Source organism: Macrotis lagotis, chromosome 1 (assembly GCF_037893015.1).
Source record: "Macrotis lagotis isolate mMagLag1 chromosome 1, bilby.v1.9.chrom.fasta, whole genome shotgun sequence".
Classification (NCBI taxonomy): domain Eukaryota; kingdom Metazoa; phylum Chordata; class Mammalia; order Peramelemorphia; family Peramelidae; genus Macrotis; species Macrotis lagotis.
The window spans coordinates 192,422,118-192,550,626 of NC_133658.1; the positions used below are offsets into that span (position 1 = coordinate 192,422,118).

At 33.4% G+C, this 128,509-nt stretch overlaps 1 long non-coding RNA gene across 1 annotated transcript; it reads right to left on the reverse strand.

Moving 5' to 3' along the window:
* Positions 1-58,422: 58,422 nt before the first annotated feature.
* On the reverse strand, positions 58,423-120,374 carry LOC141514986 (uncharacterized). The gene is made up of 3 exons (XR_012476183.1): positions 119,689-120,374; positions 80,357-80,396; positions 58,423-58,475 (listed from the first exon to the last, which is right to left on the reverse strand). It is a non-coding gene; the product is annotated as an uncharacterized LOC141514986 (long non-coding RNA).
* Between the last annotated feature and the right edge of the window lie 8,135 nt (positions 120,375-128,509).

The following is a 128,509-nucleotide window of genomic DNA, read 5'->3' on the forward strand; positions in this document are numbered from 1 at the left end:
GTGAATGTAGAAAACTATCTTTACATGCAAATGAAAAAATAAGTAATTTAAAAAATAAATTTAACTTCCCAGTTCCTCAACATATACATTTCATTTAACTTACTTCTCTCCCTAACCTTAGCTACACTCAGATTCTGTTATATGCTTAGCCTTGTCCTGTCTCAAAAATATTGTTCTTTCAAATTAATGAACTATGTACTTATTTGGTCTTATAACAAACTAAAATTATTCTTCCTCTCCTACAGCCTACCATACCTAAAGCCATTTTATTTTTTTGCGAGGCAAATGGGGTTAAGTGGCTTGCCCAAGGCCACATGGCTAGGTGGTTATTAAATGTCTAAGGCTGGATTTGAACTCATGTACTCCTGACTGCAGGGCCAGTGCTCTATCCACTGTACCACCTAGCTGCCCCAAGCCACTTCTTTTTCATGAAAACCTCCAATCCTTAGACCTTTTATTCCTTCCCAGATCCTCACCCTGACCAACTAAACACTTCTACTTTTTTCATGTTCTCTCTTTGGTAACAACTTCAGATCTCTATGATATATTTGCTTAAAAAATCCATTTTACTAATCTAAGTGTTTATTTTTTACTGCCAAACTTTGTCTTTCCATTGCTCTCACCAATTGGTAGCTTTGGTCATTTCCAATTACCCAGTGCTGATATTTCCTACTCTTTCTTTTCCTCCATTTTCCTCTCTTCTTCCTTCTCCTCCTATTCATATTCCTCTTTCTTCTCCCCCATCTATATACCGTGTCAACTTTCATTTTGGGGGCTTTGTCTAAAGGATAGACATGTTGATTCCTAGGATCTTACAAGGGAACTGAAAGGACAGATTTTTTTACTTTCTTTTTTTTTCTATCATTGGTTTTACTCCCCCCTCTCCCCCCCCACCCCTTCCCCCCAAAAGCTGTAACAACTAACTTATTTATCTCCTGTTTTCAATTACGGTTTCATAATGTAGTTATGGAAAGCCAGGCTTGGGAGAAAGTGCATTAGGATTCAAATAGAGCTATCTGACTATCCCTTTAAAGCCCAATCAACTATAGCTCTCACTGAGTGGCCATTCATAGATTCAACCCAAGAGTCATTTGTTCCTTGATTATTGATGGATTAAGGTGGTTGTAAATAATATTTCTTTTTTGTTTGAGCCAGAATTTCTGACGGTCTTACCCACCTAGGCTAATTATTTTTGAAGGCATTTTTTTTGCCTTTATTCTTTACCTAACCATTAATTATTGAATTGTTGTTGCCTCATACAATCCGAGATATGGGAAAAACAGCTTAAAAATACCAATCTCTCCTTCTTCTGTCATTGTCATTCATCTATCTATGCCTTGTCTTCAGTCACTCATGACTGTGGAGGAAAGAGTGAGGCTGATGATTTAGCACTTTACTGCACAAGTCCAGTATGCTTCCAAATGAAAATATTACTATCCCCACCCCCATTCTCCCATGTCATTGGTCTTCCTTTGAGAATAAAGGAAGAACAAAAGCAAACATTATCTTAATGTTCAAAGAAACAGAAGAAAATCATGAAACTGTGCTAACTGGGTTCATAAAAATTCATGCTATGTAAACTAAACTGGACTTTCATTGTGCCAAGACAATTTTTATATGCCTTTGTAGTAACTATTATTGCACTAACTTCCAGTAGATTTCCTAGGCCTGTTTTTTGTCCTGTAATTCCCAATTCTTACCTTTTTTATTTCTTGAAAATCTTGACTCATATTTTACTAAATTAAGTGATACCATATGCCATGAACTACTTTTTCATCCTCTTTGTTTTACATCATTGAGAAGTCTTTTGTCTCCTCCTTTAGACCAATCTCAAAGTACTTTCTCAAAAAAGTATTTTGCTCTAACATCCCTACTTCTCATTTACTTTTTTTTGCCTGTTTCACTCTACCGCACTAACAATAGCCTTTTTGTCTCTACTATGCTCAAGAAATATCTTACTTGATCCATTCATCCCCTTTGGCTATTATTTTATTTATCTTCCATTTCTATTCAAACTCCTTTGGAAGGTTCCCTCTAATAATTTCTTTCATTTCCTACTTTACATTACCTTAACTCTCTACATTCTCTCTATCTTCTTACCTCATCATTCAGTTGAAACTTTCCATTGCTCTCAACTTATTTTTTTCTTAATCCTTAATTATCCTCCTTCAATTGTTTAATCTAATGGTCTTTTCTTCACATCTTTGTGGCCTTTGATGCTGTTAGTCTTCTTAAAACTCTGTCTTTGTCTTTGTCTCTCTAGTTCTCTGTCTCTAAATAATACTATGCCTATCTTACTTATGCTCAATTTTTTGACTATTCTTCAGTTCTCTTTGATGGACTTTCATCTGAATAATGTTTGATAATTGTGTATAACCCCCATATTTCTGTCTTGGATCATCTTCTAGTTTTCCTTTATATTTTTAAACAGGATGATCATACCAGTTTCCAGTTGATTAAATTATCATTCCTATGTTAATAATTCCCTTTTCTTCTTATCCAGTCCTATCTTCTCTCATACTTTTTAAAATTTACATCACCTACTGAACATCAAAAACTATATACCCCAAAGAAATCTGAAACAGCCTATCCAAAAACAAACACGTAGTTTCCCACCCCAAGTTCATACCTATTCCTAAATTTCTTATTACTATGGAGGATAGCATTATCTTCCTAATAGGAAAGGCTCCAAATTTAGATGTCATCCTTTAACTTACCTCCTATATCCAATCAGTTTTAAAGATTTTAACATCATAAAACTCATGAGTAGTACATTTCTCTCCTCTGACACTGCCATCATCCTACACTAGATCCTTGTCATCTCACATCTAGAACATTGTCATAGCTGTCAGGTTTGTTTCCCTGACTTGTCTTTCCCAGCTCCAATTGTTCATCCACTTAACTATCATATGGATGTACTGAAAGCACAAGACTTACTATTTTCCTCTCCTTTTCAAATAAACTTCAGAATTTTCTGATCACCTCTAATATAAAGCATAAAAATATTGTGTGCAACATTTGAAGTCTTTCATAATCTGACACATTCCTCCCAGGATTATCTTGGCACTCAAGATTATCCAACTTGACATGTTCAGATCAAAGAAGAGGCTGTGGTATGTGAGGAAAAGAGAATTGTGGTAATTCAAAAGAAATATGAGATGTAAAAAATGTAATTGATCAACAAATCTTAAAAGGTTTTATTTATACTTGTCAACTCATATTATTATGCTATTGGTATTGATTTTGTTATTTTGATAAATGGTTGACAATAATATTGATCTTTTATATTTGATAGTCTATAGTCTTTTCCAGAAATCAGTTAACCTATATGTCTCCTTGAGACTTGTAGCATGGAACCGAAATAGTGACTGGAAGCTCAAATGATCTTTGAGTTTCCCCATACACAACATTAAATAGAGCCTTTACAACAGACATTGAACTTACAGATCCCACCAAAAAAGGCAAGATTAAAACAAGTTTTCAACTGAAGGCATCATGGAGGATCTTCAGTGCAAGTCTGAGTCATAGGGGCAAAAGGAGAAGTAAAACCCAGTTAGGCCGGTTTTAACCCACAGGTCACAGCAGCTAGACAATAGCATAGGTCCTGGCAACTAGATAGTAAGGAAGCAGGGAGTGTCCCAACACTAAACAATGTCTGAACTCTGGGGACACTGAGGTAAAGAGAGTCTAGTTTGGGGAAAAAACCACTGGGAAGGCAGAGTGCAGACTTAAAGGAGGAAAGAAACCCCTGCTTGGCAACACCAGAGCTTCATAGGCAACATCTTGGCCAGCAATAAGCCAGGGATTAGACCCCAGCCCCAGCACAAAAAGCTCGGTTCTATACTCGCTATATCTCAGGAGCAGAACTTAATCAAAATGAGCAAAAAAAAAAATCCTAAAAATGCACTAATCACAGAAAGTTTCTATACAGAAAAAGCCAATAATAATACCACTTCAAAAGGAAAAAAAATAGTTAAAAATTTCCTACATGGGAATTCTCAAAGGAGTCTATGAATTGGATTCAAATCCAAAACCTCATAGAAAAAATTTTAAAAGAAATTAAAAATCAAAGAAGAGAAGAAGAAAAATAGAAAAAAGAAATGAGAGCCAGGCAGAAAAATTATGAAAAACAAAATAAATAAATCAACTAATTTATAAGTAAAAAATAAACCACTGGAAAAAAGAATGCAAATCCTCAAAAAATAAAATTGTTGTGCTGGAAAAGGAATGCAACATATCTAAAATTAAAATCAACCAATTGGAACGTGAATGCACCTCAGCAAAAAAGCAAAATTATTCAAATTAAAAATGAAGCACAAAAACTAGCTGAAGAAAATACAACCCTAAAAATTGGAATTGGGCAAATAGAACCAATGAATCTTTGTGTCACCAAGATGCCATTAAACAAAGTAAAAATGGAAAAAAAAATGAAGAAAACCTAAAGTACATTTTAGGAAAAACAAACAAACTGGGAAATATAGCCAGGAGAGATAGTTTATGAATTATTGGTCTACCAGAAAACTAGATCAAAAAAAGGCTCATAAAATATATATTTCAAGAAATTATCCTGGAAAACTGTCCAAATCAGCTAAATCAAGAAGACAAAAATAACTATTGAAAGAATACAAAGAAGTCCTCCAGAAAGAAGCCCTGTAGGCTAAAATCTCCAAGTCCCATTATAGCCAATCCTGAATTCTCAAATAAGGGAGAAAGTGCTGAAAGTAGTTAAAATGAAGCAATTTAAATATAAAGGAAGCTCAATCAGACTTAAGGAGGATTTAGAGTACTGAAAGTCTTCATATTTTTTAAATCAGAACTGACTTTAACTTACTAGATAAATAATGAGGATGGGAACTTACTTAGAAGTGATGGACATAAAGAGATTAAGAAGTGTTCTTATCTTAATCCATTCTGTAGTTAATAAGGGTTTAAGTACTATGGATGGGGAACTAAAGGAAGAGAGTGTGGGAGAGAGTATACTTGGAAGGAGGTATAAATGTTTCATAAAATGATTTTACATTGCAAATGCTTTGGCTAATAAGGACTGTATGTTCATTGAGAGTACTTGAAAATGGGATAAGGTTTACAATCTGTTATTGTTCATCACTTTTGAAAAGTGTATTTCTAATGAGACAGAAGAGAGGAGGGTACTTAGTGACTATGAAGCAATGGTATTTATCAATTAATTTATCAATCAATTAATCAACCTTTAATTGATTATACTTTGATTAGTAGAACTTTGAGCCTATCAAGCAAGTAAATAATCCATAAATCCATATTTGACTGATTGCAATATAATCATAAAAAAGAAGGCTAGATATTAATTGATAGATAACACCAGCTAAAGAAACACTTCAGGACCTAGTACAGTAGAGTAAAAGAAAGGAGGGTGTGAAGACTAAGAAAATCCTGGTTAAGAAATACAAGATTCCATAACATTCATATAGCATAACCAATTGATGGGTATCACCTCAATTTCCTGTTTCTTGCCACTACAAAAAGAACTGCTATGAATATATCCATTTTTTATGATTTCTTCTACATATAGGTCTAGTATCATAATTGTTTTAATTTGCATTTCTTTAATCAACAGTGATTTCCAGCATCTTTCCATATAATTATATGGAGCTTTCAGTTTTTATTTGAAAATTGCTTCTTCATATCCTTTGATCATTTTTATCATTTGCAGAATGAATTGTAACCTTATAAATGTTACTCACTTCTCTTAATGTTTTAGAAATGAGACCTTGGTCAGAACTACTAACTGTGAAAATTGTTTCCCAGCTTTCTGCTTTCCTTCTAATCTTAAAAACATTGGTTTTATTAGTGCAAAATACTTTTTAAATTTGATATAGTCGAAATCATTCATTTTTAAATTTATAATCTACTCTAATTCTTGTTTGGTCATAAAATTTTCCCCTTTCTGTTGATCTATTTTTTGATCTATTAACTGGTCAATGGTATCACCCTTTAGATCTAAATCCTGTATCCATTTTGACTTTATTTTTGTATAGGTTATGAGTTGTGGATCTATGCCTAATTTTTGTCATACTATTTTCCAAATTTCCCAACAATTATTTCCAAGTAGTGCTTTCATGACTATGACATTACTCTATTTACCAATATTCTATTTCATACACATCAAAACACTATAGGGGTGGCTAGGTGTTGTAGTGGATAAAGCACGGACCCTGGAATCAGGAGTACCTGGGTTCAAATACAGTCTCAGACACTTAATAATTTCCTAGCTTTGTGGCTTTGGGCAAGCCACTTAACCCCGTTTGCCTTGCAAAAACCTAAAAAAAAAAGGAGATAGAGAAATGATTTATCACCTCACAACTATAAGATTAGTTCAGATGACGAAATGGGAAAGTGATTAACTTTGAAGTGATTGTGGGAGAATTGGGACATTAATGCATTATTGGTGGAGTTGTGAACTGATCCAACCATTCTGGAGAGTAATATGGAACTAAGCCCAAGAACAATAAAATTGATCATTTCCTTTGATCCAGGCATTATAATACTAGACCTATATGTAGAAGAAATCATAAAAAATGGATATATTCATAGCAGTTCTTTTTGTAGTGGCAAGGAACAGGAAATTGAGGTGATACCCATCAATTGGTTATGGTATATGAATATTATGGAATATTATTGTTCTATAAGAAACCATGATTGAATGATTGAACTCTAGAGCAGAAAGTAATGAATTCCCAAAACTGATGCTGAGAGAAGGGACCAGACCCAAGAGAACATTTTTCACAGTAGCAACACCATTGTGAGTTGATTACCTTGATGGATGTAGGTCCTCTTAGCAGTTCAAACTGGGAGATATGTTAAGGACAATGCTATCCACATTCAGAGGAAGAAAAATAAAACACAATGAAAAAAAAGAAAACCTACAGAATCTGAATGAACACTATGTTCACTTTTTAAAAAAAATATTTCTATGTTCTTTTCCCAGCTCTTGTTTTCTTTCTTTTTCCTTAATCCTAATTCCTCATATAAAAATAACTAATCTATAAAACATGCTAAACACAAATATATTCACCAGAATGTCATTGATGAGAGGGGAGGCAAAGGGAGAATGGAATAAATTATGTAACATAATATGCATATTCATATAGATGGATGTTGAAAAACTTTTATAACATGTAGTTGGAAAAATGACATAAAATAACAATTTAAAAAAAAATTATGTTTCCTTCTGCATGGTATAATGGAAAGAGCATTATACCTAATATGAAAGTGCCTGGGTTTGAGTCCAGCAGCTTTGCTACCTACTAGTTTTTTGACCTTAATTAAACAATTTCTATTTTCTAAACTCCATTTTCATTCTCTATAAAATGAAAGAAATGCACTAGGTGATGTCAATAGTCATTTTTAGTTATTAAACATTTTTCAATACCTTCCTGATGAGTCAGATCCTCTAAAAGCTTTTCAATATTAACCTTGGTTAGTTCTGATCAATTTTAATACTGTTTTAGTATATGTATGTGAAGTAAATGGTGATGAATATTATTGTATTTGTGAATATTTTGTTATTTAATTGTCCTTACATCAAATCCTAAATGTATGTATGTTTGTATGTTTGTTTATTTGGTTTTTTTCCAACTGAATTGCTTGCTCATCAAAAGTAGAATATATCTTCTTATATTGCCTGGAAAAAATGATGTCTTAAAATGCTTTTAGTATAACTGCAGACTTTGTTCAGAAAAGGCAATTTTAAAATGTTATTACCCTAGCTGAAAATTATATGCAAAACAGATAATTGTACTAATGGCACAATTATAAATCCTGTTCTGTTTGTAGATCTAGGTAACTGTAGTTTCTTACATAATGTATAGTTTTATTAAAATTTTATAAATGTGCCTATGTTATATTTGGATTGAAGAGGCACTATTATATCATTCTTAGGGCAGCTAGGTGGTGCATTGAATAGAACACTTGCACTAGAGTTAGGAGGACCTGAATTCAAATTCAGACTCAAACACTTACTAATTACCTAGCTGGGTGACTTTAGGCAAGTCCCTTAATCTCATAGCCCTGCAGAAACCTAAAAATACCCTCTGAAATAATAAAAATTCCTAAGTTTCACATATTATATGATGCTGCAACATTATTTGCTGTCTAAATTATGATTTCAGAACTCATCTCCAAAGAGGAAAAGTATTGTTCTTTGAATGAAATAATGTCTTTCATAAATTTTTTCCTTTATTTTTCTATCCTATAGATTTCATTTTCTAATCATTTTAGAGTGCCCCCTATAAATGCTTAAAGATACTGTATAATATAGTTAAACAATATATCTGTCCTCAAAGGCCATCTAATACACTATTGAGGATTTGGAAAACAGTAATCCAAATATTAGCAAACACATATGTGAATCTGTAATTCTTTTTTTTAGGTTTTTGCAAGGCAATTGGGCTTAAGTGGCTTGCCTAAGGCCACACAGCTAGGTAATTATTAAGTGTCTGAAGCTGGATTTGAACTCAGGTACTCCTGACTCCAGGGCCGGTGCTCTATCCACTGCGACACCTAGCCTCCCCTGAATCTGTAATTCTTAGCAATAACTTTATTCAAAGACAGGAATGTGGTCTAGCTGATAGAGTAGTGATCCTGGTTTCAATAAAACCTAAATTCAAATCTCTTCTCAGTCAATTACTAAGCGTATAATCCTGACCAAGTGATTTATCTTCTGTGTAATTTTCCTTAATTGTAAAATAAAGTTAATAATTGCACCTACTTCCTAGGTTTATTATCAGGATTAAATAAGACAAAATTTATAAAGTACACTGTTTGAAATATAGTGGTAACATCAAATCCTTCCTTTCTTCTTTCTGTCCTTCCTTTTTTCTTTCATTCCATCTTCTTTTAGATATTCTGATGTTCTCTTTATGGAAACAGGAAGTAGCTATCTACATTAAGGGATATTAATTTTATTTTCCATTTCATGTTGCCCTAGTCAGATAGATAGGTGGATAGATAGATAGATAGATAGATAGATAGATAGATAGATAAATAGATAGATAGATGGATAGATGGATTGCTAGACAGATAAAATATAAAAATAGGTAGATAAAGATATATTATCTAATGTCCAATCTAATTACCACTACTCATCTTCAGATAGTAGACATATGAGTATGTAATCAAAATCTATCAATTATCCAAGGCAAAAGAAGAAAGAGAAAAAAATCATAACATTTCACAAGAAGGAGAGATGTGTTCTGGAAGTAAAAGCTGGAAAAGATTTCTTGGAGGGGCCAATAATTAGGCACGGGCCCTAATAAGAAACTAAATATTTGAACTTGAGAAATGTCTGGGTTTTGGTATGCTATAAGGAGTTTCACGAATAGTGAACTGTGAACTAAGACAGCAATATAGGAAACTCAGTAAAAGTTGAAAAATAGTAAATACTTAATTTTAGATTAACTTGAAAGAATATTGTGTGATACCAATGGAAAGGTGAATTAGAAAAACCTATCAATATCTTTGAAAAACCAGAAATTTGAAATTCATTGAATAGGGAAAAATGTTTTAGCTTTTTTTTGCTTTTTTTTTTGGTTTTCTATGTTTATGATTGAGTTGGGGACAGAGAGATTCGTAGATATGAGTTATAGAAAGATCATTTCTACAATGGTTTATGAAATTGATTTGACGGAAGCAGGCTGAAGTTTGGAAAACTATTATATAAAAGAACTATGGTTGATCTAGACAAAAAAAATGACTGTCACAACTAGGATAGCTAGAAGACCCAGGTAATTGATTTCTATAAGTAGTCACAAAGATCTCAGACACATCAGTCTAACTTTAAACACTTACCAGTTCTGTGATATTGGAAAAGTCATTTAACCTTATTTACTTCAGTTTTCTCATCTGTAAAATGAACGGGAGAATGAAATGGCAAACCACTCCAGTATCTTTGCCATGAAAACCCCAAAAAGAGGACAGGAAGAGTTAGACATGACTGAAAAACAACTTACTACATGTATCAGGTGACTTCATTAGAAGTGGCTGGAATAGAGTTGGTCTGAGAGATTTATTTATCATTCCCTGTCTTATGTGTTCATGTTTTATAAAACTTAAATCTGGAGGTACTTAGAGCATTTTGTCCCTCCAGGTAATTTTACAATTGGAGGGAAAAAAGAATATAATAATGTAAGCAATATACTCAAGATTAAAACCTAGGTTTTATCTTCATTATAAAATTATAACTGAAGGCAGAGACTAAGTCTAATTAATTTTACTCACTTCTTTCCCTAAATTCCACCTTGAATATTTCAGTGAGAGTCAGAGCTTTGTATTGGAGAATGCTGAATTTGGATTTAATAAGAACTAATGTCAAATATTAAGTCTGAAATATATAATACAATGGGAAATTATATATATATATATATATATATATATATATATATATATATATATATATATTCTAAATTCCTTACTTATCAAGAAAATGGGGATTTTTGTGTGTGGGTTTAAGGTAAAGCATTCTGAATCTGGAGTAAAAGATTTTGAAAGTCAGAAGAAATCCTGCTTTTAAAGCTATCTATGTTACTAAGAACTAGTCACTTAACCATATTGGGTCTAAGTTTCTTTAGCTGTAAAATGAAACAATTAAATTAGGCAGTCTCTGAGGTGACTTCTTGCTCTTGGTTTTAATGCTTTAAATACCTGCTTATCTTACAAGGTTGATCTAAGATTCAAATGTGCTTTACAATCCTTAAAAGTCATACAAATATCAGTTTTTATCTGAAGAACTTAAATATAAATTGAATGCATGACTGAATGAACCTAATGGCAATGGAAATAAATGGGGTGGCATTGTATATAATATCAAAGTCACAAACAAATAGATAAGGTTCTTGCACCTCAAATTTGTTTGTTCCAAAAGGCTAGACACTCTTCTTGAATAATAGACATTACATTTTACTGATGGTAAGAAACACTTTCAATACTGAGGCTTAATTCCACTCTTTGATCATAAAATTCTACATATAAAATGTCCTATGTCTTTTTTCTTCTATTTTGGAGAACTCATTCTTTTGAAACTTGAGAAAATTATTTGTACATGCTGCCATTTGAAGCAGAATTCCAAAAATATTCCTCAACTTTGATGAGCATGTTTCTGAGTTTTGTGACTTATAAAGTATTAATTCCTGTAAATGTTTCTTTGAGCATTATGGAATGGTCCCTTCATAATAATGTTCCACAGGATGTACATTATCTAAGTCAATGACTAATGAGTTAGAGATAATTGAGAGTTGTGACAACTGACTCCCTCAATTATTTGACCTTTTATTGGAATGGAGGAAATGGTGAGACCTAGAAATTAGAGAAAAATCATTTAATCAATCGGCAACCTTTAACACAGATATGCAAATACACATAAATATGTGTGTGCTTACTATATATACATATGTGTGTGAGTGTGTTTATAGCTATACATCAATACATACAAAGATACCTATCTTGTTAGAGGTATAACTATCAATCTCCTTGTACCTCTTTTCTTATTCTATGGTTTTTTTGATCCTCTAATATTCTATAATACATTGAAAGCAATACAAGTAGAAGACTAAAGATTTGTGAGTTTCACTCTCCACGTAAAAATGACTGATGAGACAGGCTGTATTGTAACAGCCTGTTATGAGTATGATCCAAGGAGCATACTTTCAGTGAAATTTTAGCAAGTCTTACAATGAGTAGATTTCTGGAAATGTCATTTTTATAAATTAAAAAGAGTAGCTGAGAGTCCATGAAGTTAACAGAGATAAATACTGAACTTGAAAGGTCCTCCTCTCTTCTCAGATTCCAGATTCTTTCTATCTAATAAAAACTGAATTTCCCAAGTGAATTTGCTGAGAGTAGAGCTACACTAATACTAAACATTATGATTTGCAGTTAATAATGTATTGGATATTATGGACTCAGTGTAGAATTATTTTCTTAGATGATGTGTTAAAAGAATGATATGATCCAGTTCCCTCTTTAAAGGTTCATACCCTAGAGAAATAAGACAAGCCCGTTTGGAACAGTGGAAAAACTGTTTAAGGTAGTGTATAATTATAACCATTCAGTAAAAAAGAAAACCCTAATGAAGAAGTAGTTTCTGGGACAATTTTCATGCAAACATGAAAAGAGCTTCACAATTTAAAGGATTTTTAACCTTTGGGTGATCAGAAGTGAAAATTGAATAACTAAGTTGGCAGGGAATATAGATGTCCTAATAAAAATAAGACAATTTTAAACTGAGGAAACAGGTTTAAGAAGGAAAAAAAAGTCATGTCTCATTTCACATTTTCACCAATAGCTAACTTCTGAATAATCCTGTCTGAACTAGGGTACTTGCTTTGTCAGTCAAGAAAAGGAATGCAAAAAATGTGGAACTATATGTTTTGGCAAGGAATTGAATATAGAATGTGAAGGAGGAGAAGGAAAGAATAAAGGATGACTCTCAGGGTATAAATCTGAAAGATCTGGGGAGGATTTGAAAGATTGTGGCATACTCTATAGAAGCAGGAAGGTTGGGAGAAGAGATGGGATTAGGTAAAGAGATTTCTATTTGGGGAATGAGATGCCTTTATAATATGTCAAAATAGTTACACAGACTGTTGACTATTTAAGACTGGAGTTCAAAGAGGAGGAAAAAAGTGTTGTCCATATAATTCTAGAATTTGACTAGAGAGTTAGTCACCAAAAGATAATAAAGTGAATAGAAGCTTCCAAAATGAAGCACAGAGATATGTCAATGAATTTATATGTTGTTTACTAAAGTAGGGGTAATTTTATGTTTATCTTAAAAGTATTTTATATTTTTCTAATAATGTGTGGAGACAGATTTACACATTAATTTTTTTTGCAAAAATGTTTTCCTCCTCCTAGGTACCCCTCTCCAAGACAGAAATCAAAGTACAGGTTAAACATGAACATATGTAAAACGTATTTTGATATTGGTCATATTTGTTTCTGATTACTTCCTCCCTCAGTATCAGCTCCAGTTCTTCTTTCCCCTTTTCCCCTCCTGTTTCTTCTCTCATTTGTGTCCTCCCTTCAATCAGTCTCTCTTCTTCCTTTTCCTTTTGCCTTTACCCTTCTATTTCCCTGTAGGATAAGATAAATTTCTAAATCCAGATAAATGTTGGTTATTCTCATTTTGAGCTAAATCTGAGAGTAAAATTCAAGAAATTCTTGATCCCTTCCTTATTTTCCTCTACTGAAATAGGTTCTTTGCACTTCTTCATGTGATGTGATAGTGTACCTTTCCCTTTCCTTTTCTAGTTTATTCATTTTTGAGTTTTTATTTTTTATATAATCAAAATAACATCAGTCTATATCCATGCCTGCCAGGTATACTCCTATTAGAGATATGACTCTCAAGATTTTTAGTACTATTTTATTTTTTCCACTTGCCTGTTAAAATAGTTTTCAACATTGATTTTTGTAAAATTTTGAGTTTCAGATTTCTCTTCTTCCCTCCCCATGATAACAAACAATCTGTTTTAGGATATACATGCACAATCATGATAAGCAAATTTCCATGTTAGACATGTTGTGAAAGAGGAATCAGAACAAAAGGGAAAATAATATGAAAGAAAAACAAGAAAAAATGGAAAAAAGTGAAAATAATACGTTTTGATCTGCATTGGGAATCTTTAGTTCATTCTCTCGAAGTAGATGCATTTTTCTATTATAATGTTTTTAGAATTGTTTTTATCACATACAGTGCAACAAAGTTGTCTATGATAGGCCATTAGCACACAGTTTTGCTGTTACTGTGCACAATGTTCTCCTGGTCCAAATAAGACACTTTGTAATATTTTTACTCTTAAAAATAAACAATATGCAATGATTTATAGTTTCATAGGAGAGCAATCTATTTTGTTTTTTATTTTATGTATAAAACACTCCTTTTAAAAGGGATGAAGTACAGTTCAAAATTTAAAAAAATAGATAATTGGTGTTTTAAAGAATCAACTTTTCTTTCAGGCAGAATCTTATCAGTCATGGAAATATCTTTTATTGTTCTTTCAAACAAATTTAAACCATTCTAATTTTCCTGTTTAATTCTATATTCAGTTCATTTTCCTTGTGCAACATATGTTGAAGACACACATATTTATGTATAAATACATGGATATTTTTATATATTCATATGCATATTTATATGCTCATGTGAATATATTTTGCAAGCATTTATACATACATGCATACATGCATACATACATACATGTAAGTAGACAACCAATGTATATATGCTCAATATATATATCAAAATTCATTTTATGTTGAATGAATTATGTTTTTCTTCTGCCACTTTTCCCCCTATATGTATAGAAAGGTTTCTGCTTTTTGAACTCTGTACTGGACATCAGTTAGTATCTGTGAGTAGCTCATAATGTTTGTTTTTTTATTCTTCCCTGAGTATTCACAGTTAGTTCTCAAACAAATATATTTTTATCATTCATATTTCAGAGAAACCTGTAAAATTTTAACATGACCTTGTGAGGCAAATTTATTGGAAGAGAAAATTTAAGGTAGCATTTTGTTCTGATTAGGTTTTTGAAATACTTAACAAAAATTTAAGCTCAGTAAGATATTATGTTATCTGTATCTTACATATATGGTATAACTTAAAGGGAAATGCATGTTATAAATATCAATTGCAAAAACTTCATCATTCCTTTCTAATATAACCACAAAAGTACTCTTTATGTCTAAACATTTAATCTTATAAAGATTTTGTACATAAAATATCCTTGTGAAGCTATTTTCTCAATTATGTTTTGGGAAATATAATATTAAATTGTTTATTTTTCTAATCATTTAGAGATTTTTCCTTCTTTCAGAAATCTTGAGAACAATTCATTTTATAAGTTCAACATTTTATCTTATCCAGAATGACTTTGCTTAAATGTCAATATAATAATTGAGATGTTGTTCTATACTTGTTTCTTTATCCACAATTCTATTTTATGACATAGTATATTTGAGGACTATGATGTTAGAATTCAAATGTAATAGGTTTTTTTTTAACTGATGGAAAAAAAGGAATAGACATCTATCATATACCTCTCTCTCTCTCCCTATCAATCTATCTATCTTTATGTATAAAAATAAATAGGCTTGTATGTATGCATCTATCTCACTTAAAATTTTCTAGGAATATACTGTTTTTTTGCTTGGGCTACTCAACAAAACCCTTCAAAAATATTTTTCCCTCTATATTTCTTCTATTGTCCTATGAGGAAATGCTAATGATTATTTTCTCAGCTTCCTTCATAAAGTTTTTCTTTTTCTGTATTAATTTATTCCTTTATAATTTAGCATTTTTAAAAATATGAAATTCTTGAAATAGGTCAGATAGTAGTTGTTGATAACATGTAATATGCTGTCACTTTTATTCTTTTGCCTGATTTGCTACATGAGTAAAAATATATTCTGATTTCAGACAGATTTTTCTTTTGCAATTCCAGGGATACCTAGTTACTTCTCCTCTGGTGAGACAGAATCACTTTCAATTTTGGCATTGTTATTGATGCTCACCATGTCTAGTATTTTCCAACTGATGTAAAGAAAAATTTGATTCTTACTTTGAGGCACATTTGTGAATAAACACACACAAACAGATTAAATATGTGTAAATGCTCTCACCTATGCAAATATGTATATTGATTTGCATTTACTTTGAGGCAATTATATTTATGTATATAAAGACATATATATGTATATAAATATAAATATATATATGTAAATATACCCCTGTACACTCACATACACATATTACTGATGAATATGCAAGAATACATATGCATATGCACCTACATATACATGTATATAATATCATAAATCTACATATATATATATTTGTGTGTTTTCCTTTCTTTTTGGTTTCTTCATTTTTTATGGGCCTACTCATCCTCTCTAACATGATTACATGGATGTTACAATTTTCTCCATGGTTATCTTTTACATATGCTAGTCATTATCACTGATACAACAGAGGCAAAGAACCTATAAAATGTTGGTACTCTCACATGGACATTGAAAGCATGATAAAATCTACTTTAGAATTTCTTCATGGAGAATCTAGAAAATATCTTTCCATTTAATGGCAACTTATTTTTTCCCTACTATTTTAATTTAGGATGATGATTTTACAATATTTTCATTATTAATATTAATCACTTCCCAAGTGTCATGCCCATTTTGTTATTTATTAGAAGGGAGTTAAGCAAACATTTATAAATTTTATAAACTGTATAATACTCTGCTCCCTTTACTTCCAGTCTTTCTACAGAAGTAGGAGCATTGTGAAGAAAGGTAGTTATTTAGTCTCCTCTTGTGATTTACAAGTGGTGAAAAATGCATCCTATCAGTGATGAAACATACATAGAAAATAGATAAGATTTTTTGTTTATGCCATGATCAAAACCTCTTCAACATGATAGATATTTCCATACTTATGCTGTAGTGAGAAAACTTATGAAAATCCAGGCTCACCTCGTCAAGAGGAGTTAATGAATTAGGATGCGTATAATGCAGTTAGTTCATATAAAATACCTCAGTTATTAAGAGCCAAATTGAAATATAAAGACACAAATTTTAACGTCCACCTATTTCTCATTCTTTTTTTTAACCTACATTTAGTGTGCTTCCAAAACTGATTTTTCAAATTCTACTGAGCTTGTAGCACAGTCATAAATCCTGGGCTTGGTGGTTTCTCTAGAAAGATAATATAATATCTAATCTTCTTCATTATTGTTCACCAAACTGAGTAGTTCTTCAGGTAATTGGTTTTTTTAAATGTATTAATTAAATATCTTTTGTATCCTATTTTTTAAAAATTTATCTATTTGAATTTTACAATATTTACCTTAATCTCACTTCCCTACCCCCACCCCCACATAAGGCAGTCTGGTAGTCTTTACATTGATTGCACTGTATACATTGATCTATGTTGAATGTGATGAGAGAGAAATCAAAAACTTAAAGGAAAAAATAAAGTATAAGTGATAGCAAAAGTACATAATAAGATAAAGGTTTTTTTCAAAATTAAATGTAATAGTGTTTGTTTTTTCTTTAAACTACAAAATTTTTCTCTGAATACAGATGGTATTATCAATCACAGATACCCCAAAATTGTGCCTGATTGTTGAACTGATGGAATGAGCAAGTTCATTAAATTTGATTATCACTCCCATGTTGATGTTAGGGTATACAGTGTTCTTCTGCCTCTGCTCAACTTGCTCAACAACAGTTAATGCAAATGCTTCCAGGCTTCCCTGAACTTCCATCCCTCCTGGTTTCTAATAGAACAATAGTGTTTCATCACAAACATATAAAACATTTTATTAAGTCATTGACCAATTGATAGACATTGGCTCATTTTCCAATTCTTTGCTATCAAAAACAGGGATGACATGAATATTTTTGCGCAAGTGAAAAACATCACTTGTACAAAAGTACAATAGTTTTTCTTTTTTTAATTAAAAATTTTATTTATTTTGAGTTTTACAATTCCCCCCAATCTTAGTTCCCTTCCCTCACCACGCCCACAGAAAGCAATTTGTCAGTCTTTGCATTGTTACTATGTTGTACATTAATCCAAATTGAGTGTGATGAGAGAGAAATCATATCCTTAAGGAAGAAACATAAAGTATAAGAGATAACACGATCAAACAATAAGATATCAGTCTGTTTTTATTCTAAATTAAAGGGAATAGTCCTTGAACTTTGTTCAAACTCCATGCTTCTTTATTTGGATACAGATGGTATTCTCCACTGCAGACAGTCCAAAATTGTGCCTGATTCTTGCACTGATGGAATGAGCAAGACTAACAAGCTTTCCTATCACCCCCTTGTTGGTGTTAGAGTGAGCAGTGTTTTTCTGGTTATGCTCATCTTGCTCAGCATCAGTTCATGCAAATCCCTCCAGGTTTCCGTGAATTCCTATCCCTCCCGGTTTCTCATAGAATTCATGACATACATATACCACAGTTTGCTAAGCCATTTCCCCAACTGAAAGACATTTACTTGATTTCCAATTCTTTGCCGCCATGAACAGGGCAGCTATGAATATTTTTGTACAAGTGATATTTTTAGACTTTTTTCATCATCTCTTCAGGGTATAGACCCAGTAATGGTATTGCTGGATCAAAGGGTATGCACATTATTATTGTTCTTTTTTCATAATTCCAAATTGCTCTCCAGAAAGGTTGGATGAGTTTACAGCTCTACCAACAGTGCAATAGTGTCCCAGATTTCCCACAACCCTTCCAACAATGATCATTATTCTTTCTGGTCATATTGCCCAGTCTGAGAGGTATGAGGTGGTACCTCAGAGAAGCAGCTTTAATTTGCATTTCTCTAATAAGTAATGATTTAGAGCAATTTTTCATATGACTATAGATTGCTTTGATCTTCTCATCTATAAAATGCCTTTGCATATCCTTTGACCATTTGTCCATTGGGGAATGAATTCTTTTTAAAAAATATGACTCAGTTCTCTGAATATTTTAGAAATGAGTCCTTTGTCTGAAATATTAGTTGTAAAGATTATTTTCCAGTTTACTACATTTCTTTTGATCTTGGTTACAGTGGTTTTATCTGTGCAAAAGGTTTTTAATTTAATATAATCAAAATCATCTTGTTTGTTTTTGGTGATGTTCTCCATCTCTTCCTTATTCATAAACTGCTCACGTTTCCATAGATCTGACAGGTAAACTAGTCCTTGATCTTATAATTTGCTTATGGTATTGTTTTTTATGTGTAAATCCTGTGTTCATTTGGATATTATCTTAGTTAAGGGTGTGAGGTGTTGGTCTAATCTAAGGTTCTTCCATACTAACTTCCAATTTTCCCAGCAGTTTTTATCAAAAAGAGAGTTTTTAATCGCAGTAGCTGTACTCTTTGGGTTAATCAAGCAGCAGATTACTATAGTCATTTACTGCTTTTGTATCTAGTCTATTCCACTGCTACACCACTCTATTTCTTATACAATATCAGATGGTTTTGATGACTGATGTTTTATAATATAATTTTAGATCATGCAGGGCTAAGCCCCCATCTTTTGCACTTTTTTAAATTAAATCCTTGGAAATTTTGACTTTTTATTTCTCCATATGAATTTACTTAGAACCTTTTCTAACTCATTAAAGTAATTTTTTGGAATTTTGTTTGGTAGGGCACTAAACAGGTAGTTTAATTTTGGTAGAATTGTCATTTTTATTATATTAGCTCTACCTATCCATGAGCAGTTGATATTTGCCCAGTTATGTAAGTCTGATTTAATTTGTGTGAGAAGTGTTTTATAATTGTTTTCAAAAAGCTTCTGAGTCTGCCTTGGCAAATAAATTCCCAGGTATTTCATATTGTCTGAGATTACTTTGAATGGGATTTCTCTTTCTGGCTCTTGCTGCTGCATCTTGCTCTTCATATGTAGAAAAGCTGAGGATTTATATGGTTGTATTTTATATCCTGTGACTTTGCTAAAATTGCTAATTGTTTCCAGTAGGTTTTTTTGGATGAATTCTTGGGATTCTCTAGGTATACCAACAAAGTCATCTGCAAAGAGTGGGAGTTTTGTCTCTTCCTTCCCAGTTCTACTTCCTTCAATTTCTTTTTCTTCTCTAATTGCTGAAGCTAACATTTCTAAGACAATATTGAATAGTAGTGGTGATAATGGGCATCTTTGTTTCACCCTGATCTTATTGTGAATGCCTCTAGCCTCTCCCCATTGAATATAATGCTTATTGATGGTTTCAGATAGATACTGCTAATTATTCTAAGGAACATTCCATTTATTCCTACACTCTCTACTGTTTTTAGTAGGAATGGAAGCTTTATTTTATCAAAAGCTTTTTCAGCATCTATTGATATGATCATATGATTTCTAATTGGTTTGTGGTTGATATAATTGATTATACTAACAGTTTTCCTAATATTGAACCACCCCTGCATTCCTTAGGAAGTTTAATGATGGCTTGTTGAATTTCTTTTTCTGAGATAGTGTTGTTCAGGTATTTAGTCTCCTCTTCATTTAACCTGCACAAGTTATATTTTTGTAAATATTCATCCATTTCACTTAGATTGTCAAATTTATTGGCATAGAGTTGGGCAAAATAATTTTAAATTATTACTTTGATTTCCTTCTCATTGGTGGTGATTTCACCTTTTTCATTTAAGATACTAGCAATTTGGCTTTCTTCTTTCTTTTTTTAAATCAAATTAACCAGAGTTTCATCAATTTTATTATTCTTTCATAAAATCAACTTTTTGCTTTTATTTTTTAATTCAATAGCTTTTTGCTTTTGTTTTTTTAAATTCTCCTTGAATTTTTAGAATTAACAATTTGGTATTTAATTGGGGATTTTTGATTCTTTCTTTCTCTAGTTTTTTTTAGTTGCATATTTGGTTCATTGATTTCCTCTTTTTCTAATTTATTCATGTAAGCATTTAAAGATATAATATATCCCCTGAGAGCTGCTTTGAGTGAATCCCAAAGGTTTTGGTATGTTGTTTCATTATTGTCACTATCTCAGTCAAAATGATTAATTTTTTCAATAATTTGTTTTTTGATTCACTCATTCTTTAAAATGAGGCTATTCAGTTTTCAATTTGTTCTGGCTCGATATCTCATTAGCCCAATATTGCTTATGACTTTTATTGCATTGTGATCTGAGAAAGATGTATTCACTATTTCTGCCTTTTTTTTCAGTTGATCATTAAGTTTTTATGTCCTAGTACATGGTCAATTTTTGTATAAGTGCCAAGTACTTCAAAGAAAAAAGGTATATTCCTTTCTATCCCCATTCAATTTCCTCCAAAAGTCTGCCATATCTAGTTTTTCTAACAATCTATTTACCTATTTAACTTCTTTCTTCTTTATTTTATTGTTTAATTCATTTAAATCAGAAAGCAGGAAGTTGAGGTCTCCCACTAGTAGAGTTTTGCTGTCTATGTCTTCCTTTAGTTCTTTCAGCTTCTCCTGTTAGAATTTGGATGCTATCCCATTGGGTGCATATATATATATATATATATATATATATATATATATATATATTCAGTATTGAAATCACTTTATTGTCTATGGTACCTTTTAGGAGAATATAATTTAATTCCTTATCTCTTTTAATACTATCTATTTTTGCAGCTTCTTTGTCTGAGATAAAGATTGCTACCCCCCTTTTGTAACTTGAGCTGAAGCAAAATATATTTTGTTCCAACCTTTTACCTTTACTCTATACACATCTCTTGGGTTCAGGTGAGTTTCTTGTTAGCAGCATGTTGTAGGATTCTGGTTTTTAATCCACTCTGCTATTCTCTTACATCTTAAGGGAGAGTTCATCCCATTCACATTCAAAGTTATAATTACTAAATCATTTTTGCCCTCCATTCTATTTTCCCTCTGTATATTTCTCCTTTTGCCCTGCATTATCCATATTCACCAGTATTTTTCTTCTGAATACCACTCCCTTCAGTGTGTTTTCCCTCCTATATCCACCCTCCCCTTTCTTTCCCCTTTTCCCTTTCCCCTTCTTCCCTTCCCTTCCTTTTGTTAGTTCCTCTTTTTTCTTCCCCCTCCCTTTCACCATCCCCCCCTTTTCCCCAATTTAATACTTGAAAGCTTAGATGTTTTTTAAGTTAACTGAGTATGTGTGTAAGTTAACTTTAAGCCAAGTATGATAGGAAGAAGATCCACGTGTTTCTCATCTCCTCCCTTCTTCCCCTCTAGTATCATAGGTATTTTGTGCCTCTCACTGTAATGAGATTTACCCCAATCAATCCCCTCCCACCTTCTGTCTCCTTCCTGTCCCCCTTTGTAAGGAGGTGGTGTTTTTAAAATCATTCTATCAGAGTTATAGAAAATTATGAATATCCATCACTTCTAGCTAAGTACCTTCTATATAATAGGGTTACAATTCTTGAGAATTATTAGAGTCTTTCTCCCAAGTAGGGTTATAGCCAATTTCATCCCATTGGATACCAGTCTCATGGATAAGTAATGAGTGTGCATCACTCCTGGCTGGGAATATTCTCACTGTGGGAGTTGCAATTCTCAAGAGTTATGAGAATCTTTTCCCCCATGCTGGGATATAGCCAGTTTCAACTTATTGGACAGCAGTTTCTTTCTTTGCCCTCCCCCCTTTATACATTTTCATGAGTGTCTTGAACATCCTGTTTGATGTCCAAATTTTCTATTTAGTTCTGGTATTTTCATCAGGAATTTTTGGAATTCTTCTATTCTGTCAAATGTCCAACTTTTCCCCTGAGAAGGAAGGGTCAGCTTTGTGGGACTGTGAATTCGTGGCTGCATTCCAAGCTCCCTTGCTCTTTGGAATATCTCGTTGCAGGCCCTTTGATCCTTTAATGTTGATGCAGCCAGGTCCTTACTGTGGCAACTTGATATTTAAATTATTTCTTTCTGGCTGCTTGCAGGATTTTTTCTTTATTCTGATAGTTCTGGAATTTGGCTACAATATTGCTTGGTGTTTTCATTTTAGGATCTCTTTCTCTAGGGGATCGATATATTATTTCAATAACTACTTTGCCTTCTGGTTCCATGAAATCAGGACAATTTTCCATCACTAGATCCTGTAATGTTAAGTCCAGGCTTTTTTTTCTCTTCAATGCTTTCAGGAAGTCCAATAATGCTCAGGTTGACCCTCCTCAACCTATTCTCAATGTCAGTGATTTTACCGATGAGGTATTTTACATTTTCTTCTATTTTTTTCTGTTTTTTTTTTTATTTTGTTTAACTGGCTCTTACTGTCTCATAAAGTCATTAGTTTCTGCAGACTCCATTCTCTTTTTTTGGAGTTTTCTTCATTTACCTTTTACAGCCCTTTTTCCAATTGGCCAATTCTACTTTTGCAAGATCTTTCCATTTGACCAATTGAGGCTTTGAGAGAATTATTTTGTTTTTGCATTTGCCCAATTGAGGATCTGAGAGATTTATTCTCATTTTGTATTTGACCAATTGTATTTTTCAATGATTTGATTTCTTGTTGCAAGGTGTTAATTGTCTGTCCCAAATTTTCCAGTTGAATTTTCAACTCCTTCATTATTTCTTCAAAGAAATCTTTCTGTTCTGGAGAACAGATCATATTCTCCTAAGAAGTTCTAATTCTCTTTGAGTTAGGGTCTTTTCCTTCCAAGAATTTTTCTATGGATCCACCTTTCGCTGACCTTTCTTCATTTGGCTAAGCCCTTGAATTGGAGAGGGGCTGGTACACAGAGATTTGATGTTGGGATCCCTAGAGGTCTTACTCACTCACTGAGTGCAATTTCTCCAGCTGGCCAGTAGGAGGTGCTGGCATCTTTCTCTGGAGTGTCTCTGACCTTGATTGAGGCCTACTCCCTTAGCCTGAAGGGAGTGATTGAAGCTCTTAAATACTTTTGCCTTCATTCAATGGTGGGATCTAGCCTGGGATGAGGTCATCCCTCTCCCTATTGTCAACCAGAATGGTTCTGCTCATACACCTGAGCCTGGGGCAGAAGTAGTCTGTATTGGTGTTTGTTCTGGGAAGAACCCTCAGGTGCAATGGAGTTGTGGACTCAGATTTCCTCAGACTAATGAGCCCTTGGATGGGGTCCCCAGCTCTCTTGAACTGGAACTCTCCCCCCCAGCCCTGTTGGCAAGCTCCAGAGGGTCAGCACCAACACCATGCTTCTGCTCCCTAGTAGATCAAACTCTCATGGTCTAGCCCTGCCTCTGATCAAGCAGGTCTGGTTCTTGGGCACTCAAGCTCCTGGGGCTCCAGCTGCTAGGCAGGCTGATTCATGGCTGATCTGCAAAATTCCAAATTGCTCTTCAGAAAGGTTGAATGAGTACACAGCTCCAACAATGTATTAATGTCCCAGATACCTTACTTCCCTTCCAATATTGATCATTGTCCTTTCTGATCATAATGGTCATTCTGAGTGGTATGAATTGCTACCTCAGAGATGCTTTAACTTGCATTTCTCTAATAAGCAGTGATTTAGAGCAATTTTTTTATGTGACCATTGCTTTGATTTCCTCAACTGAAAATTGCCTTTGCATATCTTTTGACCACTTGTCAATTAGGGAATTCCCTTTATATTTTTGAAATGATTCCTTTGTCAGAAATACTAGTTGTAAAAATTGTTCCCCAGTTTACTACATTTTTTTTTGATCTTGGTTATAGTGGCTTTGTCTGTGCAAAAACTTTCTTTTAATTTAGTGTAATTAAAATTATCTAATTTGTTTTTAATTTTCTCCATTTATTCCTTAGTCACAAACTGCTTCCCTTTCCATAGACATGTCAGGTAAACTGTTCCTTGATCTCCTAGGTGACTTATAATATTGTTTTTTATGTCTAAATCTTGTATTCATTTTGATTTTATCTTGGTGTAGGGTGTGCTGTGTTGGTCTAATCCAAGTTTCTCTCATACTAACTTCCAATTTCCCTTATTGAAGAGAGAGTTTTTATCCCAAAAGCTGTACTCTTTGGGTTATCAAACAGCAGATAACTGTAATCATTTCCTGCTCTTTAACCTAATCTTTTCCACTCAACCACCACTCTATTTCTTAGCCAATGCCAGACAGTTTTGATAACTGATGCTTCATAACATATATATATGTATATATATACATATATATATATGTATATATATATGAAATATACTATAGTAATGGTAGGGCTAAGGCATTTACTTTTGTGCTTTTTTTCCCCCCTCAAATACCTGGAAATTCTTTACTTTTCATTTCTCCATACGAATTTACTTACAGTTTTTTTCTAACTCATTAAAATAATTTTTTTGGAATTTTGATTGTAGGGCAATAAATAAATAATTTAATTTAGATAGAATTGTAATTTTTATTATATTAGCTCAGCCTATCCATGAGGGGTTGATATTTGTCCAGTTATTTAAATCTGATTTTATTTGCATGAGAAGTGTTTTATAATTGTTTTCAAAAAGTTTCTGAGTTTGCCTTGGCAGGCAGACTCTCAAGTATTTTATATTGTCTGAATTTACTTTGAATGGAATTTCTCTTTCTAGCTTTTTATTCTGTATCTCACTAGTCATATATAGAAATATTGAGGATTTATGATGGTTTCTTTTATATCCTGCAACTTTGCAAAAGTTGCTAATTATTTCTATTAGGTTTTTAGATGATTTTTTAGAATTCTCTAGATATGCCATTATGTCATCTGCAAAGTGTGAGAGTTTTGTATCTTTTTTCCCAATTCTAATTCCTTCAATTTCTTTTTCTTCTCTTATTGCTGAACCTAACACTTCTAATAAAATATTAAATAGTAGTGGTTTTAATGGGCATCCTTGTTTCACCCCTCATCTCATTGGGAAGGCTTCTAGCCTTTCCCCATTGCATATAATACTTGATGGTTTCAGATAGATACTGTTTATTATTCTAAGAAACAGTACACATTATTCCTATGCTCTGTAGTGTTTTTAGTAGGAATGGGTGATGTATTTTGTTAAAAGCATTTTCAGCATCTATTGATATAATCATACGATTTCTGATGGTTTTGTTATTGATAAAATTAATGATACTAACAGTTTTCCTAATATTGAACCAACCCTGAATTATTGGGATAAATCCTACTTGGTCATAATGTATTATCCTAGTGATAATGTGTTGTAATAGTTTTTCTAAGATTTTATTTAAGATTTTTGCATCTGTATTCATCAGGGAGATAGGTCTATAATTCTCTTTTTTTCTGTTTTAACTTTTCCTGGTTTGTGTCAGCACCAAATTGGTGTGATAGAAAGGGTTAGACAGAGTTCCATCCTCAACTATTTTTCCAAAGTGTTTATATAGAATTGGAACCAAATTTTACTTAAATGTTTGATAGAATTCAGTTGTGAATCTATCCGGTCCTAGAGATTTTTTTCTTAGGGAATTCAACACTGTCTTGTTGAATTACTTTTTCTGAGTTTGGGTTATTTAAGTATTTAATTTCCTCCTTATTTAATTTGGTAAACATATTTTTGTAAATGTTTATCCATTTTACTAAGATTATCCAATTTATTAGCATAGTGTTGGGAAAAATAATTCAGAATTATTGCTTTAATTTCAATGGGTTTAAAAACTCCAAGTGTGCCAACCAGTTGAGGGTTCTAGAGGCTTTGCTCATTGGGCTTAGTGACTTCAAGTGGGCCAGCCAGTAAGGAGTGCTGATTGCTTTCTCTGGAGTTTCTGTGACTTTGATTTGAAGCCATTTCCTCTGGACTGGAGGGGGTGGGTGGAGCTGCTGGATATGTTTATCCTTGAATAATATGAGCTATGCTGTGTGGTGAGGTAATTGCTCTCCTTATTCAGTTGAGGGAGCTCTGCTGCCCATGCCTGAACCTGGAGGCGGGGTTTGGGGTGAATGTTACTGTGTTTGTTCTGTGAAGAGGGTTCAGCTGAAGTGAATGTATGGAGCCTGAGGTCCTCCAGACCTGAGGAGCCCAGAGAATTGATGTCTGCATCTCTGCACTGGAACTCACCCTGCAGTCTAGTGGGAGACCCCAGACTGTCAGTAACACAGCCAAAACCTCTGTACCCCAGTTGTCTCTTGGACCAAGGCTCCCATAGTCAATGCCTCACAACTGATCCTGAGTTAGTCAGGCTCTCATGCCATCCCTGCAGGCTCTTTTTTATCTGCCGCCGACTCACCCAGGTTCCCAAAAGACAAACCTTGATTTAGATGTTCCTCTCCTAGTTTCTTTTTCTGGGTTTTCTTGATTGAATTCCTGTTAAGAGGCTTGTTTCATATTATTTATGAGGGAAGATCACAAGACCTTAGCACAGTGCATGTCTTCTCTCTGTCATCTTGTCCAGAATTCTTTTAAGGTAATTATTTTTCTAAGTGTATTAAAACTTCAAACATTATAAATTCCTAGCACTGTTAGCTCTTCCCCTGGAACTATATATTCATGCATATTTCCACTTTAATTCCTGAGCCTCCCTTTCAATAAATACCCTTCAGATATACCATTTACCTTTTTGTTGATGAAGGTCCAATGTTCTGGCTTTAGATGGAAGCACATTTATTGGCAGGAGAAGGCAGAACATTAATTTATTATTAATAGTGAGCTCAGGCTTTATTCTTCTGTCTACTTAGAAGAGCCATCATCCAGATGCTAATGCAAGGGACGCCAGGTTAATATTTAGATACATGAAAAAATACAGTGGGAGTGAAAGAAGTGTCACAGACTCTTCAACTGAGACAAGTGGCACCTGTTGATCCTGTTGTTGTTGAAAGAAAAGAATCTGAAGATGTTGTATATTTCCCGACTATGAACTTATAAATGTTGAAGTCTATTTGATGAATGGTCCTACCCAAACAATAATTCTCATATCATTTATTCTTGAAGTAGTTTGTGGATAGATATGTGGTAAATAATTACTGTAAGCAACATTAACAAGTAGTTAATAAATAATCCTTTGATGGAATAAATTTAAGGAATAAGGAATGAAATTGTGATTCCTTGATGTAGAGAGTTCCAGATAATATCAATTTTTCTAACTACTGAGGCTGGTACCTTCTGTGCTTGGATAGATTGCTGTACTTGACCAGGAACAAGGAATATTTGTTACAGTGTAGAGTTATGCTCTAATTTTTCTTTTTTAAAATTTATCAACTATATAGCCACTCTTTGATTTTTAACTAGTACTTAACAAAATTACAATTAGCACAAGCCTACTATTTCCAAATTTAGTATACTTTCTACTAATCTATTTGATAACTTTTGCTCTGCCATCTGAAGAATGGCTCAAAACTAGACAGAGAAAATGGAGAACACACTTTTATTGTTAGTTTGTTTAATTCTTTTTAAAGAGTAATTTAAAAAAAAATCCTTTCCTATTTCTCTGTATCTCTTCAGCCATGAGGTCTTTCCCTGGAGATACATAGTTTTCTTAATCATACACCCTTCAGAGTTGTGTAGAGTCCTAATACTTTTGAGAAACGCTTTCCCATTCCCACCTGATCATCCTATATTATTGCTGTTACTTTTTACTCAATCAATACATATCATTTTAAACCAGCTTATGTAAGTCTTTCTAGGTTTTTGTCTAGAGCATTCTGCTCTTCATTTCTTTTAGCAAAATAACATTCTGCCATAGTCATATACCACAATTTGTTCAGCCATTCCTCAATACTTCTGTCTACAGGGAAAAAAAACCCACTATAAATATTCCCATACATATAGGTCTTTAATATTTTTATTTCATATCTTTTGGCATGTATACCTAATGGAGACAATGTCACGTCATGAGATAGGCATGATTTTACAACCTTTCCAGGCATAGTTTCAAATTTTTTCAATGAATGTGTGAATCAGTTTCAACTCCATCAGGAATATAGAAATGTCACATTTTCCCCTCCATCCCATCCAATATTTGTCATTTTTCTTTTCTGTCCTATTTACAAATCTCCTAGGTAAAAGGTAGTCCTTCCAATTTTTCCAATCCATAGTGAGTTAGAACATTTTTTCATATGATTATAGAACATTGATAATCTCATTTGAAAACTGTTCATATTTTTTATCATTTATCAATTGGGAAATGGCTCTGATATATAAATTTGACTTAGTTCTCTATATGTTTGAGAAATAATAATTTTATTTGAGAGAATTGCTTCAATATATTTTAATTATAATTCATAATGTTGTTTCCCTCCACTTTAATCCTCATCTCTTTTTATTCTATTCATTCTCTCTCTCTCCTTCTCGCTTGTCCTTCCTCAAAAATGTTTTGCTTCTGATTAGAACTGTTTCCAGTCTGCCCTCCCTTCTCTTTTTCCCATTCTTTCCCCTCCTACTTTCCTGGAGAATAAGATAAATTGATCCCAAACTGAGTGTGAAAGTTATCCTCTATTTGATCCAATTCTGATGACAGCAAGATTCACTCACTCCTCCGCTGTTCTCCTCTCTTCTACACCATTGTAAAGACTTTTTCTTGCCTCTTTTAATTTATCCCATTCTAACTCCCCCTTTTCCCCTCTCTTCCTCTGTCATCCTTTAATTTTATTTTTTAAAATATAATACATTCATACTCATCTCACAGCTATACCTTCTGTCTACATTTGCAATCTTGAGCTTTGGACTATATATATTTTTTTTTTATTTTGATACTATTGTTGTTGTTGTTGATGCTGTTGTTTTTGCAAGGCAATTCATTTAAATGACTTGCCCAAGATCACATAGCTAAGTAAACATTAAGTATCTGAGCCCGGATATGAACTCAGGTCCTCCTGACTCCTGACCTCTTGGTGCTCTAACCATTGAGACACTTAGCTGCACGTGATCTGTATTTTCTGTTCAGATCTGCTCTTTTCATCAGCAAAGTTTTCAAATTCCTTGTTTCATTGCATGCCCATCTTTCCCCAAGAAAGTTCATGCTCAAATTTACTGGTCGTTGATTTATGTATATAAATCCAAGCTTTTTGCCTTCTGGAATATGATATTGCAAGTCTTAGCATCCTTTACTGTAGAAGCTACAAAAACTTATTATCCTGGTTGTGGCTTTATGAAACTTGAATTGTTTCTTTTTGGTTGATTACAATACTTTCATTCTGACCTGGTCTGGAATTTCTGGAATTTGCTTATAATTCTCCTTGGGATTTTCATTATAAGATATGATTGGTGGATTCTTTCTATTTCCATTTTATCCTCTAGTTCTAGAATATCAGGACCGTTTTCTTTGGTAATTTCTTTCTATGGCCAGTGATCTGTTTATTTGTTTGTTTGTTTGTCTTTTCCTGTTTGTTCATTTTCCAAGCCTATAATTTGACTTTAACTCTTTGTTTAACTCTTTGTTAAGTAAAGTTCTTTTCTATAGTGTCAAGGGCACACTGTCCCAAAGTTCTGGGGATTTGTGTAGCTGTTTTCTAAAATACTTCTTGGTACCTTCAAATTGTGGTATGATCTGAAAAGAAGTTTTTACTACTCTCCTGACCTATACCGTAGTCTGTGAGTGACCACAAGCATATTTTTTTCCTTCCTTTGAACTGTGAATAGGGTCTCTGATCCTCTGAAGTAAATTCTGGTATCCTAATGCTCTTCCTCTCCTGGGACTGTGATTTAGGACTGAGACTGCGATCAGAGTATGGACAAAGCAACAAAGTCCTGCCTCAGTGCTAGCAAAAAAAAAGCAACAAAAAACACCTTGTAATCTCCTTCTGAGTCCCTTTTAATCCCTGGGTAGGAACTCAGAAAATAGTTGTTACCATTGCAGATTCATTGACTCCCAATGATTCCTCCAGTTTTCTGGAGCTTGGCCTGCACTGCCAAGGACTGACTTGGACTGTGTTCCACTGTTACCTTGGTGTGCTAAACCCTTCCTGGTGTCTATAGCATAAGAGGTCTAGAAGTGGCCTCTGCTACCACTGATTCAATTGTCTCACTGCATGTTCCTAGATTGTTTAGGATGTTTTGTAATGATGTGACCAGGAATGCATTGTGTTCCAGTCTTACCCTCGTATAACAGATTTTTCTTCTTGACCTTCTAAATTGCAGCTACAAAATTGTTTTACTTCATTTTTTATTTATTCTGTCACTCTATAATTTGTTTAGAATCATTATTTTTAAATAATTTAAATTTTGGAGAGTGAGATTTACAAATTGGGAGAGTTAGGCAAGTTTCTGTCTTTAATCCTCCATCAAGACTCCACCTCTTTGAAAAATCTTTGAAATTTAATGAAATCTTGTCTTTGGTATTCCCATCTATCTCTTCGTTGGTTGTAAATTCATATCTTATCTCAAGTTATAAGAACAATTTTCCATCTCTCCCCCTCCCCCATTTGCTTATGATACTGTTTTTTTTGTATCTAAATTGTTTAACCAGTTTGAGTTATCTTGATAAATATTGGTCTTTGTCTATTTTACTTTTGCCAGGATTATTTTCGGTTTCCCCAGAAGTTGTTTTTATTTATTTGTTGGTTTGTTTTATGAATAATGAGTACTTGTACAAAAATCTTCGATCTTTATATTCTAAAATGGCCAATTACTGTTGATTATTTTATACTTAACCTATACCATTGACCAATAGCTTTGTTTCTTATACAGGCCCAGATTATTTTGATGATTACTATTTTGTACTATGAGTTGAAATAAACTATTAGAAGGCCTCCTTCCTTTTTTTTTTTAACATTGATTCCTTTGATATCCTAGAGTTTTTAATTTAGGTGATGAATTTTATTATCATTTTTTAAACTTTACAAAATTAATATTTGCCGTTTGTTATTTCATTGAATGTAGTCTTGCTTGTCCATGAGAAGATAATATTTTTGCTAATTATTTAGATATTTTTATTTGTGTAAATAGTATTTTATAATTGTGTTCATAGATTCTGATTTGTTTTTATGTCAGGTAAATTCCAAACATTTTATAGGGCCTTCAGTTATTTAAAAAAGGGATTTCTCTTTCTTTAACTTCTAACTGTGTTTTATTGGTAATATATAAAATGCTGATAATTTATGTAACTTCCATGTATATATATATATATATATATATATATATGCTAAAATTTACTAAAATTGTTGTTTTAACTATGTTTTTAAGTTGATTTTCTAGAGTCTTCAAATATTTCATAATGTAATATTCAAAAAAGATAGTTTTTTCCTTACCAACTTTTATTCCTTCTTTTTCTTCACTCATAGCTATTGCTAACTTTTCCTATATATTCAAATACATTATTACTAATAACTTAATGGATATACTATCTCTAGCATACATGAATTTGGGGATTCCTATCCTACAAGATCCTTGATTTTAGAATCTTATGAAAATATCCTTTTTTTGCTCTATTCTGATATATCATCATACTACTTATCTGAAGAATTTTCACATTACCTGGGCAATTTAGCACAGGAAGGTTGTGTTTTGTTTTTGCTTAAAACAGAAAGCCAAAACCATTCAACAGTATAAAAACACAACTTCAATTCTGAATGCTCAAATGCAAACTAGTGTCAAGAAGAACATGATTTGAAGTACCTTTTTCTCTCTTGATCCCTGTTTACTTAATGCTAAATTACAAGATTAGGCAATGTTGCCTTTAGGTCTTTCCATCTTTGTCATTGCATGATTCTGTTAGTCTATGTATACAATGCCACACATGTTCTGGTGCAAACGTGATTTTAGAGAAGATTTAACTCAACCAATAACTTACTGCTGTTGTTGTCATTGTTGCTGCAGCTGTTGTTGTTGTTGTTGTTTGTCCATCCTTCTTGGAGAAGATGATGACATCAGAAGTGTCATGACATAACATAAAAGTAAATTAGATTTAACTGAGGGAGGTCTGTGAAAACTCAACCACTTCACTTTCTTTGAAGCCATCTGGGTCCATGGACAAGTTATGGATCAGGATGATTGGAAATGACCCTTACTTTATATCAAAATAAGGTCAAAATGGGTACAGGATTTAGACACAAAGAGCAATATTATAAATAAATTAATAAACCAAAAGATACTCTCTCTATCTCATGTATGAAAAGGGATACATTTATGGATAAAAATAATTGGAGCACATTATAAACTGCAAAATGACTGATTTTGATTATATCAAGTTAAAAGTTTTTGCACTAATATAATCAATGCTGCCAAAATTAGAAGGAAAGCATAAAGCTCGGAAACAATCTTCACAACTAGGAATACTGATAAAGGTCTCATTTCTAAAATATATAGAGAATTTCATCAAATTTATAAGATCACAAGTCATTCCCTAACTAATAAATGGTCAAAGCATATAAACAGACAGGTTTCAAATGAAGAAATTAAAACTATATACATATATATATATATATATATTCATATGGAAAAATGCTCCAAATCATTATTGTTTAGAGACTGCAAATTGAAACAACAATGAAGTGTCATCTTACACCCTATTAGATTAGCCAAGATGAGAAAAAGGGAAGATGATCACTGTTGGAGAGATAGTGGGAGGATTGGGACAATGAAGCATTGCTGATGGAGTTGTGAATGGATCTGACCTTTCTGGAGAGGAATATGGAATTATGCCCAAAAAGCAATAAAACTGATCATATCCTTTGATCCAGCAATTCAAATTTTAGGTCTATATATACAGAAGAAATTATGAAAAATGGGCAAAGTCCAAAAATATTCTTAGCAGTTCTTTTTGCATTGGGAAAGAATTGGAAGTTGAGGGCATATCCATAAATTGAAAAGTGGCTACACAAGTTATAGTACATGAATGCTATGGAATGCTACTATTGTATAAGATACCGTAAATGATTTGGCCCTAGAGGACTATGGAATGACTTTTGCAATCTGATGTTGAGTGAAGGGAGTAGAACGAGGAAATCAATGTACAAATAATAGCATTATGAGATAAACAACCTTGATGGAAGCAGCTCTTCTCTTCAGTCCAGAAAGCTAGAACAACTGTATTGGACTGACTATGGACTATATTATCCCCATTCATAGGAAGAAAAGCAAAACAAAACACAACAAACACAAATAAAAAAACAACCTTTCTGAATCTGATGAACATTTGATAAAAATCTTCTTTTATGTATTTCTTTCCTTTAATCCTAATTTCTTATGCCAAAAATTACTAAAATATAAACATCTTTAACAAAATGCGCATGTAAAATGCTAACCTGACTGTAACCTTCTAAGCAAAGGGAAGGGGAAGGGAAGATGGAGGGAAATTGTATATCTTGGAAATATTCATATACAGATGGATGAAAATAAATTAATTAATTTTAAAAAAAGAAATTGCCCTGATTATAGTAGGAGACCTTGGTCTTTTTAAACTTAGGTTTTAACAGATCTCAGGTTGATTGAGTCAGGGCCCCTTCCTGTGCCTTAGTACAGATATTATACAAAATCAAAGAGAAAACAAGCCTTTATTATATACCAGACACCCTGCTAACAGATAAGAAAACAAATACAAGCAACAAAGTCCATGCCCTCAAGTTGGTTACATTCTATTGTATGAAGTCAAAAATTATAAGGAATAAAAAGAAGCTGAAAGGTATGAATGGATAGTGATGGAGACAGAAAGTACCCTGGCAGTGATGTAGTAGTGAAGGTTCAGAAAATGAGACTTGAATTTTATGTACTACAGTGGATTAGAGTAATATATATATATATATATATATATATATATTTGTTTGTTTCTTTCTTTCTTTCTTTCTTTCTTTCCATCCATCTTCACACATATATGTTCAAGTTACAAAATTTCCTTTCACTCACTCTTTCCACTCCCCTCCCCTCAGCAGCAAACTGTCAGGTTAACATTACATATGCATATTTTTTGATAAACATATTTATTATTTGGTCATTTTCAGTATGAAAAATTAGGATTAAGGAAAAGAGATAATAAGAGATAACTTTATAAAGTATTCATCAGATTCTGAAGGGTTGTTTTTTTATTTGCTTGGTTTGGTTTTTGTCCTCTGGATTGGGATAATATTATCTATAGCCGATTGAAAATAGTTGTCCTAGCTTTCCGAACTCCTGAGAGGAGCTGCCTCTTTCAAGGCTGATAATCTCACAATGTTGTTCTCAATTTGTACAATGTTCTCTTGGCTCTGCTCCCTTCAGTCAGCATCAGATCCTGTAAAAGTCATTCAATACATTTCTAGAGACTGATCATTTATGATTTGCTATAGAACAATAATTTCCATGGTATTTATGTATTATAACTTGTTTAGTCATTTCACAATTTATGGACACCCCTTCAATTTCCAATTCTTTGCCACTACAAAAAGAGTTGTTATGAATATTTGGAATATATGAGATTTCCCCCATTTTTTTGTGATTTCTCCTGGATATAGACCTATAATTGGAACTGCTAGATCAATATATTCCTCTTTGAGCATAATTCCAAATTCCTCTCCAGAATGGTTGAATCATTTCACAACTCCATCAGCAATGCATGAATGACCCAATCCTTCCGCAACCTCTCCAACATTGATCATTTTCCCTTTTTCTCACCCTGGTCAATATGATAGGTATGAGGTAATACCTCATTGTTGTTTTAATTTGCTTTTCTCTAATCAATAATGATTTGGAGAATTTTTTGAAATGATTATACAAAGCTTTAATTTCTCCATTTGAAAATTGTCTGTTCATATGCTTTGACAATTTATCAATTGGGGAGTTACTTTAACCTTATAAATTTGATGCAATTCTCTATATATTTTAGAAATGACACCTTTATCAGTATTCCTTGTTGTGCAGTATATTTCCCACCTTTCTACTTTCCTTCTCATTTTTGAAGTGCAAAACATTTTTAACTTAATCTAGTCAAGATCTTTCATTTTGTACTTTATAATGTGTTCTTATTCTTGTTTCATCATAAATTTATTCTCTTTCCACAGATGTGATAGAGTATTTCTTGGTTTATTAACTTATTTATATTGTCACCCTTTATGTCTAAATCCTGTACCCATTTTGATATTATTTTGGTGTAGGATGTGAGATGTGATCTATGCCTAGTTTTTGTGATACTATTTTTCTAAGTTTCCCAACAAATTGTGTAAAATAGTGAGTTTTTATCCTAGAAGCTGATGTCTTTTGGTGTGTCAAGTAGTAGATTTCTGTAGTCATTTATTGCAGTTTCTGTAGAACTCATGCTAATCCACGGTTCCATTACTCTATTCATTAACCAGTACCAAGCAGTTTTGATGACTTCCATCCACTTTATAGTGTAGTTTTAGATCTGGTAGAGCTGGGCCCCCTTCCTATACATTTATTTTTTCATCAATTCCCTTGTTATTCTTGATCTTTTGTTGCTCCAGATAAGTGTTTTCCTATTTTTTTATTGTGCAGAGCATATTAAAATTAAAATCAGAACAAACTGTATTTAAATACAGCAGCTTATTCACTCAGAGTGAAATGTTTAACCAACAGTCCATAGATATTTATGTCATTCACAATTCAGCTAGAAGCATATATACTTTACATGAGAATTAAAAAAATGATGACTATTCACAGTAATACAAGTGGTAACACGAACTCACATAGTACATTAAATATGTTTGTCATAAGAAATATTTATTCACTACAAGTGGAGAATCAATAAATCATCTTTAGTCTTGCCAGTTTCATTTATCCAAAGGAAGTATTCATTATCTATAGGATAAGGAAAGGATTGATTCCCTAAATTGTTTAAAACCTCCTTCAGGAGCAATTAGGTGCTTCTGGCCTAGGAGAGAAGGAGAGAAGATGCTAAAGGGAACCAAAACTTAGAACTCTTCCTATAAAGGAAAATGGAAAATGATAAGTAGAGAAAAGGGGAGTAGAAAAGGGAGAATTCTCCCAAAATTCACTTTCATCAATCTTTCCTTTTCTTAGTTAAACCTTTTATTTGGGTTTCATATTTCAAGGAAAAGTTCATTATACTATAATTCAATTCTTTTGAATGCAAAAACAGCAATTCAATTCAAATAGCATAATATATATGAAATCAAACTGTTTGGTTATTATCTTTTGTTCCCAATAATGACTGAAATGATATCACCATGTTAAAGTCAAGTTATGCTTGATAGTTTGTTCATCTAACACCTATATACAACATAGTTATTATTCTCAACAAGTTATATTTGTTTCATGTGATATTTAATATGCAATGATGTTTAAACAGGTACTGCAGTAATTAAAGTGCCAAACTTCAAGTCAGTAAGACATGTATGAATTTGGTGACAGATACTTATTAACTGATTATGGAGAAATCAGTTAACCTATGTTTACCTCAAATTTCTAATCTGTAAAATGGGAAAAATAATACCCTTTACTTCTCAGAGTTGTTGTAAGTAACAAATGAGGTAATAATTTTTAAGCACTTATCACAGATCCTGGCACATAGTAAGTGCAATAAATGTGTAAAGTGTGATCTAATATTATTTTTATTTGTTGATTTATTACAACTTACTTTGGTATGTCATTCCATATTAAAATGAACCTTAATTAATATACGCTTCTACATAACTTTGATGCATTTCTCTTTAATTCTATCTCAACCCATGCAGAACAAGTCTAGAGTGTATTTTCTTGAAGATTTAAAGCTTCAAAGGAAGTGTCTGTGATTATCTTGGTTGTTGAATAATTGTGAAGAAAAAGAATAAAAGATCAAAATGTTGGGAGCACAGTCAAATTCACAATGTTCTTTATTGCAATGATGCAAGAATTTCCAGTCAGAGAAATGTGAGAAACAGAATTCTTGGCAGACTTCTTAGGCAGAACCAAGATGTTAACTTCAAGCTTGGAAGCTCCCAAATCTTTTCCTAAAACAATTTTAAAAGAAACATCTACAATCTATAAAGCAACAGATCTCATAAAAAAAGAAATGAAAAAAGAAAAAAAGAAAAGAAAAGTGAAAAATTTTCAACTCAAGATGTCTTGGAACTTCAGTAAAAGTTTGAAGGGTCTGTCTCAAGTGGGTTAAAAGGGAATATAACCAAATATAGTCAGGCGATCTGGGAAATCAGTGGAAGATTTTTAGCTAAAAAACAGGTCATCTCCCAACTCACCAGATTAATGGTACAGCAGGTCAGTAATGGAGGCCTCAGCCCCAACTCAGAATCCAAAAGTAGAGCCTGCAAACACTGGTGCAACATGTGGGAATATATTGGGCTACTTTAACATAGGGGACAAACTGTGATGACCTGTGATACCAGAGTGGAAAGTCAGAGACCCTATCCCCAGCCCTCAGAACCAAAAAATCATGGAACTTTACCAACTGTGCCCCAAGCTCAAGAGCTCAGCTTTCAAAATAAGCAAAAAAAATAAATAGACAAAAATTAATATTGCTAACCATAGAAATCTTGCATTGATAGGGACAATAAAAATTGCATCTGGACGGAAGAAAGCAGTAAAAAATGCATACTACATGTCAACTCCCAAAGGGGATTATATCTTGGTCTCAATTAAAAAAAAACATTTTTGGATGAATATAAAAAATTAAAGCCCAAGAAAGCAAAGAAAAATAAAAAAAAAATGAGTTATGTAGGAAAATTCATGAAGAAAACCATATCTTTTAAAGTAAATTAACTGCAGGTAGAGATATGATGGAGTAATAAACAAAGGAAGTCTCTCAACTCTTCCCCAAATCACTTCAAATACCTCTAAATATTGACTCTGGCCTAATTTTAGATGGTAGTATCTACAAAAGGCTGTGATATAATCTTCCAAGCTCAAGAGAACTTTGAAGATTGATGGGAAAATTTTGCTGCTCCAGAGTGAGAGAGGAGCCCAAAGTAGTGCAAGGTCTGCAAGAGAGCAAACTGGCCCCAGTCATCCAGGAATAGATTTCTGGGCAACTGGGTTAGTGGCAGTGATGATGGTTTCCAAATCTCTCATATTATCAAGGACAACTTGGAAGATCAGCAGGCAAATTTCCTGCCACTCTGCAGTGAGACTGGAGCACAGTCCTGTACAGACCTGATCAAGCAGACCAAGAGCAGACATTGGCAGTCATTCAATCAGAAGCAGCAGATGCTTCCAGAGCTCTCAGTCCATGGATGGTAAGGGGATCAGAAGGAAATTAGAAGGGTCTCTTGAGATGGCTAGGTTGCACAGTGGATAGAGCACTGGCCCTGGAATCAGGAGTACCTGAGTTCAGATCTGGCCTCAGACATTTAAAAATTACCTAGCTGTGCAGCCTTGGGCAAGCCACTTAAGCCCATTCACCTTGCAAAAAAAAAGGGGGTCTCTGATATCATTGAGGCAGGATTCTGTTGATTTGCTATATTCATATATGAGTTGTAGTTTGGGTTCCTAATACTTGGAAGAAGAACAGACTTTAAGAGGTACAAATGATCATAAGGAAAATTAAAATGCACACTCAAAAGAAGATAGCAAAGTCAAAGCTTCCATATTCAAAGCCTGTAAGAAAAATATGAATTGAACTTAGGCTAAGGAAGAGCTCCAAAAGAATTTTAAAAATGAAGTGAGGGAGGTAGAGAAAAAATTGGGAAGAAAAATGAAAGTAATGTGGGAAAATCATGAAAAATGAGTCAGCAGTTTGGTCAAAGAGATAAAACTCACTATCAAAGAGGAGGAAATTAAAGAGAAAATTTGAAGGTATTTTGCCCAACTGTATGCCATTAAATATGGCAGTCTAAGGAAAATATAGGAATTTAAAAAAAAACTATAATGTTCCCAGTTTAATGGAAGAGGAAATAAAGTATTAAAATATCAACATTTCAGAAAAAAACAAATTGAAGTTTCTAAGAAAAAAAATTATCTGAACCATATGTATTTACAAATGTATTCTACCAAATTTTTAATTTTTTTAAATTTTTTTTGCAAGGCAATGGGGTTAAGTGACTTACCCAAGACCACACAGCTGAGTAATTATTATTAACTGTCTGAGGCCAGATTTGAACTCAGGTACTCCTGACTCCAGAATCAGTGCTCTATCCACTTCACCAACTAGCCTCCTCTCTACCAAATTTTTAAAGAACAATTAATTACAATTCAATTTAAACTATTTGAAAAAAAAAATAGAAGAAGGAGCTCTGTTAAAAAGACAAAATTATAATACAATCTCCCTAATGAATATTGGTGCAAAAATTTTAAATAAAAATTTAACAAAGAAATTAAATTAATTATTCACTAAGATAATTCACTAAGATAATCATTTAGGATTTATATTAGGTAGGCAGAGATGGTTTAATATTAGGAGAACAGAGAATAATTGATTATATCAATAATAAAATTAACAGAAATCATGATTCTCTCAATATATTCTGAAAAAGTACACATTCCTATTAAAATACTATAGAGCATAGGAATAAATGGAGTTTTCATTAAAATGATAAGCAGTGACAATCTATATAATGGAGATAAATGAGAATCATTGCAAGTAAGAACAGCATTTAAACAAGGATTCCCTTTATCACCTATGATTCAATATTATATTAGAAAACTTAACTTTAGCAACAAGAGAAGTGAAAAAAAAATGAATGGAATTAGAATAAGCAATGAGGAAACAAAACTCACTCTTTGCAGATGGTATGATAGTACAATTGGAAAACCTAGGAATACAATTTTATAAAATGACATGAAACAATTGATTTTAGCAAAGTAGCAGGATATAAAGTAAGCTCACATAAATCATCATAACTTCTATAAATAATTAATAGACATCACTAGCAAGACAGAGTAAGAGAAATTCAATTTAAATTAAATGTAGACAGCATAAAATGCTTGGGAATGTTATCTACAAAGAAAAACCCAGTAACTATGTCAACACAATTACAAAACACTTTTCATACAAATAAAGTCAAATCTAAATAATTGGGAAAATGGTGATTGTTCATGGGTAAGCCAAACTAATATATTAAAAAAAAAATTCTGCCAAAATTCATTTGCTTCTTCAGTGCAATGCCAATCACACTATGAAAAATCTTTTTATAAAGCCAGAGAAAATAGGGAAAAAGTCAAGAGGAACAAAAGATAAAGATTATCAAAGAGACTAATGAAAAATTCAAAGAAAGGGGGCCTAGCTATACCCAATCTTAAACTATATTATCAAGTTGCAGTCATCAAAATAGGTATCGACTAAGAAATAGAGAAGTAGTACAGTAGAATACATTAGTTACAGAAGAAACTGTAATCTCCTCTTTGATAAACCCAAAACTCTAGCTTCTCAGATAAGAATGAACTATTTGCCAAAATCTGCTGGGAAAACTGGAAAATGGTATGGACAAAACTAGGCATAGGCCAACATCTTTCTCTCTCACACACACACACATAAACACACACACACACATATACATATATATATATATATATATTTTTATATATATATATAAGGTCAAAATGCTTCAAGATTAGGCATAATGGGTGATGGTATAAGACAATATCCCAAATCTTTGGGAGAGTGGAGGGGCTTTTGACCATTAAATAGATAGAGAATATTGTAGATTGTAAAATGAATAATTGTTATGGGATTAAATTAAAAAGATTTTATATAAATAAAACCATTGAAAACAAACAATAGAGGGAAAGCAGAAAGCTGAAACTTACAAAGCTAGTATTTCTGGCAAAGAACTCATTTTCAAAATATAAAGATACTTCAGTCAAATTTATAAGAATATAATTCATTCTCCAATACAATTCTCCAATTAATAAATGGTCAAAGGATATGAACAGGAAGCTCTCAGGTGAAGAAATTAAAGCTATTGGTATCTATACAATTAAATGATCTAGATCATTACCGATTAGAGAAATGTAAATTAAAATGAATCTAAGGTAACTCCTCACAGCTGTCAGATTGAATAAAATGACAAAAGAAGAAAATGATCAATGTTGGAGAGATTGTGGGAAAACTAGAATATTAATGCATTGTTGGTGGAATTTTGAACTAATCCAAATATTTTGGAGAGCAATTTTAAATTAAACCCAAATGGTAATAATACTGTTCATACCCTTTGACCAAGCAATACCACTATTAGGTACAAAGTGATCATAAAGACTGCAAAATATATATGTTCAATAATATTTAGAGTAGCTCTTTTTATCAGTGACAAAGAATTAGAAATTAAGGATATTCCCATCAATTGCGGAATGACTGAACAAATCATAGCACATAAATGTGATGGAGTACTATTGTTCTATAAGAAATCATGAGTAACTGTACTTCAAAACAGCTTGGAAAGACTTGCATTAACTGATGCTGAGTGAAATGAACCAAACTACAAGAATATTGTACACATTAACCACATGATTGTGAGATGATCTGCCTTGATGGATACAGTTTATCTCATCAGTTCAGTGATCAAAGAAAATTCTGAGAGATTTTTTATGGGAAATGACATCTGCCTATAGAGGGGAACCAATATGGATTGTGAATATAAAGCAAAGCATACCATCTTCACCTTTTAAAACTTCACTTACATTTTTTCTTGCCCTTTCTATCTCATTTTATTTTTTCATTTTAGTTCTAATTCTTTGTTCAAAATATGAGTAATAGGGAAATATGTTAAACATGACTGTATACATACAACGTAAATCTGATTGCTCAATGTAATTGGGGAGAGGGGAAGTAACAGAGTAGCAGAAAAATGTGGAACTCAAAAGTTTACAAACGGTTGTTGAAATCTACCTTTTCACGTAATTTGAAAAAAATAACTAAATTAAAATAAGAAAATGATGAAAAAGGCAACTTGTTAAACAAGATTAAAAAATAAAAGGGGATGGGAATCAATACATATATGGTAGGTATTATACTAGTGTAAGGGCAACTTTATCATAAAAGACTGGAATGGAAAAGAGTAAGGAGCACAGTCAGAGGTATTTGAGATGAGAAGGAAGGGAAGGAAATTTTCCTTTACAAATAAAAGAAGGCCTTCAGTTAAAAGAAAAAAAAACAACATGGGAAGGTGGCATGGGAAGCTTGAGGAAAGAAAGAAAAGACATGTAATAGAGGGCTTAATGAGTAGGACAGGGAATTAAAGAAGCAGAAGTTGGGTTGCCTTGATGTAGGAAACTCTCAGTTTAGATTAGCTAGCATATTTTTTAAAACAAATATGATTAACATGATGTCATAAATTCCTCTATTTTCAATGAGAAGAACATGAATAGAAGAAAAGAAATTAGTTGACAAAAAAATAGTCAGAGGTAGGGTTTAGCAGACTCTGATGATAAATAAGGACAAAGAAAGAAGGATTCAAATGCAATGCATTGTATAGTGTTAAACTATTTCACCAACAGAGAACTACTGAAAAGGGAGGAGGAGAATTCAGCAAGGGATGAATATGTAAAGGGAGGAGAGTATGGCCAGAGTAGAGAGGCTGATACTGACATGTAAAGGGAATGAAGATAATGGTGAGCATGCAATTGATTTGAGAGAAATGAAGTCTAAGGACAGAAGATGAAAAATGATGATCATATAAAGAAAATTCAGAATTCTTGAACAAAGAATTACAATGCTTGTGACTGATACTAAGGCCAGAATTTATGACCATCTCTGTTTATAGTTAAGTTAAAATAAATCATGGAAATGTAGTCAGTGGAATATAATAGATTGAGGAACTAAAAAGTTAGAGTTTTTGAGGGAATTCAATGGGTATCTAGAAGTCCCTTAGAATTAGGGAAGGTTTGAACAGTAAATTAGTTATTAAAGGCTTGATGAGATTTTATTTTTTTTTTGTTGTGTCCCAAGGATCTCTTTTTGCTTTATACACTTTAACATTTTATAAAGTACAATGTTTGCATTTAATATGATAATATATGATAACCATTATCAATGTGCAATCATGGAAAGGTGAAGGGAAGAGAAAAAGGGAGAAAAATTTGAAATTCAATATCTTACAAAAATAAATGTTGAAAATTATCTTTACATGTAATTGGGGAAAAATGAATTAAAAGACAAAAACATTTCTCACATTGGTAGACTAGTTGGTTAGGCTTTTTTTAGAGGTACAAAATATATAAATTATTATCTTAATTAAAAATAGGTTACTGAATTGCTGAGAATCATATTTCCATCTTTCCAACCCACTTTAACATTCACAGTTATATTTCTGGTCCAGAAAACTTATTGTTTATTGTGGTTCATTATAATAGTATACAATTAAATCCCATACTCACTGCTCAAAATTTACCCAACCTTCACAGGTCACAGAGGCACTAGGTTCAAATGGTTTGAGAATCAGAACAGCAGGAATCAAAACATAGTAGCAATTATAAAAAATTATTAAATGGAGTATGCTTATGATTCTAGTAAAAAGGGAATTTTACAGTAAAGATGCAGTAACTACTGGGAAACATTTTGACACACTAACTGCATCTAGATAGAGATTTCACGAAACCTAGTTAGGATATTTCATTTTCATCAGACAGTCTTATATGCTCATGTAGAGTGTCATGAAATCTCTAGAAAATTAGTAGTGCTAAAGTGGTCACACTGGACTTTGGGGATCCAAATTGCAGTCCATACTATTCTAAATGTGTTCTGTTATTCATGATTAGACAGAGTTTAAGAACTGAAATTGAGAGAGAATTCCTTTGTTCACATTTTATTTTAAAAATCTTCTACCAAAATTTTTTGTCTCCTAGAACACTGCCTCAGTGATTAATATGATGCTAAAATGAGGAAGAAAACTTTCCCAAAAATAACTGAATGAAGAGAAGCATGGAATGACTTACAAGATCTGATGTTGATTGAAGACTGTAGAAACAAGAGAACAATGTACACATTAAGAACAACACTGTGAGATGATCAACCTTGTAGAAAGCAATTCCTCTCAGCAATTCATATTAGACTGGCTAGGGAAAATGTTATGCCCATCCAGAGGAAGAAAAACAAAACAAAACAAACCACACACTCACACACAAACCCTTCAGAAGCTGATAAACACCTTAAAAATTATCTCTTATGCATCTCTTTCCCTTAATCATAATTCCCCATACTGAAAATAACTAATCTGTAAACATGTTTATCAAAAATATAGATGTAGAATCCTAACCTGACTATTCACTGCTGAGGGAAAGGGGGGTAGAAAAGGAATGAAGAAGGAAAGTTTGTAATTTAAAAATATAAATGTGCATATGAATAAAAATAAATAAAGTAAAAAGTAAAAAAAATATAGCTGAATAAGGAAATTTCCAATACTCAAATATTCCAGTGAATTTTTCATCTCATTTGTGTAGGCATTGTAACCAACAAAGCAAATTTAAACCTAATCATATCTTTCCATCTTATGCTATTATTTTTATGGCCTCTCTTAAATTCAAATCAAGGTGTTCATTTACAATTGTGAATCTTCATCATAGTTTCTTGATACCAGAGAAATTCCAATGGAAAGAGAAGCCTCTTCCCCAGTTATCCCTCATCTATGTTTACAAAATAAGTCATATAATTTTTATGATGTTCTGTAGATTTTTCTTTTTAAGCCATGTTAGTCTGTTAAAAACATTTCACATGGCCATACATTCTGTCAGGATCTCTCTTAAGCTCTAAGAATAAAAATGTAGTCAGGCCAGCAATGCCAATTCTAATTCTATATCCAAAATAAATTATGAAAAAATAGGAGAAACCCCACATATTCCAAAATATTCATAGCAGCCCTTGTTTATAGTGGCAAAGAATTTGAAATTGAGGGAATGTCAATCAATCAGGGAATGGCTAAACAAGTTCTGGTACATGAATACAATAGAATATTATTATTCTATAAGAGATCATAAATGACCGGATCTAGAGAAGCATGGAATGACTTATAGGATCTCATGCTGAAAGAAGGGAGCAGAACCAAGAGAGCAATGTAGACATTAACAACAACATTGTGAGATTATCAGCCTTGATGGAGGCAGCTCCTCTCAGCAGTTCAGAAAGCTACAATATTTAAACCAGCTTTGGACAATGTTAATGACATCCAGAGGAAGAAAAACGAAGCAACCCCCCCCCCCAAAAAAAAAAGAAAAAAGAAAACAGGAAAGGAAGAAAGAAAAAATTGAAAAAGAAAGAAAGAAAAAAGAAAGAAAAACCAACTCTTCAGAATCTGATGAGCCCTTTATAAAAATTATCTCATATATCTCTTTCCCTTAATCCTAATTCCTCATACTGAAGATGACTAATATATAAATATGTTTATACAAAATACATATGTATCATGCTAACTTGTCTGTTTGCTCCTGAAGGGAGTGGGATGGGAAGAGAAAGGGGAAGAAAATTTTGTAACATCAAAATATACATATGTGTGTATGGATGAAAATAAATAAAGAAGAAATGATGCTGTCAGAAAGAAAAATAATCCCTGTGTTTAAGGAGGTTAAAAATCAATAGAAGAAATATTTGCATTGTTACCATTAATAGTCAACATGTGTCAACCACTTTGTCAAGGGCTACCAATAAAAGTAGAAGTAAAATGTGGACCTTGACTTCAAGGTACTCAAACTCTGATAGTAAAGACAATGTGCAAATAATTGTACATTCCAAAGAGAAATAGAAAGTTATCTCTTTAGGAAGGTACTGATAATCATGATGAAAAGTAGGTTATATGTAGTTATTGGAATTTGACTGAGACTTGAAGAAATCCAGAAGAGCAGGGAAGCAGAATTAAGGAGGAAGTCCTTTCCAGATATGATAAAAAAAAAATAACCTGTGAAAAGATATAAGCCAAGATATAGGCTATCATGAACAAGGAACAGCAAGAGAGTTGATGATGCTAGATCTTATATTAAATAGAAGGGAGTAAAATGCAAATAGACTGGAAAGGCAGAAATGACTTATGTTCTTAAGAACTTTAAATGTGAAAAAGATTTTTTAAAATGTATTCTGAAAATAATAACAAATTATTTATTGAGTTCATTTTGCATAGCAGTGGTGGGGAACCTTTTTTTGCCAAGGCTCAAAACTTAAAAATTTCCCTGTTGTATTTGGTTAAACACTTAATTAATTTATCCCCTAGGGTGAATTTTGAATCCCCACTGACAGTTGCCTTGGAAGCAATAGACCAATGATTTTCGTGGACCTTACATGATCAGAGGTCAGATTTTTCCTGCCTCAGATCTAGGGACATGTTATTATTTGACTCACACTTTGGGGAGAAAAAAAACCTTGAAGCTAAATAGAAGGTAAATTGGATTAGGGAGACCAATTAGAAAACTAGCTATTGTAATAATCTAATAATTAGGGAATGGAGAGGAGTAGTCAAGGTCCAGTGAAAAACACCAAAATAACTAAGGCAGTTATGCTTTGAAAAATAGTAAAAGCATAGAAAATAGTCCTTCAAAGTATATTTTTGCCCTGAAGGTCTTTTAGACTCTCCCTTTCACTGGAGTGCATCCTCTCCCATTTATTTCAAACATTAGTTATTCAAGCATCAAAATGTCATTTGACCTCTCCCTGATTCTCTTTCCTTAACAAAAAGTGGAGATAGTAATATCACCTACCTACCATAGCTATTGTAAAGATAAATTGAACAAATATTCATAAAGGTCTTTGAAAATTTAAAAGGGCTATATAAATACTAATTATCATTGTCTTCATTGCCATTATCACCATCATTGTGTTTATTTTGCTATTTCCTCAATGTTACTCAGGTAGTATCAAAGATGGTATTTAAATTCATGTCCCCTAATCCAAAGAGAACTCTTTCCATGGTGCCTCACTAAAAATATGTGAATCTTAAACTGAAAATTTGTGGTATGTTATAAATAATGGATTATCAACTGCTTTGTTTGTTTTCTCTCTTAGTTGTCATTAATCTGTGAGCAGCGATGAGGATTCAGAGATTTGATTTTATGATTATCTTCTTGTACTTTTATTTTTTTACTTTGTGCAATAGTTAAGGTTCAATTCTGTTGACATTTTGTTTTCTCCCCTCCACTCACATAATGACAGAAGAAAGTTTAACAAGGACATAAATTGCATTAAGGAGGAGTACTGTTATCCTTATTCACTGATGGGATGTGAAGAGTCATAATGACAGTAAGCAGGATCATGGTTACTTGAGGAAATATTGTATATGACCAAGTTGACTGATGATTCACTGAGCTTGATGGATGTTACTTAAAGAGAAGAGACACAATGTGATCATTAAAAAGAAATGAGAGCGGGCAGCTAGGTGGAGAGGACCTGAGCACAAATCTGAACTCAGGGGCTTAATAATTACCTAGCTGTGTGAGCTTGGGCAAGTCACTTAATCCTCATTGTCTTGCAAAAACCAAAAAGAAAAAAAGAAAAAAGAAATAAGAATGTTTCAGAAAGTTTTTTTTTCTTTTTATGATGTCAGGAAGCCAATAAATTCCAACATCAGAAAACTTATCTTTCCCCCTCAAACCCTTCTAGCCTTCTCTTTTGCTCTATTGGTGAAACACCATCATACTATTCAATAGGTTCACACAGAAATATCACCCTCACTCCTCACCATTTCTTATCATCCCTGTCTCATATCCAATCTTTGAACAATCTTAATTTTAAAATTTCTCTTGTATATATTCACCCTTTCTCCTCTGATAGAGACCCTACAATCACCTTTTTTTTTTTCCTTTTTGCAAGGCAATGGTATTAAGTGACTTGCCCAGGATCACACACCTATTAAGCATTTGAGGCCAAATTTGAACTCAGGTCCTCATGACTCCAGGGTTGGTACCCTATCCCCTGTGCCACCTAGCTTCCCCTTGCAATCACTCTTAATATCTCATGTCTGAGTATTATAAACTATAGCCTGCTGGTTAGTTACCCTGCCTCAAGTCTCTCACCACTAGTTTGCAACTCCATTCATATGTCAAATTCCTCTTCAAATCCATTGACTCTGTATCAACTTCAGCCTGAAATATAAAATTTCTATTTATCATTCAAAACAATTCACAAACTTGCTCCTTGTTACTTTTCAAATCACCATACATTTAACTTCCCTCTATATATTTTTCAATCCTATAACATGGATCTGCTAACTGTTTCTTGAGAGTAGTTCTCCATTTCCAAACTGTGGTTATTTTAGTAACTATCCCCAAGGCTTGGCATGCTATCCTTCTTCATCTCTGTTTCCTGTATTCCATGGCTTCCTTCAAATCCCAGATAAAATTATACTTTCCATGAGAAGTCTTTCCTGATTTGCCCTTAAAGTCCTTCCCCCTGAGGTTACCTCTGATTTATTCTGTATATAGGAACTCCATATAAGTGATTACTAGTGGGATGTGGCATTGGAAACTTTTATTATTAGATACTTATCAATAATTATTTCACTGTTGAGTTGTTTTCTTTGGTTTCTATTAAAATTTACTGAGTATATTTGCTTAAAAATTAAAATTTGTTTAAAGCATCCTGACTAATAAGAATTATTCCATTTCTTGGTGGGCTCTTGAGTACTTGTTGGGTAATCAGTTATTACACAAAATATAAACCAGGTTTCCATACTATTGAGGACACTGATACAAAATTTATATCTATCTACTTTTCTTATTTTCCCTCCCAGATATTTAGGTCAAATGAACTTTTTTTTTGCGTGTATTTCAGTCAATATATCATGTGTATGCATGTTTATACTGCAATGCACAGGTCATTTATGATAAATAACAGGTTTCTACTCAACTTACAAATAATTCATCAAGCTAGGAAATAAGTAACTTTTTTTGGGCACCAAGCAGAACAACACATTTTATTACTATCTACATTACTATGTTCTGCTTAAAAGGCATATTGCTGAAGTCATCAAGGGATCAATTTTGTACATTTTATTGCATAGAGAGAGAATCAGGGATTATTATGGAATCTTTCAGGAACATGGATTGGATGACTCCAAGTCAGTATAAACAGATCAAGTTCCAAGCACGACTTGTGGGATCACATACTGGGCATAGCAGTTTCCAACTATCACATTGGCATCAGTTGGACAGTTATTCTGTTGAAAAGCCACACTGCCCAAAGTTGGCCATAGTTCAGTCCACTTGCATTGGAAACACCCCAGAATACTAGAAATGAAAGGGAGCAGATATGGAAAAGAAAATTACTAGCCAAGGGAGTACTTCTCCTTGGTTTATTTTATCACTGCTACCCTGTGGACTTAGCATCCACACCATGCATCAATTGCTGTTGTGCCAAGTATGATTTCTGATACTTTCGGGCATAGGTCATCATCAATATCTAGAGGAAAGAACTTCCTATATTTCAATTCATCAAACATTGATTAGGCAACTGCTATTTTTGGGGGTGGGCAGCAAGGTATAGTGGATAGTCTCAGTGCCAGGAAAACAAAGTTATTTCCTAATTCAGGAATTTATTACTAGTGTGACTTAGGGCATTTTATATGCTATTTTGATAACTATCTATGTATAAATCACAGAAGATGTTCCAATCTACATTAGTAAAGGCAGTTTAACTCTCTGTGATGTCTCTATAACCATGAAATAGTTAATTTGGTGCACTGGATTGAGTTCTGAAACTTAGGAAGACTGGCTTCAAATTCTGCCTCAGAAGCCATTAAAACTCTCTCCTAGTTAGTTGCCTTGTCTACAAAATGGAGGTGATCATAGAATATGCCTCATAGAGTCAGTATGAGATCCACATAAAATACTGGGCTTTTCAAATAAATTCTGATTGATATCAACATCATTATATAATAAATGATCAGTTCCTATCTCTATTCTATTGTGGAAAAGACTTCCTTATTGATGATAAGAAAACAAAAAAAAAAAAAAAACAATGCTCTGCTCAAAGAGTTTTCCTTCTACCAAAAGGAAAGTGCATATATACAGATATATAAATTTTAAAAATATATATTTATATGCACAAGTATGTGGAAACATAAATACATACAATAATTGAGAGAAAAAATAGGAATGAAGAATGGACATGATTTTTTTAAAAATAATTATTTTTATAATACCAACAAAACCCTTTAGCAAAGTTAGAAAGAGAAATTCTATAAAAAATAATAGTTGACAGTTTGGGAATACTTGAGAATGAATGTACAGTCCAAAACAATCCAAAAAATTATATAAACATAATTACAAAACACTTTTTACGCAAATATACTCACATTTATAAAATAGAAATGTCAATTACTCATAGGTAAAACAAGTTAATATATTAAAATGACTATTCTGACTAAATGAAATTACTTATTTGGTGCCATACCAATCAAACTACCAAAAACTATTTTATAGATCTAGAAGAAAATAATACCAAAATTCATCTGGAAGAATATCAAAGGAATTAATGAAAAAATACCTAGCTGTAGCAAATTAATCCCTTTCAAGTTACAGTCATGAAAACTATCTAGTACTAGCTAGGAAATATAGTACTGCATCAGTGGAATATATTAGGCACAAAAAAATAGCAGTATGTGACTATGGTGTTACACTTTTTTATAAACCCAAAGACTCCAGCCTCGGATAAGAACTATTTGACAGAAACTACTGTGACAACAGGAAAATAGCATGGCAAACACTAGACATAGTCCAACATCTCACATTCCATACAAAGATAATGTCAAAATGGGTAGGAGATTTATCTTTAAAGGGTGAAATCAAGGAATAATCTGTCAGAGCCATGAAGAGGAGAGGAGTTTCTGACCATGCAAGAGATAAAGAACATCATAAACTGCAAAATGGTTGATTTTGACAAGATTGAAGATTGACAAGATTTGAAGATTGCACAACTAAAGACAAATTGCCCATTTTTGAAGTGACTTCCACTAACTCTTATGAATGTCACAGGATAATTGTGTCTAAATTGACTTCAGGATCATATATTTAGGATAAAATTGGGTGTTTGTTGTCTACCTACACAGAGGCAAAATATTTATTAGAGAGCTGAAATTGTGTAAGAGGCACTTCTGCACTTTAAAAATCACTTTATTCAGGTCTCCAAGGCAGTCTTGAGTACAATCTTGCCAAGTTGTGGTTTGAATAAATATGCCAGTCACTATCTCCATGACAACTTGGCAGATTTGGTTAGGCACAATTCCTAGTAGGATTAGTTGGTCTGAAGAGTTGAGTCAGAGAGGGGAACACTTCTACTTAATGCTTTAAGGATATTTATTTCAGAGATCATCATCTCATAGAGTAATAACCAATGAGATAGTTTTAGGATCAATAATAGTTTTCTAGAAATGACTTTGACAAACAGACATTATAAATCCACTGTGCTGGGTCAAGAAAATGGCTGCACCAGTGGTCTACTGAAATACTTTTCTCTTTGACATTTTCCTGTCAAGTATCCTGAAGGTAGACATCCAGATAGTAAAGGAAATACCTACAGCTAATCTTTAATGCAGATCCAATTAGGAATTGATATAAGGAAAAAATATCTGGCAGAGTTTGGTAAAATTTTCTGATTTAATTTAACATAGTATCATGAAAAGTGTCCAGGATTTTCAGTCAAATTATCCCAGTTTAAAGTCTAGGGCTTCTAATTAATTTGTGGGGAGATTAGGGCAAGTTGTTTAAAATTTCTGGGATGCAGTTCCCGCATATGTAAAATAAAGCATTTGAATTATGCAAACTCTACTGTCTCTTTTAGTTCTTGATCCTGGTCATCTATGATTCTATTAATTTAACTCATTAAAAAGCTTATCTTCCTTAAAGACTGAAAAGAAAAAAATACAATATAGTAAACCCTCATGCCTTTGCTTTCTATCCTCCTTCAAATTGGACTTTGACCTTTAATCATACTTAAAGACTTCTTTTGAACTAATGATTTGTAGAATAAAAGAAGGCTTAGAAATAAAATGATGCAATTATATCATTTTATATATAGAGAAAAGGATGGCTAAATAGAGGAAATGAGCTTCCTAAGGTAATAATCAACAGATAATTAAACTGGTATAAGAAGACAATTCCAAAGTCTTCAAATCTTCAATCTTAAACTACTTGCTTAGATTTGGGTTTGCTGGATAATTTTTATGATATAATAAAGATACAAATTTGCTGACACAATAAAGCAACTAGAGAGAAAAAAAAAAAAAACAGAGTGGAGTGGAATTGCTTCCCAAGTGGTCATAAGGAGTATGAAGAAGAGTTTAGTTAAAGTAATGATGATGGCCTAGGGAAAAACCAAGAAGTCAAGTGTTTTTGAATGTCAAGGTATGTGAAAAGAAAAGGATTTTTCATCATGATGGAGAGGGATGGTTGGAATTACAGTAAATTTAAATCAAATAAGGGAATCTTAGAGTTAGTGAACATGAAAATGGTGTATTTATGGGTGATAGTAAAATCTTATGCATGACCATCTTTGTGTATGGCTTAGTAGATCATGGGAAATGTTTAAAATTGAGGAAATATTAAATCAGAGTGTTTGAGGAAGTATCAATATGTTTATTGAAGTCCATAGTTTTAGGTCAGGAATTGTGAAGGAAAGAAATATTATTAGCCAAACCCTGAGCTTGCTGAAGAATGAAAGGAAATATTCTGAAGTCATTAGATAATAGCTACCAGAATTTTGATTCCATATTATTTATTTATTATGTTGGACACTAGGGGATTCAAAGAAAAAAAAGAAATATTCTGTTCTCTTAAGAAATTATACTCCATCAGGAAACAAAATATTTAAATTTGTAGTAGATAGAGAAGAAACAGAAAATAAATGCATATTAGTGAGGGAAGAAAGAGGAGCAACAAAGACTATGACCTCTGAGCTGTTTTGTGAAAGTAGAAAGTTATACCATGAGATGAAAGTGAGGAAAGAATGCTTCCCATGAAGTGGGGGGGGGGATATACTTACAAGATGAGAAACATCAGAAGAGAGAAAATGTTGATTAAATGTACTATAGAGTAAAGCAAATAGAATGATAAATGACAAGGCTGAAAATATAAGTTGGGATCAGATTATGAAAGCTTTAAAAGCTAACAAGATGAATCTATGTTTTATTCGAAAGATAACATATAACCACTAAAGATGACTGAGGAGATATCATGTCTTCAGATCTGTTTAAGTTAAATCACTTTTGCAACAATGTGGAGTATCAATGGGTAAGAAGCAATATTTGAGATGGAGATAGCTGTTCAGGGACAATTACATTTACAAAAGTGAAGGCACTAAGGGCTTGAATTAAGGTGGTGATTATTGCCAAACTTAAATAAGTAATTGATCAACAGGATAAGCAATAGTGAAGATGAAGAAAAATAACAAAAAAAGGAAACTGCAAGACCAGTGGTGTTTAAAACTGAAATAAAGAAGTTTAGCAGATGATTGAGGATAGGATGGATTTTAAGTTCAGTTATGAATGTGGTGAATTTAGAGATATCAACAGGAGAGCCATTTGAAAATATTTAGTAAACAGTTATATTTGTGCGACTAAGATGAGAAAAAAGGACTGCTGTTTCTCTCTCTCTCTCTCTCTCTCTGTGTGTGTGTGTGTGTGTGTGTGTGTGTGTGTGTATGTGTGTAATCTTCAGAGAAATCTTAATTCCATGGGAGCTGATGTGTTCACCAAGACATGTAGTAGAGGATAACAGTTCATTGTATAATGTAATATTCATTTTTATATCGGTTCAGTATAGTCAAGAAAGTAGATTGACAAGGAGCAGTTAGGACAGAAAGATAATAGCCAGAAGCGAAGAGTGTAGTGTCACAAGAATTTGGAGAAATGTGTGTCCAGAGACAGTGCAAGAAAGATAGAAGAAAGATAAAGAATGGAAAGAAAGATAAAAAACAAAACAGAAATTGGTAACAGAGATTACTGGTAGATTTGGAAGGTTCTGTTTCAGTTTAATGAAGTCAGGAAATCATATTGCAAAAGGTTAACAGTGGAGTGAGAAAGAAATAGAGATGACAAATAAATAACTTTTTCTGTGAATTTGGCTGTGAATTATAAGACAGACAAAGAAGGTGATACAGTCCAATAAAAATGTGTTTTCATTTTTTATTTTAGCTTAGCAAAAATTTGGACATAGCTGAAAACTGCAGAGAAGGAATCCAGAGATAATGAAAAGGAGATAGAGAGAGACAGAGACAGAAACAGAGACAGACAGAGACAGACAGAGACAGGGACACAGACACAAAGAGACAGAGAGAGAGAGAGTCAAATCTCTGGAAGAAAATGATAATGGAAATCTTACACATACAGAAGAATTGGCCTGGGAAATTGAGAAGGATCATTTTGCTATCAGAGACTGGAAAACATGTCTTATTGTAGTAAGGGAGCAAGTTTTCAAAGGTTACACCAGCAGAAATTATGAGTAACTTTCCGAAGTTGGAAGACTTCAAATAGTATGTTTGCAATAAACAATGAATTTGAAATTTTGTGACCAACATAGCTTAAGGAAAAAGAGTTCATTACTAGAGGAATGGCCATGCAGTAATGAACTTTTTCAAATACAGAAAGTAACAAAGACCATTTGCTAATGTGTTGTAAATAAGTCATTTACTTCAATGAAAGGAGTGCTCATACTAAATGGAGTTACATATCTTTGAAACATTGAAAGATATTTGTGAAGAATATCATTATAGAATTAAACTAAAATATTTCCCAATTAAATGCATTGCTACAGATAAATGTGTACCAATATTATTAATGGTTCATTATTATTTTGGTAAATTGCATTTTTTTTACTTAAAAACCATTCAAATGTATGCTAAGCAAAAGTTGTGGTTAGGTTTAAGTTCTTTCTCAAGTGGAGAATTACATTCTCACATTAAATTCAGAACATTGTAATCAGCAATGATTAACAACTGAATATAAACCAGGGCCAGATTCTATAACAAAATTACATCCCTTAAGTTATTCGATTTAAGCTATTAGAGCTTATTAAGCACAGAAACATATCAGTTATATGGACATAATACTAGGCACATTAGATGAAGATATTCTTCCTTTATTTGAAGATTTAATTTTAAAAAATAAATGGAAAATCAAAAGACTTTTGATAACTTATTGAATATTTCAACCAGTTAGAATTATACAAACATAGAAATATACCTACATGCACATGAATATTTCTGTTGTCTCTGAATTAAAGAAAAAAAAGAAAAGAGAGAGACTACCTGACTTCAAATCCCTACTTTAGTAATTGAAACTGCAAAATTACATTCCTTAGCCTCTCTAAACCTCAGTTTCCTTATCTGTAAAATAGAAATAATAACACCTACTTCATAGGGTTTAGTGTTGATAAAATGACATATATGAAAAACAGTATTCACAAATTAAAATAATTATATAAATATTACCTACACTATATTGTACTATTAAAATATCTTAGTTATTGATCTAAGTTGTCTCTCCTTGACTAATCAATGAAATGCAGTAGCTCCCTATATTTAAGATTAAATATTGTTTGGATTTTAAAGCCATTTATAAATTGACTTCTTGCCTTTTGAGTCTTTTTATACATTATCATGTTCTAAAATATACAAATCAGTGTCATCAATCTTCTTGCTTTTACTCATACAAGATAATTCCATTTCCAGTCTGGGCATATTCCCTGGCTATCTTTCATGCCTTGATTTGTCTCCCACCTCATCTTCACCATCTTCATTGACTTTCCTTGCTTTCTTCAAATCACATATAAGATAGCATTTTATCTCCTTCCACCAACCTTTCCCAATTCCTCTGAATCCTCATTTTGGAAATTAATGGGGTGTCTAGGTGGCGCAGTAGATAGAGCACCAGCCTTAGTGTCAGGAGTACCTGACTTCAAATTCGACCTCAGGCACTTATTCATTAACTAGCTGTGTGGCCTTGAGCAAGCCACTTAACCCTATTGCCTTGCAACCCCCCCCCCCCCAAATGAAATTGCCTCTGCTTTAGTCTGAACACATCTTGTACTTACATAATTGTTTGCATGCTGGGTTTTTTTTTAAATTAGACTGCATTTTTCTGAGGACAGGAACTATTTTTCTCTATTTTTCATTTTCAACACATAGCACAATGCTTTTATTTTTTGACTTTATTTGATTATCAGTCAATGAAAACCAAATATAACACTAGGAACAGGAAAAGCTTTCAATAAAGGATTAGGGACAAAAATTCTAGATTTATAGAATGAACTTCATAGATCATCCACCCAAACTGTTCATTTTACTGAGAGTATAATTAAGGATTCAGTATTTTAAATCATTTACACTTAGTAAAGTCAGCATTTGAATTCAAGTACTCTGACAAGAGTTTTCTTTCTATTTTGCCATAATATTCTGTTAAATGAATTTTTAAAAATTGTATTTTGGTATTCAATTTTATGTTTTCCTAACTTTAATTTATAGATATGATCCATTTATGAACTTTGTCATCCACAATTTGCATCAAAGGCTAAAATGAAGATGGCCCCATTACAGTTTTAATGAAATAAAATGTATCTAATTTTAGTTGGATGGAAATGGAGATTGAAGATTAAGGTACTGACTTTTGAACCATTTACTATATTCCAAAGAAAAATGATATGTGACTATTTGATTGATGAATATCTTTAATTCTGTGATTACTGTGACCGGGATATCCAAATCAAAATGAATTGTAACATAGCTGTGATTCAATGTGAAAATTATTAGAACATAGAATATTGAAAGTTAGTTTCATTTTTATCCATTCAGAATAGGAAATTTTAAAATTCACTTAAATATTTTTAAAAGTAAGAATTAATATTTGTTGCCCTCCCAATTCCCAACTACATCCCAATTCACCAAAATTTATTAAGTGAAACTCATTTCTGAATTTGTTTTCCCATTGTTTCTATGATTTCTAAGGCCAATTCTATTCCTAAATCAATAACCTTATTATTTTACTATATTCTATGAGAATGCCTTTGCTCACTAAGTTCCCTGGCAATCAAGTTTATTACATTTGGGCTCTGGAAAAGGTATGAGGTAAGTAGTGGAATAATAGAATGATGATTCAGGTAAAGTAATTTGCAGACTAATCCATCAGTTCAAAGGGTTTATACTTCAAAAAATAGCACTTCATACAATTAATATTTGTTCAATTATGTTACATTTTTTGGTTTTGATGGAAATTTTATTGTACATAAATTGATACAAATAATTTATAACTTTTTGAAAATATTTTATCAGTATTGGTATTTTAAGAACTTAACCTATATATCTAAAATATTATCAGTAGTATATTAAATTATACTGCAGGCTTGCAACAGATTCTTACTGTAGTCATTAAAAAGGGATACTCAGAACAGAAACAAATATTGGGGAATACTAGAATAAATGATTTCTGATAGTTGTCATAGTTTTAATTCTACTCTTCTGTAGTTTACCTGCATGAAGTCTGATTTAGTTAGTTTCTTTTCATCATATGAAAGAACCAATTGTTGAACACTTTTTAAAAATAATTATCAGTTAGTATTTAAAGTAGCCACTATTTCAAGGGTCATTTGAAAAATCTTATACTTGTGACTTGTGGATATAAGTGGCCATTTATAAAATTATTGAAGGAATAAGGATTTCATCTGAAAACTTCTGAACATAACAATGTAATTTCATTTTGATTAAATATTCACATCTTACAGTCTGAAGTGAGTGAAAAATATTTTTAAAAAGTTTGCCTTTATTTCTCAGTCTCAACTATTTCTTCCATTGAAATGATTGCTAGTATATGTATCAAAACTAATTTATATAAATGGTACTGACTTTTTATAAAATCAATGTAGATCCTCACTTAACTCAAAGCATACCTAGAAATAAAATTTGTTTTTTTTTTTATTTAATGGAAGAGCAATTATCTAAGTGGCAGTAGAGACAAGTAGTTAGTATAATTTAGTTTCACTAAGAAAAGGAGAACTGAAAAAATTTATATCTACATTCTCCTTTTTGATAATCTTCCATAAATGTTTCATGTTGATTCCTTATATTGATTTGGAGGCTACCTTAAGGCTTCACATCAAAGACCCTCTAAGGAAATTTATATGTTAGTGAGTCATTATACTAAAAATTAAACAAAAATATTTTACATATCCAACTTAAATAAATGATTTTGATTCTGTACTTACACTGAATATTTGCTTCTTATTAGTTGCAGTAATATAATTAATACTCACTACAATGATCCATTCATTGAATGGAAAATAGGTATTAGATTTGGCACTCAATAGATAGATAAGGCAAGAATTGCTTAATTTCCTTTTCCTTCACTCTGAAAAAAATAAGAGAAAAGAACAAAAAGAAAGAAGTTTAAAATTACTCAGGATATAAAACAAAGAGAAAAAACAGTGGGAATACCTATTCTGATGACATTCACACTATCATTGCCCTAAAATAATTCCTATCTTATATATAACTTATGCTGTCCTCAAATGGATCTCATCTCTTTAAGTATAAATCCTGAATATCCTTCAAGACCAGAAATAAACTGTTCTCTACTGTGCAGAATTCCCTAAATGTCTCAGTACTACATACACCTTCCTTGTCTCTGTTTTGCCAGTGCCTTGAAGGGAAAAAGAAAAAAAGATTTCCAAGAAAGAAGGTTAAAGAAAGAAATAAATCCAGGTCTGAACAATGTGGCAGGAATGACTCCCTTACTACATGGTTATTCACCTCTGACTGGAACTATATTTTGAAATAAGGGCTAGATTATACATGCTGTACTCTCTCATCTTTACCATTGGCTTACATGATTACATGCTTACTATCATACTTATTCATATCCATATAATGATGATGATGATCTGTCCTTCATTCTCAAAGAAGACCATTATATCAGGGAGGGGATCCATGGCATGTATATGAATTAGATTTGAGTCAGGGGGTTCTGTTCTAAGTCATCAACCTCACTTTCTCCTCCAAAATCATATAAGTCCAGTGGTCAGATATGGACCAGAATGACTGAAGATGACCCTATATACATAAACACATACGTGTGCTTGTGTATTTGCACATATATTTATACTATATTATCTGGTATATATGAGCATACTACCAAAATTATACATTATGTGGTGCATATATAACCACCAAAATTATGTAGAAATGATTTGTAATATCTATTTGTCTATCATTGCATGATTTAATTTTATCTAATACATATTTATATAGATTTATCTAATACATATTTATATATAGATTATTACCACTTAAAAACCTTAATGCATGACATTTATATAATAATTTAATGTTTGTAAAGCATGTTCCATATACTAATTATTTGATCTTCATAATAACTTGAGATAAGAAGTCATGTGATGTTTGTCCTTCATTCTCAAAGAAGACCATGACATCAGGGAAATGATGCCTTAACACGTACATGTATTGGATTTGGATGTGGGAGTGCTAGAAGGAAACCACAGGTGTGTGTTGAGGGAATGTCTCACCTCTAGTAATAGTTTGAGGCAAGATTCCAAGTCAGGTCTTGCTGATTCTACACTCAATATTCTGTACATTATAGCAAGCTATTTTTACATCTGCTTCTTAGAATCCTGACTCCCTTCATTGTTCTTCCCAAGTGTGATCTCCTTTCCCTAGGGAAGATGTGAAGGTTTATTGATTCTTATGTTGCTAGCATCTTTCCACTATAAACTTTGCATATATGTTGTCTTTATTTATCTATTTGTTGTTTGCCCTATGTAGAACTTGAATCCTTGAAGTTTGCAATTTTCTTGTATTTGTTTTTATATTCTCATCTCCTAACATAGTGACAAATCTGTAGTAGACACTTAATAATTTCTTTTATGTACAATTCAATTTAAATCAATGTAATTCAGTAAACATGTAAGATGCTTATATTCTGGCAACCAAATGAGGTACAAAGTATTAAGAAATATGAATGCAAATATATATATATATAATGTACATTTATTACAAAATAATTTTTGTCTTAGGAGACTATGGGACTAAATGTGGTGGGGGGGAGGAAAGGAGGAAAAGATTTATCTGGCAGGAGTGGCCGTTAGAATAACTTAGGAAGGGAGCTTTTGACTGCAAAAGCATAAAAGACAGCCTAAGGACGGACAAGAAGGCAGGAGATAGAATGCTGTATACAAGGATAAGCAAATATATTGATGTGAGTGGAATGTGATATAAGAGGAAATTATATCTTAGAAAATAGGTTAGTACTTTATGATTAGGGGCATCAAATACTGCAGAGCAAAATCTATTTTGATTCCAAAGACAAGTGGATACATTGTAACTACTGGAGAAAGGAAGTAAAATGATCAGATCTATGTTTTAGGAATATGAGTTAGACACTTGTATTGAACAGATTATTAGAGAACTAAAATTTTGGATGGGAGATCATTTTAAATATTCAATAGGATTAGTTATAAGACTATGAAGAAGGTTGGAGGCTTGGGCCTGAGAAAAGTATAATAAATCCAAAAGGTATTGAGGAGCTATAGTCCCTAATAGGAGAGGAAAAAGTTCAGGGTGACTACATGGTTTTGAATGTGGTTGATGAGAAGGACGGTGCAGCATAATTAGCGATCAGTTGAATCAATAGGTAAATAGGTAGATAAATAGATATCAGATAGATGACAAAAATCAATGGCTTCATTTTTAAATGAAATAATTTCTTATGTTGGCTAAAAATAACAAAATATTATTTACAAATTATTACATTTTATGCATTTAATTAAACATCTTTATAATTATATTTTACCTAGATTTGGTTTCTACTCCAGTCTGACTGTGGCAAAGACAAGAATCAAACTTTCCTAATCAAATGAAACAAACAAGATACCTTTTGAAGGCATCTATGCTATGAAATTAGAAAGAAAAGGGATATCTCAGAAAAGATAAATCCAGTTTTCTTCATGAAGCAAAATATGTGTTTATAAGAACATATAGGGTTTATTGATAATTTGAGAAAATAATAAATTTGTAAGTACTGTTCTGGGGTTGTAATAGAAGAGAGGAGTACAAGGATTTTCCTATAGCAATTAGACCCAATTGAAATTAGATAGCTTTTATTTGTTGTGGATCTAGGTATTAGAACTGAGACAGAAGAAGGATCCTTGTAGGTCCTGGAATCAAATTATTTCCTTTTAGAGATGAGGAATCTGAGACTTGTCTAGAGTGACTTGTCTAGAATCACACAATTAGTAAAAATTTAATGCACGGTTTGTATCTCGGTTTTCCTGATTCCATATTCAGTTTCAAATCCATCTCTACTACATTATGTGATTTAATTTTCCAGGATCATTTGGAAGTATTAAAGAAACAGTATAGAAAGTAAGTAGGGGGGCGGCTAGGTGCGCAGTGGATAAAGCATGGGTCCTGGAGTCAGGAGTACCTGGGTTCAAATCTGGTCTCAGACACTTAATAATTACCTAGCTGTGTGGCCTTGGGCAAGCCACTTAACCACATTTGCCTTGCAAATTCCTAAAAAAAAAAGCAAACAAAAAAATGGAAAGTAAGTAGGGGAGTGGGTTTGGGAAAATGGTGAGACAAAGCTCAAAGGGACTAGAGATTTGAAGGAAAAAGTTAACACAATGAGCAACTGATTAGGTACAGCTTCTCAAAATTGAATTGAAGATAGTGAACACAGATTATAAGTAGGAGCATGTTTATAATCATTTTACATACATATAAATATTGCATTTAAGGGTAAGCATCTCTAGATTGGAAAGGTGAGAAAAGTAAAAGAAAAAAGAAATGTGCAGGACAATTAAATCACATATTTTAAAGGAAGAACTAGTAGTTTATAATTCATATGCAAACATTGTTAATGTTATGTTATGAAGATGCTTGCTTGTTTCATAAATTAAAAATGAAATGCTTTTTTTTAAAGAGGAGCTACTGAAGGTCACTAAATAGGCCACAAGATTCACATAATATGATATATCTGAGAGGAATTAAGTTCAGAGGAAGAGTTTTCTGAGAAATGGTGAAAATTAAATTGCTTGGAAGTGGCAAGGAGGAACAATGAGGAAGTATATGACCCTTACTTAGCCACTGTGTCAGGGAAAAAGAAAGAAGTTCTTTCTAATATTTGAGATGATGACTGGAAAAATGAAGCACCATCCAGGAAAAATACAGTTTTATTTGATATGAAGACAAAAAAGAATTTGTAAGGAAGATTTTCATGGAGTCTCCAAAAGTACACAATGAAAGGGGTGAGTGGATCAAGCAAAAGAAATGAAGGAGGATACTGAAATAAAAGGAATAATGAAGTAGAAAGGTGATAAAAGGGAAGGAAAATATTTATTTGTTTTAAACATCAAGATTTGGAAAAGTGGTGAATTTGCTAGCTATGAATAGTAACAAGCAAGGCTATTCCCCAGGGACCATATAGGATTCTGTGACTTTTTTTCTATTGGAACAAGTAAGGATGACTGAAGGCTCTGGTATTTTACCTAGAAGGTCTGGTAGTTTTGTGAGTTTGGGACCATTAAGAGAACTTGTATCAGAGTATTCTGTAGCTGACATAATTATACTCCAAGGATTATTCACTTCTTTGTTTTAAATTATATCTGTTCTTTTTCTATTATTTATGCCATTTCTTTTCTGGAAATATTTCTCCTCTCATATTCCATAGAGTACTCACATATAAAATATATGTATTTCTACTGACTTGTGAGTGTGTGTTAGAAATTATGCAATTTTTGACAGCTTAGTGTTTTGAACTATATTATGACTTTATTGGTATAGGTCACTCCTGGTGAAGAAACATTTCCCCCCAATAAACATCAACATCTCCTTTTCAATATATAGTGTTCAAAATATGAAATACAAGAAGTTAAAAACAATTTCCCAGAATCTCACAGACAGCATAATAAGACTGGGAGATGGGGAGTGGGTTGGAATCAAGATGGGGGTGTTAAAGTAGGGACTCCCCACAACCTATGCCTCAAATAACTTCTAATACCTCTAAATAAATTTTATAATGGCAGAACCAACAAAAAAGTCTGATTGAAATAATTTTCTATCCAAAGACATCTTGGAAATTCTGGGGAACACTTCTGATCCATGGGTTGAGAGAGGCATGCAGAGCAGCATGGCCATGCTTGAATAAACTGGCCCTAGAAATTCAGAAAAAAATTGTGGGGAGATTGGGTCAGTAGAAGCAGTAGCAATTTCCATAACTCTCAGCACAGAGATTTCCAAGGACAATTTGAAAAGTCAGTAGAAAAAGACTGTGACACTGGGGGAAAGCGGGAAGTGGAGCACAGTCATACCCAAACCTCCACAGAGCAGATGAGACCCCAACAGATTTTGGGAGTCACTCAGTCAGAAGCAGCAGCTGCTACCACTGAAATTAGGGAAGATGGAAAGATAATAGTAGGGGTCTCTCTGCTATTTTTGAGGTATGACTCTTTTGCTTTGCCCATATTCAGATCTGAGTTGCAGTCTTGGGCCACAGTCCCAGGAAAAGAGGCAGAAGCACAAGGAGCACCAAAACTCTCCTAAAGTTTCAGAGAAGTAAGGAGTGCTTGAGGTCACTCACAGTCCTGGCACAGGCCAGGAGGGGGAACTTGTAGAGCTCATACAGTATCTAAAAATAGCTGCAAAAATCATCAAAAGCTCGGGCCAATGTATGCTCTACCCTGAAAGCCAAGCACCACCTTAATGAAGAGTTAAAATGAAGTCATTGGTTGGAAAAATTATCAAAGACTAGAAGCAAAATATCTGACCATATACAGCTACTGTGGTGATAAGGAAGATTAAAAAACACAATCAGAAGAAGATAATAAAATCAGAGTTTCCACATTCAAAATTTCCACAAAAAATATTAATTGGATTCAGGACAAGTAGAAGCACAAGGAAGGATTTTAAAAATAAAGTAAAGGAGATAGAGAATAAAATGGAAAGAAAAATGAGAGTGAAGAGGGAAAAACATGAAAACTGAGTCAGCAACTTGGAGAAGGAAACACAGAAAAAAATGCTGAAGAAAAGAGCATTTTCAAAAGTAAACTGCACCAAAGGGAAAAAGAGACCCAAAAATGAAAGAGAAGAATATTATTAAAAAACAGAATTGACTAAATGGAAAAAGAGATGTAAAAGTTCACAAAAGATAATAATTCCTAAAAATATATGGAGCAAAAGGAAGCTGATGACTTTGTGAGAAATAAAGAAAAAATAAAACAATACTAAATAATGAAAAACTAGAAGAAAATGTGAAGCATCTCATTGGAAAAACAATTGACCTGGAAAAGAGATCCTAGAGAGATAATTTTAAAATGATTTAGCTAACTCATAGCCATGAAAAGAAAAAGAACCTAGACATAATTTCTCAAGAATTTATCAAAGAATACATCCTGGAGAATAAAATTAAATTGTCCTTAGGTTAGGGAATTTCTCTATATCCACAGGCACAGTGTGCATAGAAGACAAGATTGTGGCCCAGGTTTGTAGATGGACTGTTGTCTTTTGATTATTCTTATTTTTTGCCTTTTTAAAATAACTGTGTTTGTTTACTCTTGCTTTTGCTTTCTAGTAAATGTTTCATGCTTAAGAGTAAAAAAAAAATAAATTATCAGGAAAGCTGCTCTGATATAGAAACAGAGAAACAATTCAATCATCAAAGAAACATAATCAGGATAGCACAATAGCAATTTCAAAATTTAGAGATTGTTGGGTTTGGAAGTCAAAAGAACATGGATTACATTCAAAAACCAACTACCCAGCAAAACTGAACATATTCTTTCAGGGGAAAGGATGAATATTCAACAATATAGGGGATGTTAAAACTTGGTTGATGAAAAGACCAGAACTGATAGAAAATTAGATCTTCAATATGCAACTAAAGTGAAGCATAAAAAGAGAAAACATAAAAAACATGGAAGGCAACTCAGAAGAGACTTAATGATGTTGAACTGCTTACATCTCTGCATGGGAAGATGATTATGATAACTCATATGAAGTTTTTAATTTATTAAGGCAATTAATATAATATATTCTGACAAAGCACAGCAGGGACTTAAATATGAAGGTATAATATAGTACAGAGATAAAGTTAAAGGGTGAGAAAGGAATGTACTGCAAAATAGGGAAATGGGTAGGTAGAATAGGGTAAGTTATTTCACATAAAAGAGGAAATAAAAAGATTTTGCAATGGAGTGTGAAAGGGAGAAACTGAGGGTGAGTATATGAACTTTATTTTCATTGAAATCCTCAAAAAAGGAATAACCAAATACACTCAGTTGCATATAGAAATCTATTCTACCCTAGAGGAAAGTAGGAGGGAAAGGACATAGGAAAAAAAAGATGGGATGAGGTGATAGAATAGAGGGAAGATTGAGGAAGGGGGCAGTCAGGTACAAAATAATTTTGAGAAGGGACAGAATGAAAGGAAAAACAATAAAATAACTGGTGGTGGAGAGAATGGGATGGAGGAAAATACAGATAACAGTAATAAATAAGAGAATATATTGAAACAAGTTTCTCTGAGAAATGTTCTCTGAGAAATGTTAATTTGAACAATCATGAGGTACTATATTGCCTATTGGATTGTATAGGACAAAAAATAGAAAATAACAAATGTTGGAGAAGATGTAGGGAAAATGAGACACTAATGCTCTGTTGGAGTAGTTGTTTAACAATTCAACAGTTCTGTAGAGGAATTAGGAAAGATGCCACAAAGACTATAAAGTCATATCTACTATTTGATGTAGATATAGCATTACCGGGTCCATATTCAGAAAGATATGAACATCAAGAAGGAAAGGACCTATATGTATAAGAACATTTATAGTAGCTCATTTGATGGCAAGGAACTGGAAACTGAGAGAATGGTCATCAGTTGGTGAATGGCTGATAAAATTATGATATATGATTATGATGGAAAACTATTCTACTAAAAGAAAGGAGGAGCAGTATAATCTCAATAAAACCTGAAAAGAGTTACATGAGCAGATGCCATGAGAAATATATTATATAAATTCACAGCAATATTGAAGAATGATCAGCTGTGAATGGTTTACCATATTTCCCCATGTATAAGACACATCCTTTTTCAAAATCTTTGAGGGCTTAAAAGTAAGAGCCTCTTAAACAGCGTTTGGAAATTTTTCTATCTGTGTTTTCTGATTTTGAGCTTGTTTCTATGCTCATTGTTGTAGTTTTTTAATTTGCATTTCATATGTTTTCATGCTTGTATTTGCACTCATAGTTTCACATTTGTTACTGGTATATTAGGTCATATTTTGCCATGATCTGCTCACAGGTGATTCAGAAAATATTTTTGTGCAGTGGTGAATTCAAGTTCAAAGTGATCCAGTTTGCCAAAGTGAATGGAAACGTGCTGCTGAACATCAATTTGATCTTCCTCCAACTGAGAAAACAATCTGAGACTGGCTAAGGGAAGAAGAAACACTACTGAAAACACCACAGCAGAACAACACCATGAGAAGTATGTCAGCAAAATGGCCTGATTTAGAGAGGAAATCAAAGAGATGGATTGAAGAACAAAGGGCAAGTGGCATTCCTGTGTCCACAAAGATAGTTCAGCATGAAGCAAGAATTCCTGATGAAATAGAAATGACTGTTTTAAAAGGAAGAGATAACTGGTGCTTCAGGTTCGTGAAACAGAAAGGACTAATCACCAGAGTTTCCCAGGGAGTGCTTGTGGTCAATTACAGACTAGAACACAGGCAGGAGAGCAGTCAGAGCCTCTCCTAAGATAGTGATTCATTATCAAACACAGTTGAGGACGAGATAATAGATAGGAGTTTTGACAGTGATGAGGAATTGTAAGAATTTTCTAATGAATAAAACTTGAGTTCAGTAACCTTATGCAAAGCATTTTTTTTTCAAATTTCATGCCCCAAAATTAAGATGCACCTTATTCATGGGGAAATATATAGTTTCTCAGTAATGCTGAGACCCAAGACAACCCAGAAGGTCTTGTGATAATGAATGCTATCTATGCCCAAAGACAGAGCTGATTGCATATGAAGATAGATTGAACCATACTTCTATGTGTTGTACTTCATTTTCCTTGAGGTTTTTTTTAGGGGGGGGTTGTTTACTTTTACAACATGCTAATGTTTTGCATGACTGCAATTTAACCTTGAAATCATTTTCTCAATGAGAAAGATTGGGGTGGAAAGAAGGGAGAGGATTCAGAATTCAAAGTTTTGTAAAATGAATGTTAAACTTGTTTTTAAATGTAATAGGGGGAAAATAAAGCAAAATAAAATATAAAAATATAAAGAAATAAAAATTTTATTCAAATAAAACTTAAAACAGGCTACTTAATGAATATAAATGCATTTAATAAATAATTTATTAAATATTTGCTGGATTGAATCAAATAGTATAGACTGTTATAGCTTTCATTTTGTGAAAATAAATATTTTTTTAAAAATCATCATTTAAAAGAAATTATTGTGTGGATTTTATACTGTTCATCCCTGTTTAATACTTCATATTAAATTAGAACTCAGTGGTTCATTAAGTAATTTTAAGTCCAATCCAATCTGCCACAATATTGTATAGCTTTCAGCTCCTTTTGAGGTATAGGTTTGCACATAGAATGAAAAAGACTTCTCCCTCCTCTGGCCTTCATTCTCTGTAATGTGTTTATGAATATCTGGTTTCATTCAGTCATATCCTTTGTCCTCCCAGCAATCATAACCTATCCATTATTCACTACATTTTTGGAATGAATTTTTCTCTATCCAGGCATGGTTGATTGCTTGGTTGGTTGGTTGGTTGGTTGGTTATTATCTTTTCTTTTCAGAGAAGATAAAAATGACATCATCATATTGGAGTCAAGGTATAATGTATGACTATGACTGATCAGACCAAAGTGAGATCAGAAAGCTTTGCCACAGGTTGGGCACACTAGTTCATGTGAACATTTGTAGTAGAAACATCTAGATTAGTACTATTCATGTTTCTTTTGAGCTATACTACTTCTGTTTTGCTTGTAAAACATAGCATTTTCATTTCTGTGGGCATGGCATGTTATGCAGTCCTTTGCCAGTGGTTCCCATGTCACATAATTGATTTCAAAGTTCTTCAGAGAGACCTTGAGAATGTTCATGTATCAATTATTCCTACCATGGTGTCAACATATTTCTTGTATGTATGATCTATAAATAGTTTTGTAAGCTAACATAAATTTGGCACTTGAACATTGTGGCAAGCTCCAACTCTATTCATTTTTAGACTTGACTTGCAACATTTTCAAATTTAATAATTCACTGTTAGTGGGAGGATTAATCTTGATTCCATGTTCATTCTCAATGAAGACATCTAACAACTTTGCTAAAAACATGCTAAAAATCATGAGAGTAAGTACACAAACTTGATTCACATCATTTGTGACATCCAAACCCCAGGCAAGCATGTCTTTATGAAATTGACACATAATATTAATGAACTCCTCTTGGAAACCAAATTTTGACAGAATTTCCCACAAACCCTCATAATGTTGCCAATAATGCATATTTTCTAATTTTCCCACATTTCCAATATTTAGCAATTTTTGTTGTATCAGTCAATTTTATATGTGTGTGTTAATACCTCAGAGTTGTTTTAATTTACATTCTTCTTATCAATAGTGATTCATATAATTATTTTTCATATGGGTATATATAACCTTAATGTCTTTATCCAGAAACTGCCCATTAATACTTTTTAACCATTTATCAATTATGGAATAACTAGTATTCCTATAAATTTGAATCTGTTCTTTATATATTTTAAAAATGAATACTTTAGCATCCCATCTTTCTATCTTCCTTGCTTAGTTACATTTTCTTTGTTTATGTAAAATCTTTTTAAATTAGTGTAAACAAAATTTTTCATTTGGCATTTCATAATGGATAGTATCCAAATTTTTAGTAAAGAAATGCATATTTTTTATTATTAATATTACTTCATTATCTGTGGTATCTTTTAGCAAGATTTAGTTTCCTTAATTTAGACCTATTTTTGCTTTTGTTTTGTCTGAGATCAGGGTTATCACTTCTGATATTTTTAATTCATCTGAAACATAATATATTCTTCACTAGCATTTTATATTTATTCTGTGTGTATCTCTCTACTTAAATTATTTTTCTGGTAAAAAAATATTATGCAGAATTCTGCAATCTCCTTCCATTTTATGGGAGAGTTCATCCCATCCCCATTTCTAGTTATAATTACTAGTGTATTCCCCTCCATCATTTAATTGACCCTGTAGGACATCTAGTTGCTCATTAGATAGAGCATAGAAGCTGTGTGACCGTGTATAAGTCACTTAAGCCTGATCTCCTCCCATCCAGAGCAATCTCCAGTCATCCTGGTTCACATTTGGCCACTGGATTCAGTTGATTATGCAGGAGAAAGTAAGACTGGTGACAGCACAGTCCTCACTTACTTAAATCTAATTCATGTGCATGTCATGGCATCAAATCTCTGATGTCATGGTCTTCTTTGAAAATGAAAGACAGACATAATCATTTCCAATGCTTATATTTTTCCTACTATAACCCTGTCTGTCCTCACTAGCATTTTGTTTCTGAGGTTTGCCTCCCTCATTCTACCCCCCCTTTAATCAGTGGCCCTCCCTTTTTCCATTTTCCCCCCTCCTATTTCTGATTTTTCTTTCCTTACTTTTATCATTCTCCTTCCTTTTTATTGCACTTTCCTTGCTACTTCTCTATAGAGTAAGATAGAATTCTATACCTAAGTGAATAGAATTACATATATTTCATATAGTATATATATGTATGTGCATATCTATATCTAGATCTAGATAGAGATAGAGAAATAAAGATAGAGACAGAGACAGAGACAGAGACAGAGACAGGGACAGAGAGAGAGAAAGAGAGAGATAGAGATAGGGATAGAGATAGAGATAGAGATAGAGATGATAGAGATAGACACACACACACACACACACATATATATATGTATATATATATATATATATATAATTCGCTCCGAACCAAATCTGATTTGAGTAAAGTAAGAGGTTTGGACAATATTCACCCCTTCTCTTTTTTCTCCTCTATGGCAATAGTTTTTGGCACCTTTCTAAGTAATGTAATCTTCCCCTATTCTACCCTCCCTTGCTTTCTTCCCAGTACAATCTTTTTTTTTTTTACTTTAACCTAATATTTTTGTATCATCACATCAGAGTCAACTTTTACCCATATCCTATTTCTACATATAACGTTTCTAACTTCTGTAATAGGGATAAAGTTCTCAAGAACTATTTAGAGATGTAAACTTAGCATTATTGATTTTTTTCTGACTCTTGCATTTGAAAATTGATTTTTTCTTTTCCACTATGGTGTTTGCATCAGGAAAGTTTGAAAGTTTCCTATTTCATTGAATGCTACCTTTTCCTCTGAAAAAGTATGCTCAGTTTTGCAGGTTATTTTATCTCTGGTTGTAATCTAAGTTCTTTTGCTTTCTGGAATATAATATTCAAAGCCTTTTGATACTTCAATGTATAAACTGATAAACTCCGTGTAATTTTAGTGGTGGACTCCTTGAAGTTTGGATAATTTTTCTGGGGTTTTTTGCAATATTTTCTTTTTTGCAAGGCAGTGGTGGTGGTGGTGGTGGGGTGGGCAGGAGGTATTTAAAGTACTTGTCCTAGGTCACATAGCTAGGTAATTATTAACATAGTCCAGATTGGAACTCACATTCTCCGGACTCCAGTGCCAGTGCTCTATTCACTGTGCAACTTAGCTGCTTCATTTTTGTAATATTTTCTCTTGACCAGATAACTCTGATATTTGGTCCTGACATTTTTTTCATTTTGATATCTTTCAGATGGTGATTTATGCATTCTTTTGATGACTATTTAATCATCTGGTCACAACATATCAGAGTTAGTTTTCCTTGATAATTTTTTTAAAGGAAGCTATCCAGGCTGTTTTTTTGTTGTTTTCTTTTTTTTTTCTTTTATCATGACTTTCAGGTTGTCTAATAATTCTTAAATTATCTCTCCTAAATTTATTTTCTGTGGCAGTCAATTTTCCAATGAGGTATTTTAAATTTTCTTATTTTTTTATACTTTGAATTTTGTTTGATTCTTAATGTCTCATAAAATAATTAGCTTCCACTTAGTCTATCCAAGTTTCCAACAAATTATTTCCCCCAATGTGCTTTTGTGCCTCCTTTTCCATTGGACCAATTTTATTTTTAAAGGAGTTCTTTCTGCAATGGACTTTTTTTCTATTTGACCAAATCTATTTTTTTATATTTTTCTAGGCAATGGGGTTAAGTAGCTTGCCCAAGGCCACATGGCTAGGTAATTATTAAGTGTCTGAGGCCAGATTTGAACTCAGGTACTCCTGACTCCTCTATCCACTGCACCACTTAGCTGCCCTGACCAAATCTATTTTTAAGGAATCATTTTCTTCAGTTGTGTCCTTCGTTTTCTAAACTGTTGACTCTTTTACATACCTCTAATTACTTTTCCTCTATTTTTTTACCTCTCTTATATGATTTTTAATATATTTTTGAACTCTTTCAAGAAGACTTTCTGGGTTTGAGATCAATTCATATTACCCTTTAGGATTTTACAAGTAGCATTTTATCATTGCTGTCCTCTCCTGTGTTTGTTTAGTTATGTCCTTGTCAGGGTTGTTCTCTGATTCTTATTATTTTTTTAAGAGTTGAACTATGTTCCTGGTACTGTTCCTGACTTTTTCTGCTGGGGGCTAGGGATCCAGTCACTGGTTTTCTTTTCTGGACCATAGTGACTCGATGCTTAGGCACTTCGCTAAGGTGGTCTGGTCTAGTGCCACTATAGCTACTACAATTAGGCAAAGTATCTTCTTTAAATCAACAAATGATTACAACATGGCACATAATAATGTTTACAACACAATATAGATGTCACACATCCCCCCAAATATTAATCCAGAAAAGAAGGAAGCACTTGCTCAATATAGATACTTTTCATGGTCATGACTGAGGTGTACAAATTGGAATCTTTCCCCTCTCTGTTGAAACATTCTTGAGTTTATTAAGGTTTATTTATGTAGTTAATTCTTTCAAGTCTTTGTATATAGTGGTAGTATTATATCCCTTTAAAGAAAATTTGGTATATGTTACTGAACCTGTGGCATATTTGAGAAGTTCTATTTAGAAAGGTCACTGTACCCTTCTCTGTTGGCAGTTTTCCTCCTTCTCTTTCATTTTACTTCCATGGGTTCCAAGCAAGCTTCTTCAATGGCAGTAGCTTAAGAACATGCAGTTATAGGAATATAATCAAAAAAAAACTGACAAGAGAAAAATTGTGATTTGCAGAAAAAAAAGTACTGACAGAATTCCCTTATGCATTGTGTTTAAATTATTATTTAATAAATTCAAAATCTGGTGCATTTTCTGTAAATTAACAATAAATCTTTCTCTGTGAAATACATAGATAAACTATGTCTTTAAGTCACTAGGGTCCCAAATAACGTTTTCTTTTTTCACAGAATTAGACATGCTTTATATCATTGAAAAAATGAGGTAATACTAAAGTGTTTTTAGAAAGAAATAAATGATAAATATTTCTCTATAGCAAAATATTTTGCAGGTATATGGTATATAGGTGTTATTTTGGTATTTATAGAAAAGTTATGGAGATCAAGGATTTATATCAATAAACAAGCATTATTAAGTTCTTACCATGTGTTGAGCATGTTAACAATAAAAAGACAAGACTACAATAGCCTCTTCAGTCAGAGAACTTATATACAAATTACATCATAGGAAAGTCCTTCATTCCTGTAAAGATGGTATTGTGATACACTTGGCTAAGCAAATTTCTGCCAATAAAAAAAGACCAACTCAGAAATGTATTCCAAGTTCAAAAGTTTTGAGTACCCTGGAGAATTGCTCTAATTATTTGAGATATTTTCTCACTTTGAGATATATATATATATTCTGACAAAGGAAAAGATAATCAGCAACTTTTATGTGTTTATGGATTAAAAAAACCTTATATCTCTATCTTCCTTTCGTTTTTTTCCATCCTTACTTTTCTTTCTCTTTCTTCCATTTTCCCTTTTCCCTTCTTTTCTATTTCTACTTATCTATCAAAGAGTAAATCAATAGATTTGAAATCTATAGGAATGGAAGGAAAATCTCATTTCCATTAAAATTTTCAACATTGTAAAAGGGACTTGAGAATGTTTGTAGAAGAGACATAGTTACCCCACTGATCTATGAAAGTTGTGGAGAATTTTCTAAAAGAAAAAATAAAAGAAACAGTGAGTAAAACCATTGGATTTTGTTTATGACTCTTCTTTAATTCTTAGTTTTTTAATCCATATTACAGCTTCCTGCTTCGGTGCAAATTGCACCCAATCCATGCATTTCATTCCTGAACATTTTTTTCTGTGTTCTTCTGTAGATCCTCCTACAGAGCTAACTGGGAAATTTAAATTTTTTATTTGAATCTTTTAATGTTTCCTGGAATGGAGGAGGTCACTTGAACTTTCCATCTTATATCTTTCAATCTCACTACAAGACTGATCTTTCTCTTCTTCTAAACATAGTTTTACTCACTGATATTTCTCAGTCTATCTTCAGAATATATCACCTTTGAGAAATACTACAAACTTATGTTCGCCATTTGTATATCTCAGTTTCCTTTTGAGTTATTTCCTTGGTAATACCAACCACAAAGACACACACACACATGCACAAACAAATGAAGAAACTTTGATTCTTTTTTTAGAAATCGTGGCATTCTAAGATATGGGACAATATAATCACCATGATAATATTACTTCAGTAAAGATGAATGTTAGCAGCTATGAAGTATTTTGGACTCAATAAAAATAATATTCTAAATGTAATTCAGCTACCTATGTTCCTATTAGTCAAGAGTTGGCTACATTTCATGTGCAGTTTTCTCAAATATATGTATTGATATACTGACTCCAAATACTGATCAGTGTATTTCACAGCATATTCTGGACAATTAACTATCCACTTATTTGACTTTTCTTTTGTTTATGATTGATAACTTGGCTTCATGAATGTGTGGAAGTTTATTTGAAGAGAACTTTCAGTAGTTTTGTATTTGATAGAGGAAAGGCCGAAGAATTAAAATGGTAAAGAATTCCTATAGGTGAGAATTTAGTATAGCCTTAAATAAAGGTGGATAGTTGGAGATGAGGAGGGAGAAGATTCTTGATGTGGAAGACAGCCAAAGAAAATTCCTGGAGTTGAGATATGAAGTATATTTATAGAAATTTTTTTTCTATTCAGTCAATGAATATTTATAAAAAAATTTACCATGTTCTAAACACTGAAGTTACAAAGAAAGTCAAATAACATTGCCTCCTTGCAAGCATCTCATAGTTTTATTACAGAAATAATATACAAACAAATATTTGCATAAAAGCTATATGCAGGACAATTTGGAAAGATTCAAAAAGAGGAAAACATAAGAATTAAAGAAAATCATGAACAGATTACTGTAGTAAGTAAGATTTTTAATTTGGACTTGATGGAAATGAGAAAACTGATTATTTCTCTCATATTAATAATTATTTACTATTGGGGAGGAGCAGAATTTTCTCCTCCTTGTTTTGTTTTTCTCAACTAGGTCAAATTAGCGACTAAATAATAGGGCTGGTAATGAAATTGCATTAACATTCTCCTCAATCTTGTTAAGATCTCATTGAACTAAGAAAGTTTAGATCTGATCAAACTAAAAAGTTTAGATCTTATCAAAGGCAAAGAAATTCTGGTCTAGGAAAATTCCATTGGCAAAGCACAGTAAAGGAAGCTAAGAGAAGAATATCTACCAACAAGGTCTAGCTCAGGGGACTGTGAGTGAATCAGGGTCAGACAGCAGAAGACGAGCCCAGGAGTGGTGGGTCCAAGGACCAACCCAAACCATGGAGACTTTGGAGGTGGGAGAGGAGGTCTGGGAAGTCCCAGTGGGCTAGAGGATGAGTTCCAGCAAAGAGAGTTACAAAGAGGCAGCTAGGTGGTGTCTGGATAGAGCACCAGCCCTGTAGTAAGGAGTACATGAATTCAAATCTGGTCTCAGACACTTAATAATTACCTAGCTATGTGGCCTTAGGAAAGCCATTTAACCATGTTGGCCTTGAAAAAAGCTAAAAACAGAGTTACAGAATGAGGCTGGATATTGATCCACTCAGCTCAGTTCCTTGGGCCCCATTCTTTCAGCAGAACCCTCTTCCCAGAATAAACACAGTAAACACCTTCCAACACCACTACCATGAACACCCAGGCTCCCTCAGCTGAATAGGGAGATCAATTACTTCACCCCCAGGCCCAGACCATTGACAAAAGGATAGCAATATCCAACTACATCCCCCCATGCCTTCCAGGCCTAGGGAGAGGGCCTCAAATCAAGGTCATAGACACCCTAGCAAAAGCATCTAGCACTTCCAATTTGCCAGACAACTTGGAGTTCCTAAATCCAATGAGCAAACTGTATAGGGGATTCAATACCAAACCTCTGTAAACCAGACCCTCCCCAAACACAAGATCTTAGGAAAGTGAAGAAAGACCAGTGAAAAGGGGGTCCCATTGATAACTGCAAAGACCCTAACCCAGAGATATCTGGAACTTCTGAGGAGAATATGAATTGCTCTCCAGCACAGAAAGACTGCTAAGAAGAGATGAGGAAGGAGTTTAAAACTCAAGTGCAAAAATTGGGAAAAGAAATTCAAGGGAAAATTAATACCTTGCAAGAGAAAATGAACAGCACACAACAGGAAAACAAATGCTTATAAAATATAATTGGACAAATACAAAAAGAAAATAATTCTCACAAAACTACAATTGGGCAAATGGAAAACTCCTTCAAAAACAGAATTGATCAATTGGAAAAGGAATTGCAAAAAATAAAGAAAGAAAATTCTTCTCTAAAAAAATGAATGATATCTGTAGAAACAAATGAGTTCAGGAGACAACAAGAATCAATTAAAACAAAAAAAAATTTAAGAAAATGTAAAATACCTCTTCTGAAAAACCACTAACCCTGAGAATAAATACAGGAGAGACAACTTAAGAATCACTGGGCTTCTGGAAAACATTGAAAAGGAAAAAAGCCCGGAATTAATATTACAGAATTTAGTGATGGAAAACTGCCCTGATGTCATGAAACCAGGGGGAAAAATAGTTATTGAAAGAATACATTCATCCTTTCTGGAAATGGATTCTAAAATGAAAACACCAAAGATTATTATGGCCAAAATCTGGGACTATCAGATAAGAGAGATAATCCACAAGCAGCCAGAAAGAAACAATGTAGATACCAAGGAGCCATAGGAAGGATTACACAGGACCTGGCTGCACCAACATTAAGGGAAAGAAGGGCCTGAAATGTGATATTAATTCAGTTGAGAATTCACTAACTGGAAAAACTGAACATTCTTTTAAGGGAAAAAGATGGATATTTGAAGAAATAAGCGATGTCTAACTTTTCCTGATGGAAAGACCAGAGTTAAATAGAAAATTGTACTTCAAACAGGAGACTAAAGAGACACATGAAAAGGTAAAAATGGGTAAAAAAAGTGAAATCTAACATGAGGAAACTGGCTATTTCCCAAATGGGGAGAAAGATTCTCATGATCCTTGAGAACTGTAACTCTAATAAAGAGAATATACTTAGCCAGAAGTGATGGACAATCATGATTGATCCATGACTCTGATAGAATGATTTAAAAAAACTCATTAAAAAGGGGGACAGTAAAGAAACAGGAGGATTTAGGAGATTGAATGGGGAAAATATCATTACATAAAGAGGTACAAAGGACCTGTTGCAATAGAGGGGAAGAAGGGAGAAGGTGAGACCATTCTGTATCTTACTCTCCTCATATAAGGCCTAAAGTTAACATACTTATCTAATCTTTCAAGTATTAAAAGGGGAAAGGGGGAGGGGAGAGAAAAAGAAGAACTAACAGAAAGAAGAAGGGGCAAAGGGAAAGGGGAAATGGGAAAGAAAGGGGGGGGTTGGATATAAGGGGAATTAGAACTGGGAAGGAGGAGAGAAAACTCTCACTCCTTGCAGATGGCATGATGCTATACCTAGACAATTCCAAGAAATAATCTAAAGATGTTCTAGAAATAATTAGCAATTTTAGTCACAAGATATAAAATAAACCCTAATAAGTCCTCAACATATATGACTAGTATGAGTAGTAAGATGCAGCAGAAAGAGATAGAAAGAGAAATTCCATTCAAAGTTCCTTCAAGCAATATAAAATACTTGGTAATCTACCTGCAAAGTCATACTCAGAAATTTGATCAAACTCTATGAAAGCAGCTACAAATAATTTCTTCAAACTCACATGGAGCAGAGAAGAGGCAAAATGGCAGTAACTTGCAGGAATTTTCAGAAGCTCTTCCTTAGAACACTCCAAATGTCATAAAATTATGACTTTCACCAAATTCTAGACTGGCAGAACCCAAAGAAAGTATGAGGGAAACATATTTCCAGGCCATGACAAATTGGAAGATCTCTAGAAAAAGTCTATTCCACAGAGGCTAGAGTTGGAAAGAGCCACAACACATTATATGCCACAGCTGCAACACCCTGAACCCCAGCCTTCCAGGAACAGCCCATGGGTGACCTGAGTCCCTGGAAGTGCCTAGATACTTGGCAGCTGGAGTGGTTTTCAGACCTCTTAGCCAGGTATCACCAAGAACCATTTGGAAGGTCATTTGCAAAATTTTCCATCACCAAAGTGAGCTCAGAGTCCAATTTAGTTCATGTCCCAGTGCAGCCCCTTCTGGATAATTTGCAGAGCCACTAGCACCTGCTTCCAGAGAGTTTAACCCACTCATGGTAAGGGGTCTGAGAGAGACTACAGCAGTCTTTCTGCTATCCCTAGGGCAGGACTCTCTTGTTTTGCCTATACTCATATACTCATATCCCAGTCTTAGTCTAGGGGCCCATATTACCATAATGGAGCATGGACCCTCTTCTCAGCTCCAGGGAAGAGGAGAGTGCTTGCAATCATCTACAACCCAGAGCATAGCACAGGACACCTGTGAGAACCTCTCATAAGACCCTGAAGGAATTAAAGTCCATGAGAGTTTTGCCAAAACCTCCAAAATCTTTGGAAGTACATAAAATCATGGAATAGAAATGAGCAACTAAAAAACATCAAAAACAATCTGAACAAAGAAAATCACTTTTGTCCCATAAAAAATATACACTCAGAAGATGACAAAGTCAAAGATTCTGTTCCCAAAACCTCCAAGAAAAATAGGAATTGGTTTTAGATTATGGAAGAGCTCAAAAAATATTGAAAAGCAAGTAAGGGAGGTAAAGCAAAAATTGGAATGAGAAATGAGATCTAATGCAGGACAATCATAAAAAAAACAAGTCAAGCTTTATGAAGACACAATAAATTTAAAATAAATAGAATAATATAAATAAATAAAATATGCTAAAATAAACAAATAAAATAGTGTGTTAAAAACCAGTTTAAGTCAAATAGCAAAAACAGTTCAAAATGTCAATGAGGAGAATACCTTAAAAAGTAGAATTGGCCAGTTGGAAAAGGAGATAAAAAAGTTCTCTGAAGAAAATAACTCCTTCAAATATAGAATGGAGCTAAGGGAATCTCGACTTTGTGAGAAATCGAGAAACCAAAAACAAAACCAAAAGAAGGAAAAATTAGAAGAAAATGTGAAATATGTCATTGAAACAAGTGACCTGGAAAATTGGTCCAGGAGTAATAATTTAAAATTATTGGGCTCAATTGATATTATATTGTCTGATCTTGTGATCTGTTATATTACGTTTCTTCCTTAAGGACATATTTTATCTCTCATCACATTCAATTTGTATCAGTGTATACCATGGAAGCAATGTAAAGACTGACAAATTGCTTTCTGTCGGGAGTGGGGGCAAGTAAGATCTGGGGAAAAATTGCAAAACTGAAAACAAATAAAATCTTAAAAAATATTATTGGGCTCCCTGAAAGTCATGACCACAAAAAGAACCTAGACTTCATTTTTCAAGAAATTCTTCAGGAAAATTGCCCTGCTATTCAAGAAGCAGAAGGTAAAATAGAAATTGAGTGAATCTCCCAATCATATCCTCAAAGAGGTCCCAAAAGCAAAACCTCACAGGAATATTATAACCAAATTTCTGAACTCCCACATCAAAGAGAAAATATTGCAACCAGATTAGAAAAAAAAACAATTCAATTACCAGGACAATATAGTCAAGATTACATAGTACTTGGGTGCATTCATATTAAGGACAAGAAGGGTAGGAAATGTTATATTCTGGAAGTCAAATGATTTGGAATGCAACTGAGAATCAACTGTCTAGCAAAAATAAGCTACCTCTTTCTTTTTTTTTTAAGATTTGCAAAGAATTTCATTTTTTTAATTTAATATTTATTCTCATTTTGTACAATTAATATTATTTTTACATTAGTAAAATATTCTTAAGAGTGAACAAGCTACCCCTCCCCCATAAATAGAGACTTGCTCCAGCGATAAAGTAAAGGGGAGAGAAAAAGATTAAAATTAAAAAAAAATAATAGTAATAATTGTAGGTATGGCCAGGTGGAGCAATGAATGGAGCACCAGCCCTGGAGCCACAAGCACCCGAGCCCACATCTGGCCCCGTACACCCAACAATCATCCAGCCATGTGATATGCAAGCCACCCGAATCCCACTGCCCTGTAAAAAACCAAAAAAAAAAAAAAAAAAAAGAGAAAAAAAAGACTTAAAATAAAATAAAATAGTAATAATAGTAGGGGTGGCTGGGTGGTGGACAGAGCATTGGCCCTTGAGCCAGGAGCACCCGGGGACAAATCCGGCCCCATACACCCAAGGATCACACTGCTATGTGGCCCCAGGCAGGCCACCCAACCCCATTTGCCCTGAACCCCCCCAAAAAAAATAATAATAATAAAAGGTGTGCTTGAGTCTTTGTTCCAACACCAACAACTCTGTCATGGGTGGATCACATTCTTTATGATAAGTCCATCACAAAAGTTTCTTCCATATTTTTCCAGCATTGCCATTGCTGATCTTTCCTTTCATATTTCTCCCCTACCATGTACTTTATTTTGTCTCTCCTTTCACTCTGACTGTGTTGTAAGGTAGCTGAGTGGTGCAGCAGACAAATCCCTGGCCCTGGGGCCAAGAGGCCCCGAGCCCCCATACCACCCCTTAGGCCCAGAATCTACCTGGTCCTGTGGTCCCGGACAGGCTTTCCAATCCCAGGCCCTTGAAAGAAGTAAAAAAGAAAATGTGTTATATCTGACTGCTCTAACCCCATGGTGCATCCTCTCCTCCATCACTCACTTCTCCCCCTTGCCCCTGTCCCCCCCCTCTCTCCTTCTTACTCCAAATGCCTATACCCCTTTGAGTATATATGCTGTTTCCTTTCCTAGCCACCTCTGGTAAGGGAGAAGATTCCCTTGTTTCCCCTTGCCTTCCCCCCTTCCATATCATTGCAATAGCTCATTGTAATAAAGAAAAATCTTATTATATGAAATATCTTGGCCTATTCCCCCTCTCCTGTTTTCTTTCTCCCATTACATTTCCCTTTTTTTCTATTGACTCCATCTTTACACCATATATTATCTTCAAATTCAGCTTTCTCCTGTGCTTCAACTATAAAAGCTCCCTCTACCTGCTCTATTAACTGAGAAGGTTCATATGAGAATTATCAGTGTCACTCTTCTATACAGGAATACATGCAGTTCATCCTCATTAAGTCCCTCATATTTTCATCTTCTCCTCCACTCTCTATGCTTCACCCTAGTCCTGTATCTGAAGATCAAACCTTCTGTTAAGCTCTGGCCATTCCAACAGGAACATTTGAAATTCCCCTGGTTCATTGAAAGTCCATCTTTGTCCCTGGAAGAGGACATTCAGCCTTGCTGGGTAGTTGATTCTTGGCTGCATTCTAAGCTCTTTTGCCTTCTGGTATATTGTATTCCAAGCCCTACGAGCTTCCAATGTAGATGCTGCTAAGTCCTGTGTGATCCTGACTGCAGCTCCACGATATTTGAACTGTGTACTTCTGGCTGCTTGTAATATTTTCTCTTTGACTTGGGAGTTCTGGAATTTAGCTATGATATTCCTAGGGGTTGATTTTTTGGGATCTCTTTCTAGGGGGGATCGGCGGATTCTCTCCATTTCTATTTTGCCCTCTGCTTCTAGGATATTAGGGCAATTTTCCTGTAGTAATTCTTTGAAAATGATGTCAAGGTTCTTTTCCTGACCATGACTTTCAGGTATTCCAATAATTTCAAATTATCTTTCCTAAGTCTCTTTTCCATATCAGTTGTTTTTTCAATGAGATATTTCACATTTTCTTCTAATTTTTCATTTTTTTGGTTTTGAAGTATTGATTCCTGATTTCTGGCAAATTCATCAATCTCCCTGAATTCTATTCTTTGTCTGAAGGATTTGTTCTCCTCAGAGAGTTTTCTTATCTCTTTTTCCATCTGGCCCATTCTGATTTTTAAAGCATTCTTCTCCTCAATAAATTTTTGAACTGTTTTATCCATTTGACCTAAGCTGATTTTTAGCATGCTATTTTCTTCAGCATTTTTTTGGATTTCCTTGACTAGGCTGCTGACTTCATTTTCACGTTTTTCCTGTATCTCTCTCATTTCTTTTCCCATTTTTTCTTCTAACTCCCTCATTTGATTTTCAATGTCTTTTTTGAGCTCTATCATAGCCTGAGCCCAATTTCTGCTTTTCTTGCAGTCTTTAGATGTAGGAGCTTGTGCTTCCTCATCTTCAGACTGAGTATTTTGGTCCTTCTTGGGCTCATTTGCAAAATATTTCTCAATAGTCTTCTTTTTGTTTCTCTGCTTGCTCATTTTCCCAGCCTGGGCCTGGTTTGGGGTGTGTCTTGAGCTTTTGGGACACTCCCACAAGGGTCTCAGTGTGTGAGGCTCTGTCCTTCCTCCTGTTCTGTGAATGACCATTATGCGCCCCTCTCTGGCACAGGGCTAAGATGGGGGGGGGCATGCTGCTTTTCCCAGGGGCCCTAGACTGTGATCAGGATCTGAATGTTGTCAGAGTCCCAGGGTCCTGTTCCAGGGGCAGAGGACAGAGCTAGGCAGTCTCTCTCTTTTCACTCCCCTTCCTCAGTTCAATGGACTCATGCTTACTGACTCTGCCTGCTTCTGTTTCCTGGATCTGTAATGCAGTGGCCAGGCAGCTTGTTGTGGACCCTGAGGGCTGGGCTCCACATGCTTGCCCTGGCAGAGGTCCCCCACTGGTCCCCCACTTTGTGCCCCGTTCTCCCTGGGGCGCAGGTCAGGAAACTCCTGCGCTGCTGGGAGCAGTGGCTCCCAGAACCCTGGGGCTGCCTCAGGGAGGCTGAAGTTCTTTCATTCTGGTGGGCCACCCCTCTAGGGGCCACCCCTCAGACCCCAGGGAGCAGAGCCTTTCTGCTCTTTTCCAGGTTACCTTGAGTAGGAGCACTGCCTCATTGGGTCCCTCTCTGGGTTCTGTCTCTCAAAAATTTAGTTAAAGTCCTTAGTTTCAAAGATTTATGAGAGAGCTCCTAAGACACACTCCACTCTTGTCGCTACCTCTTTCAAGAGAAAAAGATGAACACACCGTGAAATAGGGAACTCTCAAACTTTCCTGTTGAAATGAACAAATCTGAACAAAAGGTTTGATCTTCAATTACAGGACTCAGTTGAATCATATGGAAGATGGATGGGAAAAACAAATTATGAGTATTTAATGATGTTAATTTGCATATATACCTGCATGAGAAGAAGATACTGAAAACTCATCTGAATCTTCTCATTTATTAGAGTAGTTAGAATGACCATATATAGACAATGCACAAGAGAGAGCTAAATATAAAGGTATAAGATATTATAAAGATGGCATCAATGAATGAAAAAGAATGTACCAGAAGAGAGGGAAAGGAGAAGTTCAATATGTTAAGATATTTAATATAAAAAAATCAAGTAAAAAACTTTCATAATGGAGTGGAGGGGGGAAGGTAAGGTGGAGAGAAAATAATATGCACCCTCAATAAGGTAGAGTAATTTATCTTACACTAGGGGTAAAAAGGAAAGGACAAGGATGGTATAAAGGGTACTAGGGGAGCAGAGGATGGGTGTAAGTGAAGAAAAGAGGGAAGATCTTCAGAGAAGATAGTCAAATGCAAGGCAATTCTGAGGAGAGACAGGGTGCAAGGAGAGAGAGAAAATAATAAATGGGAGTGCTGAGGAATAAAATGAAGGAAAATATAGTTAACACTAACAAATATGTGAAAACTATTGCAGCAACTTTTATTATGGATTCATGATAAAGAATATTATCCATCTCAGAGACAGAGCTGATGATATTTGAATGCAGACTGAAGTATACTTTTTTCTCTCACTTTATTTTTCTTGAGGTACCTCTATCTTTTGGAAGGAGGGGGGAATTATATTTACTTTCACAACAATAGTATGTATTACTGTAAAAATAAAATAAATCATGAAAGATTTTTAAAGAATACACATGGACCAATCTGTGTAGCTACCTCTATGCCCTGCTTTTATCCCATCCTGGTAGCCATAGCACATTAAATTTTTCCAACTGCCCTCCAGGTGCCACTTCCTTCTTTTCTATAATATCACTCTACAGAATTTTATCAGACTTCCCTGGGAGATTTGAACCATTCAATTTTAGAATTCCTCTACAAGTTGGCACTTCAGGATTGGGAGTGAATATAAAATATAAAATATGTAATCAACTGCTTCACAATGCTTTCCATCCCACTGTGTCCAAGGTTTTAGTTTATAAATCTATAATAAACTTCCCTGTTACCTTAAACAGTATAATAGTATCAAAATAATTATTATGCATAAAACCATAATCAAATCAGTGCTTTTAGAAATGAGACTACAGGGGCAGCTAGGTGGCACAGTGGATAGATCACTAGTCCTAGAGTCAGGAGTACCTGAGTTCAAATATGGCCTCAGTCACTTAATAATTATCTAGCTATGTGACTTTGAGCAAGTTATTTAACCACATTGCCTTGTAAAAATGAAATGGCACTACATCATCTTCTGAATAAATTCATTTTTTATCTTTTTTTCTACAAACACTCACTTTTCTAGTCATCAGACTATTTAGGGAGTTGTTTTCTCATACTGGAATCTTATGAATATTGTTTCATTTTTGTGTTTTTATCCCTTGAATTTAATTCAGCACTTAACACATTGGAGATATTTTTTTACAATATTTTTCCTTAACTCACTTTTTCTAATGTCAATCCAAGTTACAAATGACCCAGTAGATTAACCTTTGTTTAAATCCATTGCTCTTCCTACTCTATCACTTTTGTTTCCCCATGTCTTTTCATGGCCAATACAAAAGTTTTGGTTACTAATCAGGAGGAAAAGACAGTTTTTTAAAATATATCTAACATCCATCATAAAACATTCATTGAGAAAGAGAAGGATGTACCAGAAGATTTATATAATCATATAATTCTATTGCAAAATTAGCACAGTATTTTATTTGTCCTCCTTGATAAGGGCTAATTTATGATACTAAAATATTAACTATAATTATTGCTAAATGAAATAATTATAATGAAAGAAATTTATGTATTATAAGTCTTAGTATTCTTATTATATTCTATTCCTTTCTGAGAGACAACAGCAGCTACTAAAAACAAACCCTGACCCGACTTATGAGAGAAATCATATGAAACCTCCGCCAAAATGGAAGAGATTCACCTGAGAATCCAACAATAAGAAATACCAACAACAACAACCAAAAGCTCATACAATTATCTGATGCTTTGAGAGGATCATTATAGACAGAATAATTTAAATAACTGATATTTCTTGCTAATATAAAATATTAGAGTGTTGTGATCAGTTTTGGACATCAGAATATAGGTTGGAAGACAAGGTGAGATGGGCTGGGAAGCCTTTATATTGTTGACCCCAATAACAAATCCTATTGTATTGAATCACTAGGTATGCCAACCCTCACGGATAAGGATACAATATGTTGGATAGTCCTGTACCAGAGTCTCCCATGCTGTATAATCAATTCTAAAGTTCTTTAATGAGACTTTGAGAGTGACTCAGTATCACCTCTGACCTGCATGAGTGTTTGCCATGTGTGAATTCTCTATAAAATAGTATTCTTTGGTAAACATACATCTGGTAATCTAACATCATGTCCAGTCTAGCAAAGTGACATTCTCTGTATTAATTTTGGAATGCTATGCAATTTAGCTCAAGAAAGGCCATCAGTGCCCTAAAATGTTTGATAGAATTCATTGGAAATCCACCTGGCCCTGGAGACTTTTACTTAAGGAGTTTAATAATGGCTTATTGAATTTCTTTTTATGTGATAGGGTTATTTAGGTGTTAATTTGGGAAAAAAAAAACTCATGAGAAAATTAACACTTTGCAACAAGAAAACAAATCCTTAGAAAATACAAGTGGACAAATGCAAAAAGAAAATAATTCAAAATCTGAAATGATCAAAGGGAAAACTGTTACAAAATATAATTGACAATTTAGAAAAAAGAGTTGCAAAAGTTAAATTAAGAAAATTCTTTCCTTAAAAAAAGAATAGAGGCTATGGAAATCAATGACTTCATGCATGAGACAACAATAATTGGTTAAACAAAAATCAAAAAATTGAAAAAATAGAAGAAAATGTTAAATACTTCATTAGCAAAACCACTGACCTTGATAACAGTTCAGGAAAAGATAACCTAAAAATTATTGGTCTTCCTGAAAACATTGAAGAGGGAAAAAAAGCCTGGGCTTAATATTACAGAATTTAGTGATGGAAAATTGCCCTGATGTAATGAAACCAGAAGGCAAAATAGTCATTGAAAATATACATCAATCCCCTCTGGAAAGGGATACCAAAATGAAAACACCATTGAATATGCCAAAACTATAAGATAAAAGAGAAAATCCTGCAAGCATCCAGAAAGAAACAGTTTAAATACCAAGGAGCCACAGTAAGGATTGCACAGGACCTGGCAGCATCAGCATTAAGGGACTGAAGGGCCTGGAATGAAATATTCCAAAGATTATGAAACCTTGGAATTCAGTCAAGAATCTATTATCTGGCAGAGCTGAGCCTTCTCTTCCAGGGCAAAAGATGAACATTTGATGAAATAGGAGACTTCCAACTTTTCCTGATGAAAAGACCAGAGATCAACAGAAAATCTAGACTTTGAACAGGATATTCAAGGGACACATAAAAAAAGTAAAATTTAAAAAGGGTGGAAAGGGGGGAAAAACTCATCAATTAACCTGAAACTGGCAATATCCCTACCTGGAAGAAAGACTTTAACAACTCTCAAGAATTCTAAATCTGTTAGAGAGTATTGAATTAGCCAGAAGAGATGGATATGCATGACATATTTGGGAAACTGTTTCCCAATAAGATGAAACTGGATATATCCTTACATTAGAGAAAGAGTCTAATAACTCTTTATAATTGTAATTATAGTAGAGAGAACAGCCAGAAGTAATGGTAACTCATGATCTTTCTGTGACTAAGATGAAATTGTTTCAAAACAATACCTCCTTAAAAATGGGGACAGGAGATTGAAAGGGGTAAATCTCTTTACATCAAGAGGTACAAAGGACTTATTGCAATAAAGGGTAAGAAGGGAGGAGGTCAGAACTGCCTGAAACTGACTCTCATCAGATTGGCTTAAAGTTAATATACAAACATACTGCTAAGTTAAGAAACTTTACTTAACTTTAAGTGTTAAAACGGAAATAATGGGGGCGATTAAAGGGGGAATCAACAGAAGGAAAAGAAGGAAGAAGGCACAAAGGGAAAGGGGGAAAAAGGGAGGAGGTGGTTGGATATATGAGGGCAAACACACTGAAGGTGGTGGAATTCAGAAACAAAACACTGGGGAATATGGATAAAGGGGAAAAGGGGGAAATACAAAGAGAAGGAAGATAACATGGAAAGCAATAAAAAACTAGTAATTCTAACCTTGAATGTGAATGGGATGAACTCTCCCTTAAAACATAAGTTTAAAAACCAGAACCCTACAATGTGCTGATTAGAAGAAGCTCATCTGAAGCAGAGAGATACATACAGAGTAAAGGAAAAAGGTATGAACAAAATATATTTTTATTCAGCTAAAGTGAAAAAAAGTAGGAGTAGCAATCTTCATCCCATACAAAGCAGCTACAAAAATAGATATTATTAAAAGAGATGAGGAAGGAAACTATATCCTCCTAAAAGGTACCATAGACAATAAAGTAATTTCAAAATTAAATATGTATGCACCCAAAGGTATTGCACCTAATATCTTAAAGGAGAATTTGAAGGAGCTACAGGAAGTTATAGACTGCGAAACTCAAATACTGGGAGACCTCAGCCTCCCACTCTCAGATTTAGATAAAATCTAACTAAAAAATTCAACAAGAAGGAAGTTAAAGAGGTAAATAGATTGTTAGGAAACCTAGGCATGATAGACATATGGAGGAAACTGAATGGGGATAGAAAGTAATATACTTTTTTGTTCCTGCAGCACATGACACTTACAGAAATATTCACAACCTACTAGTGCTTAAAAACCTAATAATCAATTGCATAAATGTAGAAATAGTCAATAAATCTTTCTCAGATAGCATGCAATATTGGGCCAGGGAGATATAGACACAAAACTAATTAGAAACTGTATAACCTAAATTTTAAAGGATGAGTGGATCAAACAGCAAATTATAGAACATATTAATTATTATATCCTAGATGAGGACAATAAGGAAATGATGTAACAAAACCTATGGGATACATTCACGGCAGGTGCTAGGGGATATATTATATCTTTAAGTGGTTATATGAATAAATTAGAGAAATAGGAATTCAAGAACTAAATATACAAGTAAAAAAATTAATGAAAGAACAAATTAAAAACCCCCAATTAAATACCAAATAAGAAATTCTAAAAATTAAAGGAGAAATTAATAAAATCAAAAACCAAAAAAAAACTATTGAACTAATAAATAAGACCAAGAGCTGCTTTTTGAAAAAAATGATAAAACTCTGGTCAAATTGATTAAAACAAAGAAATAAGAAAAACAAATTGCTAGTATCATAAATGAAAAAGGTGAAGTCACTGCCAATGAGGAGGAAATTAAACTAATAATTCAGGAATTATTTTGCCCAACTCTATGCAAATAAATTGGACAAACTAAGTGAAATGGATGCATATGTACAAAATATAAGCAGCCTAAATTAAATGAAGAGGAACGTAAAAACCTAAATAACCCTATCTCATAAAAAAATTCAACAAGCCATTATTGAACTCCCTAAGAAAAAATCTCCAGGGCCAGATGGATTTACAATGAATTCTATCAAACATTTAAGGAGCAACTGGTTTCCAATTCTATATAAACTTTGAAAAATAGGTGAAAATGGAACTGTGCCTAACTTTCTATGACACCAATATGGTACTGGTACCTAAAACAGGAAGTGTTAAAAAAGAGAAAGAAAATTATAGACGTATCTCCCTGTTGAATATAGATGCAAAAATCTTAAATGAAACCTTAGCAAAATTACTATAACAAGTTATCATTAGAATAATACATTATGAACAAGTAGAATTTTTCTCAGGAATGCAGGGTTGGTTCAATGTTAGGAAAACTGTCAGTATAATTAATTATAGTAATGACAAACATAACAGAAATCATATGCTTATATCAGTAGATGCTGAAAAAGCTTTGGAAAAAAATACAGCACCAATTTCTATTAAAAATACTCAAGAGTATAGGAATAAATGAATTGTTCCTTATAATAATCAATATCTATCTGAAACCATCAACAAGCATTATATGTGATGGGGATAGGATTGATACATTCCCAATAAGATGAGGGGTGAAACAGGGCTGCCCACTATCACCACTACTATTCAATATCATATTAGAAATTGAGAATACCATCTGTATACAGATAAAGAGCTGTGGAATTTGAACAAAGTTCAAGGACTATTCCCTTTAGTTTAGAAAAAAAAACATATCTTATTATCTGATCCTATTATCTTTTATCCTTTTTGTTTCTTCCTTAAGAATCACACTGAATTTGGATTAATGTAGAACATGAAAACAAAATCAAGACTGACATATTGCTTTCCATGGTGGGGGTGGGGGGGAGGTAAGTGAGATTGGGATAAAAATTGTAAAACTCAAATAAAATCATTAATAAAAGTAAAAAACAGCAACAAAAAATAAAAAAGAAATGCTAGCTTCATCAGCAAGAGAAAAAAAAGAAATTGAAGGAATTAGAATAGAGAAGGAAGAGAAAAAATTCTCAGTCTTTGCAGATGACATGATGGTATACAAACAGAATCCCAAAAAATCATCTAAAAAACTACTAGAAATAATTTGAAAGTTTAGCAAAGTGGCAGGATAGAAAGTAAATTCTCATTAATCCTCAAAATGTATGTATATATATATATATATATATATATATATATACATATATATATATATGTATGTATGACTAACAAGATGCAGAAGAAAGAACTAGAGAGAAAAATCTCATTCAAAGTAATTTCAAACAATATAAAATACCTGGGTGTCTATCTGTCAGGGCAGAACCAGAAACTTTTTAAAAACAATTACAAAACTTCTCACACAAATAAAACAGACTTAAAAACTGGGCAAATATCAACTGCTCATGGATAGGCTGAGCAAATGTAATAAAAATTACAAATCTACCAAAATTGAACCACTTGTTTCATGCCCTACAAATAAGAATTTCAAAAAATTAGTTAGAAAAATGCAAATATATTCATGTGGAGAAATAAAAAGTTGAGAATCTTGAGATTTACTGAAAATTTGTGCCAAAGAAATTGGCTTAGCCCTACCACATCTAAAATTATATTATAAAGCATTAGTCATTAAAACTGTCTAGTATTGGGTAAGAATAGAGTGGTGGATCAGTGGAATACATTAGGTGCAATATCAGGAAATGATTATAGGAATCTGCTGTTTGATAAACACAAAGAGTCCAGCTATTGGGATAAAAACTCTCTCTTTGATAAAAACTGTTGGGAAAATTGGAAGCTAGTATGGAGGAAACTTAGATTAGACCAACACCTCACACACTGTATCAAGCCAATGTCAAAATGGAGATAGGATGTAAACATAAAAAAAATATTACAAGTAAACTAGTAGATCAAGGAATATTTTACTGTCAGATCGATGGAAAGGGAAACAATTTATGACCAAGGAAGAGATGGAGAACTCCATTAAAATAAACTAGATAATTTTGATTTTGTTAAATTAAATAGCTTTTGCACAGAAAAATCCACTGTAACCAAGCTCAAAAGAAATGTAATAAATTGGGAAACCTTTTTTTTTTTATAACTAGTGCTTCTGACAAAGGACTCATCTCTGAAATACAAAGAGAACTGAGTCACATTTAAAAAAATAGACAAGCCATTCCCCAACTGAGAAATGGTCAAAGGATATGCAAAGGCAATTTACAGATGAGGAAATCAAAGCAATCCATAGTCACATGAAAAATTCCTCTAAATCACTAATTATTAGAGAAATGCAAAGTCAAACATCTCTGAGGTACCACCTCACACCTCTTAGACTGGTCAATATGACCAGAAAGAAAAATGATCATTATTGGAAGGGATGTTGGAAATGTTGAAACTAATGCATTGTTGGTGGAGCTGTGAACTCATCCAACCTTTATGGAGAGCAATTTGGAATTATGAATAAAGAACAATAATAATGTGCATACCCTTTGATCCAGCAATACCACTACTGGGTCTGTTCCCTGAAGAGGTTATGAAAAATGGTAAAAACATCACCTGTACATAAATGTTCAAAGCAGCTCTGTTTGTGGTGTCAAAAACTGGAAACTATGAGAATGTCCATCAATTGGAGAATGGCTTAACAAACTGTGGTATATGTATTTGATGGAACACTGCTGTTTTATTAGAAACCAGGATGGATGGGAATTCAGGGAAGTCTGGAAGGATTTGCATGAACTGATACTGAGTGAGATGAGTAGAAGCAGAACACCCTAATTCCAATATGGGAGTGATGATCAACCTTAATTGTCTTGCTCATACCAAAAGGGAAACAATCGGGCATAATTTGGGGATATCTGCAATGGAGAATGTCATCTGTATCCTGAAGTGGGAAGTCTGAACAAAGACCAAAGACTTTCTATGTACCTTTAATTTAACTTTTTCAAAATTGTCTTATTGTGTAATTCTGCTATATCTCATACTATATGTGTCTTCCTTAAGGATATGATCTCTCTCATCACATTCATTTTAGATCAATGTATACTATAGGAATGATATTAAGACTAATCAACTGCCTTCTCTGGGGCATGGATGGAGGGAAGAAAGATTGAGGGAGAAATTGTAAACCTCAAATAAAACCTTTCTAAAATTTAAATAAATAATTAAAAAAATAAAGTAACTATCTTGATCCTCCAAATAACTTAGCCTATAAACTTTTGTACTAACTTTCATACTTTTTTGCAGTAGCCTGTGAACTTTTACAGTAACCTGTGAATTAAAATTTAAAGCTTTCTTAAGATCCTCAATCATAGACCCTGGTGAATTTTTCACAAGATGAAGTAACATCTATCCTTAATCCCTCTCCCCTGAAGCCCAATTCAGATACAACTGAGAAAATAGAAAAATCATTTGTCCTAAGTCCAGGTTGCATATTTTTTGAATTTCTAAAGTTTCCTACATCTTCATATGAGTAAGAAGAAAGCTATTTCATGATGAGAGTATGTAAAGCTAAGGCTTGTCAAGGGAATATCAATAATTGGATAAGAGGGCAAAACACTTGAGAGAAAAGGACAATGGAGAGTTGACCTGGTTCACCAATTTTTCAATATGTAAAAGCAAGAATAAAATAAAGAGTGCTAGGGTCAATTGTTTGGAGATGATAGTGAGAATGAAGGACAGGAGTCTTTACTGACTTGAAGACATTTGACCTCTCATTTCCCTGAATATTGTGCAGATCTAGGAATAGAGACATGAAGTTAAAATTTCTCAGATCAGTAAGATAAGAAAATATATTGTCAACTGATGCAGTCCATACCAAATGCTAATAAAACTAGAAAAAAGATATGAGATATGAAAGAGAACAATATAATAGAGAGAACACACATTTCAAATATCTAAAGTTTTTAGTTCAGATTCCAACTCATACTCATTTCATGGGTGATCTTAACCAAATCACTTAAATTTTCTTTTCCTCATCGATCATCAATTAATTAGACTAGATAATAGCTATGTTTCTTTAAAATATATTTTTTAAACATTACAAACTTAAAAGAAATGTTCTTTATTGGTTACAATATCGCATTCTTGTTGCTCCTCCCCTGTACGATCTATGGAGTCATTTCCCATTCAACTTTTCACTTGCCTCAAAAAGGAACATTTCCACAGCTATTTAAATCAGACTGACCCCATCCTGTTTCCATTGAATATTCCACTGTTCATGGTCTCTTCCTGTGAATTTTTAAATTTTGCCCACAATCAAGCACTAATTCAGGGGTCCTAAAGAGGATTTTCTTTTCTGTGATCCCCAAAGAAATTAAGGTTTTTTTCTTATTCTCTGAGTTTCTTCTGTTTGAAATATCAACAATGAACTGCCTCACACTTTTTTTCCCAATAAAGGTAATCAATGATTTTTCTAGTCCTACAGGAAAGAATGATAACAGATAAAGTTATTGGAAAGTGAAATAACATGAAATATTTGCATTCCAAGAAAAGATCCTAAATCCTCTTTTAAGTTCCTTTTAAACCTAAAAATAAAAGACTGCTAATCTTCTATCTAATTTTTAATCAAATAATTTTCTATATTTTAAGTCAGGAAACTTATGAGAGATGGAGAAACATAGTAAAAAACATAAAGAAGGTATTTTCCTACAGATACGATATAACTATTTTATCATCCAATATTCTGGATTTGAAGAATGATGACATTTAAAAAAAATTACTAATAAAATTTGAACTTGATTACAGAATAATTTTTAAAATATACTTTCCTCTTTAAGTCTTCTAACTTATTGCTCACCAAGGCTATTTATTTTTGTAAGAAGGAAAAATATATAGAAGATATTTCCTCCTCACTAAAAGAGACCCATCTTGAGTGGGTGTGTTTATTAATGACTGAACAGGTGTTGATCAGTATACAATCATAACTGAAATAACTTGTTCCTAAATTTTTAAAATATCTTCTGTGAATTTAAATTTGAAAAAATGTCTCCTATCAAAAATTAAGACTTTTTTGTCAAAATGAATATTTGACACATCTCATGATGGTAGTGGGGCATTTCTGGATTTGCAGTTCCAAAGGTTTGATTGAAATCTCAGTTAAATCACTTTATATCCATGTGTCTTCCTTAAGTCATTTAGGCTGGTATGGCTTCCATTTCCTAGAATATACAGCGAAGTGATTTGGCTACATGACCACCAAGGTACTTTCCAGTTCAGATTGTTAACTATGTGTCCTATCCAATAATCTTGATAAACTCTTGCTTAAAAACAACATAACAATGAATCAGGAAAATCTTTAAGTTCATATCTCATGAAGGAATGCAGAATGCAGAAGCATCATGGAGTACTGGAAAGAGGACTTAATCAGAAATTCAGAAGACCCACATTAAAATATAATTTCCATCCTTGCTAAGATAGCTATGTGACAATGGGGAATTTTTCGTACATCTCTGAACATTAGTTTCTTCAACCATAAAATATATATCCGATCACTGTACCCAAATAGTTCTGGAGGAGAAAATGAGACATTACTTGCCTCACTGAAATCCAATTCATGATCCAATTCATGTGCTTGCCATGGGATCAACTCCTTGATTTCACGGTCTTCTTCGAGAATAAAAGATACATATTAACAAAGATAATGATACTTGATCTATCAATTTCAAAATCTGAATGAAAATTCTGTGCAAATTTGCACAGAAGCTACATTGAAAACTTTAAACTCTAGTAGCTATGTGTCACAGTGGATAGAGCACTGGTTCAGGAGTCAGGAAGATCTGAATTCAACTCCGAATCCAGACACTAAATAATTGCATAGTTGTATGACCTTGAACTTGGGCAAGTCACTTTGCCCCATTTCTTTGAAAAAGAAAAACAAAAAGTTTAAACTGCTAGAGAAACATAAGTTCTTACTTGGTAGTCTCTGTGGCGTGCCTACCTTTAGTACTTAACAAATGCTATATGACAACATTTCCACAAGTACAGATGCCTCATATTCTATAATTCAGGTCTATTAGAATTATTTTATATTCTTGGAATTTAAGGAATTAAAAATATGAATTATCAACCTAGTAAAATCACAAATTTATACTTCAATTTAAAAATCCAGATTTTTTTCACATTTTTTCTATCCCTTATATGAAACACAAGCAAAAACAAGCAAAGTTTTTTTGTTTGTTTTAGTTTCTGTTTTGGGATGTGAGTGAAATACTGATTAGGAGTCAGATACTCAATTTTAAGTCTGACATAAATGAGCTGCATAATGGCTTTACCATTGGAACAAAAAATAGCAAGAACCTGTAGAAAAATGAAGATTTTTAAAGTGATATAGAATGAACATAAAACAAGTAAAAAAAATAGAAAAAAAACCTTTTTCAGTATAAATGAAGAAAATCTTAAGTGATGTTCAGATAAAAACCCTTGGGAAATATCTATTGGGCATATCAAACATATTCTCAAACTTAGCTAACAATCAGTAAACTATTAAAATTTATGGCTTCATGTTATAGGATTTCATATAAATCTGGAAAACTTGGATCATGACTCTAAAATGGAAAAGTTATTTAGTAGAAACTTCTCATTTTATATAGATGTGGTAATTGAGGGTCAGACTTGCACTGGTATTTGTTAAGGTCACTCATACACTAAACAAATGGAAAGATTTGTACTTTGACTACAAAATGAGAGGTTCTACCAGTATAATCTACTGATGCCCTCATAGTTTAATTTCAATTGCTGTTTTCATAAAATTGTCAAACTTCAGCCTGGTTGACCTTGACAGGTTGCTTTAAATATATTTCAGTTGCTATGACTACAGTCCCCTGACACTCAAGAAAGTCATAGCGGGGCGGAGCCAAGATGGGGACAAGAAGGGATGCAGTCTTAGGAGTTCTCTGATAAAATTCATCAGCTAAGTACTCCAAATAAACTTTCGAGAGACAGAACCCACAAAGGGACCCAGTGAGGCAGTTCTCCTACTCAAGGTAACCTGGAAAAGAGCAGAAAGGTTCTGGTTCCCGGGATCGGAGAGGCGGCCTGCCAGAAGGGTGACCCACCAGAGCCAAAGAACTTCAGCCAGCCGGAGGCAGCCCCAGGGTGCTGGGAGTCTCAGCTCACAGCAGGGGGGGGGAGTCTCCTGAGCTGCACCCAGAGGAGCACCGGGCACAAAGTGGGGGAACAGCGGGGGACCTCTGCCAGAGCGAGCACATGAAGCCCAGCCCTCAGAGCACACAGTGAGCAGCCTGGTCTTTCCCCAGCCCTGATCCAGGAAACAGAAGCAGGCAGAGCCAGTAAGCAGGAGCCCCCAGGGCATGAGCCCATTGAGCTGAGGGAGGGGAGTGAAGAGAGACTGCAGAGCTCTGTCCTCTGCCCCTGGAACAGGACTCTGGGGCTCTGACCACATTCAGATCCTCATAGCAGTCTAGGCCCCCCCATAGAACAGCAGTCCCCCCCACCTCGGCCCCGTGGCAGAGGGAGGTGCTTATGGTCATTCACAGACCAGGAGGGAGGACAGAGCCTCACACACTGAGACCATTGTGGGAGTGTCCCAAAAGCTCAGGAAGCACCCCCAAACCATGCCCAGGCTGGGAAAATGGTCAGATATAATACATTTTCTTTCTTACTTCTTGCAAGGGGCTGGGATTGGAAGGCCTGCCCAGGACCACAGGGCCAGGTGGATTCTGAGCCTAAGGGGTGGTATGGGGGCTCAGGGCTTCTTGGCCCCAGGACCAGGGATCTGTCTGTGGCACCACTCAGCAACCCTACAGCAGAGTCAGAGTGAAAGGAGAGAGAAAATTGAGTACATGGTAGTGCAGAAATAAGAAAGGAGGGATTTGCGATCAGCATGGCAACGGTGGAAAAATATGGAAATAACTTTTGTGATGGACTTATCATAAAGAATGAGATCCACCCATGACAGAGTTGTTGGTGTTGGAACAAAGACTGAAGCACATTTTTTTGTTATTATTATTTGGGGGAGGGTGCAGGGCAAGTGGGGCTGGATGGCCTGCCTGGGGCCACATAGCGGGGTGATCTTTGGGTGTCTGGGGCTGGATTTAGACCCAGGTGCTCCTGGCTCAAGAGCCAATGCTCTGTCTGCCACCGAGCCACTCCTAGTATTATTACTATTTTATTTTATTTTGGGTCTTTTTTTTCTTCCTTTTTTTTGTTTTTTGCAGGCAGTGGGGATCGGGTGGCTTGCATGTCACACAGCTGGGTGATTGTTGGGTTTACGAGGCTGGATATGGACTGGGGTGCTCGTGACTCCAGGGCTGGTGCTTCATCCATTGTGCCAACTGGCCATACCTACAATTATTACTATTATTTTTTTCATTTTAATTTTTTTCTTCTCCCCTTTACTTTTTTCGCCAAAGCAAGTCTATCTATACTCATGGGGGAGGATGGGGTATTTTGTTTACTTGTGAACAAGAATATTTTATTAATCTAAAAAAAATTGTACAAAATGAGAATAAAAAATAAATTTAAAAAAGTCATAGAACATCTCCTAGGTTGTAATATGGAATTGTAAGGTAAACAATATGATTGCAAAGTTAATCAAATAATCAGGAATTAGCAGCTAGCCAAATTAGCAGCTAGCCAAGAAGCATTTAAGGGTTTCCCATATGCATATTGTGCTTTGTGCTAGGGATATAAAGACAGGCAAAAAAAAAAAACCAATTACAGTCCTCAAGTGTCTCATCTTCTAATTTAGGAGACAACATGTGATTAACTGGTTAAACTACCTATCATCTATCTATCTATCTGTCTATCTATCTATCTATCTATCTGTCTGTCTATCTATCTAGTAGATAATAGGTCTATCACAAAAATGAGGATACTCTCAGTCCAGGGGACCAATAAAGTAGATGGAAGTTTTAAGAAATACAGGAGCTAATGAAGAGTATGAAAGGCAACTAGTACTCAGAAAAAAAAGTGAGAGATCACATGCCATATGGAAAGAGTAGCAGGTAGGCCAATATAAAAAAGGAAAATAAAATAAGATAAACTAGAAAGCAAAAAAAAAAGAAAGAAAAACAAAACAAAACAAAACAAAACAGATTATGAAAACTTTTAGATACTAAACATAGGACTTTATATCAAACCCTAGAAGTAAGATGGAAATACTGGAATTTTATTGAATTTGTGTGGGTAGGGAGGAAAGACCAGTTAGACATTGCTGGACTGAGAAGATAGTAACTAATAACCTGCATCATTCAGTTGCCAATACACATCTTGAATGTTTGCCCAGGGTTAGCCCTGGGGGTATCCTGACTTCCAAATAGAGGAATTTGAGTATGATGATGTTTATATCCATTGGTTCTTCATGCCTATCTATTTTATTACAGTGAGAGTTGACTTATGGTTATAGGTTATAGAGTGGCCAATAGTTATATATTCTAAGTGTATAACAGATTTTCCATTCTAAGAAGGAAATGATAAAAACAAAAATGAAGTAAAATAAAAGATCTCCAATGTACAAACCTGAATTGATAAGGAAGTAATTTATTCACACACAAATACATGTGAACTGCTATGTAACAAAGAATCACAAAATTATTGCAAAAGAATCTAGTAACATCACTATTAGTATAATCAGATGGGAGGTTACTATCTAAGCAGGCAGCTAAGTAGCACAATGGATGGAGCTCTGGTCTTGAAGACAGGAGGATAGAAGTTCCAATCCAGCCTCAGACACTTGACTCTTATTAGCTGTGTAACCTTGGACAATTCACTTAACCTTGAATGCCTTGCATCCAGAGCCATCTTGTCATCCTGACTCTTATCTGGCCACTGGACTCAGGTGACTCTGGAGGAGAAAGTGAGGATGGCAACTTAGTACAGTACTCCCTCACTCAAATCCAAATCATGACTTGACATGGCATTACCTCCCCAATGTGATAATCTTCAAGAATGAAGGACAAACATCATCATCATGTCTTCCTCATTGGAAATATAGTTTTTGTTTTGTTTTGATTTTTGTTTGTTTATTTTTAGGTTTAGCTTGTTCTCATGTCTGCCCAAAGCAGAGAATCCAGTGGAATACCAGGCATGTTGCAAGTGGAATCTTTTCCTCTATCTCTTTGTTTTGTCAATCCAGAATCTTCTCTTGGCATAACTATACTCCTATTGCTTTTTGTTAATGACTTGTGCTTTGAATAATGCAGTACCTGTCTCACTGCCCTCCCAGGAACTCATAATCTTCTCAATGGCAGAGCAGATCAAAGCCTGTGCTTGGAGGAAGGAAGAGTGCTTTTCCTGAGATTAGATCCACCTTCTGTCCTTACCAGTTGTGTGGCCCTGAACAAGTTATTTAATAATATTTGCCTCAGTTTCCTCATGTGTAAATGAGGAAAGGGAAGCAAAATAAATTCTTTAACATTGGGATAATAACATTTTCTCTAGTTGCTCACATTATTGTAAGGAAAACATACACCTCAAAACACTATAGGGCTGGCTAGCTGGCACAGTGGATAGAGTACCAGCCCTGGAGTCAGGAGTACCTGGGTTCAAATCTGGCCTCAGACACTTAATAATAATTACCTAACCGTGTGGCCTTGGGCAAGGCACTTAAACCCATTTGCCTTGCAAAAACCTAAAAAACAGCAGTATAGAATTTGAAGTTATTTTTATGAGATGGTGGTTATGCTACTGGTCAGGACTTATTATAAATTATAAAATGAAAAAACAAAGTACATCTTCACCTTCCTGAAAAATAACAACACAATGTATCATAATCCCTACTTCTCATCATGGATTATTTCTGATTCAAATATTCATCTGACCCTGATATTTAGCCCTGAGTTTGAACTAGGGCCAGTTTTGCATGACTCTTTAAATGCTAGATGAGGTTTACTCAAAAATGTGTGTGTTTTACAAGGTCAGGAGGACAGGTTCACAGTCTTGCCAACTTGGGAGGTCCAAATGGTACCATAGATCTAAGATATAACAGATGTTTTTTCTCAATTTTTTCTTTTAAATAATCCATCTTCGCTCTAAACTTTAATATGCTATATTAATGTGTAAGTGGGCTTAGGGAAATCTAAGTTTCTATTCTTCCCCTCTTCCAATTGCCTCATTGCAGTCATTTAAATCAATCCAAATCTGTATGAGAATCCTGTTATGTGTCTTAATTAGAGACAACTAATCTTCTTCATAAATGAGAGACCCTACTTTGCATTCTTCTAAATTCTATAAAATTAGGGGCCATTAAATTGGTTTTGAGCACATCCTTTTCAGAAAATTGTCATTTTTCCTTGCATGAACAGTTCAGTTAGATTTAAAAAATGACATTTTCAAATAAATAAATCTATTTATAGACTTTGGACATTTTTTTCATTTCTTGACATTATGAATGTCCATTTAAAATATATTTATTTTGTCCACCTCATTTTACCTTCATAAAAACTGACATTTTTGAATTAAGCAACTGTATTTTTGTTCTTATAGACTTTTCTATTCCTTTATTTTTAAAATTCATTTTTAGGGCTCATTTTGTAAGAATCGTTTAAATAGTATACTCTGTATAGCATTGAGAATATAACAGGTTAAAATTATTAGACATGAACCAACTGAACACAAAGGAACAGGATACTGCACTCTTAAGGGAATATGAAAAAAAATCTCAAATAAAAACACATCAATAATGTTTCAAATTACGTGAAAGTAAAACTCAATACCAACATTGGTTCTTCTTGGAGACCAAAAGTATTAAAACTTTTGGATGTTTTGATGGATGATGCTTTTAAGGGAAAAAAAAAGATCCAATCAAATAATAAAGTACTGCTTACCATTGTTTTCAATATAAACATAATGAATGAAGGAGTTTAAGCTTACTCTAAGTTACTTTACATAGTTGTACACAATATTTATTATTAGGGAAGGACATTTATATTTTGGAAGTGTGCAAAAAACTTAGCTCAGACTCTCTAACTTGTATGATTTGATGGTAAATTAACCTATCTGAGTTTCACTTTCCTCACATGCAAAGTGAATATGATAATACTATTGTTCTTAGAATATATTTATTGTTAGAAAATTGATTGAGACAATTAGTGTAAATAGTTTGACATAGCTTAATGCCCTGTGATGACTATTAGTATTTCACAATTATGTCTGTAAAAAAGCACCTATGTGTTTTTCTAAGTGTTATATAATTTGATCTCTTAAAGATTTTCATTATTTGTTCTTCACCTTAACATTATTGAATCCTTCTTATTCTTAGTTTTTCCACTGATATTTCAGTATTTTTCCATATCCCCACCATCAGCAAATATTAAGATGCAAAAGAAGTAATATAACACTTTCTATAATTCTCAGAGGCATGGTCAATAAGATGATAGGGAATAGAAATCACAAAATATGGCAAGGAAGAGTGAAAGATGTCAGTTATAATTAGAAAAGACAGAGAATGATATGAAACAAGGAGAATATTTTTAAAACAAGCAATTAACTTACTAAATCCCAATTTCCACTAAAAGTTTTAAAAGGGCATTGATGCAAGAAATGACCTCGCCTTTATATTATTATCTATTATTGTCCTTTGGACTTTCAGATTTGCTGAAGTCTAACAGGATCTACTTTTGTACCATGGTATAGGGATGCAAAACATTCATTATCCAAAACTGCTGTAACCTATCAAGAACAAAAAGGAAAAGAAACAAAAAAAACCAGGGAAATTTACTTGGTCAATTTATCATATACAATTATGTTGTTGTATAGTTGTTTATATATTACCCAATTAGACTGTGAAATCTTTAACAGCAAGGTCTTTCTTCTCTCCTTTGTTCTCCTTTTCTCTCCCTTTTTTCTTGACATGATGTTAAGTACTTAATATATGTTAGTTGACTTTATTGACTCTTCCCAGTGTGATGAATGAAAATATCAAAGAGACTGAGTTTCTGGATTAATTATGACTAGGAAATAATTAGAAAATTGAGTTATTGTTTCCTTCAGAAATCAATGACCACTCTCTTCCCATAATATCCAATGATGAAAAAGACTTTGGAAAAGGAGAAATCCCTGACACTGGAAATTAACTCTGGTAAATAATCAATGAGGTATTAGAAATATTAATGAAGAGGGGAGCAAAAGGTCTTCAACTCCTCATGCTAAGAATGTGACCTGGTCATGTGCATCAGTGTCTCCAGCAATCTAAAAAAAATAAACACCCCTACCCATTCCATTGTTGTTGGTTTTCCCCTTTGTAAGCTAGATCAAACTAAATACTAATGGTAGGTTCCTAGGACAGAAACTTTTTTCTTAAGGATAATAACTAATCTAGACAGCCATACCCAGAGATTTTGGATAATCTCATATAACAGCAATGTCCTCAGAGACTGAGTGAATAGACCACCAGAGCTGATTTCTGAAAGAAGATATAGGAATGTAAAAACCTTAATCCTAATTTAATAATTGGTATTAATATAAGGGGAAATAATCATTTTTCTTGCTAGGACCATAGATTCAATTGGCTCTTGAGAGATATTTGCTGCCCTATAAAATGAATAAAGATAGAAGAAAAAGTAATCGTATAAGAATATGCAAAGGAAAAGGATCAATACTAGTCACAGACAAAGAATCAATACTAGCCACTGAGGTGGGGTGGGGGTGTTATAGGACAAAATAAGTCAAGAAGTAGTAGGGTAGCCTACAGCTTACTATCATAGGGAGATTGTTATATAACCCATTTTATTTGTTGCTCTTGCACATTGGGATCATGCCAAAGTTCTTTAGGTGATGCCATGATCATTAAGGATTCATAGTCTGACCACTAAATTGATGATTATTCTATTACAAAATTTATTTTGCCCTAGAATAAACTAACAGAAAAATAATGTAGCAAAAATTAACACAAATTCTTCCCAAGTGGTAAGAATCAGCAATTAATTATATCACATTGGCATGTGAAATAGAGTTTAGAGAAGGCAGTGGTTCTTTAAGGTGGAGGTAGATAATGAATGCATTTAGATATGAGTTATCTCTTGAGATAAAGTATAGGACTTCCTGGATGGAGACAAGATGGTGGCATAAAACTAACATGCTCTCAGAGCTTTTCCCTACTAAAGATAAATGAAGCCTTTACTCTGACATTCACACTTACAGATCCCACTGAGAAAAAAGAGACATATCAAAGAAATATTCAAGTGTAGACATCATGGAGAATCTTCAATGAAGGTCTGTATCTTTGGGTTCAGGCAGTGGGAGAGCAGAAAATCCAGGAAGAGGCTTGTAGTCACAGTGCAATTGAGGTTCCGACAGTTTAACAATAGCAGAGGTCCTGGCAGTTAGATAGGAAGCCAGCAGGGAAGATTCCAACCCCAGAAAAATTCGGAACCGAGCAAAAAAACACATTAAAAGACAGGATTGGATAAGGAACAAACCACTGTTAAGTCAAAACCTGGACATAAAGGAGAAAAAACAAAACAAAACAAGAAAACCTCTGCCAAGGCAAGGCCTGAATTGCATAGGCAACCTCTTAGTCAACAAGGAATCAGGAATCAGACTCCAGCCCCAGCAATATAAATGTTTGGATCTATATTCCAAATACCCCAGGAGCAAAACCAAAACAATAATGATAAGCAAAAAAACTAAAAGAATGCTCATAATAGAAAACTACAGCAATGCAATGTATGAAAAAGAAAGCAGTGAAAAATCACTCACAAAGAAATACCCAAACAGTCTATAAAGTGGACTCAAATACAAAAGCTCATTGAAGAGTTTAAAATGAATTTTAAAACCAAAGAAGAGAGGAAGAAGAAAAATGGAAAAAGAAATGCAGTTATGCAGGAAAACTGTGAAAAGTTGATCAAATAAATCAAATCTGTTAAAAGAAAAATTAATCAATGTGAAAAGGAAACACAGAAACTAATTGAAAAAAATATATAATCCTAAAAATTAGAATGGAACAATTAGAAACTAATGAAACTACAAGACTATAAGATTCTATCAAAAAAAAAAAAGACTGACAAAATTGAAGAAAATAAAAAGTACCTTCTAGGGAAATCAAATGACTTGGAAAATAGATCCAAGAGAGATAACCTAATAATCACTGGACCACTAGAAAGCTTGGACTAACAAAAGAACCTAGATAATATCATACAGGAAATTATAAGGAAAAACTGTCCAAATCTACTAGAACAAGATAACAATGCAATCATTAAAAGAATTCACAGAATCCCTTCATAAAGAGATAACAGGATAAAAACCCCAAGAGTTGTAATAGCCAAATTAAAGAACATTTAAATAAAGGAGAGGATATTGTAAGCAGCAAATGAAAACAATGCAAATACAAAGGAAAGACAATCAGAATTACAGGGAAACTATTTGCCTCATCAATGAAGCATCTGAAGAAGTGGAATAGCATCTTTTGGAAATCAAAGGACCTAGGATTACAACCAAGAACAGAGTTCCTGGGGAAAAGCCAATATGGTGGTGTGAAGGCAGCATTTCCTGAGAACTCTGACCCTCCCCCCAACCCCCCTCAAAACAAAGGAAGGTTCTAGTCAAAATTTCAAGGGGGAGAACCCACAGAAAGACTGTGTGATACATTTTCCCAATCCAAGATAACTTAGAAGTTCGGCAGAAAAGGTGTGTTTCACCAGAACCAGGGTTGGAAAAAATCCATGGCTGCAGCACAGCACAGCACAGCCTAACACAAACCACCCCAGCCCAACCCAGCCCAGAAATCACCAGAAACAAGTTGAAGGGGTGGTGAGAGAACTCTGCTGCACTTGGTTGAGTGTGGAGTGAGGAGCACATCTGCAGAATCTGCAGCAAGAATCAAGGGAAAGGAGAGAATAGGTGGCATAGTGGATAAAGCACTGGCCTTGGAGTCAGGAGTAGACTGGGTTCAAATCAGGTCTCAGACACTTAATAATTAGCTAGCTGTGTGGCCTTGGGCAAGTTACTTAACCCCATTTGCCTTGCAAAAAAACCTAAAAACCCCCCAAACAAACAAACAACAAAAAAAAAAGAATCCAGAGAAAGCAACCTGTAGAGATTTCTCTGCTCTCCCTGGGGTAGGACTCTCCTGTTTGCCTTCAGACAGATATTGACAGTTTGGGATTCCATACTAAGATAGTTGAATCTTTCCTTATAGCCCCAGGGCAGAGGGCAGTGCTGTGATCATCTATATATCAAAGCACAGGGTAGACAGCATAAGACCTTGGAGAAATAACGGTCCCAGTGGGGTGTCACCCCCCAAAAACCAACCCCCAAACCTTGGAAGTGCTGTAATTAATATTGGACTGAGGAAATGTGTAAAGAACAGAAAAAGAAGAATCTGACCATAGAGAATTACTTTAGTACCATGGAAGAACAAATCACATACTCAGATGATGACAAAATCAAAGCTTCTGTACCCAAAACCTCCAAGAGAAATGGAAAAAGGTCTTAGATTATGGATGAGCTCAAAAAAGACTTTGAAAAGCAATTAAGGGAGGTGGAGGAAAACCTGGGAGGATAAATGAGAGCAATGCAGGAAAAATCATGAAAACCAAAATAAAAAAAAACTTGATGAAAGATATACAAAAAAAATAATGAAGAAAATAATATATTAAAAATCAGGTTAGGCCTAATGGAAAAAGCAAAACAAAAGGCAAATGAGGAGAAGAATGCCTTAAAAAGCAGAATTGGCCTACTAGAAAAGGAGTTATAAAAGCTCTCTGAAAAAAATAACTCCTTCAAATGCCAAATGAAATTAAAGAAAGATGATGACTTTGCAAGAAATTAGGAAGAAATAAAACTCTTCCAAAAAAAGTAAAAATTTAGAGGAAAATGTGAAATATCTCATTGGAAAAACAAGCAACCATGAAAATAGATCCAGAGGAAATAATTTAAAAATTATTGGGCTATCCATAAGCCACAACCAGAAGAAGAGCCTAAACTTCATTTTTCAAAAAATAATACAGCAAAATTGCCCTGAGATCCTAGGTGAGGGTAAAATAGAAATCGAGAGAATTCACCGGTCACGCCCTAAAAGGGATCCCAAAAGAAAAACTTCCAGGAATATTATAGCCAAATTCCAAAACTCCCAAATCAAAGGGAAAATTATAAAAGCTGCCAGAAACAAACAATTCAACTACTGAGGCTCCTTAGTCAGGATTACACAGGATCTGGCAGCATCTACATCAAGCACTCGTAGGGATTAGAATATGATATTGCGTAAAGCAAAAGATCTTGGTTTACAACCGCTAATCCACTACCCAGCAAAACTGCATATCCTCTTTCAGGGGAAAAGATGGACTTTCAATGAAAGAGGGGATTTTCAAACTTTCCTGTCAAGATGACCAGAGCTGGAAAAAAAAAAAAGTTTGATCTCCAAGTACAGGACGCAGGTGAACTCTAGATGGAGTGGAAGAGAGTGACTATGAGGAAGTTGATGTTGAACTGTTTATACTCCTGCACAGGAAGAAGTTATTGATAACTTATATGAACTTTCTAATTTATAAGAGCTGTTAGAAGGAGCATATATAGACAGGATATAGGAAAGAGCAGAAAATAATTGTATGATGTGGTAAAGGAATGTAGTCAATGGGTGATGGGTGAAAGTACTGGGAGTAAGGAAAAGGAGATGAAGAAGAAACTGATAGATTTCACATAAGAGTGAAGGAAAAGCATTATCAATGGAGTGGAGGGGGGGAAGGCAAGGGGGGGACGAGTGAATCTTCATTCTCATCAGAAATGGCTCAGGGAGGAAAGGGCATACACACTTAATAGGGTGAGAAATTCTATCCTGCCCTGGAAAGAATGTGAGGAAAGGGACAAGATGAGGTCGGAATGGTGGGGAGGGAAGCGGGGGGGGGGGGGGTAGATGATAGAAGAGAGGGAAGAGCGAGGGAAAGGGTAGTCAGATTCAAGACACTTTTCGACAGAGCCAGGTTGAAAGGAGAGAGAATAGAATAAGTTAAAGTGGGGAGAAATAGTGTGGAGGGACAGCTAGTTACAACACCTGAGGGAAAAATATTTGAAGCAACTTCTCTTCTGGACTGATGATAAAGAAAGCAATTCACTCCAGAGACTGTCATTGAAATCTGAACATAGAATGAAGTACAATTTTTTTCCTCTCTCTATTCTTGAGGTTTCTCATCTTCCTGGGGGGGGGGGGAAGTTTATGTTTATTCTTATGTTTACTCTTATAACATTCAATTTATATCAATGTATGGCATGAAAACAATGTAGAGACTGTCATACAGCCTTCTGTGGGGGAGGGGGCAGGGAAGGGCAGAAATTGTAGAATTAAGAGCCTTGCAAAAAATGATGGGCACATATTACTATTATATATCATTGGAAAACAAATAAAATGTTAAAATGTTAAAAAAAAATAAAATGGACTTCCCTGCAAAAATCAGCATACAATGTCAGGGGAAAAGATGCATAATCAATGAAATAGAGGACTTCCACAATTTCCTGACTCAAAGACCAGAACTCAACAGAGAATTCAATAGGCAAATACATGGCTGAAGAGTTGCATTAAAAAAAAAAAAAATAAATGAAACGGGGAAGGAAAAAAATAAAACAAAATACTTTGAATTGTTTACAACTATGAAAGAAGAGATGTTACTTCTAATTCTTTAGAACTTTACTGCTCTTTGGATAATTAATGGGTAGAATATAATTGAAGAGAATGAACCTAAAGAATATGGGTATAATTGGATCTTATCTCTCCTTTGGAGAAGTCCAAGATAATACCACTATGTTTAAGTCAGAAAACCCTGAAGAACAATAGGATCATTAGATTTAAACTTAAGCTTCTCATTATCCTTTGATCCCAATTTAATCTCACTGTGTTTAGCACCTGGTCTAATGAGGGCATCAAAAATGACAAGGTCCTGAGTCAGTGTCTCCCTAACTTACAATCATTTGAAAAGTTCTCAGGTGAGACCTCCAGAGTCTCCCATTACTTAGAAAACTTTAAGCATCATAAACTTGGGGGACCTGAATCAGTGTCTCTGTAATTTACATCATTTGTGAAGTTCTCAGGTGAGACCTTCAGAGCTTCCCATATTTAGAGATTTTTAAAATACATGCAGTTAATTAGATCAGGGTTTGACTTAACCTGTGTTAATAAGGGGTTAAGTAGCTTGGATGGGGGGGTAATGTGTGAAAGAAAAATAGGTCTAGTTTCACTTAACAAGGGGTTTAAATACCCTGACCCTGGGTGGAGGAAGGGGGTAATATGTGAGAGAACATAGGCCTTGGAGGAGGACAAATACTGGAAGAAATGATATGGCTTTGGAAGATACTTTGGTTAATGAGAAACACTGTACTTGCAAGACACTTGAAAAATGGGTAAAGTAAAACATGATTATAATTATTATTTGATGCAATTTGAGTCAATGCTGCTTTTCAAGCAATCAAAGGAACATTCTCTGATGATACATTGATAATATGAGCTTATCAAGCAATCAAATAATCAAACTATAATTGATGATACCTGATTAATAGCATTAGAATGATAAATAACACCATAGGAAGTGGCACAAAGATTTATAATTTGAGAGGGAAAGAATGGAAAATGTGAATGCTGAATAAATTCTATTCAACAAATTTATCTCAGAGAGTGAATAGGGTTTATAGACTTAACCTAATCTACAAGAAAGTGTGGGGGGGTGGGGCTGGGAAAAGGAAAGATAAAGGAATAAGTGACTGATAATAGGGAAGGCAAAGGTATAAGTGAAAATAAACTGAAAGTAAAATTTTTAAAATAAAAGCCAAAGGGTAAAAGAATTAAAATTTTCGTGAAGAGGAATAAGAGAAAAGGAAAGAGAAAAAAATATAAATGAATAAAGATTTTATGAAGGGAAATACAGAATTAATTATCTTAACTGTAAATGTGAATGTGATGAGCTGTCCCATAAAATGGAAGCAGATAGCAGACTGGATTAAAAAAAAGTACACTACAATATGTTGTATATGAGAAATACATTTGAAATAGACAGATATACACAGGATAAAGGTAAAAGGTTGGAGCAAAATATGTTAAGCCCCAGATGAATTAAAAAAAATGTCTGACGTAACTATGCTAATCTTAGATAAAGTAAAAGCAAAAATCAATCTCTTTAAAGGAAAGAAAATGCATCTTCTTAAAATGCACCATTGGTAATGAAGCTATATCATTACTAAACACGTGTGCGCCTAGTATTACAGCAAGGACACATAGATAGCACAGTTTTGATAATGGGAAACCTCCACCTCCCTCTCTCAGAACTAGATAAATCTAACAACAAAATCAACAAGAAGGAAGATAAGAAGGTAAACTAAATCATAGAAAACAGATATGATAGATCTCTGGAGAAAACAATGGGTATAACAAAGAATATTATTTTTTTCTTGGCAGTATATGACTCCTACACCAAAATTGTCTATGTACTATGGCACAAAAATCTTACAATCAAATTCAGGAAGGTAGAAGTAATAAATCCACACTTCTCAGACCATGATGCAATAAAAAACACATATAATAAAAGTCAGGGAAAAATAAAGCAAGAACTAATTGGAAATTAGGTGAATCAAACAGCTAATATTAGAAATAATCAATTATTATACCCAAGACAAAGATAATGATGAAATATCATGGCAAAATTAATGGGATGCAGCCAAGGCAGTTTTTTTTAGGTTTTTTTTTTCTTTGCAAGGCAATGGAGTTAAGTGACTTGTATTAAGTGTCTGAGACTGGATTTGAACTCAGGTACTCCTGACTCTAGGGTCGGTGCTCTATCCACTGCACCACCTAGCGACACCCCCAAGGCAGTTTTGAGGGAAAAATTTATGCCTCTAAATGCCTATATGAATAGAGAAAAAGCAGATCAATGAATTGGATATGCAACTAAATAAGTGGAAAAATTACAAATTAAAGGTCCCCAATTAAATATCAAATTAGAAATTCTGAAAATCATGGAGAGATAAATAAAACTGAATGCAAGAAAACCATCAATCTCATAAATAAAACTGGGAGTTGGTTTTATGAAAAAGCCAATATAATAAACAAACCTTTAATATAATGTAAAAAAAAAAAAAAGAAAGAAGATAACCAAATTACCAGTGTAAGAAATGAAAAGAATGAACTAAACACCAATGAGGAGGAAATGAAAGAGATAATTCAGTGCTACTTTGCTGAACTGTATGCTAATAAATTGGATAACTTGAATGAAATGGATGAATATTTACAAAAATATAAACTTCCCAGATTAAGAGAAGAGGAAATAAATCACATAAATAACCACATTTCCGAAAAAAGGAATTAAAGAACCCATAAATATATTTCCTGAGGAAAAAGTTTTCAGGTCCAAATGGATTTAAAAGTGAATCCTACCAATCATTTAAGGAACAAATAATTCCTATTCTACATGAACTATTTATAAAAATAGGTGTGGAAGGAGTTCTGCCAACCTCCTTTTATGATACCAACATGTTGCTGATACCTAAACCAGGAAGAACCAAAACAGACAAAGAAAATTATAGACCAAACTCCCTAATGAATATTGATGAAAAAATCTTAAACAAAATTTTAGCAATAAGACTACAACATGTCATTACTAGTATAATACACCATGATCAGTTAGAATTTACACCAGGTAAACAAGGATGGTTGAACATTAGGAAAATACTCATCACAGTTAAGCAAATTAATGGCAAAACCAACAGAAATCATATGATTATCTCTTTAGATTCTGAAAAAGTATTTGATAAAAATGAATCAGTTCCTATTAAAAACACTAGAAAATTTAGTAATAAATGGAGTTTTCCCTAAAATAATGAATAGTATCTATCAAAAAGAATGAACAAATATTATATGTAGTGGTAATAACCACAGAGCATTTCCAATAAATTCAGAGGTGTAACAAGGTTGTCCATTATCACCATTACCATTCAACATAGTATTAGAAATTCTAGAAGTAGCAATAAGAGAAGAAAAAAAAAAGTTAAATTACTCAGTCAATGTCTTACCAAACTACCAAATAACTACTTTACTGTGCTAGTAAAAGTATTTTAAAAAATCCACCGAGAGCAACAAAAGGGAAAGAATAGCAAAAAAATAAAAAAAATGTAAAAGAAGGTGCTCTAGCTCTACAAGATCTAATACTATATTGTAAAGTGTCCATCATCAAAATTGCCTGATATATGTTAAGAAATAGAGTAATAGGGGTGGCTGGGTGATGCAGTGGATAGAACACCAGCCCTGGAGTCAGGAGGACCTTAATTCAAATCTGGCTTCACACACTTAATAATTACCTACCTAGGTGGCCTTGGGCAAGCCATTTAGACCCACCACCCTGCAAAAACCTAAAAAAAAGATAGTATAGTAGATCAGTAGATTAGGATAGGTTCTAAAGTAATCACAGTAAATGACTTTTGCAATCTATTATTTGACAAATCCCAAAATTTCAGCTTCTGGGAAAAGAGATCACTATTTGACAAAAATTGATGAGAAAACTGGAAAATAGTAATGGTAAAAAGTAGGCAAAGATGCACATCTTATACCCTATACCAAAATAAGTTCAAAATGCATACCGTATTTAGACATAAAGAATGATACCGTAGATAAATTAATAAGTCAAGAAAAACTATAGCTATCAGATCTATGGAAAGGGGATACATTTATGACCAAAAAAATTAGAACAAATTGCAAAATGAATGATTTAGATTATATTAAATTCAAAAGATTTTGCACTAATAAAATCAGTGCTGCCAAAATTAGAAGGAAAACACAAAAACTGGGAAACAATGTTCACAAATAGGAGTTCTGATAAAGGACTCATTTCTAAAATATATAGAGAATTGCATCAAATTTATAAGGTTCTAGTCATTCCCCAATTAATAAATGGTCATAGAGTATGAGCAGACAGTTTTCAAATGAAGAAATTAAAACTACATATAAGAATAGGAAAAAATGCTCCAAATAATTATTGAATAGACAAATGCAAAATAAAACTTTGAGATATCATCTCACCCCTAGCAGATTGGCCAAGATGAAAAAAAAGGGAAAATGATCAATGCTGGAGAGTTTGTGGGAGGACTGGGACATTGATGCACTGCTGGTAGAATTGTTAATGGATCCAACCTTTCTGGAGAGCAATATGGAACTCTGCCCAAAGGGCAATAAAACTGTTCATACCCTGTTACCCAGCAATTGCTATTCTAGGTCGATATCCAAAAGAAATTATAGAAAAAGTTTAAAGTCCTACATGTTCCAAAGTATTCATAGCAGTTCTTTTTGCAGTGGCAAGTAATTGGAAATTGAGGGGATGTCCATTAATTAGAGAATGGCGAAATGTGTTATGATACATCTATATATATATATATATATATATATATATATATATACATAAATAGAATATTATTGTTCTATTAGAAACCATAAATTGTCAGAGTCTAGAGAAGCATGGAATGGCTTACACGGTCTGATACAGAGAGAAGGGTGTACAATGTACAAGAGAACAATGTACACATCACAACAGCATTGTGAGATGAACAACCTTGATGGAAGCAGCTCCTCTAGGTGCTCCATTGAGGTAGAAAAACTATATTAGACTGACTATGCACTATATTATCCCCATCCAGAGAAGAAAGACAAAACAAAACAAAACACCAAAAAAAATCAACCCTTCTGAATCTGATGAACATTTTATAAAAATTATCTTTTATGTATTTCTTTCCCTTAATCCTAATAACTTCTACTGGAAATTACTAATTTGTAAATATTTTTATCTATCTATCTGTCTATCTATCTATCTATCTATCTATCTATCTATCTATCTATCTATCTATCTATGTATACACTATGCTATGCTGACTGTTCAGTTCTTAGGAGAGGGGCTCAGGGAAGGGAAGGGGGAAGGAAATTTTGTAGTTTAAAATATATGTCTGCATTTGGACATAAATAAATATATTTTAAATATTTTTTTAAATTAAGTTTTTATCTCATATGCATCACAGTTAGGTGGCACAGTGGACAGAGCTCTGGTCTAGAGTTAAGAGAACTCATCTTCCAGAGTTGAAATACATCGGGTCTCAGATACTTGCAAGCTACATGACCCTGAAAAAGTTATTTGACCCTGTTTTCCAATAGCAAACTACTCCAGGATTTTTGCCAAAAAAAACAAACAAACAAAAAAACCACACAAAGGCATAAGAGAGTCATACATAATTGAACAACAACATTTTAACAAGTATTATCTAACTGTTTTGTTCAGAATAGAGAATGTGTAAAGAAAAAAAATATAAAATAATATTTAGAGAGTAGATGGGATCAGATCTCACCTGCTAAATTGAAAATGTTTGAAAAACTAGTGGATACTTTTAAACCACACTTATAATAAAGAATATCTTTAGTTATTACACACACACACACACACACACACACACACACACACACACACACTAACATAACTGTTAATTATTCTGCATTTTTTTTGTTATTCCCCAAGTTATCAAAGTATTGATTTTAACTACTTGGACTCTTGTTTTTCAAATGACTTATTTGTATATTTAATTGTGCTTCTACTACTTTGAGGGGTTATGGGAATACAAAGTCAGTTTACTTTGCTTAAAGCATTTCTTGATCAAAGTTTCAATTTGAAAAAATAACTTGGATAGTTTCCTTACTGAGCATGGTGAGAAACAGGATGGGTTTTTTCAATTTTATTTTTTGTAAGAACTTTCCCACCCCCACTTGTTAGTGTAATGGGACTATGGACAAAGGATATAAAATAGTTAAAAGTCAGACATGGAAACTGAAATATCTTGAATACTTTTTACCTAGGGACCATAATTAGTTTAATACACCAAAATGGTTATGCTATTTTGCTTTTTCTCTTGTTTGAGACTTCTTTTAAAATAAATTTCATGGCTTTCATACTGATGTATACACATGGAGAACCTGTTTGTGAACATTCAATGCCTGGGTATCAATAACCACAATGATTTTAAAGGAGAATATTTGAAAATGAGTCAGGATATTATCCCTTGGGTATAATAATTCTGCTTGTCAGTAACATGGGTTACTTCTTTTCCTGCAAGCATTTTTTTTTGAAAAAGCAGATTTCTGGTAGCCATTGATTTGCTTCCATCAAGAGAAGAAATAAATCTAATATGAGTCACCCTCACTGAAATGAGTTTCTTCTAAGAGAATATTCTTTTTCTGGGTCAACTTCCTGTAGTAATTAGAGTAGCAAGACTGTAGATCTCTTATTCGTTTTTTTTTTTTTAGTTTTTTTTTTAGGTTTTTACAAGGCAAATGGAGTTAAGTGGCTTGCCCAAGGCCACAGTTGAGTAATTATTAAGTGTCTGAGAGCCACATTTGAACCCAGGTACTCCTGACTCCAGGGCCAGTGCTTTATCCACTGCGCCACCTAGCCACCCCTCTTATTTGTCTTAATAGAAAAAACAGTCATGGCATTTAGAAATATGGGGACAAGTGATTTGGGAAGCTAATCAAAGCATTAAAATGGTATGAGCTCAAACTACTTTTCAATTACTCATATAATCATTTACATTTAGACTAGCAAATGTTTGGTGAAGCCATTTTCACTAAGTTACCAGAGTTACTAGGCTTTAATTTCCCCCTTTCATTAGCTGTTCTAAAAGCTTGGCTTTCTGGATCACTTATTTTTGCTTTTATTTCTTAATTACTTTTATTCTTAGGACCATAACCTTGGTCATCGCATTCCATAAACTCTTTTTTTAAGGTTTGTTTTTTTTTTTCAAGGCAATGGGTTTAAGTGGACTGCCCAAGGCCACACAGCTAGGTAATTATTAAGTGTTTGAGCCCAGATTTGAACTCAGGTACTCCTGAATCCAGGGGTGGTACTCTATCCACTGGGCCACCTAGCCAGCCCACATGTCATAAATTCTTAATATTTAGTATGTTCTTGTATCCTGCACTCTCCCTGGTTTTATCTTTACTCTCATCATTAAAATTGGGGCTGAAATAAGCGAATAAATAATTATCTAATTTGAGGTTTGCCCATAGTGTTTGAATTTATGCATTTCTTTGACCTGCAAATTTCTCAAAAAAGCAAATTAGTAGTGACTTGATCTCACGTCTAATTTAGATAAAACATAGAATAAAATTCATTATATCTTCCTATTACCTGCATTCCATGGTAAAATAAGAATTTTGCTTTTTACTCTTTTTTACACAAAAGGCAAGCATATGGGACTATTATGTTATTTGACAGCTATCATATTTTCTCTTCCATTCTCTAACATCTACCTGTATTGAGTGTTTGGGGAAAGCTAAGTATTTCAATAACTCAGATTGGAACTTTTCTATAATCATTATATTTTTTCCTCATCAATTCATTTTGACTTCTGAATATGGTTCAGCTGGAGAGCTCTCATCATATAAAATTCATCTAGTCACTCCAATATCCCTCTTCCCCACTCTTTATGCCTTATTCTAATATCATCAAACTTTGTTATAGTCTACTTCAAAGAGTTTTCAAAATGCTCAGTTTCTTCATCATAATTTGTGACATTACTTTCCTCTTTTTGAGACATAAAAGGGTAACAGTCATAAATAGAGTTAAACATCCTGTCTTTAAATTAGGCCAAACAAATTTGAGGCCATTGACAAGATGTGAAATTTTAGAAACATCTTGGCCTAGCACCTAATTCACTGATAATTTAAAAGGTAAACTACAACATGACCACACCTGAAATGTATACCTCCCTGGGGTCTCTGTATCTTCTCCCCCATTTCACACGCATATATATATATATATATATATATATATATATATATATATATATATATATATAATCTTGGAGTCTCCCATATACATAATTAACTTTTCAGAATAGACCAAGATAATATTTTTTGTGGATTACTTCAGGCAAAAAACAATGTCTGAACAATCCTAATAGCTATTTCCTCTATTGTGTTGATAACAAAGATTTGTATTAGTCATATGAGGAGGAGAACGAAACTACACTTCAATTGCTACTGCTTAGAATTCCATGAGTCCTCTAAGAATGATGAATAACAAGATTAGATGTTTAAAGAAATGCATTACTTGCTTATTCATTTATGGAATGTATATTTTTAAGACACTGCTATGATTCAGCTAGAGATTTCAATATATAAAAATCATTCAATCATTCCTACCTCCCTCCTTGCTAACTCCTCATGCCTTATTCTAACACTACTGGAAAAGGAATGATAAATACCTTGAACTATGAATTGTCCCAATGAATGCAGTTAAGTAAATTTAGATAGAATGCCTGATTCTGTACCATGATAGGTTCAAATAGAGATTCAGAATTCTATTGACTCAGATCAGTCATTTAACTACATCCTACTTTTCTCCTCATTTTTAAATACAGGAATAATAATACTAATACCATGTAGAATACAGTTAAGTTGTGAAAAAATGGAGATACTATTTGTGGTGCATGTTGAAATCTTAGAATTTTATATGCATATATATATATATATATATATATATGTTATTATTGATAAAATTATCCTATCCAGAGTATCTAAAATATGTTTAATATCCATTTGCTATTTGAAATATTAATTGAATTAAAGACATGGATAAAATCTTAGGAATGAAGATTAATTATGGAAATGATGTTTTAGTTAAGCAATCTAGAACAATTTGTCCCTTGAACAGTTCATTTTTTAGAAGACATGAAACTCTTCACTTATTTTTAATAATTACATATTTTCCATTGAAACTGAGTTTCTAGAATTATCTTTACATACCCCTGTAAATATTAATTATCATGATTACCATACTATATGGCTTTCCTTAGATTTTAATCATAGACTATTAAAGATGTCATACATAAACCTTTAATCTTTGTATCACAGAAGAGAAATATGGTTGCCTAAATTTACTTTCCAAGTGAATAACTGAGGCAGTATGAGACTTACAGCAGTGTAATAATGCAATTAATGTCAAACATGATATTTGTATTCATTGAAACAAAAGGGAGGGGCAGCTAGGTGGCATATTGGATAAATCACCAGCCTTGGAGTCAGGAGTACTTGGTTTCAAATCTGGTCTCAGACACTTAATAATGACCTAGCTGTGTGCCTTGGGCAAGTCACTTAACCTGCTTTGTCTTGCAAAAAAGAAAAAGAAAAGAAGCAAAAGGGAGAAAAATAATGATCCTGATATAATTATTCAGACATTATTTTTCATTTGTATGAATTCTATGCACACATAAAACTTTTTTGAATTAATATTTGAGTCATTATAATTCATAAAATACAGAAGAAGATTGGTTTTATTTGGGGAAAACTTATGAGTAACAGAATCATCATTCTTTTCATTTAAATATTTTATTTATTATGAGATTAAGTTCCCTATGTGGATCTTGAAATACGATTAAACCTGAAACACCACTTACTATAGATGTGTCTTATGATTTGATGATAACACTGAAACTATAAAACATGTTCATATATTCATACATATATTATTGTTTAATATTATGCTATTATGTTCTATTATGAATGCAACATCTTAACAATAATCTAGCATTCAAAGACATCCTAAATATTTCATTTCATATAACATAATTATTCCCAATTTCTTATTTCCTAAATTTAATTTCATAATTTTCCATTTCCATGTCTTCCAGCAATTATCAAATCTTCATCGTCACCATCATCATGCAAAAAAATTGCATTATTAAATACAAAATTCTCAGGTTTACATTCAAAATCTTTCATAACCTATCACACTTTTATCTTTCTGTTCTTTTTATACCTTACTCTCTAACATGTAGTCTTAGATCCAGTGATACTGGCCTCCTGGTTATTTGCATCATTAATGAATTCCACTGTCTCTTGATTCTGGACTTGATGTCAATCATTTCTTATTCCTCTACCTCCTCATCTCCATCTACTGGCTTTTCCTAAGTTCCAAATAAAATTCTATCTTCTACAGAAAAAAATTTTCCCAACACTTTTTTATTCTAGTTTATTCCTCTTTTAATTCTTTCCTCTATGTCTTATATATAACTTTTTTGTGCTTATCCATTTACTTATAGTATTCCCCCCTTTAGACTGTGGCATTCTTGAGAAGAATACTGTCTTTATTCCTTTATGTATCTCTAGTACTTAGCATCATGTACTTAGTCCATAATATAGACTTAATGTTTATTGATTGATAGACGTAAACCATTTTGTGAAACTGAAATGGTACTATGACTCATGAAATCTTTTTGTATCTTTTATTTGTGAAGAGTAGCAATGCATTTGAGAACATAACGGTCTTAGGTTTAGCCACAAAACTAGCAATATACATATATATATATATATATATATTATATATGTATTTTTTCTCTTAATTCTATATTACTTATGAATTACATCCTTGTATTTACTAAAATTACATTTATGTATTTTCTACTAGTTGATTGCTTTTACCGCTTTCAACATGTAGCTTTTAAAGTTATTAAATAACCCATATATTTATTAAAAGGTTACAAAACATTTTTGAATTTTTTCTTGGTAATATAATAATAAAAAATAGACTTGTCTAGAATATTTAAATTTTAACAAAATGTTTTGTATTTTTAATTGATGTTGCCAAGGATTTAATTCAATTTAATAGGTTATAAGCTCTGCAAAGAGGATTTTCACTTTAAACTTTTTAATTATTTTTATGTCATATGATTATTATTAAATTTATTGGAAAATTTGAACCATTTTAATTTTAAATTCTTTAAATTTAATTTAATTTGAAATAGAGGTGTTTCCAAGATAGAGTTTTATTGAAATAAAAATTCCTGAATCTGAGACAAATTGAAATCTCAAACTTAGTTGTATTTCTAAAAAGTAGTTAAGTGTCCCTGGGCAAGGACTAAACTTAATATTTTTAATCCATAAAATGAAAACAATAATTGATCTATTATTCACACCCAAAGGTTATTATGAGTTTTAAATAAAATGTATAAACATCATTTGCAAACATTAAATTTTAATGTATTTTTCAAAAGTTAGCTTTGTGTTTTTATAATATTATCATCATCAAACACCACAGTAACTTGAATAAGAAAGTTTGTTAAAAATCTATAAGATATAATATATAATTTTTAAAAAGACATTTTAAAGAGTCAAGAAAAAGCTCTTGAAATGGAGTGGAAATGATGGGGAATGTGAGGGAAAATGACTGAATCTTCAAACTCATCGGAAATGGCTTGGAGTTAAAATAGCATATATGCTCAATAGGGTATAGAAATCTACCTTACTTTATAGGAAGAAAGGAGAGGAAAAGGATGGGAGAAGGGAGACAGGGTGAAGGGGGGAGAGGGAGGAGTAGGTGATAATGAGTGGGAACATTGTGTGAAGAGGGACAGAGTGAAAGGAGAAAAAGATTAGAATAAATGGGAGAGAGGAGGACTAGACTAGAGGGAAATAAAGTGAACAATAGCAATTGTGTGAAAAAATTTTGAGGCAACTTCCCTGTTGGACTTAGGATAAAGAATTTAAACCATCCCAAAGAAAGAACTAATAATATCTGAACACAGACTGAAGTACACTCCCTCCCCCCAACTTCATTTCTCTTGAAGTTTCTCTATCTTATTGGGGGGGAAGAGTTACTGTTTATTTTCACAACAAGAAATGGAAATAAATCATTAAATGTGAAACTCAATAAATAAATCATTAAAAAATGTGAAAATAAATAATTAAAAAAGACCTTCTTTCAAATTACTGTCCATTGTTATATTTGTATGCTTTTCTGTTGTTATATTGACATGTATTAAAACATTCAATCTAGAGAAACTTTGACATAATTTTCTAAGATAATTTTGACATTTAATTTAGAAGTCAAAATATTTTTTCAGACCAAAAGTAAGTTATATGTATAAATTTAAATAATGATAAATTTAATTTAAAATGAATTTAAAAATAAATTCAAATATATTTATTTCAATTCTCATATATATGTATTTCATTTATATTTCATTTCTCATTTTACACATGATAGCGTTTAGAGAAATCACGAAGGAAGGCAAAGGCTAGAAAGGAGCCTTAATATCAAATCTGACAGCTTCATTTTACAGAGAAAGAAACTAAGTTTCAAATTAGATGAAAAAAAACATACAAGATTAAAGAGTTGTGAAATGTCAGAGACAACATTTGAACCTAAATTTTCTTGATGCAGGCATACAATCAATATTTTGCCCCTCCCCACAATGCTGATTGTTGAGGGCAGTGGTAATATCCACAATTTGTAGTCATCCTTCAGGATCATTAATACAACAAAGTTATTGGATAGTTAGCAAGTACAGTTAATTCAATGGAACTAAAGTTACCTGTTAAGTATTCACTTTACTTTTATCTCTGCCCCATCAAGGAGATAGTCCAGCTGTAAAATGCAAACTGCCCTAACCCTATGTGATCCTTTTCTACCCTAAACCCCAAAATGTCATCTTGGTCTTAAAAACAAATTATGACCTTTCACTTTTCTAGCTATAGTTGCTAAATATCTTTTAAATACATTCTTTTAGGGCAAAAGAAGAAAAAAAAAACAAGGAAAAATCTTCCTTCAAACATATTTTAGAAAGTGTACCAGTCCAAATCCTTACTGGAAAAATCAATAAAAATTACACAGTCAGTTGTTGGAATTTTCCAGTCCAAGCTTGCACAGGAAGACAGAAGCTTAGAAAATTCCCCTGCTAGGAATGGATGTGTAGCAGATTAAGGAAGTTCCCATCTCTAGTTCAGATGTAAGGCCTAGCTAGTAACAAGTTCCATATTGCAGTTTTTGCTTCCCTATCACCCATTTCTAAGTCATAGACTCAGGCCTGAATGGGAACATGAATTGTACCTCTTACAATATTCTAGTGTATAGAGAGGTCAAGATCTTTGTCTATGTACCTAAAGAAGCAGTTTAAAGAGTAATCAGCAGTAGCAGAATATCTCAGACCAAAAAGCAAAGTGCAACTTCAGTTCCACCTTCTAATCTGGTATGAAGCCTTAATAAAAAATAGCTAGACAAGGAATTCCACTCTATTAGGAAGGCACTACTCTCATTACTCTGAACTAGCAGTATATCCCAGTGGTCTTAATATGGTTAAGTTGAGCAGTGATGATGTTTATCTTTCATAATCAAAGAGAACCATGTCATAATAACATGAAGGTGTGACATACACAATTATGTTTATTATAGTGAAAGCAGTATTGTGCAGTCATGCTTTTCACATGCCTTCACAAGAAATATTTTATCCTATGACCTGATAGGAAAGAGGGATTTTGGTAATGGTCCCGTACTGTGGGAGTTCTTGGCCCCTGAGTATGATTTTTGCCTCCTCTATAGATGAAGAACCTCAGTGCTCCAGAAACATTAGCCAAAGCACAAGCATGTGATATCTGAAGATAAAATGGCACCTCTCAGAATACGAGACATCATGATGCTTCAGTAACATTTGTCTGCCCTTCCATCAATGCCTTTAAGCATCAGCTTTGCAACCATACTCCCCCTAGAACCCAAAGACTTTGATTTCATGTTTTCATACAGAAAAGGTCATGAGAACAACCTTGCCAGAACACTAGTAGGAATCATTTATGGTTGGAACTCTGATAGTATCTGATCATCTTTGAACATACCACTTATTTGATTAATGAAAACATTCTTGGCAAATGCTTTAGCTCTGCTCTTGCACCAGTCCAAGAATTTCACCTCTTGCCTACAATTCAAATGTACCCAGCTATCCCTCTTAATCATGGTTCTAGATCCAAAAGCTAATATTCCATTATTCATACCCAAGGTATAGAGGGGACTTGGGTCTACTTTGACAACTCTTTTTTTTTCAAAGAAAAGATTTTAGGTCCTTGTTACATTCAGCTAAAAGAGAGAAAGGGACAGGAATGCAAGGTGGCTCACCTTGCAACAGATCACCAGCTCAATCCCAAGATCCTACTATGAGTTGTTAAATATAGCAACTCTATTGGAGCTGGAATTACTATGGCTGCTGGCACCAGACTTGACCATAATGATGAAAAATTACAATTCAGGGCTCTTTCAAGTTCCTGTAATTGAAAATCAGAATAAGTGTTACAGTAGTTTTCTGTTGCTCAGACCCAAGTCCAGGTTAATAACTTACAAAGCTCAGAGTTACAGTAGTTTTCTGTTGCTCAGACCCAAGTCCAGGTTAATAACTTACAAAGCTCAGACCTGGGAAAATTTTGATCAAATTTTGTCATAGATTTGATGCCTTTTGGGGCATTGAAAATTTCAGTTCTGAAGCCTTATCTGTCCTGGATAGAATGTAATAACTCAGGTACTGAAGAAAAGAAGCAACAAGTTTAGACAAGAACTCTGAGAAATATATTGAACCAGGCATCACCATAAGTCAATAAATAAGAGAGTTAAAACAGTATACTGGAAAAAAGAAGAAGCATTATTTTGTCATAAAAAATATGGTGACAGAGATGTTCCACACAAAAATTGATAGAAGTTAGCTCCAAAATACCTATAACTAAGGTTTTAAATAAAAACACAGCCCAGGTCACCAATTCAATAAGAATTCCTGAAAGAAATGAAGTAAGAATTTTGCATTGTTTTTTTTTTTTTGCATTTCAAAATGTTTGTAAAAATGAAATGAGAGCACTAGAAGAAAAAAATGGAAAAGAAATACAAATTATAGACAAAATTGGAAATGTATTCAATATTTTAGGAAACAAGGTATAAAACCATATCTAAGCCACAAACTCCCTGAAAATTATAAAGAGGAAAATATGCTCTAATGACAGGAGACAAGAGATATTATGATATTAAAACACACGCAAGGGACTGAAAATATAGCAGAAAAACATGTTATATCCTATTCACTACAATTGAGTTGAAAAAGAGATTTAGAAGTTAAAAATTATAATCATTGGATTAAAACATAAAAAACCATGACTCTTCAAAGGGCCTTAGATTTCATATTTTTTTATTTTAAGAATCATAAAGCTTCCTAGACTTCTCAATACGAGAGGGAAAAGTAGAAATAGAAAGAATCAACTAACTACCTCCTGAAATAATTCACCAAATTGAAATGCCCAGAATTTTTCCAATTAGAATCTATAGTTTTGTGGCAAAGAAAATACTGCTGGCAGTTAGAAGGGAATAAAAACAATAACCAAGGGGTCTTAAAAAGGATCACATATGATTCAATGACTAACAATAAAAAATTGAGTACTTAAAAAAATATTATTGCAGAAGGATAAAAATGTAGGCTTAAGCTCAAGAATAGCTTACCCAGAAGACCAGGAACAATCCTAGGGAGCATGGAACCAGCCTGCAACAGCTGTTTCTAGGGCACTTTGCCATAGATTTAGGGAGATGAAAAGGAGATTAGAGGAGAATATTTACTATCTCTGAGGCAGGACTCTGCTATTTTGCCCATATTTAGATATGGATACAAGTCCTGGGTCACATATCCAAGTAAAGAAACACTTGCTTAACAGAGCTTGCTGCTATAGGTGAGCAGCAACCCTCTTCACAGTTTCATGGCAGAAAGAACTGCTTATGAACACCCACAACCCAAAGCAAATAACAGGAAAGTAGTAAGAACCTCTCCTTATATTACATCACCTTAGTAGAACTGAAAATTTGGAGGTACCAAGAATTATTTATGAAAACATTTTTAAAAGTCCAAAGCTTGGGAGATTGTGCCTCCCCCATTTGCAAGCAGCAACTTACCTCAACACAGAGTTAAAAGTAATTCATAGACTATGGAAATAAGCAAATAGAGGAGAAAAAACTTACCAAAGAAAATTATATGGAGTTTGGAAAGATCAAACTCTAGACACACTAAAAGATATCAAAGTCAAAGCTCCTACATCTAAAACATCCAAGAAAAACATGAATTGCTCTCATCATAGGAAAGTTCAGAAAGAATTTTGAAAATCAGGTAAGAAAATAAAGGAAGAATTAGAAAGAGAAATAAGAACAATGTGTGTAAATCATGAAAAAAATGCTTAATAAAATAACATCTTAAAAACCAGAATGGACCAATTTGAAAAGGAAGTACAAAAAAAAAAATGAGAAGAAAGCTTTTAAAGGCATAACTCCTCACATGGAAAAGGAGTGAAAAAGTTCAATTAAAAATGTACTTAGATTATGGAATTGAATAAAGTAAAATTGATGAATTTATGAGAAGTCAAGAAACAATAAAACAAAACCAAAATTGAATAATTAGAAGACAATGTGAACTATCTCACTGGAAAGACAACTGACTTGGAAATTAGATGCAGGAGAAGTAATTTTAAAATGTTTGAACTGGAGGCAGCCAGGCTGCACAGTGGATATAGCACCAGCACTGAGGTCAAGAGGACTTGAGTTCAAATTTGACCTTGGACACTTAATAATTACCTAGCTATGTGACCTTGGGCAAGTCACTTGACCTCATTTTCTTGACAAAAATAATGATTGATCTACCTGAAAACCATGTTAGAAAAAAGAACCTAGACTTTCTCATGCAAGAAATTGTCAAGGACTACTACTTGTTCATTCTAAAACCAAAGGAAAAAATAGAAATTGGAAGAATCCACCAATAATCCCCTAAAAGGGATCCCAAAATTAAAACAACTAGCAATATTAAAGACAAATTTCATATCTTCTAGGTCAAGGAGCTAATGTTGCAAGTAGTCAGAAAGAAAAATTCCAGTTATCATGGAGTTACAGTAATTATCACACAAGATTTTGCAGTTTCTAAATTAAAGGATCATAAGGCTTAGAATATCATATTCCAGAAATCAAGGTGTTTGGATTATAACCAATAATCAACTACCCAGAATAATTCAGCATAATCTTTGAGAGGAAAAGATGGACATTCAGTGACCTAGGGACTTTCAAACTTTTGAGGAAATAGAAAAGGAAAATCACTAGAGACTTAATGATGCTGACCTGTTTGTAATCCCACATGGGTAAATTACTGAAAACTCATGTAAACTTTCTCATTTAATAAGATATTTTAAAGTGAGCATATATAGACACAGCAAAAATAGGAGTGAAATATGAAGTCATATTTATTTTTAAAAATGGAATTAAGGTGAGAGAGGAAAGTACTGGGAGAAAGGGAAAGTGGGAGATAGAATGGGGTAAATTATTTCATGTAGAAATGTAAGAAAAAGCTTTTGTATTGACATTGGAGAGGCAGTAGTTATGGGTGAGTGAGGGAGTGTAACTCTCAACAGAACTGACTCAGAAAGGGAATAAGATACACACTCAATTGACATAAAAACCTATCTTACACTACAGAAAAAATAGAATGGCAATAGGATGGGAGAAAAATGATGAGGAAAAATTGTGAGAAGGTCAAGTTAGAAGCAAAATACTTTTAGGAGGGACAGGGTGAAACGAAAGAGAGAATAGAGTAAATGGGAATGTGGGAAGAGGATCAAAGAAAATACAGTTAGGAATAGTCACTGTGGAGAAAAAATGAAACAAGTGTTTCTGCAAGAGGCCTCATTTCTCAAACATAAAGAACTGAGTCAAATTTAGAAAAAAATAAGCCATTCCCAATTGATAAATGATCAAAAGATATGAAAAGTTTTCAAATGAGGTTATCGATGTTCTAACTCACTATTGTTTGGAAAAAAGGAAATTAAAACAAATGAGAGACACTACCTTACAGTTACTAGATTATAGTACAAAGACAGAAAATGACAAATGTTGAAGGTGTTGTTGGGAAAATGAGGCATTAGAGCACTGCTAGAGGAGTTATGAAGTGATTCAACCATTCTTTAGAATAATTTGTAACTATGCCCAAATAGTAATGAACCCGTGCCTACATTTTGACCCAGAAAATCCACTATGTCTGTATTACAGAAGAGATAAAAATGGCGAGAAAAAGGACTTATAGGTATGAGGATATTTATGACATATCTTTTCTGGTGGCAATTAATTAGGGATTGAGTGGATAACCATTATTTTGGGGAAGGTTAAAGAAATGTCATATTTGTTTGTGATGCAAACTTATTTAACTGTAATAAATATAGTATGCTCTCAGAAAAAAACTTGAAAAAGTTTTACATGAGCAGATGCAATGTGTAATATATTTTATACAAAACAACACCGATATTGTAGTATGATCAACTATGGAAGACTTAACTTTTCTCAGCCACACTGTGATATAAGTGATCTCTGAAGACTTTTCATAAAGAATACTATTCATTCCCAGATAAAGAAATGATGGTATCAATACAGATTGAAGCATACTTTTATCGTACCTTAATTTTCTTGTGGTTTCTTTTGCTGCAGGCAGGGACAGTCTATATTTTCATTCACAATATGATTATTATGGAAATGTTTGCATAACTACTCATTTTTAATACATATTAATTTATTTGCTTTCTCAATGGGGTGGGGTGAAAAAAGGCATAAATTTGGAGCTCAAAGTTTTAAAAATAAATGGTAAAACTTGTACCAAGGAAAAGTAGCATAAAATTAAAAAAAGGAAAAAAGATCAACCAAATATTGCTATGTACTTCTATAACTGAGAAAACAAAATTCTTTCAACTCTGACATTACCACCTCCCAGAACTACCAGCTTTTCAGATGAGTAGAGCAAATCCAAAGTCAATAAGCAAGCTAGGAAAATGAGCAAATGATATTAACAAACAAGAGGTTGAAAATAAAATGAAATATAATACCAGGAATGCTCAAAAATTTACCTTAGAAGAGAATGACTTGAAGAAATTGAGAAGAAAAATGGAAGCCTGACAAAAATGTCTAGAACTAAAGAAAAAGAAAGAAAAATAAATATAAAAATCAAGTAAGAGAGTTAGGAAACCCTGAGGGAAAAAAGTTATACAAGAAAACTATAAAAGGAGAATTAGTATTTTAATAAAAGAGACAAAAAATATTGATAAAATTCTTAGAAATTCAGAGCCAATTGACTTAAGTCTAAAACATCATAGAAAAAATAACTATTTAGAAATTAGAATTGGTCAAGGGAATTACTGTATGAGACAAAAGAAATAATGAAGCAAATTCAAAAGAATGGAAAATTATGACTAAAATGCAAAATGGCTCATAGGAAAAACAGTTGACTTTGAAAATAGATCAATGAACAACAATTTAATATCATTGTTTTATTTTAAAAAACATATTAACATCATATTTCAAGATATTGTAAAGTAAAACAGCTCAGATAACTAGAACCAGAAGGCAAAATATAATGTGAAAGAATGTATCATTCATGTACTGAAAGATATTCTTAAAAAACTCCCATGAATATTATAGATTAATTCCAGACTTCCTAAATTAGTGAGCAAATATTGAAAATTGCCAGAAAAAATAATTAAAATATTCTAGAGTCGCAGTCAAGATCACACATGATTTTGGAATATGTTATTCTGGAAGGTAAAACAATCTAGAAGAACAACCAAAAATAAGTTACCCAATAAAACAGTATAAGCTTCATGGGGAAAAATGCATATCTTAATGAATGAGAGAATTTTCAGCATTCCTGTTGAGAAGACAAGAACTGAATAGAAAACTTCACATTCAGGCACAATATTCAAGAGAAGCATAAAGGGATAAAGATGAGTGAGAAATTATAATGGTCTAAATAATTTTAAACTGTTATTATTCTTATATGAGAAAATGGTATATATATATATATATATATATATATATATATATGATAATTGTGCATGCCAAAAATACAGAAACAATTAAAATTTCCATGTAAACACCAACATAGAAATTCTAAATTCAAAGAAGGGATTATAAAATTCATTTGGGGAATGATTAAACAAATTGTGATAATCGATGAGGATAGAATGCTAATCTCCCATAAGAAACCATGAGCAGAATATTCCTAGGATAACATGGAAAGACTTATATGTGAAATGTGATGCAATGTGAAATATACTGAGCAAAAAGTATAAGGCATATTGTAGAATGATCATCAGTAAATGACTTAACTTTTCTTAGCAATGATGTGACCCAAGAAAACTCTGAAACATTTATGATAAAGAGTGCTGTGCATCAAGGGGAATGGGGGTAGGGTGGGAGGGAAAAGGAGAGCATGAGAGGGAGAGAAGAGAATGAGACGACAGAGGCGGGAGAGAGAGAGAGAGAGAGAGAGAGAGAGAGAGAGAGAGAGAGAGAGAGAGAGAGAGCTTATGGTGTCTGAATACAGATCGAAACATACTTTCTAAAATTTTCTTGAGTTTCCTTTTTTTTGGTGGACAGGTCTGTTTTTATCACAATCTGGCTATAGTGTAAGCAGTCTGTATGAGTACACATTTTTAACCTTTATTAACTTACTCTCTCAATGAGAAGGGTGAGGAGGGAAGAAGGAAAAGAACTCAGAACTCAAAATTTTAAGAATGAATTTTAAAATCTCTTCTTGCATGTATTTCAGAGAAAAGAAAATGATTCTAAAGCACCAAAAAAGAAGAAAAATGAAGACTGTGAAGGGATAAAGTGGGAGACATTGAAGAATTTTAATTAAGAAAGTACTATTGGTATATCCCTATGTTAGGTAAGATACATTTTGACAGTAAGATGAAATAAACTAGAGAAATGAAAAGTGAATGAGAAGATCTAAAGAATTTATACCTAAATTATTTGCCTAATAGAAAAAAGATCACAGCCCATGGTAAAGCCGAATTTGGAGTATTAGGAAGACACTGAATAAACACTAGTTAGAATAAATAACTTGGTTCTATGCAATGATATTCTGAATCTCCACCGTTTTAGCTATCTGAGAATTCCATTATGATTTGAAATAATCAACCATAAGGATTATCTTTCAATCCCAAACTTTGTTACTTTTCTAAAACTATTCTCAGAAACTTAGGAGTTTTGTGATCCTTATTAATTCACTTAGCCTAGATATACCCTAGTTTCTTCATTGCTAAACCAGGGATAACAATAACATCTACCTTCCAGAATGCTGGGGCAGTGAAATGACATATTTGTTGAATATTTAGCATTTCTTAAATACTACATAAATACTATATATTATTATGACATTAAAACAATAAATGTGGTTAGAATAGTTATTTGAATTTTTGCACATATATTAGACTTAATTTTTTATTAATTTTGATAAATTACATTAATGAATGAGATAATATTTTTAAAATACAGGGTACTGCTTGGCACATAGTAGATACACCAGAGATGCTTAT